This window comes from Rhodamnia argentea, chromosome 2 (assembly GCF_020921035.1).
Source record: "Rhodamnia argentea isolate NSW1041297 chromosome 2, ASM2092103v1, whole genome shotgun sequence".
Classification (NCBI taxonomy): Eukaryota; Viridiplantae; Streptophyta; class Magnoliopsida; order Myrtales; family Myrtaceae; genus Rhodamnia; species Rhodamnia argentea.
Genome location: NC_063151.1, coordinates 35,514,087 through 35,618,389, shown reverse-complemented (window position 1 = coordinate 35,618,389; position 104,303 = coordinate 35,514,087). Strand labels below are relative to the sequence as shown.

The 104,303-nt window shown below is 41.6% G+C and overlaps 11 protein-coding genes across 17 annotated transcripts; 7 read left to right on the top strand and 4 right to left on the bottom strand.

Annotated features, from left to right (window-relative positions):
- The first annotated feature begins 7,695 nt into the window (after window positions 1–7,695).
- Window positions 7,696–9,718, top strand: LOC115737888 (probable LRR receptor-like serine/threonine-protein kinase At3g47570). The gene is made up of 3 exons (XM_048273549.1): window positions 7,696–9,298; window positions 9,395–9,595; window positions 9,675–9,718. The coding sequence occupies exons 1-3, from the start codon at window positions 7,696–7,698 to the stop codon at window positions 9,716–9,718; spliced, it is 1,848 nt and encodes a 615-aa protein (XP_048129506.1).
- A 24,222-nt stretch (window positions 9,719–33,940) lies between these two features.
- On the top strand, window positions 33,941–37,165 carry LOC115737881 (probable LRR receptor-like serine/threonine-protein kinase At3g47570). The gene is made up of 3 exons (XM_030670282.2): window positions 33,941–34,381; window positions 34,454–36,647; window positions 36,747–37,165. The coding sequence occupies exons 1-3, from the start codon at window positions 33,959–33,961 to the stop codon at window positions 37,163–37,165; spliced, it is 3,036 nt and encodes a 1,011-aa protein (XP_030526142.1). The 5' UTR covers window positions 33,941–33,958.
- Window positions 37,166–42,741: 5,576 nt separating this feature from the next.
- On the top strand, window positions 42,742–47,850 carry LOC115753896 (sm-like protein LSM1B). Of its 3 annotated transcripts, XR_007197660.1 has the most exons (6): window positions 42,742–43,423; window positions 45,176–45,244; window positions 45,347–45,462; window positions 45,543–45,605; window positions 46,190–46,356; window positions 47,801–47,850. XR_007197660.1 is itself a non-coding variant. In XM_030692853.2 (5 exons), exons 1-5 carry the CDS (start codon window positions 43,363–43,365, stop codon window positions 46,265–46,267), a joined length of 387 nt encoding a protein of 128 aa, XP_030548713.1. In that variant the 5' UTR covers window positions 42,742–43,362; the 3' UTR covers window positions 46,268–46,511. The 3 variants fall into 3 exon arrangements, 2 of the variants coding, with proteins under 2 accessions (XP_030548713.1, XP_048131263.1); XM_030692853.2 differs by lacking the exon at window positions 47,801–47,850 and having other exon boundaries at window positions 46,190–46,511; XM_048275306.1 differs by lacking the exons at window positions 45,176–45,244; window positions 47,801–47,850 and having other exon boundaries at window positions 46,190–46,511.
- On the top strand, window positions 47,390–51,278 carry LOC115752818 (transmembrane protein 87A). Of its 2 annotated transcripts, none has more exons than XM_030691236.2 (5): window positions 47,390–47,793; window positions 48,479–49,397; window positions 49,925–50,020; window positions 50,596–50,732; window positions 50,834–51,278. In XM_030691236.2, exons 1-5 carry the CDS (start codon window positions 47,579–47,581, stop codon window positions 51,000–51,002), a joined length of 1,536 nt encoding a protein of 511 aa, XP_030547096.1. In that variant the 5' UTR covers window positions 47,390–47,578; the 3' UTR covers window positions 51,003–51,278. The 2 variants fall into 2 exon arrangements, with proteins under 2 accessions (XP_030547096.1, XP_048131262.1); XM_048275305.1 differs by lacking the exon at window positions 47,390–47,793 and adding an exon at window positions 48,066–48,215.
- A 2,182-nt stretch (window positions 51,279–53,460) lies between these two features.
- On the bottom strand, window positions 53,461–56,292 carry LOC115752461 (exocyst complex component EXO70A1). The gene has a single exon (XM_030690696.2). It carries the CDS (start codon window positions 56,062–56,064, stop codon window positions 54,175–54,177), a length of 1,890 nt encoding a protein of 629 aa, XP_030546556.1. The 5' UTR covers window positions 56,065–56,292; the 3' UTR covers window positions 53,461–54,174.
- A 4,524-nt stretch (window positions 56,293–60,816) lies between these two features.
- On the top strand, window positions 60,817–63,002 carry LOC115753567 (protein TIFY 10A-like). 2 transcript variants are annotated; one of them, XM_030692265.2, is made up of 5 exons: window positions 60,817–61,160; window positions 61,441–61,588; window positions 61,796–62,058; window positions 62,159–62,216; window positions 62,717–63,002. In XM_030692265.2, exons 1-5 carry the CDS (start codon window positions 61,061–61,063, stop codon window positions 62,808–62,810), a joined length of 663 nt encoding a protein of 220 aa, XP_030548125.1. In that variant the 5' UTR covers window positions 60,817–61,060; the 3' UTR covers window positions 62,811–63,002. The 2 variants fall into 2 exon arrangements, with proteins under 2 accessions (XP_030548125.1, XP_048130624.1); XM_048274667.1 differs by having other exon boundaries at window positions 60,818–61,160; window positions 61,447–61,588.
- A 1,729-nt stretch (window positions 63,003–64,731) lies between these two features.
- LOC115753291 (protein FLUORESCENT IN BLUE LIGHT, chloroplastic) lies at window positions 64,732–67,757 on the bottom strand. 2 transcript variants are annotated; one of them, XM_030691883.2, is made up of 5 exons: window positions 67,571–67,757; window positions 66,544–66,698; window positions 66,013–66,175; window positions 65,531–65,851; window positions 64,732–65,229 (listed from the first exon to the last, which is right to left on the bottom strand). In XM_030691883.2, exons 1-5 carry the CDS (start codon window positions 67,665–67,667, stop codon window positions 65,027–65,029), a joined length of 939 nt encoding a protein of 312 aa, XP_030547743.1. In that variant the 5' UTR covers window positions 67,668–67,757; the 3' UTR covers window positions 64,732–65,026. The 2 variants fall into 2 exon arrangements, with proteins under 2 accessions (XP_030547743.1, XP_030547816.1); XM_030691956.2 differs by lacking the exon at window positions 67,571–67,757 and having other exon boundaries at window positions 66,536–66,674.
- Window positions 67,758–70,953: 3,196 nt separating this feature from the next.
- Window positions 70,954–74,468, top strand: LOC115752254 (disease resistance protein RPP13-like). 2 transcript variants are annotated; one of them, XM_030690393.2, is made up of 2 exons: window positions 70,954–73,736; window positions 74,098–74,468. In XM_030690393.2, the coding sequence occupies exons 1-2, from the start codon at window positions 71,016–71,018 to the stop codon at window positions 74,281–74,283; spliced, it is 2,907 nt and encodes a 968-aa protein (XP_030546253.1). In that variant the 5' UTR covers window positions 70,954–71,015; the 3' UTR covers window positions 74,284–74,468. The 2 variants fall into 2 exon arrangements, with proteins under 2 accessions (XP_030546253.1, XP_030546333.1); XM_030690473.2 differs by having other exon boundaries at window positions 70,954–73,739; window positions 74,101–74,468.
- A 2,222-nt stretch (window positions 74,469–76,690) lies between these two features.
- LOC115754031 (protein PHLOEM PROTEIN 2-LIKE A2-like) lies at window positions 76,691–77,371 on the bottom strand. The gene has a single exon (XM_030692970.2). The coding sequence runs from the start codon at window positions 77,345–77,347 to the stop codon at window positions 76,949–76,951; it is 399 nt and encodes a 132-aa protein (XP_030548830.1). The 5' UTR covers window positions 77,348–77,371; the 3' UTR covers window positions 76,691–76,948.
- A 1,966-nt stretch (window positions 77,372–79,337) lies between these two features.
- Window positions 79,338–81,976, top strand: LOC115752389. The gene is made up of 3 exons (XM_048275244.1): window positions 79,338–79,443; window positions 79,482–79,559; window positions 79,736–81,976. Exons 1-3 carry the CDS (start codon window positions 79,348–79,350, stop codon window positions 81,905–81,907), a joined length of 2,346 nt encoding a protein of 781 aa, XP_048131201.1. The 5' UTR covers window positions 79,338–79,347; the 3' UTR covers window positions 81,908–81,976.
- A 7,162-nt stretch (window positions 81,977–89,138) lies between these two features.
- Window positions 89,139–91,205, bottom strand: LOC115737869. The gene has a single exon (XM_030670256.1). It carries the CDS (start codon window positions 91,203–91,205, stop codon window positions 89,139–89,141), a length of 2,067 nt encoding a protein of 688 aa, XP_030526116.1.
- Between the last annotated feature and the right edge of the window lie 13,098 nt (window positions 91,206–104,303).

Below are 104,303 nucleotides of genomic sequence, written 5' to 3'. Positions count from 1 at the left end.
AGTACCTACTTTGGAAAATTTGTGCAAACTTAGTGGTTCCAAATCTATGAAAATCAGCTTGGAAGTGGAAAACCCGAAAACTTTAGCTTCCTCTGCTCGTTAACTAATAGCACGAAATTACAGTATGTGGGCATTTCCAAGAACAAGTTTTGTGGGGTATTACTGGATGGATCGCAACCTGCTTTCAGGTGTTATCCCCTCGAATTTGGGAAATCTACACAATCAAGCTAAACTGGTAGTGATAACAACCTAGGAGGGACTAGTCCATCTTTTTTGGGAAATCTAACCAAGTTGATTAGATTATCACTTTATGGGAATGACTTTCATGGGCAAATTCCTTCACATCTATCAAACCACCGTTCTCTTGATTCGCTTAATTTGTCTAGTAACAATCTCAATGGTGTCATACATCCACAGCTTATAGGTCTCTCATCATTAGCGATCATTTTGAACTTGTCTCGCAACTATCTGATTGGGGTTCTACCCACAAAAGTTGGCAACTTGAGAGTTTTGACTGCGTTGGACATCTTGGACAATTTGGTGGTAAGTGAAATCCCAAGAAGTTTAGGTGGTTTCATTGGATTGGCATCACTGAGGATGGGAGGCAACTTCTTCCATGTGTCCATTCCTCAATCAATACAATTGTTAGGAGGCATTGAAGAACTAGATATATCTTGCAACAATTTCTTAGGTCAAATCCCCAAATTCTTATCGGCACTTCGTTCCTTGAAACTTTTGAATTTGTCATACAATAAGTTTGAAGGCATGCTACCATGTGAAGGAGACTTTAAGAATGTTACCGGCACTTCTATTATTGGGAACGATGAGCTTTGCGGTGGACAACAAGCATTTCACCGCCCCGTTTGCATCTCCAAAAGCTCCAAGAGCATAAAGATCAATATGGTGATATTGTCCACTTCTATTGTTTTCGAAGTTCTTGGAATAGCAATTCTTCTAGGTTTTATATATCACTGTTGGTTGAAGAAGAAAGTAAATAAACTAGTTTCAAGTTCGATAAATAGTTCATGTCCAAACATATCTTATGGAGAACTCCAAAAAGCAACAGACGGTTTTTCTTCAACGAATTTGATTCGTGTTGGAAGCTTTTGTTCTGTTTACAAGGAGATGCTCAAGGACAATGGGATTGTTGTTGCCATGAAGCTGCTTCATTTAGCCCGTCACAGTGCTCTAAAGAGCTTCATAATCAAGTGCAATGTCACAACTCCTCTAGTCCCACATTGCCTAGGAGGAGGTCTTGGGAAGCCTTTATAAGGCTTGGGTGCTCTTAGACTTGCAAGACGCGTTTTCCGGGCGTTGTATGGGCGACGCTCGGAGGAACAAAACCGTGAGGACTGTGTGTCCAAAGCGGACAATATCTTGCAGAGTGGTGCAGCGGGAGCGCGTGGGGCCCAAGGCCGTTACGGTTGGTATCAGAGCCGACCTTCGACCGCGTGTGGGGCCACAGCGGGCGCTCGCTGGTGCTAGAGGGCACAGCGGGGACGCTGTGCCTTTGAGGGGGGAGTTTGTCACAACTCCTCTAGTCCCACATTGCCTAGGAGGAGGTCTTGGGAAGCCTTTATAAGGCTTGGGTGCCCTTAGACTTGCAAGACGCGTTTTCCGAGCGTTGTATGGGCGACGCTCGGAGGAACAAAACCGTGAGGACTGTGTGTCCAAAGCGGACAATATCTTGCATAGTGGCGCAGCAGAAGCGCGTGGGGCCCAAGGCCGTTACATGCAAGGTGTTAAAAAACATTAAATATCGAAATCTTTTGAAGATATTGACGGTTTACTCGGGGTATTGATTATCAAGGAAATGGCTTTAAGGCCTAGTCTATGAGTTCATGGACAATGTAAGCTTGGAACGATGGCCACACCCAAAGGCAACATCATCAAGCGAGTGAGCTTCCAAAAAAGTTGAACTTCATTCGAAGGATAAGTATAGCTATTGGTGTTGCTTCTGCATTAGATTATCTTCATCGCCGGTGCCACTTCCCAATGCTTCATTGCGATCCGACACCAAGCAATATCCTCTTGGATGATGAGATGGTAGCACATCTTGGCCACTTTGGATTGGCGAAATTCCTTCTAGGATCATCCCTTGATACCGTAGCTGATTAGATGAGGTTAGTGGGTCTTAGAGGGACAATCGGTTATGCTCAACTAGGTAGTCTCTCTACCTTCTATTCTAATGATTTGAGCTCCATGTTCTTTTTTATGATCAACACTCCTATTTTTTTTATCATCCCTTGATACTATAGCTGATTAGATGAGCTTAGTGGGTCTTAGAGGGACAACTAGTTGTGCTCAACTAGGTAATGTCTCTACCTTCTATTCCAATGATTTGAGCACCACGTTCTTTTTTATGATCAACAATCCTATTTTCATGTTCACTATGATCAAAATGCGTGGCAAAGTATGCAATGGCATGCGAGGTCTCAAGAGAATGTGATGTCTACGATTACGGCGTCCTCTTGCAAGAGATGTTCACGGGATTGAGTCCCACCGACAACGGATTCGGAGACAATTTGACTCTCCATAATTTGGGATAAGTACATAGTGAGTGCCATAACTTTTGTATCGCATTTTCTTGAGTGCCATAGCTTTTTTTTCGTTCACTTGAGTGCCATATTGGAGCAAAATCATTCACTTGAGTGTTATTTCTAGCAAATCATCTTACATGAACTTTTTATTATTATTTTGTTTATTTTTCAGCAACATGTGGATTTTATTACATTTTTTATATTTTATGAATTTTAAATTTTTATTTATTTTGATATTTTTATTTTAATCACTTAATTTTTTCTTAAAAAAAAGTAAAATTTCCCATGGCCGGCGAGGGTCACCGTGAGGGCCCTCACCAGCCACAACCGGCTAACCCAAGGCCAAGGGTTGCTTCACCCTCGGCCGTGGGGGTCGCGACGGCTCGGGGTGACAGCTGCTCACGCTCGGGGGCTGTGGGTAGGGGCCGTGGGCGAGGGCCCTCGCCAACGCGCCCTAGCCAGATCTAGGTGAGGGCCATCGTCCCCCAACCGACCATGGGCGAAGCGGCCCTCACCCAGACCTGGTGAGGGCCATCGTGGCCTCGGCCGTGGTCAACGAAGCCCCCTCCACCGCAGCCGAGCGCGCGATGACCTTGGCCAAGTTTGGGCAAGGGCCGCCTCACCCATGGCCGAGGTGGCTGCGAGGGTCTTAGAGGGACAACTAGTTGTGCTCAACTAGGTAATGTCTCTACCTTCTATTCTAATGATTTGAGCACCACGTTCTTTTTTATGATCAACAATCCTATTTTCATGTTCGCTATGATCAAAATGCGTGGCAAAGTATGCAATGGCATGCGAGGTCTCAAGAGAAGGTGATGTCTACAGTTACGGTGTCCTCTTGCAAGAGATGTTCACGAGATTGAGTCCCACCGACAACAGATTCGGAGACAATTTAACCCAAGGCCAAGGGCCGCTTCACCCTCGGCTATGGGGGTCGCGACGGCTCGGGGTGACAGCTGCTACTACCCGGGGGCCGTGGGCGGGGACCGTGGGAGAGGGCCCTCGCCAACGCGCCCTAGCCGGATCTAGGTGAGGGCCATCGTCCCCCAACCGACCATGGGCGAGGCGGCCCTCGCCCGCACTCGGTGAGGGCCATCGTGGCCTCGGCCGTGGTCAACGAAGCCCCCTCCACTGCGGCCGAGCGCGCGACGCCTTGGCCAAGTTTGGGTGAGGGCCGCCTCACCCATGGCCGGCGCGGCTGCGAGGGCCCTCACCCATATTTGTGAGGGCTTTCATGTTGTTGCCCACGGCCGTGACGGCAGTCGCCGCCCCCTCGACCGAGGGCGAGGTGGTCCTCGCCCTAGGGCTAGTAGGTCAAGAGGGGGAAACAAAAAAAAAAAATCAAAATAAATAAAAGAATAAAATAAAAATCCACATTTAAATTAAAAAATTAAAAAATAACTCCGGCGATGTCACGTCAGATTTTTCGGCGTCCATGTAGGTTTTTCGGCGGGGCAAATCAGCGATGGCACTTAAGCGATCGTTTTTTTCAAATTTCCAGCGCCCAAGTGAGCGAAAAAAAAAAAAGATATGGCATTCAAATGAACGCCCTATACAAGTTATGGAACTCACGGTGTCCTTATCCCCCATAATTTTGCTGCAGCGGCTTTGCTTGAATGAGCGTTAGAAGTTACGGATCGGACCCTGCTTCTAGAAAGAGAGAGTCATTTTGACCCCGATTGTCCTCAGCATTGGCTTTGTGCAAGCAATGTCATATTTCAAAAGTGGTTGACTATGGTATGTAATATTGGAGTCGCATGTTCCGATGAAGTGCCTGGAAAACGTATGAGCATCAGCGGTGTTGCAAATCAGCTGCAAAAGATTAGGGAAAAGCTCTTTGCATTGGTTTTACATGAACAAGATGAGCTACCGCAGGTATATGATAGTTTCTTAAATTAACTTCTATCAGCGTAATTATTTAGATTTCGTTAATGTGAAGCAGAATACAGAATCGATCGTGCATTTTCAACATAAAGCTAGCACATGCACCGCGGGGAAGAGACCTTACCGAAATATCTGTTATAATTGTTCTCGAGTTTGAGAATACGGCGAAACCCGACTCGAGTCGAAGTGCGGGAAAGTCTGGCCATATAAAGATGGTCGCAATTGGACGTTTGAAAATGAATAGCTGGAGAGAAGCAGTCGTTTCATTTGGAAGATAACAGTCTATTATCATTCCTCATCAGCACAGATGTTACTCTATCCTGTCGGCCATGATGGACAGTATTGAGCATTGTTATGAAATTTGAAGATCAGTCCAAAATGTTCAGTTCTGTTATTGGTACGAAGCTCATTTAGACAAATAAAACTGATCAACTATCGGCTAGTTTCTTCCTAGGATTTCACTTTACCGCAGTAACATTGCGTGAGGTTTCATTTACATAAATCCTAATCTGTCTCCATCTTTCGTGGAAATTTGTCATTTCCCCTTGCAAATCCTAGCTTTTACATAAATCCTCTTTACTCAGAGGAGTGCCTGGTTTCTTTCTGCAGCTTCACTAGGATTGGCGATGCGTAGCTGTAATTCTTGCGAGAGGTTGGAGATGAGTGATGTTGGAGTCAAGCCAAGCATCTCTTTCAGATTCAGCTTAAATAAGCAAATGCTCAGTTTGGGAGAAGAAGATGGTAGCCAGGAAAATAAAAGAACCCATAGCTTTCTGATTCAGCTTCCTTGTATTCATTAAATCGAGAAACAGATCTGGACGATTGATATGTGAAGCAGGAAGTTGGCAAGAATGGTTTTACCATAACTAGTCTATCCCAATTCTGAGGATGAAGTTTTTGTTATTTGTGTTTTTCTGATGCGGAATAGATCTGCAGGCAGCTGCTATTTCTGAAGTACGCCACTTTCTTTACTCTTGATTTGCCAAAACTTTTCCTTCCCTCTTTCTTTCATTTCTTTTCTTATCACGATAGAATAGAACTTGTTCGATTAATACAAAATGTGTTGCCGGAAATTGCTTACATGGCATGGCTGGTGCTGACGTGGGTAATTTTAAAAAATATTTTAATAATTTTTTGGATTTTTATGTTTATATTTATTTCTTTTTCCTTTTCTTTCTTTATCTTTTTTTTCTTCCTAGTTCCTCCAGCTGGTCACCGAGCCCGACAACCAGCCCGAGGCGAGGGCCGACGAGGTCAACCTTGTCGGCCTTTGCTGAAGCTCGCCCTAGCTAGCCACCGGCGAAGTGTGAGCTCGCTGGTCCTTGCGGTTTGACGGCTAGCTGGAGAGAGAAGGGAGCAAAAAAAAAAAAATGAGAAAGAAAAAATAAGAAGAAAAAATAAAAACAAAAAATTGAAAAAAATTATTAAAATATTCTTAAAAATCAGTCGCAGTTTCGGCCGTGCAACGTCAGCGGTTTCCTATCAAAATTGGCCAGAAGGCCTGAATTGACGCAAATGTAAAAAGTTAAGTATTAAATTGGCAAAAAAAAATTTATGACAGAATTGACACATTTGCAATAGTGTTAGGACTTTTTTTTTGAAATGATTCTAATTGATTAAGCTGTTAACAGATCTTTAGTATCGACAATGACCAGCTAATCAATCAATAACGCTTGCTTATCGGCCTTGAGTTTATTTTCCAAAGTGGCATATTATTGCACTTTCCTTTAACCCATTGATATTAATGGTTGAGGATTAAAGTGACGAGGAAAAACTTCTCCATCAGAGAGGGAAAATTACACGAGTGCATTGCCCAAAGTGAGTACCATTTTCCTTGCAAAAATTACGTGAAAAAAGCTATGCTATAATAACAAAATCCACTGGCCATGACAACAATTTTTCATTTCAAGGTGAGTAGCTAACTATGTATGAACAAAGAAGAATTATTTAAGGGACAAAAAAGGTGGCATTTTGATGGGAAGAATTGATACACACTGTTGAGGGTGCTTCCGGGTGGCTCGTGGTTCTCTTTGTTGTATGTGCGCGGGACCTGGTTTCGGACCGGGTCCAAGAAAACCGTCCTGAAAGATCGACGACACCTTGTTATAAATCTCTTGACAATTTCCATTGGCACCTATCCTGCCCTCTTGTTTCTTCTTGCCTTCTTCCTTCGGGCTTTTGAGTCATGAAACTCCTAGGCATTTGTTTTGCGGAGTTTCAATCATGCCCCTTGCTTCTCGGTATCGCTCTTGCACTGTGCTTATACCAAGTCTCCTCTGCCACCAACGAAACAGACAGACTCGCCCTACTCGCATTTAAGGCCGGCATAACCGCAGATCCTTTTGGCGTGCTCGACTCATGGAACCATAGTATCGGGTTTTGCCGGTGGTATGGTGTTACGTGCGGCCGGAGGCACCGGAGGGTCACGGTCCTAGACTTGTCATCACGGGGACTCTCCGGGCCAGTCTCTCCTCATATCGGAAACCTCAGCTTCCTAAGGGAATTGTGGCTCCAAAACAACAGTCTTGATCATGAAATCCCTCCACAAATCGGCCAGCTGCGCCGTCTGTGTATCCTACGGTTGAACAACAATTCATTGGTTGGTGAAATTCCCAGAAACATATCGGGTTGCTCGGACTTGGTCCACCTCAGGCTTGGAATCAACCAACTAACTGGAGAAATTCCTGGAGAGCTCGGTTCATTTCCGAAGCTACTGCACTTCGTTTTGTATGGTAATAATCTGTTCGGGAGTGTGCCTTCAACCATTGGGAACTTATCTTCACTGAAGATACTTTTTTTGACCTTGAACAACTTGGGTGGGAGCATTCCCCAAGCTCTTGGCCACCTGGCAAACTTGCAAGCCATGGCTTTTGGAGGAAACAGATTGTCGGGTACGATTCCATCTTCGTTACTCAATCTCTCTTCGCTAATTGTGTTTGATGTTGGAGACAACCAGATACAGGGGACTCTTCCTGCAGGCATAGGCCTCAAACTCCCAAGTCTTGAATTTTTTAGCGTTGGCATGAACCAAATTGAGGGGCCGATTCCTCCATCGATATCGAATTGCACGAAGCTAGACGTACTTCAACTTGGAGAAAGCAGATTTATCGGGAAAGTACCTTCTTTGGAAAATTTGTATAAGCTTCGTGAGTTCGGAATATATAAAAATCAGCTTGGAAGTGGAAAACCCGAAGACTTGAGCTTCCTTTGCTCATTAACTAACAGCTCCAAGTTAGAGCTAGTGCTTATTCACGTGAACGTGTTTGGTGGGATGCTACCTAAATGCATAGGTAATTTATCCACCACTCTGACAGCATTTTCGTCAGGCGGGAATCGCGTATTTGGTGAGATTCCAGAAGAAATTGGGAATTTTGTCAACCTGGAAGTATTGTTTATGAATCTCAACCAGCTTTCGGGTGTCATCCCCTCAAATTTGGGTAATCTACGTAATCTAGCGAGACTGGACTTAAGTGATAACAACATGGGAGGGACCATTCCATCTTCTTTGGGAAATCTAACCAAGTTGATTGGACTATCTCTTAGTGGGAACAATTTTCGTGGGCAAATTCCTTCACAACTATCAAACTGCCGGTCTCTTGATTCGCTTGATCTGTCTAGTAACAACCTCGGTGGTGCCATACCTCCACAGCTTATAGGTCTCTCATCTTTCGCGATTATTCTGGACTTGTCTCGTAACCATTTGACTGGAGTTCTGCCCAAAGAAGTTGGCAACTTGAGAGCTTTGACCGCGCTGGACATCTCGGACAACTTGTTGGTAGGTGAAGTCCCAAGTAGTTTAGGTGCTTGCATTGGATTGACATCACTAAGGATGGGGGGCAACTTCTTCCATGGGTCCATTCCTCAGTCTATCAGGTTGCTAGGAGGCATTGAAGAACTAGATATTTCACGCAACAATTTGTCAGGTCAGATTCCAGAATTCTTAGCGGTACTTCATTCCTTGAAAATTTTGAATTTGTCGTACAATAAGTTTGAAGGCATGCTACCACGTGAAGGAGTCTTTAAGAATGTTACCAGTACTTTTATTATTGGGAACAATGAGCTCTGCGGCGGACTGCCTGAATTTCACCTCCCCGACTGCATCTCCAAAAGCTCTAAGAGCAAAAAAATCAATATAGTGATATTGTCCACTTGTATTATTTTCGGAGTTCTTGGAGTAGCTGTTATTCTTGCTTTTATATATCTTTGTTGGTTGAAGAAGAAAGTAAATAAACCAGTTCCCAGTTTGATAAATAGTTCGTGTCCGAACATATCTTATGGAGAACTCCTAAAAGCAACAGACAGTTTTTCTTCAACGAATTTGATTGGCGTTGGAAGTTGTGGTTCCGTTTACAAGGGAATACTCAAGGACAGTGGAATTGCTGTTGCCGTGAAGGTATTTCATCTAGTCCATCATGGTGCTCTGAAGAGCTTCACAGTCGAGTGCGAGGCATTAAAAACCATTAAACATCGAAATCTTTTGAAGATATTGACGGTTTGCTCCAGTATTGATTATCAAGGAAATGATTTTAAGGCCATAGTATATGAATTCATGGACAATGGAAGCCTCGAACGGTGGCTACACCCAAGCGCAACATCATCTCACGGGAATGAGCTTCCGAAAAAGTTGAACTTCATTCGGAGGATAAGTATAGCCATTGGTGTTGCTTCTGCACTGGATTATCTTCACCACCAGTGCCACTTCCCAATCCTTCATTGCGATCTGAAGCCAAGCAATATCCTCTTAGATGCTAAGATGGTAGTGCATCTTGGCGACTTTGGATTGGCGAAATTCCTTCTTGGATCGTCCCACGATACTGTAGCTAATCAGATGAGCTCAATGGGTCTTAGAGGGTCAGTTGGTTATGCTCCACCAGGTAATCCCTCTACTTTCTATTCTAATGGTCTAAGCTCCACGTTCTTTTTCTATGATAAACACTACCCATCTCCACTATGATCAAAATGTGTGGCAGAATATGCAATGGGATGTGAAGTCTCACGAGAAGGCGATGTCTACAGTTACGGCATTCTCTTGCTAGAGATGTTCACAGGATTGAGTCCCACCGACAACAGATTCGGAGACAATTTGACCCTCCATAGTTTTGTTGCGGCGGCTTTGCCCGAACGAGTGCTAGAAGTTACAGATCGGATCCCGCTTCTGGCAAGAGCGAGTGGTATTAACCCCGATAGTCCTCAGCATTGGCTTTGTGAAAGCAATGCCATATATCAAGAGTGTTTGGTTATGATATTTAGTATGGGAGTCGCTTGTTCCCATGAAGTGCCTGAAAAACGGATGAGCATCAGCTGTGTTGCAGATCAGCTGCAAAAGACTAGGAAAAAACTCTTTGCATTGGGTTTACATGAACAAGATGAGCTACCGCAGGTATATGATAAGTTTCTTAACCTCTGTTCTCTTAATTATCTAGATTTGCTTATGCTAGTGCAAACATACAGGTAAAACGTGGAGCAGAATAGACAATCGATCATACATTTTCAATTGATTGTCATTCCTCATCCGTAAATGTATTGAGCTACCATGTGCACCGCAGTGCAGAGACCTTTTAGTAGTATCTGTTAAAATTGGTCACGAGTTTGAGGATATGACGAAACCCGACCCGAGTCGAAGTGCGGGAAAGTTTGGCTGGATAAAGATAGTCCGAGTTGGACTTTGGGAATGTATAGCCGGAGAGAAGCGGTCGTTTCTGTCTGAAGATAACATCTATTATCATTCCTCATCAGCACAGATGTTGCTCTAGCCTATGGTGTCCCATGATGCAGTCTTGAGCATTGTTATGATATTTAAAGATCAGTCTTAAATATTCACTTCTTTAGACAAATAAAAACTAATCAACTATTGGCTATTTACAATTGATATCCATGATCAAGCTTTTTCAATGTATGAATAGTTGTTCTTAGGAGTTCATTTTAACTGTCCACTTGCAAATCCTAGCCTTTGTCCAGGCTTTCTAACTCAGAGGACCGCCTGGTTTCTTTCTACAGCTTCACTAAGATTTGCGATGCGTGGCCGTAAGTCGTGCGAGACAGTTGGAGATGAGTGATGTTGCAGTCAAGCCAAGTATCTCTTTCAGATTCAGCTTAAATAAGCGAATGCTCTGTTTGTATATAGCTTTTTCTGATTCAGCTTCCTCGTGTTCAGAAACTTGAGAAACAGATCTAGAGGATCGATATGTTAAGCAGGAACTTTGCGATAATGGTTCAGCATAACTGGTCTATCCCAATTCTGATCTTCAATTTATGCTAGTTGTGTTTTTCTGACGGGATCTGCGGAGCTGCTATTTCCCAAGTATGCCACTTTCATTACTCTTGTTTTGCCCCAATTTTTCCTTCTTTCGTTCATTCATTTCTTGTTCGATGATACAAAAATATATTGCCAGTGTCTGATGTAAATTCTAGCCAACCAAAAACTAGGCACGTATAATCATGTCCTCATCCGGGAGCATTAATCGGCTCAAGACCAGAACGAACTATAGGGGTTTCATTACAAGGATGGAGATAATCCGATGCATGCAATGCTTGCAGTCTCTGTAGAGAAGATTCATTCTTCGTCTCATCCCTCGTTCCTTACCCAGTCCTTTCCCAAGCTTCCAATGACCAAACCTCCATAAACAACGGCCTCCAAATCGTGGCCGAGATGGTTGGCACCTACTGGAACAGAGCTCAGCCGGCCAATGCTGCCCTGACCAAAATTTACCTCGAAATTTCATCTGTAGCTTTTTAAACGGCCCCGGAAGAGAATTCTGTTGGAAATATGGGACAAATTGAAGGGTGGATGAATGAGAAATTGATGCTCAAAGAACACCCTTGAGTTGGAAGTGGGAAGTGGAAAAACACTAGTCCCACATTGAAAAGAAAGAAGGCTTTAGATTGCTTTATAGATAGTTACCCTCCTTTTGAGTGGTAACTGTCACAACACAAGTACTATGCCTCGCGCACAGGCGCAGGGGGTGCAAATCCCAGGCCCCGACGGAGGCCCAATTTTGCCTTCCGATTTATTTTTCCAACTCAAATTGTTACAATTTTTTTTGTAACGGTTGCCGAAATCGATATTATAACGGCAGATTAATTGCATTGCCGTTACGAAATCGATATTATATCGGCGGATTTAATCAGCCGTTATAATTCATTAGCAAGTTAATGTTGAAACGGCTGCTGAATTGATTCTGTCGTTACATAATAACGGCAGATTTAATTGGCCGTTATAGTTCAATTTCCGAAACGTCCCCCGCTGACCCTAGAAGTAGGTGGCTTCCCATCCAAATTTTTTGGCTCGTCCGAAAATCCTCTCTCTTTCCACTCTCAGCATTTGCATTATTTTTCGATAGTGTTCGGTTCCGCTTTGTTCAGGTTCGCCGATAGCCTTGAGGTGCGTGCTTGCTTCTTCGCTGCCAACCGTTGTATCCCGGGAGGGAGACAGACGTTCACGAAACCTCGAGCACGTAATAGAGGGGACGAATCTGTTTTAAGGAAACTGTGTCAAACACAGGCCTCGGTATCATTTGTATCGACGCCGTTTCTTTTCAATATTATTATTGCAATTCCATTTGTTTCCGGTTCTGTGATAGTACTGTTCTAATTTCAATTTTACTTCGTTATCAATTTGTATACTGTTCACGACATTTATATTATCGCCATATTGAATTTTGTTACAAATTCTTGGAAGGAGTTGAAGCAGAAGACTCTCATTCTGAAACTGTGCCAAGGATCATGATGTTGATGACCACTAACACTGGTACTCCTAACAGAACTGCAAAAATTAGGCACCCACTACTTTCAAGGTCATGCCTCCCTTTCCTATTCTTAAATAGCTTGCAAGGACACGCCTTTCTGGAATTAATCTTCTTTTAACTATTTTCACCTTTGGGATTTAAGTTTTGTTTCATGATTAGCCGTTACTTACTATGCATGAGTGTACTATTTTTGAAAAACTAATCTTCAAACTAAAACTTAAACCAAAGATGAACTAGCTTTTGTTTTCTTTTTTTGGTCGAAAACTATCTTTTGTTTGGTAAGTGTAATTTGAGTGAATCTCGCTTGTAGTCACTAAGTTTCGATGCATATCTTATGACGAAGTCATTGAACTTTGATTTTAATCACGCAAAATAGAGAATATTCATCGTTTGGAATTAATGCGCTTCGACCTGAGTTCGAACAATTTTGGTATAACATACCGACATGGCCATCATGCGTCATGGGATACCCTGTTTTTTTTCTTTTTCTTTTGTCCCGCTTTGAGCTGACTTGAATCGTGAGCCAATGCCATATAATTGTCGCACCAGCGTTTTATCAAGAAATTAATCACATTTCGATAAGAGTACAAGAATTGCAAAGAAATACCAATTAGTGTAACATTAACGAAAGCTAAAGTCCACTAACATGCATGATAAGTTGCAAGATGAATTGAATTCTATTGTTCAAAAGTGAAAATTGCCCGTCATAAGTTGACCCTCTCAACAAGTCTTGTATGTGAGTCTTACCAATCAATGGTTATGATTGCATGAGCCGGCCAACGGCAACCGTAGAAATTTATACTTTTTTAAAAAAATGTTTGTTTCGAAGAAGAAATTTTATGTTGCTATAAAACACGTTTCTTTGCTTAGAAACTCGTCCAGAGAGTGCCAATAGCTCCCGAGAACAGAATGGTTATCATTCGCGCCCCTCCTTTCTAAGGTGAAAAGTTTCTATATATGAGGCTTATTATAATCCCTTTTTGCGAAAGTGGCACTTTGAAATGATTTTAATTGATCAAGCTGTTGAAATGATTTCAATTGACTAAGTTTCCATATCAAAAACGCTTGCTCATCAGTCTTCGGTTTATTTTCCAAAGTGGTTTGGGGGGCATTAGGACTTCGGGGACGTGGGCTGATCTGGAGAGCCATCTAGATGATGGATCCACCATCCATCCCTTAACACGCGCTTTTTTTGAGCCTTTTGATGCACCCAATCGGCATCCAAGTGGGGACTTCCATTCTTGATCTTGATTCCAAGCCGGAGACAAACTTTATTCTTGATCGTGCCTTCGACGTGGATACAATTTTCATTTTTTTTTTCGCATATTTTATTCGGATCGAATTTTATTACCGGACTCAAACTCGAGATATATTCTAGCACTCTCTGAATGTGTTTCCTGTATGTTGTTCCTTTCTGCATGTCTACGATACACCGACTTCGTCTATGTCCTCCCTAACGGCTACGCAACATAACTAATTTTTCATGATCCAAACCCCTAATTTCATCTGCACCTATGGTCTAAATATGTCGCAGATTATGCAATTAGGCGTGAGGTCCCAAGAGAAGGCAATGTCTATAGTTACCGCATTCTCTTGCCGGAGATGTTCACGTGATTGTATGCCACTGATGACATATCGAGAGATAATTTGACTCTTGAAAGTTTGTTGCAGCAGTTTTGCCTGTATGAATGCCGGAAATAACGGACCGTATTCTATGTTGATCGACAGAGAGAGACAGAGTCGTTTAGACCCCTATAGTCCTCAGCATTGGCTCTCCGAAAGTTACGGTAAGGCTCGTGATGCACGGGTCTTGAGCATTGTTACGATGGTTCCAAGCAAATCTTAGTCATAAAGTTACTTTTGTTGGTATTGATACCGAAATGGAAGGAAAAAATCAATCAACCGTGGCCGATGGGCAATCTTAAAGCAATATCCACGATAATGCTTCTTCACTGTATACTGTTGACACCTAAATTTTAACTTTCATTTATCACTTCATAAAAATGAGAATTAGTAATGGTTCTCACAAAAATAATTTTATCATGCATAGCACATTTATTTTCTGTCAGTCAAAAGCATGTTATGGCATTTAGGGTCGGATGTCGGGTCAATTGAGCTTAATTTGATAGGCGGCTGGACCGGACTAGTTTGAAAATTTCGAATGAGGCCCAGAGGGGATGCCGAATTTTTTTATCATAATTTCGGACTTAAAACAGCCCGTTTGAGCTCTTAAAATTGCAAAAAAGCCTAAATTAATTATCCATTTGATTAGTTAAGATCCAATTGGGTCCGGAATGACAAAATGAGCCCACAAAAGCCTAGGATTTTGGTCCAACTTGTGGGAGTCCTCATTTGGACGAAAATTCTAGCTATTTTTAATAAATAGGACTCCTCAAAAGTCAAAATTTTCAATCCGACGATCGATATCTAATAAGAGTTTTTGAATTGAACGGTCGTCGGTAAACCCTACGCTTGCGTGCAACCCTTTGTTCTATAAATACACAGTTATGCCTAGGGTTTAGGGGTGTTCCACAGATTGAAATACTTTCAGAATTTTTTAGAGAGCGAAAGGGAGAACAAAGAAGTTCGAAAGTTTCCCCTACCGGTCGAGATTTTCCTCCTTTGGTCGAATTCGTCACACCATCCTGTCCGCCTCCTTGCTCCTCTCGTCGCTCAATCTTACCATCTCCCCTGTTGCTGCGTTTCAAGAATTTTTTACTGCGGCTTTCCCATCTATAGCTGCGGTTGTGAGTCCTGTTGCTGCGGTTATTACCCTATCACTGCGGTTTTGGTTCTATTACTGCAATTTTTACTCTATTGTTGCGGTTCTAGTACCTATAGCTGCGTTTTCTGCCCTACTATTGCTCTGTTGTTCAGTTTGGAGTTCGTTGCCACTTGGTGTTGGAGATTCCCGCAGCTTAAGGACGAATTTGCTGCTGTTATAGAGGTTGTTACCCTGCTTTTTGCGTCAAAAGACAGCACTGCTTGAAAGTGATTTTCAGACAAATTCACAGCTTTTAAAGGTGCGGATTTTTTGGGCTCAATTTAAGGCAATCCCTCTATACTTTCATGGGTTTGTTTTGATGATATTCTACGTTGAAAAACATGCTGTTTTGCCACTGTTCACTTGCTGTTTTATGCTGTTTATGTGCTGTTTTGTCTGCATCGATCTCGTTTTGCAAGTTCTATGATCACTAACCATGCAGATATTTGTGGGAGCATGAAGGTAAGTATTTTACTTCTTTTGATTGCTGTTTTGTATGAATTCCATGCTGTTTTGCTTGCTGATTTTGGGGTTTAACACTGAATTTTCGGAAAAGAGTTCAAGGTGCAATTTTCACACATCAAAAACCCTAATTCTCATCAAAATTTTGGAAATTGGAATTATTGAATATATTTTCAGAATAAAAAACCTTAAATCTAAATTAGGAAATTTATTTCCTAATAGGCAACATCTATGTTAAGTTGGATAAACTTGTCCGTCGCCGTTCGGATACGACCCTCCAACTTAGTAAAGATGGGAATTTAGTTAATCTGATCTATCGCCGTTTAGATCCGATTTGCTATCTTCAAAATGCCGAATTTAGATTTATGAATATCCTTTTTTGAAAAAATGCAAGAGGATGGGGTTTGATTCGTTTTGACTTATCTGGATTGCTATCTTGAATTATCTGATTGGATTGATATTCTGCAATTGATTGGGATCTTGTTTAATTTAAATTTCCTGATAAACTTTAAAAAAATCCTAAAAATTAGTGAGATATGGTTTCTTATAAACCATGTCTGATTAAATCTTTAGGAAGATAAGGTTTCCTAAAAACTTTATCTCATTAAGTTTATCTTGAAAATTTAGGTAAAGAGAATCAAATCAGAATATTCTTAATCTAGTCGAAAATTCAAAGAAAAGGAACGAAAATCAGTTCATTGTCATCTTGTGTGATTTCATGGATATCTCATTTTATTTACGAAAAAAATTACAAAAAAATCCCATGCATATCTTCATGTTATTTTTTTCACATATCTCACGTTCCATGCATATCTATTCTGCATTATTTCATTTATCTAGCCAAATTCACTTCATATATTTTCGAGTATCATATATTGCATTCCATATTTTCGAAATATCACTTGCATATCTTTAAGTTGTGTTTCCAAAAATAAAAATCTGCTCGTTTGAGATATTGCTTTATCTTTTGATCGCATCATATTTTCGTATACCATTTAGTCCTTCATCCATATTTTCGGAAATTAGAATATATCATCCATGCATTCGTACTTTTGTATATCCCATTGGTTGTCTTCCATGTTCTAAAAATAACATTTTGCACATCTACATATCATATAACTTCGCATATCATGTGTTGCATGTTCATGTTTTTTTTTACCACGTCATTCGCATGTCATGTAGTATCGCATTTAGGACCATGCATTCTAGGTCAGTTAAAATTAATTCATATGTTTAAATCATTTAACCTAAAGTTGCATGTCACTTAGGCTAAATATAGTTTTCGTGTCAAATGTAGTCGGCGTCATAGGATAGCTAGTTTCATGATTTTTGCACGCCATTAGGATAGATTATCTTACGTCATTTTGCATGCACTAATTAGTCATTTAAACTTTGCATATCATTGTTTGTCTTGCATTTTTGCATGAGCGTATCATATTGTCATTTAGGTAGAATTCATTGTCATTGCAAGCATACATTCATTGCATTCATTTAAATAAGCGAACACACCAAAAAAATTCATTCCATCATTTTAAACTTTAAAGTGAACTCAATCAAGTTGCCAAACCTAAGATTTTCATGGAATTTAAGGTACCGAAAGGGCATTAGCTTTAATTAGTTAATGTAATCAAGTCCCCGAATCCACAATCTCTGGTTCGTAGAAATAAGAATAGTCCACCCGCTATTTTTATTTAGGTTTCTAATCAACCTACTAAAAATGGTTAGTGGCGACTCCGAATTCAAAATCATCTAAATTAACCAAAGTTGCGAGTTGGTAGGACTTGGGAGGGTCCATATCGGGTTAGTCATTAAATTAGCCCGATAATCCATTAACCTGAAAAATTAATTTTTTTTTAGGTCGCGACATATACAAAGTTGTTCTCAGATTTTCCTTTATCTCCCTACTGTAATCGTGTAAATATCTAACAAAAAGAAACGAATGTAAGAATTAAAAACCGGATAAACCGACAATCCCGATTCCTTAATCACGAAAACGAAACTCGTGCAATATCGGGAACGAAATGCGGAAACGTGGATAGTGAACGAACATACCTCCAGCCATTGATGAAGACGATGATCATGAATACGTGCGTTAAACGTCCGGAGAAAACAGGTTCTTTCTAGCCAATTGCCCCTTACGATACCGATGGTGTGTGTATCCTCTGTTAACGTACGCTCTGAAGTACGTTCTAAAGAGAGAAAAATGACGACGCAAAAGACGTCGTAACCGCCCTTTTAAAAACTGACGTAGGGGGTTTGGCTTAGATGACCCATTTAAACTAACGTCCGCCTCTTATAGATAACTGTCTCCCATCAAGAAGGTTATTGGGCATGACAGTTATCACTTAAAATTAATGTGCGTAATATAACGTTCATGTAATTTAAATGTCGGTATTTCATTAATGTGGGATCACAATCAATTAAATATAACATTCTCCCACTTGATCCCAACATTCATCAACGAAATATTGAACCAAATACACATTAATTTCATGCTGAAAACAAAACACATGAATCATGGCGACAAGTCCTCTTAGAGCGAGTATTATCTTCCATGTATCACAATGTATTTTATCTCATCAAAATCAGCCCATATGTGATAACATAACTTAATGAATAAACCTTATGTTTATTCCAGGTCAAAATGACCGATTTTCTCATAATAACTGAATGCGCACCTTAATTGAGAAAAACATCACAAATACATAAGAGTTCTACAACTTCGTCTAGACGAAGAAAATTTACATGATGGGACCAATGCCCATTCTATCCATATGATCCTTGTAACTTCTTGGTGGCATGCCTTTAGTTAAAGGATCAGCTAACATCAATTCGGTGCTAACGTGTTCTATGACCACTTTCATTTCCTTAACACGTTCTCTAATGGCTAAATACTTAATGTCGATGTGCTTGCTTTGACTACCACTTTTCTGATTTTTAGCCATGAAAACAGCAGCTAAATTGTCACAAAACATCCTTAATGGCCTAGCTATGGTATCTATAATTCTAAGCCCCGAGATGAAACTCTTCAACCACACACCATGCGAGGTAGCCTCAAAACAGGAAACGAACTCAGCCTCCATAGTGGAAGTAGCAACCAAAGTCTGTTTCGCACTCCTCTAGGATACGACTCCGCCAGCAAGCATAAAAATGTATCCGGATGTTGATTTTCGAGAATCAACGTAACCAGCGAAGTTCGAATCCGAATATCCAATTACTTCCAAGTTGTTAGTTCGCCTAGACATAAGCATGTAACCTTTTGTACCTTGTAGGTACCTCATCACTTTCTTTGCAGCTTTCCAGTGGTCTATACCTGGATTACTACGATATCTTCCCAACATTCCCACAGCAAAAGCTATGTCGGGTCAAGTGCAAACTTGAACATACATTAAGCTTCCGATAGCGGAAGCATATGGGATGTTGTTCATTTCTTCCCTTTCTAAAGCATTCTTCGGGCATTGGTTCAAATTAAACCTGTCACCCTTCACGATAGGTGCTATACTTGGCGAATAATCTTTCATTCGAAATCTCTCTAAGACTTTATTGATATAGGTTTCTTGAGACAATCCCAAAATGCATCGAGCTCTATCCATATGGATTTTAATGCCAATGACATAAGATGCCTCACCCGTATCCTTCATGTCAAAACTTTCGGAGAGAAATTGTTTTACCTCATGTAACAACCCTTTATCATTGGTTGTAAGTAAAATGTCGTCCACATATAGGACAAGAAAACATATTTTGCTCCCACTGACCTTCCGGTATATATATTGATCCATGATATTCTCTACAAATCCAAATGAAGAGATAACTTCATGAAACCTTAAATACCACTAGCGGGATGTTTGTTTCAAGCCATATATTGATTTATTAAGCTTGCACACCAAATGCTCACCATCACTAGAGAGGAATCCTTCTGGTTGTTTCATATAAACCTCCTTCTCTAGCTTTCCATTGAGGAATGCCGTTTTAACATCCATTTGATGCAATTCCATGTCAAAGTGGGCAACCAACGCCAAAATAATACGAAAAGAATCTTTCTTAGACACAAGAGAAAAAGTCTCCGTGTAATCGATTCCTTCCCTTAATCATATTAATATAATGAAAATTCTCGTGGGATAAAATTCATTATATTAATATAATTAATTACAAGTTAATGTCAGTTACTATATGTGATGTAGAGGCTCTTAATATATAATTTAATCAATCGGAGTTGCTGTGGCTAAGCTCTAATTAATCAAATAATATATAGATCACTAGACATTTAATTTCATGCAAAATATACTTAATATTGCATATAAGGGCAAATCTGTAAATTTACGTGGGCAAGGACTGAAATATAAATTAACCGAAGGGGTAAAATCGTAAATAAACTAAATTGGGGGGACAACCGTAAATTTCTGGCTCAAGTAGGGGCAAAACAGTAAAACTATTCGGCGAATGGCAGAACCGTAATAAACAACTCCTTCCTTTTTTAAAAAAATAATAAAAGAAGAGTCCACACGTGGGCATGCGCAAGCCCCACTTTCCCCACGCTGCAGGCCATTTTCCCAAAAGAAAACCCTTTTTTTTTTTAACATAAAGAGGTCTTCCATGTGTGGGCGCGTGCAAGATGCTGCTTCAATGGGCACGTGTCATGCATGCGCCCCACTTCTTCCCCAAAGATTGTGAACAGAAGGTTTCCCTCGAAGAGCAGAACCTTCGCCGCCCTAAATCGCCGCTCTACCACCGTCGGATTCTCCTCCAACAGACCATATCCGATCAAAATAATTGGTGGGTTTTCTTCTACATGCCGGTGCGACCACACAGTCCAAGAATCAACAAAAACTGTGAAGGAGTTTTCCCGAAATCGAACGAAAACCGCTCGGATGCGAAACCCTAACCACCGCGAACGTTTTTCGCTTAATTCATCTCCGACGAACAACCAAATGCCCAGACTCCTTAGGGCTTTTGTTCGCCATGATGAGGCGACTCTTCTATACTGAAACGGAGCCTTGATTCGGCAAAATTTGCCCGAAATCGGCGATTTTCTTTTTGGCCAGAAAAACCCCAATGTACGATTTAACCAAAACCTACGAAAATTGCACCCATAATTCAATAATTCAACGCAAATCAAACGCTAAACATCAAGGTAGAGATTAACATGCTCTGATACCAAATGTAGGAATTAAAAACCAAATAAATTGACGATCCCGATTCCTTAATCACGAAAACGAAACTCGTGCAATATCGGGAACGAAATGCGGAAACGTGGATAGTGAACGAACATACTTCCAGCCATTGATGAAAACGATGATCACGAAAACGTGCATTAAACGTCCAGAGAAAACAAGTTCTTTCTAGCCAATTGCCCCTTACGATACCGATGGTGTGTGTATCCTCTGTTAACGTACGCTCCGAAGTACGTTCTAAAGAGAGAAAAATGACGACGTAAAAGACGTCGTAACTGCCCTTTTAAAAACTAACGTAGGGGGTTTGGCTTAGATGACCCATTTAAACCGACGTCCGCCTCTTATAGATAACTGTCTCCCATCAAGACGGTTATTGGGCATAACGGTTATCACTTAAAATTAATGTGCGTAATATAACGTTAATGTAATTTAAATGTCGGTATATCATTAATGTGGGATCACAATCAATTAAATATAACAACGAAGTGACATTCTGTGGGGTTTCATTCTTGTTAAATCCTAAGTGGTCTCCTTTCTTAGTTGAAATTTATATTTTACGCTTTCTTTCTTGTTCAGACGTTTCCTAATTCAGAGGAGAGTTTGGTTTCTGCAGGTTGACTAGGAATTGCCGCTCTCCAATGTCAATCCCCAATTTGATGCACGAGATCACTGGATAATGTAATGTCGCAGTAAAGCAAATTAGAGTCAGTTACAAGTTTCCTAAATGAGCAATGTTCCTCTATTTCGGGACACCGACATTGTAGTCTGGAATAAGAAACTCCTGGTTCTGGATTCAGCTTTCTCGAAGGTTAATTTCCATGCCGGGGCCAATACAGCGATGGTTTAGTAGGATTAGTCTTACTCGATTCTGACGATGTAATCGTGTGCGTATGATTGCACAATCAAGGACCGTTCCACTTCCTGCAAACATTTTGCATACTCTTGCTGCTAATTAAGGATGAAAAACTAAAAGAATAAAATACAAATCCATGTTTATATTAAGAAAATTACTCCTGTAATGCCACGTCAGATTTTTCGGTATCCACGTAGGTTTTCTGACGGGGCAAATTGGCGATGTCACGTAAGTGATCGTTTTTTCAAATTTGTGGCATTCAAGTGAGCAAAAAAAAAAAAGCTATGACACTTAAGTGAATATCGTACACAAGTTATGGCATTTACGGTGTATTTATCCCCCATAATTTTGCCGCAATGGCTTTGCTTGAATGAAAATTAGAAGTTTCGGATCGGATCCTTCTTCTAGAAAGAGAGACGCGTTTTGACCCGATAGTCCTCGGCATTGGCTTTGTGAAAGCAATGTCGTGTTTCAAGAGTGGTTGATTATGGTATGTAATATTGGAGTCGCTTGTTACGATGAAGTGCTTGGAAAACGGAGGAGCATCGGCGGTGTTGCAAATCAGCTGCAAAAGATTAGGGAAAAGCTCTTTCCATTGGTTTTACATGAACAAGATGAGCTATCGCAGGTATATGATAAGTTTCTTAACTTCTCGTCTTAATTAACCTCTATCGGCGTAATTATTTAGATTTGCTTAATGTGAAGCAGCATACGGAATCGATCATGCATTTTCAACATAAAGCTGGCATATGCATTGCAGGGAAGAGACCTTTCAGAAATATCTGTTATCATTGTTCTCGAGTTTGAGGAGACGACGAAACCCGACTCGGGTCGAAGTGCGGGAAAGTCTGGCCATATAAAGATAGTCGCGATTGAGGGGATGCTCATCTTTTTCGCCCCTAGGGTTTCTCTCCCTCCTGCCGCCGCCTCCCTTCTCTTTTCTCCCGGAGCCTTCCCAAGGGAGGGAGAGAGGGAGAGAGTTCCCTCCCTCCCCATCTCCCTCTTCTCTATATCACTTTAGTTTTTCCGGTACTTGTTCCTTTCAATAAATCTCTTCATTAATTTTGTGGGGTTGCGATCGACATCTAAACCCTCTGAAGATCGAAACGTGAGTGCCTCAAAAGAATCTGTTCACTTCGGCTCTGGGTGTTTGCTCCAGATTGTCAAGTGCTCTGCAAATTATCGAAGCTTTTCTCTGTCAATCAGCCTTTCCGAAAGTGACTTTGTGATCAACAGGTATCATTTTGTAGTTACTCTCTCTCTCTCTCTCTCTCTCTCTCTCTCTCTCTCTCTCTCTTGATTTAGAGTTAGATTTAGATTTGAGTGTTATTCTATTCCGATCTAGAAATAGATCCGGGATTTGTAAGGCGTTTTTTTATGCTATTTCAACTAGAGATGGTCGGTTCGGCCGAACCGCCGGTTCCGGTTCAAGAACCGGCGGTTTCGGGCCGGTTCCGATTTCGATTCGGAACCGCCGGTTCCCGAGCCCAACGGCTCTTTCCCCCTGGGCCTCCCCTTTTTTTAAAAAAAAAAAGAGGTCGGAACCTGCCCTTGAGGGCCTGTTCCGAGAGCCGGTTCCATTTTGGCCATGTCTAATTTCAACCCATTGAGATTGTTGTTATCTCTGCGCGGTGATGGTATTGGGGATGCCGAACTTGGACGTGCACCTCCTTTTGACAAAGCCGTTGCTATTAGAGATTGACATCTCGGTGTGTGCTCATCAACGATGATGATGCAAGATTCGGTGATCAGCCGCCGATTATGCTTGGATACAATATCAAATCCATCCTTGAAGAATAATCGAGTTTCTATAAGCTGGACCGAGTTGATTCACTTTTCATATTTACTCGCTTTTTGGGATTTTCATTTTTATTTTGAAGTGATGTATGTCTCCTTGATATGAAATGAAGGTTCTTTCTTTGGACAAAAAAAAAAAAAAAGATAGTCGCGATTGGACGTTGAAAATGTATAGCTGGAGAGAAGCAGTCGTTTCATTTGGAAGATAATAGTCTATTATCATTCCTCATCAGCACAGATGTTACTCTATTCTGTGGCCCATGATGCACAGTCTTGAGCATTGTTATGAAACTTGAAGATCAGTCCAAAATGTTCACTTCCGTCATTGGTACGAAGCTCATTTAGACAAATAAAAACTGATCAACTATCGGCTAGTTTCTTCCTGGGATTTCAGTTTACCGCATTAACAATGCGTGAGGTTTCATTTACATAAATCCTAATCTGTCTCCATCTTTAGTGGAAATTTATCATTTCCCCTTGCAAATCCTAGCTTTTACATGAATCCTCTTTACTCAGAGGAGTGCCTGGTTTCTTTCTGCAGCTTCACTAGGATTCGCGATGCGTAGCTGTAATTCTTGAGAGAGGTTGGAGATGAGTGATGTTGCAGTCAAGCCAAGCATCTCTTTCAGATTCAGCTTAAATAAGCAAATGCTCTGTGGGAGAAGAAGATGGTAGCCAGGAAAATAAAAGAACCCATAGCTTTCTGATTCAGCTTCCTTGTATTCATTAAATCGAGAAACAGAGCTGGACGTTTGATATGTGAAGCAGGAAGTTGGCAAGAATGGTTTTAAGTCTATCCCAATTCTGAGGATGAAGTTTTTGTTATTTGTGTTTTTCTGATGCGGAATAGATCTGCAGCTGCTATTTCTGAAGTACGCCACTTTCTTTACTCTTGATTTGCCAAAACTTTTCCTTCTTTCTTTCTTTCTTTCATTTCATTTATCACGATAGAACTTGTTCGATTAATACAAAATGTGTTGTCGGAAATTGCTTACGTGGCACGACTAGTGCTAATGTAGGTAATTTTAAAAAATATTTTAATACTTTTTTGAATTTTTATGTTTATATTTATTTCTTTTTCCTTTTCTTTCTATTCTTTCTTTATCTTTTTTTTCTTCCTAGTTCCTCCCGTCTATGACTGAGCCCGGCAACCAGCTAGAGACGAGGGCCGACGAGGTCAACCTTGTTGGCCTTTGCTGAAGCTCATCCTAGCCAGCCACTGGCGAGGTGTGACCTCATTGGTCCTTGCAGTCCAGTGGCCAGCTGGAGATAGAAGGGAGCAAAACAAAAAGAACGAGAAAGAAAAAAAAAAATAAGAAGAATAAATAAAAACAAAAAAATTGAAAAAAATTTGTTAAAATACTCTTAAAAATTGGTCACAGCTTTGGTCACGCCACATCCGCAGTTTCCTACCAAAATTGGCCGAAAGGCTTGAATTAGCACAAATGCAAAAAGTTAAGTATTAAATTGGCAAAAAAAAGTTTAGATCGAATTGACACATTTGGAGTAGTGTTAGGACTTTTTTTTGTAATTCTTCCACATTTAAATAGTTTGGAAGGAAAGTTACTTTTCGTTGGGACAAAGTCAGTAATCCTATATATGCATGCACCTACTTTCCATGGTGATAAGTTTCTATATTACAAAACTTATTATAGTCACTTTTTGCCGAAGTGGCACTTTGAAATGATTCTAATTGGTTGAGCTGTTAACAGATCTTTAGTACCGACAATGACCAGCTAATCAATCATTAACGCTTGCTTATTGGCCTTGAGTTCATTTTCCAAAGTGGGAGGACCGCAGGATTTTGGGGGATTTGGTTGACTCGAAGTCAACATATGGAAAGCATGGAGAAAAGAACTCCATGAGCAGTGTCAACTTTTATTTGGCCGTTGGATAGGTCTTGGGTTTTTTGTGGTATTAACGCTATGATATATCAATGGCACCCTTCTTTCGACAAAAAAAAAAAAAAACAAACAAACAAACAATTGAAACCATCAACAATTCATCGACATTCTTCTTCCTTTACCTTACCAAAAAAAAAAAAAAACAATTCATCGACATTCTATAAATTAATAACAAGGGAGTTGGGTAAATTAGAGGTTTATGGCTGAGGCATAGCATTAGAGTGGGGATAATAGTCCAAAAAGTCATAAATCTAATGTAGAAAAGCCAATACTGTCATATTCTTTTCATTTGTGCCAATTTAGTCCCAAATCTCTTGACGATGCCAATTTAATTCTAAGCCTTTTAATTATATCAATTCTAGTCCTAAACCTTCTAAAGATTTGCTAATTTAGTCAATCTTTTGACTATTTTCTAATTTAATCATTTTGGTCAATTTTAGCTAGAAATCACCGACGTGAACATCGGCTAGCCGCCAGCCATCCTACCTAGCGGGACTAGTGCTGACTTGGATAACTTTTGCACTTCTATTATATGTCTATAATAAGTTGGTAGGTCAACTATGTTATTTTTATTTGTTATCCAGATCAACAATTTTACGGTGATATTTGATGGAAGCTGACGGAGGGTAAATGTACCACGCATATACCGTTTTGGAATTTTTGGTGACAAAAAGATTAGTTTGGCATATATTTATCACTTATGTACCAATTTGAGATCTTTGATCTTATTAACCTTAGAGTAATATAACTTGTGTGTACTGGAATTTCCTAGGGGTTCAAGTGCGAATTCTTTGGGGCTGCTATTTGTAAAGTTACTACTTTCATTTTTGCATTTTGGTAAAGCTCCTAAATCGCCTCTTTTCTTTTTGTGGAATGCCCCTAACCACGAATGCATTGAACTTAATATAGACATATCGATAGCAACTTTTTTCACTGGGAGGGTTCGATGATCACATGGATAAGCAACTTTCAAAGGTAGAAATGAGTAAAACTCGTCAAGAAATTACTGGCCACCAATAAAAAGTGACCATTACCGTGGGGAAGTTACTTAATTTAAATAGTTGGGAAGGAAAGTTACTTTTCATACAGACAAAACTACTAATCATGCATATCCACACACCCACTTTCCATGGGTAATTTTTTTTACATTACAAGACTTGTAAAGAGCTTTTTTTTTTTCGTTTTTTTGTTGCCAAAGTGGCACTTTAAAATAATTTTAATTGATAAAGCTTTTGTCAGTCAAGAGATCTTTAGTAGCGACAATGACCAGCTAATCAATCAATAACGCTTGCTCATCAGTCTTCGGTTTATATTCCAAAGTGGGAGGACTTCAGGCTTTTGTGGGGATTGGTTGACTTGAAGTCAACGTTTGGAAAGCATGGAAAAAAGAATTGCATGACCACTGTCAACTTCTATTTGCCCGTTGGACATTTCAAGACAATCTTGCACCCAAACCAGTGAAGGATATAAATATTTTTACTCGGGCCGGGTTTTATTGACGGGTTCAAACTCGAGACTTATTTTACTCATCTCTCTGTATCTCCTTATCGTGTTGCTTTCTCTATATCTAATACACTGACTTTATCACTATCTTCCCTAACCGCTACCCAATATTATTACTTTTTTGATGATCCCCACACCCAATTTCATCGGTAGTATGATCTAAATGTGTGGTAGAATATGCAATTAGGTGAGAAGTCTCAAGAGAAGGCAATGCCGTTAGTTACAACATTCTCTTGCTGAAGATGTTCATGAGATTGTATGCCACCGATGACACATTGAGAGATAATTTGACTCTTTATAGTTTTGTTGTGACATTTTTGTTGGAAAAATGTTAGATAATGTGAAAAATAGCAACCGTAGGAAATATGTTCGAAAAGACAAGAAAATAAGATGAAATTATCTTAGGCATGCAAGCACTATCCTTAATGATAATTCCGTCCCTCGAAGTACGAAACTTAGTGTGTAAGGTTTCTAGCGCTTATCCTCCAAGATACAACAGATCTTTTTCTATATTCCGCACTGGATATTAGAAGGAATATGAACAATGTTATGTGCATAACTCAACAAAGAAAAGAAAAGAAAAGAAAAGAAAGATGGTGAAATTCTCATTTGTAATTCTTGAGATTCACTTTTTGAATTGTGATATTTTATATTCAAACAAGCCATTAATAAAGAGCCGTTTAGAAAACCTTTACGACAGTTGAAAATTGACCCTTAGAAAACTGTTATACGACGTTGCAAAACCGTTACAAGGTGGTGGATTCGATCGTTGGAAAATCGTTAGAAAGACGTCGTACGACCGTTCCTAAACCGTTACAAAGTGATAGCTTTCATGACTATCATAATTATATCAAAAACCGTTATAGTTAAATATTTCAAAATTGCCGAAATATCCAACAAGTCTTGAGCATTGGCATGTGTTTCCGAGTCAATCTTAGTCATAAAGTTACTTTTGTGGTGTTGATACCGATTTAGAAGGAAAGAATCAATCAACCGTGGCCCATGGGAAATCTTAAAGCAGTATCCACGATAAAGCTTCTTCACTGTAGGAGTAGCTGTTCTCAGATTTTCCTTCATCTCACGTAACAAAAAGAAAAGAAGCTGAACTACGATATACTTTTTTAATATATGTTCAGTTTGTGGAAGAGAAAAATTTTGACGAGAAATGTTGGAAACCATATTTTCACTTTAGGTTAAGAAAGAATGAAATGGAAAATATTTACATTCTGTGAGATTTGAATGAAAGCTCGCTTTTCTTATTTTCATTCCAATGTTTCCAATCAGCTCCTTTTTCCCATGGTGGTTTTCTACTTCTTACACGGCAATGAAGGCAGAAATTTTGACCATCCTCACAAATTATATCCATAGTTGATGTTAAATGTTTTGTGCAAGTAAGATTTACTGTGGGCTAATTCACAGCAAAGTTATCTGGGATCAATCAAGCGCGACCGTTGATCCAATAACTGGTAACATAATCAACGTCTAACAACCATTTCAGTCATTCAATCTCTCGTAATGAACTCAATAATTTTGCCGTGGTTTTTTGCCCGCGATATTGTAGAAAGGCCTGAAGGGCTTCAGGGGCTAACTTTTTTCGCAGGAACTCGATGCAAATTTCACAATTTGGAGCATTATGCAGACTTGGCAATGCCCTTTCACCCCACCTCTTAGGGTTTCTTCCTTGCCCTTGAAGCCGTTGCTGGAGCCGTCCCAGAGGGAGAGAGAGGTCCCTCTCTCCCACCCTCTCTATTTCCCTCTTCCCCCTTTTGAAGCTTTTCTTTTTTGTGTGTGAATAAATTCTTAGAGCTGATTTTAGGTGAACGTAGAGATGACAGCCACAAAGAATGATGTTCGTGACATGGTTCCGCGCTTTCCGAGATTTGGCCACTCTTCTCTCTCGATTTAGATTTTAGGTCAAGATTTGGGGATTTTACTCTCTCGAATTGGATTTGGATATAGATCCGGGAGTTCCTTACGAGCATTTGACACGTGTTCTTTCAATATGTTGATGTTGGTGTCTCTGCATGATGATGGTAATGAGTACGTTAAACCTAGAGGCGCAGCGCAAATCATTACAAATGGAGTGGGAGATCTTGACGTGTGCTCATCATTAAATCTAGTGATCAGCCGCTGAAATTTTATGATGGCAAATTTGTTCTTGAGGGATGAGAGTCCGCTTCTAGATACAGATTGTGCTTTGTTATTTGCTTTTTGAATTTTGCTTCGTTCTGTAGTTATTTGAAATTTTCTAGACTTGAAAGATGTAACTCTCGAGCATTATTGTGATATATGGTTAATTCTACGAAAAAAACTGGTACATCCGTGATAAATTCATCACAAACTAATTTTCTGACCACCAAAAGTCCCAAACTGGCACACATATAACAAATTTACCTTACGTTAGTTTCGCTAAATTAGTTTTTGATAAATTTGCTGAGTTGGATGACACGTGGCAGTTGATGGATGTACGATTTGGGGTTTTAGTCTCCGTTTTTCACAAGTTTGTGGTTTTTGGTAAAAAAATTAGTTTTTGATAAATTTGTCATAAGTGTAGCAATTTGAGATTTTCCATGATATTAACCCTTTGATACACGAATGGCATCTTTCTTTCGATAAAAAAAAAAAGCAATATAATCTATGATGAAGCACAACTTTCATATCTCTCCTTGTATATTAAGAACAATACGTTAACTGGTTTGAGAGAGATATAGAAATTATACCTTTTAAACTAATGTCAATTTCCCAAAGGTAAATAAAGAAAAATTTCAAATAAGGGCCTAAAGTGGCCTTATTTTCTCAAACAAGGACATGAAGTGGACTTTGTTTCAAATAAGAATCTGAAAAACTCTCATTGTTTTAAATAAGGGCCCAATTAAGGGTATTTTCTTCATTTATATTCGCTGATTTTTTTCTTTTTTAATTTTTTTTCCCTTCAAGAAAGGGAACGGCTACGGGTGAGGCGAGCCCTCACCTAGGAAAAAGACAAAAAAGGAAAAAAATAAAAAAAAATGTAAATGATGAAAACACCATTGGTAAGGCTCTTCTTTAAAAGAACGAAGGTACTTCAAGTCATTATTTAAAATTTTCCCACAAATAAATTATCGGGACCACACCACGTACACTGTTGCTCCTCATAAATTAAAAGGCACTCGAATCCTTTGTGAATCCAACATCCAAATGTCTCCATATTGACAAGTGACGATCATCCCAAAACTAGAAGTCCCTTTCATTTGAAATTAACATCCAACTTTTTCTAATTTCTCCTTTTCACATTGACTTTAAAGACTTGGAAAGCTATAAAGTAGAACTTGGTGTGTGGCACGCTATCGGTTTTTGATTCTAAGCCGGAGACAAACTTTATTCTTGATCGTGCCTTCGACGTGGACACAATTTTCGTTTTTTTCCCGCATTTTTTATTCGGATCGAATTTTATTACCGGACTCAAACTCAAGATATATTCTAGCACTCTGTGAGTGTGATTCCTGTATGTTGTTGCTTTCTCCGTGTCTATGATACACCGACTTCATCTATGTCCTCCCTAACGGCTACGCAACATAACTAATTTTTGATGATCCAAACCCCTAATTTCATCTGCACCTGTGGTCTAAATATGTCATAGATTATCCAATTAGGCGCGAGGTCCCAAGAGAAGGCAGTGTCTATAGTTACCGCATTCTCTTGCCGGAGATGTTCACGTGATTGTATGCCACAGATGACACATCGAGAGATAATTTGACTCTTGAAAGTTTGTTGCAGCAGTTTTGCCTGAATGAATGCCGGAAATAACGGACCGTATTTTGTGTCGATCGAGAGAGAGAGAGAGAGAGAGAGTCGTTTAGACCCCTATAGTCCTTAGCATTGGCTCTCCGAAAGTTACGGTAAGTACTTTCGGTAAGGCTCGTGATGCACGGGTCTTGAGCATTGTCTCGATGGTTCCAAGTAAATCTTAGTCATAAAGTTGCTTTTGTTGGTATTGATACCAATTTAAAGGAAAAAAAAAAAACAATCAACCGTGGCCTATGGGAAATCTTAAAGTAATATCCACGATAATGCTTCTTCACTGTGCACAAAGTTGTTCTCAGATTTTCCTTTGTCTCCCTACTGTAATCGTGTAAATATCTAACAAAAAGAAAAGAAGTGACATTCTGTGGGGTTTCATTCTTGTTAAATCCTAAGTGGTCTCCTTTCTTAGTCGAAATTTATATTTTACGCTTTCTTTCTTGTTCAGACGTTTCCTAATTCAGAGGAGAGTTTGGTTTCTGCAGGTTGACTAGGAATTGCCGCTCTCCAATGTCAATCCCCAGTTTGATGCACGAGATCACTGGATAATGTAATGTCGCTGTAAAGCAAATTTGAGTCAGTTACAAGTTTCCTAAATGAGCAATGTTCCTCCATTTCGGGCCACCGACATTGTAGTCTGGAATAAGAAACTACTGGTTCTGGATTCAGCTTTCTCGAAGGTTAATTTCCATGCCGGGGGCGATACAATGATGGTTTAGTAGGATTAGTCTTACTCGATTCTGACGATGTAATCGTGTGCGTATGATTGCACAATCAAGGACCGTTCTACTTCCTGCAAACATTTTGCATACTCATTGCTGCTAAGGATGAAAAACTAAAAGAATAAAATACAAATCCATGTTTATATTAAAAAAATTACTCCGGTAATGCCACGTCAGATTTTTCGGTATCCACGTAGGTTTTCTGGCGGGCAAATTGGCGATGTCACTTAAGTGATATATTTTTTCCAAATTTGTGGCATTCAAGTGAGCAAAAAAAAAAGTTATGGCACTCAAGTGAATGTCGTACACAAGTTATGACATTCACGGTGTATTTATCCCCCATAATTTGGCCGCAATGGCTTTGCTTGAATGAACGTTAGAAGTTACGGATCGGATCCTTCTTCTAAAAAGAGAGACGCGTTTTGACCCGATAGTCCTGAGCATTGGCTTTGTGAAAGCAATGTCGTATTTCAAGAGTGGTTGATTATGGTATGTAATATTGGAGTCGCTTGTTACGACGAAGTGCTTGGAAAACGGAGGAGCATCAGCGGTGTTGCAAATCAGCTGCAAAAGATTAGGGAAAAGCTCTTTCCATTGGTTTTACATGAACAAGATGAGCTACCGCAGGTATATGATAAGTTTCTTAACTTCTCGTCTTATTTAACCTCTATCGGCTTAATTATTTAGATTTGCTTAATGTGAAGCAGCATACGGAATCGATCATGCATTTTCAACATAAAGCTGGCATATGCATTGCAGGGAAGAGACCTTTCAGAAATATCTGTTGTAATTGTTCTCGAGTTTGAGAAGACGACGAAACCCGACTCGAGTCGAAGTGCGGGAAAGTCTGGCCATATAAAGATGGTCGCAATTGGACGTTGAAAATGTATAGCTGGAGAGAAGCAGTCGTTTCATTTGGAAGATAACAGTATTGTCATTCCTCATCAGCACAGATGTTACTCTATCCTGTCGGCCATGATGCACAGTCTTGAGCATTGTTATGAAATTTGAAGATCAGTCCAAAATGTTCACTTCCGTTATTTGTACGAAGCTCATTTAGACAAATAAGAACTAATCAACTATCGGCTAGTTTCTTCTTAGGATTTCACTTTACCGCAGTGGCATTGTGTGCGGTTTCGTTTACATAAATCCTATCTGTATCCATCTTTAGTGGAAATTTATCAGTTCCCCATGCAAATCCTAGCTTTTACATAAATCCTCTTTATTCAGAGGAGTGCCTGGTTTCTTTCTGCAGCTTCACTAGGATTGGCGATGCGTAGCTGTAAGTCGTGCGAGAGGTTGGAGATGAGTGATTTTGCAGTCAAGCCAAGCATCTCTTTCAGATTCAGCTTAAATAAGCAAATGCTCTGTGGGAGAAGAAGATGGTAGCCAGGAAAATAAAAGAACCCATAGCTTTCTGATCCAGCTTCCTTGTATTCATTAAATCGAGAAACAGATCTGGACGATTGATATGTGAAGCAGGAAGTTGGCAAGAATGGTTTTACCATAACTAGTCTATCCCAATTCTGAGGATGAAGTTTTTGTTATTTGTGTTTTTCTGATGCGGAATAGATCTGCAGCTGCTATTTCTGAAGTATGTCACTTTCTTTGTTCTTGATTTGCCAAAACATATGGAAAGCATGGAGAAAAGAATTCCATGAACAGTGTCAACTTTTATTTGGCCGTTGGATAAGTCTTGGGTTTTTTGAGGTATTAACGCTGTGATATATCAATGGCATCTTTCTTTCGACCAAAAAAAAATAAATAAATAATATGATCTATGATGAAGCATAACTTTCATATCTATCATTGCATTTAAGAACAATGTTTTATCTGGTTCGAGAGAGATAGAGAAATTATACCTCGTAAACTAATATTAAATCCTCAAAGAAAATGAATTATTCGGACAACATGCATTGTTGCCCCCTCATAAGTTAAAAGGCACGCGAATCCTTTGTGAATCCTACGTCCAACTTTTTCTAATTTCTCCTTTTCACATTGACTTTAAAGACCTGGGAAGCTGTAAAGTAGAACTTGGCGTGTGGCATACTATCTTTTTTCCTTTTAAACAATATACTTCCCAATGTAGAACACAAGCTATTAAATTCGCAATTTAAAATCAAATAATTGTTTCGTATCAAGAAAAATTAAAGAAAAAACGGAGCAAAATAGGTGACAAGTATCGCTGTACTTTTCCAAACTCATACCGAAAATGACGGACTTTCTATAATTGGATGTTTAACAAGTATCATTTTAAGTATATCCTTATCAAAAAGAGATATGGTGTGAGCAAAAGAGACTTGGCACGACAACTTTAATTTCATTTTGCAATGAAATTACCTAAATCAATTTCTTGATATTCATTGCACTTTCCTTTAACCCAATGATATTAACGGTTGAGGATTAAAGTGACGAGGAACAACTTCTCCATCGGAGAGGGAAAATTACACGAGTGCATCGCCCAAAGTGAGTGCCATTTTCCTTGCAAAAATTACGTGAAAAAAGTTATGCTATAATAACAAAATCCGGTGACCATGACAACAATTTTTCATTTCAAGGTGAGTAGCTAACTATGTATGGACAAAGAAGAATTGTTTAAGGGGAAAAAAAGGTGGCATTTTGATGGGAAGAATTGATACACACTGTTGAGGGTGCTTCCGGGTGGCTCGTGGTTCTCTTTGTTGTATGTGCGCGGGACCCAGTTTCGGACCGGGTCCAAGAAAACCGTCCTGAAAGATCCACGACACCTTGTTATAAATCTCTTGACAATTTCCATTGGCACCAATCCTGCCCTCTTGTTTCTTCTTGCCTTCTTCCTTTGGGCTTTTGAGTCATGAAACTCCTAGGCATTTGTTTTGCGGAGTTTCAATCATGCCCCTTGCTTCTTGGTATCACTCTTGCACTGTGCTTGTACCAAGTCTCCTCTGCCACCAACGAAACAGACAGACTTTCCCTGCTCGCATTTAAGGCCGGCATAACCGCAGATCCTTTTGGCGTGCTCGACTCATGGAACCATAGCATTGGGTTTTGCCAATGGTATGGCGTTACGTGCGGCCGGAGGCACAGGAGGGTCGCCGTCCTGGACTTATCATCACGGGGACTCTCGGGACCAATCTCTCCTCATATCGGAAACCTCAGCTTCCTGAGGGAATTGCGGCTCCAAAACAACAGTCTCGATCATGAAATCCCTCCGCAAGTCAGCCAGTTGCGCCGCCTGCGTATCCTACGGTTGAACAACAATTCATTGGTTGGTGAAATTCCCAGAAACATATCGGGTTGCTCAGACTTGGTCCACCTCAGGCTTGGGATCAACCAACTAATTGGAGAAATTCCTGGAGAGCTCGGTTCATTTCCGAAGCTACTGCAGTTCGATTTGTATGGTAATAATCTGTTCGGGAGTGTGCCTTCAACCATTGGGAACTTATCTTCACTGGAGATCCTTCTTTTAACCTTGAACAACTTGGGTGGGAGCATTCCCGAAGCCCTTGGCCACCTGGCAAACTTGCAAGTCGTGGCTTTTGGAGGAAACAGATTGTCGGGTATGATTCCATCTTCGTTACTCAATCTCTCTTCGCTAATTCAGTTTGATGTTGGAAACAACCAGATACAGGGGACTCTTCCTGCAAGCATAGGCCTTAAACTCCCAAATCTTGAATTTTTTAGCGTTGCCGTGAACCAAATTGAGGGGCCGATTCCTCCATCGATATCGAATTGCACGAAGCTAGACTTACTTCAACTAGGACTCAACAGATTTTCCGGGAAAGTACCTTCTTTGGAAAATTTTCATGAGCTTAGATGGTTCCGAATCTTTTATAATCAGCTTGGAAGTGGAAAACCCGAAGACTTGAGCTTCCTTTGCTCATTAACTAACAGCACCAAGTTAGAGCACGCGGGTATTCAGGGGAACAAGTTTGGTGGGGTGTTACCTAAATGCATAGGTAATTTATCCACCGCTCTCACAGTATTTACTTTAGGCGAGAATCAAATATCTGGTGAGATTCCAGAAGAAATTGGGAATCTTGTCAACCTGGAAGTATTGTTTATGGATCTCAACCAGCTTTCAGGCTTTATCCCCTCAAATTTGGGTAATCTACGTAATCTAGCGAGACTGGAATTAAGTGATAACAACCTAGGAGGGACTATTCCATCTTCTTTGGGAAATCTAACCAAGTTGCTTGAATTATACTTTGGTGGGAACAACTTCCGTGGGCAAATTCCTTCACAACTATCAAACTGCCGGTCTCTTAATTTGCTTGATCTGTCTAGTAACAATCTCGATGGTGTCGTACCTCCACAGCTTATAGGTCTCTCATCTTTCGCGATTATTCTGAACTTGTCTCGCAACCGTTTGATTGGAGTTCTGCCCACAGAAGTTCGCAACTTGAGAGCTTTGACCGCGCTGGACATCTCAGATAATTTGTTGGTAGGTGAAATCCCAAGTAGTTTAGGTGCTTGCACTGGATTGACATCACTGAGGATGGGGGGCAACTTCTTCCATGGGTCCATTCCTCAGTCTATCAGGTTGTTAGGAGGCATTGAAGAACTAGATATTTCACGCAACAATTTGTCGGGTCAAATTCCAGAATTCTTAGCAATACTTCGTTCCTTGAAAATTTTGAATTTGTCGTACAATAAGTTTGAAGGCATGCTACCACGTGAAGGAGTCTTTAAGAATGTTACCGGTACTTTTATTATTGGGAACAATGAGCTCTGCGGCGGACTGCCAGAATTTCACCTCCCCGATTGCATCTCCAAAAGCTCTAAGAGCAAAAAAATCAATATAGTGATATTGTCCACTTGTATTATTTTCGGAGTTCTTGGAGTAGCTGTTATTCTTGCTTTTATAAATCTTTGCTGGTTGAAGAAGAAAGTAAATAAACCAGTTCCCAGTTTGATAAATAGTTCGTGTCCGAACATATCTTATGGAGAACTCCTAAAAGCAACAGATGGTTTTTCTTCAACGAATTTGATTGGTGTTGGAAGCTTTGGTTCCGTTTACAAGGGAATACTCAAGGACAATGGAATTGCTATTGCCGTGAAGGTGTTTCATTTAGTCCGTCATGGTGCTCTAAAGAGCTTCATAGTCGAGTGCGAGGCATTAAAAAACATTAAACATCGAAATCTTTTGAAGACATTGACGGTTTGCTCCAGTATTGATTATCAAGGAAATGATTTTAAGGCCGTAGTATATGAATTCATGGACAATGGAAGCCTCGAACAGTGGCTACACCCAAGCGCAACATCATCTCATGGGAATGTGCTTCCGAAAAAGTTGAACTTCATTCGGAGGCTAAGCATAGCCATTGGTGTTGCTTCTGCACTGGATTATCTTCACCACCAATGCCACTTCCCAATCCTTCATTGCGATCTGAAGCCAAACAATATCCTCTTAGATGCTGAGATGGTGGCGCATCTTGGCGACTTTGGACTGGCGAAATTCTTTCTTGGATCATCCCTTGATACGGTAGCTAATCAGATGAGCTCGGTGGGTCTTAGAGGGACAATTGGTTATACTCCCCCAGGTAACCCCTCTACTTCCTAATCTAATGATCAAGCTCCACGTTCTTTTTTATGATTAACACTCCTAAGTTCATGTCCACTATGAATAAAATGTGTGGCAGAATATGCAACGGGATGTGAGGTCTCAAGAGAAGGCGATGTCTATAGTTACGGGATCCTCTTGCTAGAGATGTTCACGGGATTGAGTCCCACCGACAACAAATTCGGAGACAATTTGACTCTCCATGGTTTTGTCGCAGCGGCTTTGCCTGAACGAGTATTAGAAGTTACGGATCGGATTCTGCTTCTAGAAAGAGAGAGTCGTTTTGACCCTGATAGTTCTCGACGTGGGCTCTCCGAAAGGAATGTCATCTTTCAAGAGTGTTTGGTTATGATATATAACATCGGAATCACTTGTTCCAATGAAGTGCCAGGAAAACGGATGACCATCAGCGGTGTTGCGAATCAGCTGGAAAAGATCAGGGAAAAACTCTTTCGATTGGGCTTACATGAACAAGATGAGCTACCGCAGGTTATGTGATAAGTTTCTTAACCTCTGTTCTCTTAATTATCTAGATTTGCTTCTGCTAGTGGAAACATGCAGGTAAGACGTGGAGCAGAATATAGAATCAATCATGCATTTTCAATTGATTGTCATTCCTCATCTGTATGTGAATTGAGCTAGCATGTGCACCGCAGTGCAGAGACCTTTTAGTACTATCAGTTAAAATTGGTCTCGAGTTTGTGGATATGACGAAACTGACCTGAGTCGTAGTGCCGGAAAGTTTGGCCGAATAAAGATGGTCTAAGTTGGACTTCAGAAATGTATAGCCGGAGAGAAGCAGTCGTTTCTGTCGGAAGATAACAGTCTATTATCATTCCTGATCAGCACTGATGTTGCTCTAGCCTACGGCCTATGATGCAGAGTCTTGAGCATCGTTATGAAATTTAAAGATCAGTCTAAAATGTTCACTTCTTTTATTGATATCAAGGTCATTTAGACAAATAAAAGCTCATCAACTATCGGCTATCTCCAATTGATATCCATGATCAAGCTTTTCCAATGTATGAATAGTTGTTCTTAGGGGTTCACCTTAACGCAGTGACATGTGTGGGGTTTCATTCATAAAAATCCTACTCTGTCTCCATCTTTATTGGAAAGATTTATCTTTTCCACTTGCAAATCCTAGCTTTTGTCCAGGCTTTCTAACTCATAGGAGTGCCTGGATTCTTTCTACAGCCTCACTAGGATTCACGAAGCGCAGCTGCAAGTCCTGCGAGACTGTCGGACATGAGAGATGTTGCAGTCCAGCCAAGTATCTCTTTCAGATTCAGCTTAAATTAGCAAATGCTCTGTTTGTATATAGTTTTTTTCTGATTCAGCTTGCTCGTCTTCATTAACTCGAGAAACAGATCTGGACGATTGATATGTTAAGCAGGAACTTTGCGATAATGGTTTAGCATAACCAGTCTATCCCAATTATGATCTGCAATATTGGGTTTTTCTGATGGGATCTGCGGAGCTGCCATTTCTAAAGCATGCCACTTTCATTACACTTGTTTTGCCACAAATTTTTACTTCTCTCGTTCATTCATTTCTTGTTGCGAAAAAACTTGTTTGGCGATACAAAATGTGTTGCCAGTGTCTGATACAAATTATAACCAACCAAAAATCGCCCGCATGTGCAATCATGTCCTCATCAGGGAGTATTAATCGGCTGAAGAACAGAACGAGCTATAGGCGTTTCATTACGACGCTGGAGATAATCTGACGCATGCAGTGCTTTCAGTCTCGGAAGAGAAGACTCATATTCGTCGTCTCATTACATCCCTCGTTCCTTACCCAATCTGTTCCAAGCTTCCAATGACCAAATCATGGCCGAGATGGTTGGCTCATATCCGAATAAAGCTCGGCCAGCCACCACGACCCTGACCAAAATTTACCTCGAAAAGTCATCTGCAGCTTTTTAAATGGCCCTGGAAGAGAATTCTTGGAAGGAGTTGAAGGAGAAGACTCTCATTCTGAAACTGTGCCCGGATAATGACGACCACTTAACAGTGAACGCTGCTACTCCTAACAGCACTGCAAATATTAGGCAACCACCAGTTTCCAGGTCATGCCTCCCTTTCCTCTTCTTAAATAGTTTTCAAGGACACACCATTCTAGAATTGATTTGCTTGTAACTATTTTTATAGCTTTTGAAAAACTGATCTTCAAACTAAAACTTAAACCCGGGAGGCGGGAGCTTATAGCAACCAACTTGAACTAGCTTTTGCTTGGTAAGTGTAATTTGAGTCAATTTCACTTGCAGTCACTAAGTTTCGATGGATCGTCTTACGACGAAGTCGTTGAACTTGGACTTTAATCGCCAAAGATATTGAATATTCATCTTTTGAAATTAATGCGTTTCTCCCAGAGTTCGACCAATTTTGGTATAAGTTACTGACATGGCCTCCATTCCTTGAAAAGTCTAAGTGGATATCACTTCTTCTTCTTTTTTGTCGCACTTTGAGCTTACTCAATTAGGTTAATATCACGAAAAATCGCAAACTAATACATTTGTAATATATTTATCCCAAACTATTTTTTGACCATGTAAAATCCTAAATTGGTACACATGTGATAAATTCACCCAAAACTATTTTTTGACCACCAAAAACCCTAACTAGTACACTTGTGACAACTTTCGCCTCCATTAGTTTCCGTTAAATTGAGTTAATGCCACGAAAAACTCCAAATGAGTACACCCGTCAACTATCTCGTGCCATTTAACTTAGCAATTTGATAGTAAACTTTAACAAAAACTAACGGAAGGTAAATTTGTCACAAGTGTACCAATTTGAAGTAAATTTGCTACAGGTATACCAATTTGAGATTTTTGGTGATCTAAAAAATAGTTTGGGATAAATTTGTCATAATTGTACTAATTTGGAGTTTTTCGTGGGATGAATACTACTTGATTTGTAAGCCACTGTCATATGATTGTCGCACCTTTATCAATAAATCAGTCAAATTTCGATTAGAGTACGTGAGTCGCAAAGAAGTACCAATTTAGTATCACATCAACGAAAGCTAGGGTCCACCAATATGCATGATAAGTTGTAAATTGTTTTCAAGTTAATTGATCAAAAGTGAAAATTAGTCATCATAAGTTGACACTCTCAAATATGGCACATTATTGTAAGTGAATCCAACGTGCATCATAATCGCCGGCCTCACATAAAGGCGGCAAACTAGATTTAGAACCCATATTTAATGACGTGGATCATAAATGAATTGCCTTTAATTTTAAAAAGATGTTCAAGTGGGTCATAAAGGAATTAGTTAACAATCTAATGGGTATTTTGTAGCGTCCCAGACGCGCCACTGTACTAACTACACGCTACTCATTTAATATGATATTATACATACAATAGGGTGCAAGCAGAAGGCGAACAAACAAGCGAGGCCAGCATACAAGTACATATAGTAGGGTAGGCACACCTAAAGGGTACGGCCTCATATGATTTACTAACCTGTAGTTTACAGTAAAATAATCCAACAAATTGTGAAAATGTCTACATTTATATGTAAACGGTTTATTACAATATCATTCCAAAAGAAAACAACAACAACCGCAGGGAGACAATCAAAAAGATATGCCCGCTTCCCATCATAAACTGCCACTAGCATCCACGTACTCCATGGACGCCATCAAACTACCACACGGCCTCAGTCAAAACGTAGTTGCCGTGTCACCTGTACATCCTGCTCCTCCACACGCCCGTTTCTCCTACCCTTCGCCGTCATCACTGCTGCTGCTCCCATCGGTTCCAGAAGAAGAGTAAGGAAAGGGACCTACTAGTTGGCTTGACAACCCCACATAAACTGATAGGGACCAGAGTTGTACCAGCTCAGTAGGCGATCCTACATCTATCAACATCACGACAATGTGCTTGAAGAAGCGCATTGTAAGGTAGTCAGGTATGTTATGCTCCGCACAAATAATCAAATAGCTCAAGGGAGTGTCGTGGCGGACAGGAGCCACGGATAATATTAGCATAGCTGACACTTGAAATGATGAAATCCACAAGGGGCGAGGATATAACTCAACCAGAAAGCAATACTAATTCAAGCAACTAAATCACTTATCAGATCACTGTATCTAAGAGAGCTTACATAATGATTACTGGAGCACAACGAGGTAAAGTCAGGTCACATAAGGCTATTGTATAATCTACTACTCGAAAGGAAAGCGAGCGACAATACTCCAAGATCAGCTCTGGATAAACATGATCGAAAACCCACTCGGTGTGACCTTGACACCGCACCCAGACATCACATGCTCGTAGACATTGAGCATCAATTCTAGTCCTGAGTTGTCCAAGCAAACGCACAATCAATTTCACATCGCCTCGGACCGAGCCACCCTCCATATGGTGCTTATCAATTCACATTGCTACAACGGCACCCAAGACAATCTGACTTTGAGTTCCAATAACTCACATCCACAAGTACAAAATTCAGCAAAGCAATCATCATGCAAGGCAGGGAATTTTACGAACAGCCCCCTATAAGACTCTCGGCCGTACGCCCCTATACACCCATCACCCTCAAGTCACTTCATTCCGTCCGTCTACAACTTCGACGATGAACCATCGTTTATCGACTATCCATAACCATGAGAGACTAATTTAACGAGCAAAATCAACATGCAAAGCCTTTTCTCGAGACAAGCAAGACCTTTCCTTTTCCCAAACAAACCCATGACCAAAACCGTGCAACCTCACTAAATATGCAACCAATAATCAATCTAGTGGCAAGTATTAACATTCCACTTGGCTTAGAATCAAGTTCAGAGAAATCGGAAGTCAAATTGTCGTCGAAATGAGCTAGGGCTCTTCTTCCTCCTCCTCGGTGCTGTGCAGGTTCGGGGAGCAACGGCGGGCAATTTGGGGTCAATGGTGAGGCTATGGCAGAGCCGAGGTCGAGGTACGTAGCCCGAGGGTCACTGTCGTTGAGTTGTGGCGTCGCCGGCGCAATGAGGGAACGGAGAGAGCTTCGGGTGAGGGAGAGTAGAGGGAGTTACCCGAAAGAAAGAGAGGGAAAAATGAGAGGAGAGAGAAAAAAATTGGCTTAAATAGGTGGGTGAGGGTCTGGGTCGGTTCCAAAGACTTCGGGGTCCAATCAGCAAACCAACATTCGCGCGAACAATTTCTCGGGTCTCAAATATATGTCGGTAATTTCTTAACCCGACTTTTAAAATTTTCGATGCGCTCGTCAACCAATTAAGCTTAATAATCCCCCCGCACCAAGAATTAAGTCCCCAATTCCCTTTCGCTACTAACTCAAACCCGATAATTATTTTTTCGCTCATAAACTTAACTGATGGAAATCGGGTTGTCACATATTTGACCCAAAAAAATAAGAAGTTAATGGATTTTGAATGGGTTATAAATGGGATAGTTATCTAATAAGTTCGAGTGAATCATAAATAAACAAGTCATTTTTTTTAAATTCTTTTAGTTTTCTGATTTTTCATCATCTTTTCCTTTTTTTTTTCCTATAAGAAATCTGGGAAGGGCAGTCGGCCGTCGGTCATCGGTCACCGTCATTGGTGGTTGTCAGCCGGTCATTGGTCGTCACCCGTCTGCTGGCGACCCTCGTCGAACGTAGAAGAAAAAGGAAAAGAAAAAAGAAAAAAAATCAAAATTTTAGAAAATTATGGAAATTGTCCAAGGTGCTTTAGCAACAAATTTTTGTTTTTTTTTTAATTTATAAGAAATAATCTGTTTTAATACTTAGTTTAATATTAAAGTATTTTAGCACTAGGAGTCAAGTCCAATATGGATTGAGTCTAGTGTGGATCTTTAAATTTAATAGTTCAAAACAAGTTAAACGTATTAATAGAGCATTGATTATTTTATATTCGATACAAACTTGATCCGACCCATCCGTTTGGCCGCTCTATTTCCTGTTATGTGTGAGTCTTATTCAATCAACGGTTAAGATTGCATTGGGCCATGGACCCCGGCCCTGGAGATTTCTCCTCGAACACTAGGAGACGACCACACCTGATTCTCAACATCCGGTGGTCCTCAAAACTACAAACATTGACCTTCTTGCCATTCTCAACCATCCCTCGTACGGAGTTCTCCTCGCAGAAGAGGAACTCCCAAGTCCTTTACCCCCCTTTCACCACCGTCGGCGTCTTCTTTCTCGTTTCTCCTGGTTCTGTCGGTCACTCTCGCGCTTTTCATTCCCAAGTTCTAGCTCGTAAATACTGCGGTGCCGTTGGATCTGAGTGTGCCCTGTCGCTTGCCCAATTCAAAGTTCCCACACACTGGGAAGTGATAGCTGGGCTGAATTCTCCGTTTTGTTTCCTTTGACGTTTCGATTTGGTAGCGAAGGCATTGGAGTTTCGAATTGGGTCGGAAATCAGGGTTTGTTTTTCTTTCCTAGTCTGGCGGATAAGAAGGAGCAAGTGTCCCCTTGAAAGCTCGTGACTTGGTTATTTATTTATTTGTTCTTCGTGTGGATAGAATTTTGTGATTAGGGTTTTGAAGGGGCCAAATCTGCGGCCTTCAGATACTTGGAATTGGTACTTTGGTGGTCTCTTTAGGTTGAAGAGAGTGGGTGTGGTCTTGGCGGGATTAAACAGGAGGAATCGGGGCTGCTGATGCCATTTGTGGATTGGCAATTGGGTGGAATTTTTTCGGTGAAATTTTTTGATATACCGAAAAGGTTTGAGCAGTGTCATGTCTTGGGCAGGCCCTGAAGATGTCTATCTATCTACTTCCCTTGCCAGCTATCTTGACAGTAAGCTTTTGCTCCAATTAAGCCATGTATAATTGTGTTTTTCGCTTGATATCATTGCATCTTCGCCAATTGCGTATTGCTTGCATGTCTTAAGGCTGAATTTTAGTGACTAAAGAGCATGTATTAGGTTCAGTAGGTCTGATGAGTGAGTCCATCAGAATGCCTTTTGATCTTGGTGTTTTCTGGGATCGTCCTTTCTTTGTATCTTTGCCAAGATGCTATTATTTATCGCGACTGTGTCGGTTGTCTAAAACTTCTTGTAATGATGCTTCAAGTGATTTATTATCTGACGATTCAGTGCTACTAAAGTTAAAAAGTTTATAAGGTTGAGGTCTTAAAGCAAGACCAGAGTGTGAGGAGGATGTCTAAGTCGAGGGTTGACTTTTACTTGATATCGAGTTATTAAATGTGGTGTGGAAGAAATGCATTTGCCTGAAAAAATGATACAATGAACTATTTTTCCCAAAGAGAAAAGACAAGTTGACTCAGTTGAGTGAGCAACTGCACTTCGAAAATCGGTTCATGTAACTTTTTCCTTTTCAATGCAAGCTCGCGCTTTTCTAAATCTGGCAAACACATAAGTGTACTTCATATAAATCTGTTGCCACGTTAACATGCCTGAGAAATTCTTTATTTTTGCCCCTCAACAGTCATCCTAGTCGTCATCATCGTCTTCATCTTAACCATCTAAAAATCCTTAGCCTTGAGTTTTTTAAACTCTATCCCAACCTTCTATTCTCCCAACAAAGAGATATTACGATATCTAAAAATGTGTAAACTTGTTTATGCCATTGATAAATAGATTTGGATAGCTATTGATTGTGAGTATCCAGGAAGTACTTGCCTTTCATTCTTTCCTTCTAGTTGATGTGGCAATTTCTGTTTTTGTTGATGTGTTCATGTAACAATTTAAAGTTCCATATAGTTGAAGGATTTTGCACATAATAATGCCACAGCATAGCAATAACTAGTTAAATGTTGCACTGCCATTGATTGATGGCACAAACTGCTTGATGTTGGTGGGGTATATATGAGACTGATCTTGCACTTTTACTGTAGTATTGAGAGTTTTTAAAATTTGAGATAGAATAGAGAAAAACCTTTAAGTGTAGGTATTTTCTGATGATTAGTCAATATTGTGCTTGTTGTGATTCAAGGTTATTATAGTCGAGATCCCTCTTAGGACGGATGGGGTTGTACAAGGGAATTGAGATCTAGCATCGTAAGATCTTAAAAATCTAGACAAAAATATGAATTTGGAATTTTCATTTGAAATTTGCTGATTATGATAACCTTTGAGATCAAAACTCTAAAGGGTATGACTTTGAGGCTTATGTCATCTCTAAACTAGAATTAAACAAATCTAAATATTTCTGTCACATGAAATATCAAGATGATTGTAAGATATAAAAATTGGATCAGTAGGACGGTACGAATTTACACTTTGGATTGGGATCATCTAAATATCCTAATAAATTAAGATCCTACCGATGACTTGGATCACCTCTTTCGTTTTGACTAGATCAGGATCCTAACAGCCATGTTATGAATATTAAATTACTTCAAGAACTATGAAAAGTCTATAAAAGTTCTGCTAACGCTTCTGAATGTCTCGCTTGGAGATGTATCTAGTCATTGTTTTTTAGTGTCATTTGGTAGTCAAGCTTACTTTTGCTTAAGATGAGTATGAGATAGTTTATATAAGGGGAAGCCTTTTTCCTTGGTGCTCACTTGGTGGTATTTATTCCACAGAAAAACTTCTTGTGTTGCTGAGGGATGGACGGAAGCTCATGGGGATACTTCGTTCGTTTGACCAATTTGGTAGATTGTTAAGCTTGTTTCTCGTGTTTATGGTGCCATTATCAACTTGGGTTGAGATGTCTCATGATATATGCTTTTGACAAAATGGATTCTTTCATGCAGCAAATGCTGTTCTTGAAGGTGCATGTGAGAGAGTCATTGTTGGTGACCTATATTGTGACATTCCTTTAGGTCTCTATATAATTCGTGGGGAGAATGTTGTTTTAATTGGCGAGCTGGTAGGAGAAATATGTGATTCTTTCTATCCAGTAGGAGTATTCTATTTCATGCTTTTAAGGTTTTGCGATTGTTTTCGTAGGACTTAGAGAAAGAGGAACTCCCCCCGCATATGACTCGTGTCCCAGTACCAGAGATTAGAAGGGTAAGCATCTGGAATTTTTTCTGACTTTTTATGATTGAGAAATGGTTGCTTCTCATTTGGGATCTGCTGTCATTTATTTTAGTATTCAATGTGGGAATAGATCTATTGTCACACTGTTCTTTTTCTCCTTCGGGTTTATAAAATTGTGTGGCAACCTCATTACACAAGGATTGCTTCAGGCCTAGTTCTGTCACTGACTTTAGGTGAACATCTGCTGGTTTTTCTTTCCTTCACCAAAAGCCAGTATTCCCAGAGTTTTTATAAGACAGTTCATAATTGTCAAAATGGCAGGTAGATTTGAACTGTTTCATCCAATAGCCTGAGGACTAGTCTAATTTAAATTAAAGTAGAAGAAGCGAAATTTTTTTGGTTGGTGGAACTGCTGTCGAGATGGAAAGAGTTGGTCTTCCGTGTGCTTACGTGTTAATAGCAAAGGTTACCCGGGTTGGCATGTTACTGTTCATACTGGGGACATGCACTTAGCTATGTGAGATACGTCATTTTTTGTGAAATTTCCTTGCGATCTCGTCTAAAAATTTTATCATATTCTTGAGGATAATCATGTCTGGTTTTTACAACTGTAGGCACAGAAGGCTGAACAGGAAGCTTCGGACCTCAAAGGCACCATGAGGAAAAGAATGGAATTCTTGGATCTGGATTGACGTATGCTGAGGATCGATTGGTTTTTTTCTCATCGGCTACAGCCATGTCCGCAAAGTTTTTTGATCGCGGAAATTGGGTTTACAAGGCTGTTCTCTCTCTCTCTCTCTGTGGGGGACAGATGACTCTGCATTCAAAAGTTTGGTATGTGTTGTGATTGCGATTTGATTGTAGAATGATCATTTCCCATAAAAAGGGCTTACGCTTGAGAACTTGAAGTCTGAAACTTTGGTGGTATTCAAGTGATGACCGACATCATCACGGGAGTATTCTGTTTGGCAGGGTTTGTAGATCATATATCGCTATTCGGATCCCTCATGGGGTTGAGCATGTCATGGCCAGCCTTTCTCATTGATCCTACTATGCTTTTATGGGTGCGCGCACGAATGTATGAAACGGAAGCCTGGCTTGTGATGGCAGTCTCTGTTTTTTCTTCCTCAAATCCGTTATATGCAGAGCAAGAGACCCTCGAGCGCAACTAGTAGATATGTATCAGGACTCGCCTCTAAACTTTCCCTCACAAAGTTTTGAGTTGAGATAGAGAGAGTCATTTCACCAGCAAAAGCGAGAGGCCTACTCGATCTGTTGCCCATCACTTTCAAGCCTGGAAGGAACAGGGTGAATGTTGGTGTTGTCCTGAAACGTCCGACCCTTTTAAGAAGAAAACGGCAGCTATGGACAACAATCTTCAGACGAGAAGAAAAGAATAAACACGACTGCCATGAGCTCTGGGCCGGTTCGTGGGCCTGGCCCACTAAAGCTCGAAATATTGGGTTTTTGCTTCTTCTTCTTTTCCCGGGTTTGGGGAATGACTCGGGCGAGTCGTGACTGTGAAGTTTACTGCAGGTGAACCGACAGGTCCGACACCATTGACTTCAGCTTCTAACTTAGTACGAAGGCGTTCATGCCCAAGGAACCATCCTCCGTACTCGCTTCTACAGCCAAGCGCAATCATCGCCGTCCATTTAGAAACAAGGGTCCCACGAGAACAACGTACATAACGCGACGTCCTTTCCATGAGCGGCTGGGATCGCCGAGAGTCCACAATTTAGAAAAACAGACCGGACACAGCTAATAACCACCCGAAGCATCTCTCTCCCCCGGCGACTGCGACTTCGACTCGACGCACACACTCAAACTCTCTACTCCTACCAGACCAGATCCGCCCGCACTCCTACTCGCTCTCTCTCTCTCTCTCCCCGTGGACTTTTTGCGTGTTGAAATTGAATCACCGTGACCAGCTGAGCTGTGAGGACCCTGGTCCTGAAGCTTCCCACCGAGATCGCCGCTGAAGCTCCCTCCTCCAGCTCCCGATGTCTCGGCCCAACGGCTTCCTCTCGGCTCTTTCGCTTCTCTGCGCCTCCATTTGCCTCTCGTACGGCTCGGTCCACGAGTACAACGGCGACAGGTTCGTGAGCAAGGGCAACGCCTTCTTCTTCCACGGCGGCAGCGAGGGAATCTACTCTTCTTCTCCGACTTCTAGTCCCAACGACACCGCCGTTCCTTCTAACGGAGAGTCCTTTATCAAGTAACGCCCGATCTCTCTCTCTCTCTCTCTCTCTCTACTTGTTTCGAGCTTACTTGTTTTTGCGCATTCGTAATGTGTGTTGGCTCCGTTGTGCTGTTCGACGCTGATTTTGCAGAGATCGGTGCCAATTGTGAAATTGCAGCTTCGAGCATTATTGTGTTAGATGTGAATCTTAGGATTTCTTGGGAAGATTTTTGGTGCTGCCAGTTTGTTTGGTTAATCGCTGATTCATTTCTTACTTGAATGCTTCGAGTGGAGGAACTAGTACTGGCTTTACAATCGATGTTGATTATTAATGACAGATCTGCCAGTCATCTGTGGTCAGCAATTTCTAAATATTGCTCTTGAACTTCTTTGTGTAACGCTAAGCGCCAATTCTTTTTCTTCGAGTGGGAAGCTAGGAAAAGGAAGATGCTGTTTCAGTAAGTTTCTGAAATAGTGCCTTCTCGTTAATGTCGCCTTATATAGTTCAACTGAATCTGAAATCTGACGAACTTTGACATCTTTATTGCATGATGGGTGGTGTGGTGGGGGTAAACTAACCAACTTTCTGCTTGACTTTTTTTAGCTTGTTGTTGAGTTACAGGGGAAGTAGATCTCAGCAGAACTCTTTGTAACCCATGGGTTTCTTGCCTTTAAATCAATTCCCAGTTTAGTTGCACTGACACAATGTTTACTTGAACAGATTTGAAAAGATTAAGTTCCGGAGACCCAAGGAATATGCAAACTCTAGTTCCGAGTTGATACAAGCCATTGTTTTTGAGGTAGAAGACAGAGAGACTATTGGGGGTTCAGCCTATGGTGGTCAAAAAGCAGTCTGCTGCACAGCTGATCTTGCTAAGCTGGGTGTCTGCAAGCGGGGTCGGATCATTCACCGACCTTCTTTGAAGAACATTGACTGGCCGCAAGTGTTTGGCGTGTCATTTGGAATAGATGATCAGGTTGTGGCTATGCCTGCAAAATTAATACCAATAACAGGAACTGGGATGTATAATTTGTATTTTATCCACTGCGATCCAAATCTCAAGGAGTTGACTATTGAGGGGAAAACAATTTGGAAAAACCCTACTGGGTATCTGCCTGGTCGAATGGCGCCTCTCATGATCTTCTACGGTTTCATGTCCTTTGCTTTTGTGATACTTGGAGTATTTTGGTTCTCTCAATATGCTAGATTCTGGAGAGAAGTTCTTCCACTGCAGAACTGCATAACCCTTGTAATAACCTTGGGCATGTTTGAGATGGCGTTGTGGTACTTCGACTATGCTGAATTCAATGAGACTGGAATCAGGCCCATTGGGATCACCGTGTGGGCAGTTACTTTTGGGACTATCAAACGTACAGTTGCACGTCTGATTATTCTGATGGTTGCAATGGGCTACGGCGTTGTTCGGCCTACTCTAGGTGGGATTACCTCCAAGGTCATTATGCTAGGACTGACCTTCTTTCTGGCATCTGAAGTCCTTGAGTTGGTGGAAAATGCTGGTGCAGTCAGTGATCTTTCAGGGAAAGCAAGACTATTTTTGGTTCTTCCAGTGGGTCTCCTGGATGCTTTTTTCATCTTGTGGATATTTTCTTCCCTCTCTGCAACTTTGAGTAAGCTTCAGGTACTTGGTTCAGACTTCCAAGTTTGTTTCTTCTTTGATTGCAAATTATATTCATTTTATTCAAGCTTTGATGTGTGAGGTGGTGCATCCTTCTTTTATCACGATAAAGATACTCCATCAGAGAAAGTAGAACATGAAGTTCTTCGCATATCCAAGTTCTGTCGTGATGGTTTTGTTCTTATGTGGTCCTACGTAAAGAAATGAAACTAAACATGTTGATACATATTCTTCTCAAAAATCATCATCACCACTATGTTGAACTTGGAACTTACTGACTTAGAAAATGTCAACTGTCATCTGTTTCCGTGTGTAGTCAATTGCGCTTGCTGCATCCAATCAAAATAGGCTTATCTGTTTGATTCTCACTGATTGACCCTCAATTCCTTCTCCTTGGCAATTGTGGTGGTAGGCCTGGTTTTAGAAATGCTGCATTGTCTAATGCCATGCTGATCACTCATATTGATGCATAGGTTACTATCTCATACCTCATTTAGTAACTTAACTTTTGCTTGCTGATACAATGACAGGCTAGAAGGATGATGGTTAAACTGGACATATACAGGAAGTTTACGAATGCTCTGGCAGTTGCTGTGATCGTATCTGTTGGTTGGTTATGCTACGAGGTAAAAAATTAGATCATCATGCGTATGGATAGATCTACTTTTCCAAGGACTTAATTGGATAGGTTAATGATTCTTCATTGGCAAGGAATTAATGACAACATAATCCATCATTGTAACATGTTCTATTGAAATGCCTCCATTTAACAAGTTTATGCCTCTGGATAGATAGGCAAACAGAAGTGGGCTCATAATTCTTGCATGATGTGACAGTTGGAGGTCCTTTGGTCAAAGCTCTGGACACTTGTACACCTCTCAATAATAATCAATTAACAGTTTGAAGTCTAGCCAAATCCTTGCTTGTACTTGAGAAACAAAGTTAGATTCTTTATACATCATATCACGCTTTGGGCTACAAGCGTGAGCTTTTAGGTGGACTGGAAGTGGCCACATAATATCAACAAGTGTTAGTCTTCTTATTGTTTGACGTCAAACAACGCCACGGTTTTCAATTCAGGCACTAACATACGAATACTACCCTTGTTGAATGTGAGGAAAAAGTGGAAGAATATATATTTCACCCTCTGCATGAAGTTTACAGAGTGTAACCATTAAAACACTTGACTCATTGCTTGCAGCTCTATTTCAAGTCAAAGGATGCCTACAACGAGTTGTGGCAGAATGCATGGGTCATTCCTGCCTTCTGGCAAGTCCTGTCATTCTCTCTTCTCTGTGTGATATGTGCTCTTTGGGCACCATCTCAGAGTTCAATGCGGTAAGGAAGAACTTTCCTTACCTCATATGTTATGTCTTGAAAACACCCACTTGAGCTATAAGACATACTACTTGCTTTTGACTTTCACCTATTTCTTGCAGATATGCTTACTCAGGAGAGGCAGGAGATGAATTCGACAAAGAAGAAACCAACTTGATACTTATTAAGCCATCGCCCATGCCATCGAAGGATGTCCATAGTGTGCAGGATGCTAGGGCCATGCACGGCGGCAATGGAGCAGCAGATGGGATGGAAGAGAAGACAGAGTGAAGTAGCAGTTGAATTATGTTGCTGTGAGGAGGTTCACTTGTTAATCTTTTGACTGTCGGCGACAAGACATAACAGTTCGTTAGCCTCTCAATCATACCAAGCGCAAAAGTTTCGTACAACAGGTTCTTGCCATGGAGATCTTCACTGAAAATCAATGTGCCTCATTTCTTCGTTGATCTTTTACTCTCATTTATTTGTTCATCCGGTGATCGCTTACCTTACTGACAGTTGTTACAGACGAGAAACAGAAAATGAGTGCCAGTTGCGTTGAGCTCATCTTCTTACGGACATATGGTCCTGTTGCCAGCATAATTTGTCAACTTATAAAGGGTTAGCGATCCTTTTTGGCTGTGAGGCTCAGCAAACCCTGATAGTTCATCTCTGGGAAATTTGCCAAATCCTGCATGGAAGGATATAAAATGAGTTAGAGGACAATAATGTGAAAGAAAAGGGGCTTTGAGGATTTAATTGTATAACCGAAAAGGCAACGGGAAGGGCAAGCACACTTGCAGTCTGAAAACAGTGATGCATTTGGATTTTTCAGGTCATGAATAATACTGAAGTGGGTCAATTCGCCGTGTTAACAAAGATGTGGGATGCTGACGAGCTGCAAAGGCATCTGATGCGTTAAGCCCATTATTTCCTCGGACATTAGCGTCACATCGATCATCAGGCTAAATTCTGGCAATTTTATCTTATCGTTGCCCACTGCCAGTTCCGACAGAATTGAGAACATGCTAAGCTGCCTTTTTCTTTCTGCTGTTATATTGTTTACTCGCGAGATAATGTTAAATTAAATTGTTTTTCACAGCTCAGCCTAGTTCGAGCTTTGGTTGCATTCAGCAATCTGAACTTTGGGGAAGCAGTGCACATATGCTTTAGCAGATAGCACCACAAAATTTGTTGACGTCTCTTCTCTTCCATACATCGACATTGCAAGTTCATATTATCCAGGGACCAAAGACGAAAAGAAAGAAAGGTAACTCCCAAGTGACATCTGAAAGCGGGGGGACCAGGATGGGGTCGGCGTGTTGGAGAAAGGGAAAATGCAAATTCAAAAGTTTCTCTCTTGTTTTACATCAATTTCAAGTCTCCATATAATTTGATCGTCACTCGCGCTAATTTCGCACTGGGACAATCATATCAGTATTGACACAAAAACTTCAAATTTTGTCCGTATCATTGGCAAAAACAACGGAGATAGTTTCGTTATCCTTTTTCAGCTCGCCAATGTTGGGTCACCACAGTATATAGTATATTTGTGTCTCTTTCTGGTTCTGGAGTTTCGCACATACCACAAAAGACATTGTACCTATGTATGACCTTAAACTGCTTCGTTTGTTGCCTCATTCGGACATCGGGCTCCCTCGGACGTAAAGCAAATAGAGGATATTCCCTATATCCTGAAAAGGAAAAGATAATATTGGCAACTAAGGAAGGTGATAGTGGAGAAGGTAGACTCTACTTCATTTTCGGATGACTACCGCCGGACAGGATCATATCGTAGCGACTAGCGCCTGAAATATATCATCGGAACTTCAACTCTTGCGTCGTTGACCTATGCTTCACACAGTGTGTGTAACCGACTTGTCCGCAACATATCCCTGTAACATAGTATATTCGTGTCCCTTTCTGGTTATGGGGTTTCACATTCGACAAAAGAGATGATGTGAAGTTTTGGTGCAAATTCGACCAAAGACAATAAGTCTCAGTGCAATTACATTCAAGAAGCTCTGTATCGACTTCTCTCACCGCGGGGCACACTTGAGAATGACACCAAATGAACTTGGTCCCTGCTGTGTCTGTCTTTCCGACAGCAAGGAAAATAGGATTCGTTGCACCATTTTCATCTTCAATTTTGATAATTTGCGTCAAGAACAGAAATTAAGATATGCAGTTTTTGGCTGGCAACTACAGCAGTCACGACCTTCGCACGCTCCAGCGACTGCACGGGTACGAGAGGCGGGATAGCCCTTAAAAGACAGACATTTCTGTTTTGCATCCGAGAGACGGCCACAGCACATGGATTTAGCCAAAAGCCGGAGAGCGAAATTTATAAACGAACACAAGTGGCAACTCCCACGAAAGGGAGTAGATGCAGGGCACTCGCAATTTGATCATGATAAACAGTACGGCTAAGCACTGTGAGTTCTCGATGGCTAGCGGGACACAAATTCAGGAGTCAAAACTGAAATTTGTACCCCGACTTCGCGACATTGATGCTCAGCCCACATGTGATATGCTTTTGCAACCAACCTCTGAGAAAATATGTCAGTTTGCCACATTTGACTTCGAGAAGGCGTTTACATAGTATCTTCTTAACTAAGTTCAAATATCGACTCCCTTAAATGTCAACCCCACTACATACTGATCTGAGCTTGACGACCAGTAGCATCAGAATTAGTTTTTCCATGGTAACTCAACCTTATTTGATCTTTAAACAAATTGCATCTGATCCAAGCAAACAAAACGTCATTCAACATATATGAATCCAGCGACTAGTACAGCAGAAAATTCTAAGCACTGGAATCCGTGTAGCGTGAGGAAATGCTTCAGCTCACCATGGCACATCTCTGCACTCTGCACTAGATACCAAATGTTGCTCTGACAAATGACACGACTGGCTTTTATTCTATCAGACTATTTCACCATCCAAGGGTCTACAAACAAGTATAGCATATTGCTTTATAACCCTCTATGCTCAGCAACATTTACCAACTTGGTGAATACATAAGTAGAAAATGTAAAAAATTATTCCGTTTTCCTCTATGCATCTACTCGGGTTTGAGACCATAGCTTGATCTCAAAGAAATCTGAAGCTGAAAAAGGAAAATTGTATCTGATATAAGAAGAAAAGAGCAAAGCACACATACAACAGTTACCATATGAACAAATGAAGCATAATCAGAACGTGGTAATAAAACAAACAACAGGCTTGCATCAAAGAAGCACTCGGGTGAGCGTAGGCTATTCTGGGGACCGGTACCGGATCTTGCAAGTAGCGACCACTTAGGATCTCTTCCAATGAAACTGAATTTGACTGTTCTCCTCAGTAAATCCAAAGGGCAAACGAATACCAGGGCGGCCATCCCGTCATCTTCACCCAAATGCTCCCCAAAGAATTCAAAGAATGTGTCCTAGATTCTAACTAGCAAAACTCCACTCCACATCATCAATGGGATCTCCTCCTCAGGTGCTGAGATACAGGGTATCCCTCGAAGAAATCCAAGACAGCAGTCTCCAAATCCTCAACTGAGTACTTTATATAGTTCTCCGGGTGCCTCCCGCTTTCAATATGGCTTCTGAAACGCCCTAAGAATGACCTGTAAGCCGGAATCAACTTCTCCGATATAGAAATGCGAAGCTCCTCCCTAAGCTGAGGGTCAGGCACAAGCCATGTGGCCTGAGTCCGATGAACCTCATCAAACATGGCATTGAAAGCCTTGAACCTCTCCCTAAGAGCATTTCTTGACACCCCAGATGAGAAGCCACCGCTGGCATGTAGGCCCTCATCTCTTAGGCAATACAATACACTAACCCACGTTGCTCGCTGGTAACTAGTCGCTAACTGCCTAAACTTGCCGGTCATCTTCCTCAGATAATCGTCACCAATCATTTCCCTCAACTCCGGTGACCCTTTCACCTTTTGAACAATGTAATGTACATTGTTCATCATAAACAGGTGTGCTAGTGAGTTATCTCTATAGTGCTTGGACTTGCCCTCCAAATTAAATTGCAAGATCACAATAATCCAAATCAAATGAAGCGCCAGAGGGCTCTTCCCTTCGAATTCCGCAAACTCCATATCCGGGATCGTAGGATCGCCTGAGTACCTCGAACCCGTCGACGGCTTCGACACTATGAGCCCGGACAAGGTCAGCTTATAATCCGATATCAAACTGATGTAGTTCATCACATACCTCGTCAAGGGATGAATCGTCCCGCCCGGCACTGGGACCTGCGATGGCTCCCGCAGCACAGCGTTCTCAAACTCGGACAGAATTCCCCGTGCGGCCTCCCCGAGCCGGGACAGAATCTCGGCCGCCTGAACCCGTATTGACTCGGCCGATTTACACTGAAAAACTACATCAATATCCGGAATCAAATCCATCAGAGCATCATGGAGGTCCAAAATCTTGAACAGCTTCTCGGGTGACCTTCTGCTGATGCTAATGGCCTCCGCGAAATTAAACAACTGTAAAGCAGGTCCCTTCACAGTCTCCATAAAGCAAGCATCCTCAATTTTAGTACCAATGCCGTAGAAAATCTCTTCGCACAGCTTCTTCTCACTTGCGAACAAAACCCTAATGCAAGCCTTCGCGGCGCGAATCCACCGCCTGATTTTCACCTCCAGAGCGTCCCACTCAAGCCTCTGTATATCCCCAATGCTCAGCTTCTCAAACCCTAATCTTCTAAAGCTCGCGTCAACGGCTGATTTCCTCACGCTTCCGTACACTTGAACGCACTCACGCAGGTAACCGCACGAGATCATCCTCTCCGCGATGCATCGGAGGTCGTAGACCGCCTCAGATGGCACGAGATCAATCTCGCGGATGCTGCTCGTGGACCGATAGCTGATGCTGCTCCTCCTGCTCGATTCGGCCTTCACTTCGTCGGAGCTCAGATCCAGCCCCTTGTGCGTCGAATCGTCGTCGACGTAGAGGTGGACTTCGGCGCCGTCGGCGGAGGAGATCGAGGAGTGGACCGAGGAGGACGACTCGGTCGTGAGCGAGTCAGCTTCGAGTGGACTGGTGTGACTCAGGAGGATGTTGCGGAACTCGTCCTCCAGCCTCGCCATGGCGATCTGGACCGTGGAGCTGACCTTATCGCCCTGCTCGTCGCCGCCGCCGCCGCCGCCGCCACCCTCCGACAGGCTGACGGACGACATGGAGCGGTGGAGCTCGTCGACGGCGCGGAGGTAGCGGTCGATCTCGTCGCGGTGGGACTCGAAGATCATCTTCTCCCGGGCGTCCTCCGAGGCCGTGGAGTCCCAGCGGAGGATTAGCTCCTCGGCATCATCGATGGGCATGGGGCTGTGAAGGGATTTTTCCGGCGAGTCCATGATCGGAAGCCGGAATCAAGGAAATTAGGAAAAAAGATTGGATTTTCAAGAGAGTTAACGTTGGGTATTGGACAATTATTGGGAAGATGAGAGAGAGAGATAGAGAGAGAGAGAGAGAGAGAGAGAGGGGAACTTTTTCTTCCTCGACTGCTGTTGGCTTATCTGCAGAGAAGAAAGAGTTGATACCGGCGCTTGCGTTTTCTTTTCTTTTCCACTGATTGAGAGAGAGGGAGAGAGAGAGTTCCTTCTTCTTTAATTTTAGGCAAAAGGAACAAGATATTCTTTTCTGGGTGTGGCGATGCAGCTTAAGATTTTTCTATGTCTGAAATCTGAGTCGTGGAAATGTACGAGCAGACAGAGGGAGACTGGTTTTTTTGACTTGACACCTGTTTTCTCTTCCTGTATGGCGAGAATTTGACAGTTGACCTTTCGTCCGCCGGGGATGGAATTTCCGGCGGAATCGCGCCGGGGACACGTTCTGAATCCGCTTCCTGTATTATGAGACAGAAAGTACGCCCGACCTGCATCTCCGTCCATTGGGCACTTGAGCTTTGAAATCTCCTCCTCCTCCTCTTCTCTTTCCTCTTCTCGATTTGCTTATCCCTATTGGGAAGAAACGGGCAATACTTCTCCACAAATTAAGACCAATTCAGGATCAAAATCTTCCTCGAAAATAAATCGGCTTAATCGAGCAATAACCAACAATTTGCAAACTTCATAACAAATGAATATGATAGCGAAATGATAAAAAGACAACACATATGTTGTTATAGTGTGATAATCGGGTCCGATCGTGGATCGATACGCTCCCGCACGCATCAATTCTCCATGGTGCTTGCCGCATTAAGAACCTAATTTTACTGGCAACTGATTAACTAATTGAATTAGCTACCTCGGTTTTGGCCGTGTACGATATATTATTACCCTAAATTAGTGGAGGAACTTGAGGATCAAAAGTCAAACTAATCTGCAGATCCGTAGATCAGGACAGCATTCGCGTGCATGCTTGCTCCAGAAGAGGAAAAAAGAATTTAATGAGGCGCACGAGTGGTGCGGGGTGAGTAAGAAAAGCACGAGGAAGAAGAGGATTCGAGTCACTCCTCCATATGATCTCCCGCTTCCCATGTCCAGCCCACTGAATTTGATTTTTTTTTTTTTCTCTCTTCATCTAGAAGAGAATCGTGCAATTCTTTTCCTTTAGTCTCAAGTAAGATTAACGTTAAGGATACTAATCATCCACGTGTAATTAGGAAAAATTCAATCCTCGTAACATTGGCTTTATAATCGGTTTAATCTTCCTTCCAAAATTTCTTCTATTTTATATCACGTTCGGTGTCCATACTCTCTAAAACACCCGATTAGTCACTTACTCCCGCTTGATAGCTTCCAACTCGAGTTTTTCTATTTTCCGTGATCGGAGATTCCTCTTCAATTAAAGGGTTTTGACAATTTTTTATTTTATTTTATTATCTTTGAGGCGAATTCGAAAGTGATTAAAGAATGATAACTCATATTACAAGAGGAAGCTGTAAGCTTTGTTCGGGGAGAGTTACTGTCTATCGGCCTTTATGTTAGAATCGGTCGGTGGGCATCATCGGATCACTGAGGCCGACTTCGTCACGGGTGATAAAATCACCGGAGCAGGAGGTCCTCAAATGCGAACCCGAGCAAAAAGGGGCTCTTGTTGCGACTCAAATCTCGTCATGAGGTGCAATTTAATGTCAAGGCTTGCCTACTCTCTCTTTTTTCATAAAACTAGGGGCAAAATGGGTATAATTATTGTCAATCATTTTCTCCGAAAGCGTGACAAAAACGCTTTTCTAGAAACATCCAACCAAGCCAAGTTGGCGAATTCGAAGAAGACAGGGCTTCTTCGATCACTGAAGTACGAGAAAATATTCACTGTCCTTGGTAACAGTGTGTAAGCATGGGACTTTGTGTAAGAATCTAATTTATTATTATTAATTTTTTTTAATATTTTGGGGGTATTCGTATTACTAAATTTCTGTAAATAAAATATTATAAAATGGTTGGGGTGGGTGTACTGTTGAGTGCCAGGTGAGGTCGTACAGCATGTGAATTCGAGCCTGTAATTCTTTTTTTTTTTTCTCGAGAATTGTTTGCTTATGTTTTAAAATGAATTTAGGAGATACAGCTGTCTTTTTTGCTTGCATGGTAAGGTTGACTTGTTGGTTACAATTAGGGTGTCAGCTCAGTCTCACTTTTCAAATTTTTCTATTTACCTTATGATGCACTTTTAACTTTTATTTGATTTTCTCTTTTCTTTTTTCGTTGCCGCGATTGCAATTTTTCTTTCGCTCGGGGTCACGATGCGGAACCATCATGTTCGTCGATCGAATTAAGCTCTGAGATATAAGCTGTCTAGTTTTCGATAGTTTTGAAGAGTCGGCGAGAGTTATTTAAGAAATTGACCGAAGTTTAAGATAATATGTATTTTAATGACTGTGCAATAACAATGACAATCGATTGACTCAAATGAGTTCCAATTTCTATTTCGAAAATTCAAAATGGGTCATTTGATGTTTTTGTTTTGCCTAATTCAAAAGTTGCTGATGGACTTGGATCACCCTTTCTTCTCGGGATCGGAGGACGTGTTTTTACTATGCTGTGCTAACGAAATTCTCGATACTCGAGAGCCGTTACGTTAAAGTAGGCGGGGAATGGCTGTGTAGATTAGGTTCTTCTTTTTTTTTTTTTTTTTTTTTTGGTGGTTGGAGGCTGTATAGTTTATGTTCGGAAAGCAAGAAAAGAGGTTATACATATTAGAATATTTGGATATTAAATCACGTATTCTTCCAACAACTCAAAATTTTAGAACGATCGGTAGTGGCTCTCCAAAACCTTACATTGTATAGAGTAGGAGATCCCGAGTCCAAACTGTTCATGGCCCCTTTTTACCTCCCCTATTATATATTCCCACGCTTAATTATGAATTCTAATCCTCTTCCAGTCCATAGGTAAAAAAAAAAGAAACATACGTGCAAAAATTGTTGGGCAGGTCCGAGCTTTATAACTAAATGGCCTTCCCAGGCCCGCCAAAGGTTGTGGTCGGGGTGGGGCGAGCTGGTAGATGGCCGAGTCCCATGATGAGGTCTACCAATTTTCTGAAGTGGGAAAATAGTTGGGCCCGGCCCAATAAAACGTGCTAGCCCGCCCATTTGTTAAATTCTATCCAAAACGCATCACGTAAATTTTCATGGAAGGGCATTACTTGCCCAAGCCCGTACAATTCGAGCCCAAGAGCATAGGCTTGTTTTATCCAAGACCATTTTAGATTATGGACGAGCCTCTTTCCGTTTTATGAGCTTTGAGGCCTATAATCAGTTATATTTCTTTATTCATGTTTCCCCCGTCTTATATCTCGTTCTAATATTATCGGATTAATTAATTTTGACAATTAATAAGAGGGACTAATCATAATATCCTTCCTGTAATGACACATGTATTTCATTAAAGTATGTAAATCTGTTAACAAAGGCCCAACTGTTTGCCCTCTCTTGTTATCATATGAGAATTTGAAAGGAAAACCCAATCCATAAACTGAGAATACTCGTGGCACTCCTCCGGATTATCATCTGCAGTTTGTTTAGGGTTAAAAGATATCAAAAGAAAGAGAAAAGATCATCTAATTTGCATATTAAGTCCAAGCAAACCTTAAGCATAAAACACAAAGGAGTGGCATGAGGGTTTTCACAGTAGTACGATGATAAAACTTTCACCAAAGTGCTTCCACCAATTAAAGAACAAGATGAGGACATAAGCTGCAGAAGAAATTGATTGCATTAGTCTCAGGGATATAGCCATGTATTACGATATTAGGCTGAAGGTAATGTGTTAGTCCTACAACACGTCCTTGTACAAGGCGCTAGGCTGAGTAGCTGGAGCAATTTTCAATTTATTATGAACCCAGACGATTTATTTGAATATAGTGAGTGCTTGGCAGAGAAAGCCTATTGTGTCTATGTAAAAGGGTCCATCTACCCTCCAAAAAGGACCATTTGACTCCTCATGATCCGGTCTAGTCGACCCAATCATTATATTGAAGGATGAGACCTTTTTCTTGAAAGATAGAAAGAAAAAGGAAGAAACGAACATAGAACATAGAATGAATACCATTTCAGAAGCACATATTAGAATTTGAAGTTTGGTGTAGCTACAATCGTTGATTCTTGTAAATTCTGTTAAAGGCATGCGAATATAATCCTTTTATCCTTTTTTGTTTCCTCTTCCAGCGTATACATGTTCATCACGACACTGTCAAATGAAGTTTGTTCTATACCAACCGAGTCACAATTCAGAAAAATAACTGCGAACATAAAAGCATTGCGATCTAACTATGGTCAGAGTTTCTCAGTTGAGCATTTCACTTGACTGCGTCCATTGCTCAAACAGTAAGTGGGCCATGAAATGAGAGAGGACCCACATCACCATCATTGCGGGCGTGACTTGTACTAGTGTCACTTCTATCTTGTTAATCAACTCCGTGTAATAAGCAAGTATTTACATAGAAAGTTCTTTACGTGTTCCCTTGGTCCACCTCCACCACACGCACTCTCTCTCTCTCTCTCTCCCTGTAAGTACAGGCAGGTGAAGTGCATGCTCACGTCTCCATCATTGCTTCTTTTTTCTATTGTTTTCCCCGCCAAAAAAAATGCATATACAACACGTGCTTGAATTCAGAGAAAGATTCAGTGGATTTTATGAATTCAATGATAAGGAAAGGAAAGGAAAACAAGGGAAGCCCATCTCTCAAAAACTAATCTGGTTCAAAGAGAATTCTTTGAACATGGCCTCTCCTATATCCTTCCTGTCCCATTCCTCACCAAATCCTTGACTGGCTTAAGGAAAAAAAAGGAAAGAAGAAAGAAAACAGGAAAAGAAGAGAGAGAGTTCAGGAACTAGCTTGCCATTCATAACCGAGAGAGAGAGAGAGAGAGAGAGAGAGAGAGAGAGAGAGATTGGTTTTGTTGGTGACATGGAGAAATCAAGCTTCCAACAGATGTTCAACCAGTTGAGCCATCGTTTGAAGGAGAAGGGAGCCCTTCTTGGAATAGCTGAGAAAATGGAGGACCAAGGTTAGAGGGCTTCATCTTTTTCCAGTATATATCTTCACAAAGACGGAGGACAAAACCCTTTTTATTTGAGATTCATACTTTTATTGATGGTAAAAAAAAATGAAGAACTTTTTGTCGTGCTAAAATCTTTAATTACTCATGTTCGTTTTTCCAATATTGGCCTTTGCATTCTCTTTTAGCTATTCTTCAAGCAGTTAAACAAATAAAAAGCAAGGACTGAAGTAGTGATTCGTCTCAGTTCTAATAAGACAAATTGTCGCTAACGCTAATTAAAATGCAGCAGTAGAATCAGTTGATTCGGCTCAGCCACGACCGACAACGATGGACTTGTTGAAGAACATGGAGTGTTCAGCCCTGGCATCATCCCATGTCGGTGATCAGTCCTCCAAGGCAAACTTCATAGCGAATGCAGCACTGAACGACCTCAGGTGCAGTTTTCATACCAAAGTTGTAGATCTACAGCTTATGAATGGTACATACACTACAGTGTTGATATCGCCAATGCTAGCTGAGCTGTGATTGGGTTGGATATGTTTGGTATCCGATATTTGGGTGTCAAATCTTTTTCTAGACATTAACCATGGTGGAATTTCCTAACATACATTGTCGATATATGTCTCTCTCGCTTGTGTCAGGAAAGATGTTAATAGCAAAACGGTGAAAACTGATCAAATAACGATATTTTACGCCGGAAGCGTGCACGTCTTCAATGATTTTCCGGTCGACAAGATGAAGGCATTGATAAGTTATGCTGCAAACTTTAGCCTCGATCACATATCTGGTCATTTTGTTATGAATGGTGGTGGAAGTGACAAGACTAGTCATGTAAAACTCATGGCCAGTGCACAAAATAGCAGTGTTGGAGCTGGACTTTCCAATGCTGAAGCTGCTGCTTCTGGTAATTGAAGATAAACAGATGATCAAGCATCAGTTAGCTCTGTTAAATAGTTAAATTGCTCTCTGACGTAATATTTCTTTTTTGCCCTTTTTCGCTTTAGATCTCCCTATAGCAAGGAGGGCTTCACTTCACAGATTCCTATCAAAGAGAAAGGACAGGTGATCATTCTCCTTCATCGGCTTGAAAGGATTTGACTGTTCCAAGCTTGTTCATGGGTCCAGGTCCCCCAAGACGGGTCATCTTGTCGTGATCCACTTGGATTAGGGGCGTTTTACCCGACCCAGACAAGCAAACACCGTAAAAAATTAAATTTGACAGCTAGAAGGAGTAGTGTTACTATGGGTGAAACGACATTATCAGTGTCACACGAGAAGTTTTTTGCATGAACTCGTAATAGCAGACAGAGCAGTGGACATTCGAAGAAATAACGAGACACTCATCCAATCTTATGAAATTTTTAGCAGTATAATGGAATTGTAATGCCAATGATAGTATGAGTCTACACGCCCTCTCATTTACTAGTTAGTCTGAGCTAAAAGAGAGACCATGAGCACAAATTTGGGATGTCTAGAGGAAGTTGTTCCGCAAGGCGCAAGGCTTTTTCGAATTATCGAATACAACGCGATTCATGCTTTCTTTGCTAACACTTGTTTTTCAGGGCTTCGGCGAGAGCTCCTTACGTAAGGAACTCTCCTACTGCAGCATCCGAACACGAGGAGGCCAGTTCGACTCATCATCGACCTCGAAGCTGATTCTTCAGAGAGCCTTGAACTCAGGCTGTAGCGATGATTATAATTTGTCAGCTTTGAACTCATCTGAAAGAGTACTTGCTTTGGGTTATTTGAAGTATAAATTTGGTCCCTCTACTTAAATATCACGTTGTTTCCCGTCTTGTCTGGACGATGTAACCTGGTGTGTAGGAAAGGATCAAACCTATTATTGGGCCAATTAAGAGACTTTACCAAGAGTCCAAAGAAAATCTTATATGCGTCATTACTCATTAAGTCCTTGAAAGATTGCAACTAAAAAGGAAAAAAAAAATTCCTTTAAAGAAGCAACTTTCACTTGCGAAAAATGGTTATTTTTGTTGGAAAAGAAAGTGTGTCGGCGGGACAGAAGTGACTTCTTCTAAACTTGGAGGATAACGTTGTGAAAGAAAGTTGAGGACCACGCTGCAAGACCAGATATCAATCGAGGTACCAAATATATATATATATATATATAAAAGCCCAATTTCCTATTTCTTACATGGCTTAACAACGTTAAATCCAATTTATAAGAAATCTTTCATTTTGAGTGTACCTTGAATGTTGTAACCTGTCCAAGAATAATTTGCACAAGAAGTTTGACCGCTCGAGTTGGAACAATATGACATGACCGACCGTGGGTCACTAATCAAACTCTAGCTAGCTTCACAACTTTGTTAGGGTCATGGGATACTTCGAGCCCATTTGGTTCAGTATTTAAAGTGAGCTTTGGGACTTTAAAGTCCTTTGGCCAAAGGCCAATGGCGTTTGGTTCATTTTGCTGAAATGCAAATAGGATTTTTTCTTTCATCTAACTTTGACCTCGCTCAACTTTTCATAATTTCAGCAATGTCCTTGAATATCCTCATTTGCTGGCAAAGACCTCAGCTGTTGGTGAGCGGCCGGCGAGCCACCGATGAGCCAACCCCACACTCACCTGGACCGCGACCGAGGCTAGCCGGCAACAGCTAAGTTCCGCCAATAAATGATTTGAGATTGTTATTTTTTTTCATAAAAAAAATATTAACAAAAGTCATTTACAAAGTGTAAGTTTTACCAAAATCCATTTAGGTCAAATGTGTTTCTAAAATACATTTTACAAAATACTATTTGATTGCGTTTGGTCGTCGGGATTTCTGATCGGGATAGGATTGGATATGATAGGATAAGAAATCTAGGGATTTGGCCATATCCTATCCACTGTTTGGTGAATCTCAGATTTAAAGTCCGATATTCTCATATCCTATCCTATCATGCATTTGGTAGAAATTGTATATCAATATAAATGACATATATGCCCCTACGTGATGCTCATGAAATATTCCGATCTTATTACTATAAAAATAACATTCTCATACACAAAAAAACTTGAAAATATACATATTTTATTAGATTTTCAAACCTCTTTGCAAAAAAAAAAAAAAATGAAAATAGAAACAAATGAGACAAGAAAGTTGTCATCTTCTAAAAGTTAGCTTTTATATGACGGATAAAAGAAATTCTATCCGACCTTATCCTACCCCCCCCCTCGGATTTTTTTATCTCGAGTTATATCCCCTCTATATCCGATATTATATTATCTCGGACACCTATCAAATATGGGATAGGATAAAACATATCCTATCCCGTGTTTTATACGGACGACCAAATGCAGTTGTGTTTTGCAAAACCCCATTTTAACTAAAAGCGGTTTGCGTTTTCCAAAAGACATTCCCTAAGCCGAAGCAAACAGACCCTCCAAATATCTTCGAAATGACTTTTAAGTGCCCAAGCATGGGTATTGCCGGCTGTGGATTGCCGGATCATGTGAACGTGTCAAACATCCCACCTTCCCTTTTTTTTTTTTTTTTTTTTTTTTGAGAAATTTCCCACCTTCAATCTCTCAAAAAAAGATTAAAAAGGACAAATAGATAAAAAAAAAATTAAGTGGAGAAAGGAAGAGCAAATTTGCATTTGAATTATTCACCTCTCAGAAGTCCTTGCAAAGTAAAGATGCAGTCAGCCAACATTTCGACGTCACAAAACATAGAATCGATTGAAAAAATGAAATCAAGATCTACACAGCATGAAAGAAAACTAAACCTACTTCACTACATGTGTACAGATGCAGAACTTGATTGATCCGCAAGACAAGCCGGTTCGGTGCCTCTTAGCCGCGAGCCATCGATAACCTCTACTAAACTCTGATTTTACTACTTTACCAATCAACCAAGCTGCTGGTATTAGTCTGATTCCAACCTTGCAATGTACTGGTCATAAAATTTCGCTGCTCGCTCAAGGTCGCCCAGCTCAGTGTAGCAATCAGCAATTGCTCCGTAAGCTTCTGTATTTCCTGAATCCTCCCCCATTCTCTCAGAAATCTGCAGAACCATAGAGTGGCATTCAATGGCTTCACGAAACTTGCCCTGCCTCTGAAGTGAGGCTCCTGAAATCAAATTCAGAGATGAAGACAATCAATCCTGGTTCTACTTTCCACTTTCGTTGGCTAACTCAAATGCTACTAAAATGAAGAAAATGCTTGCAGCGGCAGTGATCAACAAGGATATATTTCCTTCAAATGTTATAAGCGACTTCTACCAAGAAGTTGGAATAATAAGAACAAAATGGAAATCCTGTTGCCCACTCACATGTATTAGTAAAATTGAACCTCATGGAATGATGGAAGGAAAAATCCATCTCATACTACTAAGATATCTAATATAGAACTCAATACGTAGAAGACACACCCATGCCTCTAGCAGCCTTTTTCTCCTCGGTGGGGTCCTCCAGAATCTGCGCTAGCTCCAAACCTTCCTTGAATTCCCTAAATGCTTTCTCTGGATCTTGATTCCTCAAAAAGTTCTTCCCAGTTTTTAGTCGAGAAATTAACTCCTCCTTCCTTGGATCAACGATAACTTCAGTTTCCGCAATTCGAGTACCCACAGGAGCATAACTCAAGCTTGGGGCATAAGATTCAATCTTAGCTTGTCTTCTTAAAGCTGCATTGATCTGGCGCAGCTGCTCATTAAGCCGCGCAAGTTCACCTCTCCTTTGTCGTGCAAGTAACCCTTTCATTAAGTTATCAAGCTATCAGGACGACGCTATAACAGACTCATGCTTCTAATTTTCTGCTAAAACTAATATCCTCTATACACACGATATAACGGAATCTCAACTTGCAAATGCAATGCAACTAGTGAAACAGATGCATATCATGTTCTATAAATACCTCCAACAGTGGCTCCGACAAGGGCTACAAAAAGCAGCGAAGGCATGTTCAGTAAGGAATCCTCAGCCTCACAGGTTTCAGCCAAAGCTTGAAAAGGTGCTGTCAATATGAGGCCATTAGTGATGAGGAGAGCCACAGCAGGGAACTTGAAATGTAATCTTGCCTGAAAACCAGAATTAACTATAATCAGACGTCACAATTTAATGTCACCAACATCACCAAGAATAGGGAATTTGAAAAGATGAAAATTTTGATCTCAAGTGCTTTTCACATTTCAAAGCAAGCATAAAAATAAGTGAATCTACGCCTCAGCCACGATAGTTTCAACAGATTATCCACACTTTCTAACCAGGAAAAGGGAGTGAACCATATAGTAAGTGTGAGCTGTGGGTTTATCTTGGTGCTGACTTGAAATGAAGTAGAACCATGAATTCGAGTACCCACATTTGCAAATTTCGCAAGAAACAAGAGAAGCAATAACAGGCCTGACAAGAGGACACAAAATTAACATGTGAAGACTCACCGGCATACCTGATGAGCTGGTAAATGTTGCATGATGGTGGTGTGTATAGGTAAAATCGGTTTCCTGCTTTGTCCCGGATAATGTATCTCAACTGGTTCACAGGAAGCATGTCCGAAGGTTGACAGTAACTTCTCGAATTTAGCAGGAAGAGATGATGGTTTCCCTGCTTCAGAGAACTAAATATTATGAGAAACAAACACCATGGTGATTTGTGAAATCTTGGTAAGCAATCTAGCCTTCTTCAGTAGAAACATAGAGTTCTGATGGGTGATACCAAATTCAACGAGGAACTAATGTTTATGGAATTGACTCTATGAAACCTTCCTATTCGTTATGGAAGGTGATGAACATGAGGTTCAAATTCATCTCAATAACACAAGACAATCAAATTTACGGTCATACTCGAGGACATACTCATGCAAATGTTGTTCCCCACTAGAGCTAATAATCCGTTAATGCCTAAAGTACATCCATCCTTGTGATCTTCGTGGGAATTCACTATTGCTACGAGCATTCAACTACATGAACTAAGTTCTCAAAGTCATGGGAATTATCACAACTAACCCACCATAACACAAGATTCGACAAAACTGTTTTCAAATCCTATTATTGTTTAGAGTGCTTCCTCAACACTCTTGATTTATACATGCCCCAGTCTTGTGCTCTCAGGAAAGATAGATTGTAAACTTAAACAACTCCGAATCGCACACAAAACATTTACAACAGGACACAGACTTACCTATGACTAAAAGCTCAAAGCTGCATCAGCTGATTTCGAGCAAAATGCAACCCAACGCAACGCCAAACGCATTTAATTCCAACAGACGGCTCATTAAATTAGCACAGGCGCAAAAATTCAAAAAAAAGCTCCGGAAAAACCCCAAGAATCATAGCTCGAGCCCTAATTTCTCCCCACATTCCACCGTTACTCGACCGATATTCAAGAGCAGAGCTACAGATCAGCTCGAAACTCTAGTCAGATACAGCTGAAAGCAAGTGAGGAGAATTTCCTCCGAGGAAGAGAGAGAAACTGACCGGACAGACGGCTTTTGACGGAGGTCTGATCGGACTGCGGAGATTGCGGCGAGATTGGCCGAGTGAAGAAGCAAGAGCAGCGGATTACAATCGCCATCTTCTTCTTCTTCTTCGTCTTCGTCGTCTGCTTCAAGAGATAAAGAGCTGATAGTTTCAGCGGGCTTTTGTGGGCGGGGCTATAAGCTTTTCGACCCCTGTTGTTCAGTAAATTACGGGGATGTGCCACTCGACGACGAGGCGTTATCTGATGGATGAGGGCCTACCTCATCATCCCTGGGAAGTCCAATCAGTGGAGAGGGAAATCGTGAGTCACTTCGACCAAATAAAAAAAAAAATGGCGGCTCAACTTTTAAAAAAAAAAAAAAATAGTAACTCAATTACTCCTCTTTTATACTTCACCAATTATATAATTTAGCTATTTGCGACTCAATTACTCTAATTTAAATAAGAATAAATGCTGCTGATGTATAATATCATCCATATGATAAACATACGCATCGTCGTGAGAGAAATGGTGAGAATCCCAAAACACTATTTTGGGGTTAAATTAGCATAAGTCATAAAAATCGTTAAATGAAAAGAACGATCAGTTTAAAGGATAATCTGAAAAGAAGGACAAAAAGAGGTGGTCGACAAAAAGGATAATTTGAAAAAAAATATGCCATTTTTTTCTCCGGATATGTCAAAATACGAGGTCTCTAGTACTTTGTTATTGTGACATGAAGTTTAAATCACATTGTAAATACTGTAATGTAAATAAAAAAATATATGATACGATCAAATTAAGGTTTACAAATTTGGGAAAAATAATTAACTTGAAGTATAAAAAAGGGAAAAATATATTAACAATCAACTGTCGGTAAAGATCTTTTATACAATAAAATGAAAATGTGAATAATTTATTGTGGAAATTAATTAGAGGACTTCTAATTAATTTCCACAATATGAGTATGGCGAATTTGCACAAAAATATCAATTTATTTTTTTATGCATAGAAAATATCAATTGAATAGTGCGCTTTTCGGGAAGATATCCAACAATTGGTTTTCTCTTACATGAAAACCACATTATTAGAATGATGAGATATCTCTCAATTGTTGAGGAAACAAAACGGTAGAAAATTAGATGGTTACTAAAAAGGAAAAGGAAAACTTTGTGAAAAAGGGAAGCTGAAATATATGGAATTACAAGATGATCTTGAAGAAAATTCAAACTCTCTAATAGAGAGCAGCAAATGGAATGGAGAGAAGAAATCATTTTGCTCTCGAGAAGATCCTATATAAGTACCTTTTGCTCGCTTTTTATTAGGGGTGAGTATGGTCCGGGTTGGTTTGGTTCCTCTAGAATCGAGGACCAGATTGATTGGCTTGACTCTTTGTGTTCGAAATCAAATACCGGATCGTACCAAAGCCAAAAAGTTTTTGGTGCAGCACATGAAAAAGAGTTAACGAAAAGTACTAAATCAAGAAAGTGCAGTCAAGGAACAAATCCATACGGATGAACCTTTTAAGCATTATGGCATGGCCTTCTTTGATAAACTTGCACAACACGAACCAGTATGAATAATCAAGTTGTGTATTTAAAAAAAAATAAATGAAAAAACAATTTATCGGTCTGGATGGGTGGTTTATCGATCCGATTTCCTCTAGAACCGGGACAGTCCGATCCGAGCGGTTCCCGATCCGGTCGATCCATCTTTCTCGCCCCAACTTTTTTTATTTTCTAAGCTGATTGCACGAAGGTGAAGATTCCGACAATTGAAAAAAAATCATCAAGAGAGGTAAATTAACAATCTTACCTTATGCTTTCACTTTCGCGTTTCTTATCAATTCAGGTTATTTTATGCCCTTGAAACATAGTACGTACATATATCACGATTTAATAAGTATGACAATTACATAAATGACTTTCACTTTCAATCGGAGGATAAATCTACATTTTTGCGAGGTATTGGGTACACTTCGAATGAAATTTGCCGTGAGCTCTAGCCTAGATCAATCGATGTGGATATTTATTTTATTGTAATTTTTTTTTTCGCATATTAGCTCTTCTGTGAAAATTTAGGTCGACAAGAACATTTAAATTATACGTAAAATATAATTTTGAATTTGTGTATCGCACGAGCAATTTTGTTTGTTTGTCATATTTGACGTTTGATTGGTGACGCGACAGCACAAGTTGCTAAGGCCTCTTTTTCCTTTTCCGCTTCGGACAGGCCTTCAGAGTAAGAATAGACTCTAGAAAGAGGATTGATGGAAGAGAGATTGAGCCAAAAGTTCCAGAACTATGACGATAAGTCGAAGAACTGAATAGTTCAATTGCAATGGCATTCACAGAACCAATAGGAAAAGGGCCAACACATGCCATTTATCATTTGTTGGTACTTGTGAATAGATAACGCACGAATTAACCGATGAAACGGTTCACAAATGTAGGGTTTAAAGACCACGAGGGAGATCGAAGCCACCCCAATATACCATCCTCAAACAAGACAACATCCACTATTCGATCACCGGTCGTCCCTCACCGGATCCTAGCTCTTGGACTCCTCCTCCATCCTCTTCTAGTGGCTCTCCGCCAATGTTCACTTCCACTCGTTCCCTCTCATTGCCAAGAATGTCATCGAGCTCGGCGTCGGATCTGTAGGCCTCCCAAGGCTCACGGAGTAGGGAAACAATTGGAGGTGAGGGAGCTGGTATGGGGATCGGAGGAGTTAGCAAGGGGAATCGGGGAGGGCTTCGACGCCATGTTGATGAACACGTGTCCCTAGATGCGGAGGAGGTGAGGGAGTTGGGAAAATACTGCGAGCTTGTGCATTTCCAAATTGCGTAAATGTAGCTATCATGAAGTCGCGAATGGTAAAGAGCAAACAATAACGCCAATAAGTTCATTTGACATTTTGCATCATAATTTGCTCTTCCTTTTGTGTTTTTGTTGGAGATTCACAAGAAGCATTCAACTTAGCATTGCACTTAAATTATTATTATTTTTTAGACAAAAATGGGAAAGAATGAAAAGGTGTGATAGAAGAAAATGGAAATGAGGGATTGAAAGAAAAGGAAAGTGAGACCAATGGAGGGGAAAAAAAAACAGAGGGACAAAGCATAATGCTGAAAGACAAGTCATATAAGGGATAATATGATCAAGACATTATGATAAGGAGTGTCAAAAGTCTAATGAAATGTGTATCCTTTAAAAATAATACTTTGTAAACTGTAATCATCCATGTCCTCGGAAACAAACGAAAAGTGAGGAGCCCAATCATTCGTGATCGAGGGAAGTCTTCCCATCCCATCCATCTTTCTTGCATACCTCGTCACCGGAGCTCCTTTTACTCTGGCGAAACAAAAAGGGAAGAACGACAAAAAAGCTCCCTCTCGCAGTTTTGACACCCATTCCCATTTCTTGATTCTGCTTCTCATCTGCTTGAGAGGGAGAATCTCTCATGGCTACTGAAGTAGCTGCTTTCTTGCTCAAAGAGAAGCTGCAGAATCTCAAAGCTGACCAAACCATAATCCACCCTAGACTGAAGGGCAGAATCAGCACTGCCATCGACAATCTGCAACAGCTCCTGAGCTTCTTAAAAGACACAGCAGAGCCAGACAACGCGGAGGACCGAGAAAGCGAGAGGACCAACCTCTTGTATACCATCTACAGTGCGGAGGACACCATTGACACTTACCTCCTGAGAAGAGCCCAGCAGAGGCTCAAGCGACTGGCTTCTTTGTGGAGCCAGAAGGAAGTGAGCAAAGGGTTGAAGAAGTTCAACGTTGAGTTCATGGACTTGCCCTTTTTCTCTTCACTCAAGAAAGATCAGCCTCAGCCTCAACCTCAACCCCTTCAAAGCAAAGTTCCGAGAAATGTTGGCAGTGCCACCACTCGTGAAGGAGGAAGCACCCACCGTTGGGAAAAGATCTCTCATCTTCTCGACATGGAATCAGAGGCTGTGGTTTGGAAGCAGCACATGGAAGAGCTTGTGAAGGGCTTGATTCCTCTGCCTCTGGAAGAACAAGAATTCAGGGTTCTTCCTGTGGTTGGCTCGGGAGGCTCAGGCAAGACTACGATGGTGAGATCGCTTTATGACAGGGTCGACATCAAGCGGCATTTCGAGTGCCGAGCCTGGGTCTGCGTGTCCAGGGACTTCAAGTTCAGAGATGTGCTGGTTGACCTGATAGAGCAGGTCTCCATAACCCGGTTGAGCGGGATAGACCATATGGGGGATGACATCTTGGCTGAGATGCTTCTCAAGGCTTTGATGGAGAAGAGGTATTTGATTGTGTTGGACGATGTTTGGAAAGTTGAGGATTGGCACCAGCTGACGATCTCCTTACCTGATTCGCAGAACGGAAGCAGAGTGATTCTCACCACTCGTTCTGATGAAGTAGCTGACTTGGCTGATCTGTGGGGCAATCCGTTACGGCTGCACCAGATATGCGATGCGGAGAGATGGGAATTGTTGAAGAGGCAAGTCGGTAAACATGAGGCGGAATTGGGCAAATTCGAGGACGTGATCATGGAAAAGTGCCATTATTATTCACCTCTGGACATAGTCTTAGCGGGTGGGATTTTATCAACCACAGAGTCCCGTGAATGGCCTAGAATAATTGCCAAACTTCCGTCTCCCGGTGAAGGCCGGTCGACATCGTTGGACATCGTGTCTTTGAGCTTCCATGAGTTGCCGCCACGGTTGAAGGTATGCTTTTTGTATCTCGGTCTCTTTCCGAAACCGTTAGATGTCCCAGTTCGGAGATTGTCGTGGTTGTGGCTTTCGGAGGGTTTCTTGAGTCCAACGCCTGCTGAGCGAAAGATGAAGCTTGAACCTGAAGATCTAGCCGACATGTGCTTCGAAATCCTAGTCCGGAGGAAGCTGATTGACGTAACAAAATGGAAATTGGATGGCACCCCAAAAACGTGTCGCATGTCAGGCGTCATACGTGATTTCTTCTCTCCAAAATCAGTCCGTTCAGGTCTTTTCTACATTCACGATAATGAAACCAAACTTCCTACAATTTGCAAGATTCGACGGCTCGTGGAGTATATGGAAAGTGAGAAGGTTTTGGACGATTCCATCGATGAAAATCTACGGTCTTTTGTGTCTTTCAACAACAAACTCAGAGGCAAGGCCAACAGGGAAATAGGCACATTTTTCAAATCCTTGGTCAATAAAAAGGGGTTTTCCTTGCTAAAGGTCCTTGATCTAGAGGGTGTCTACAAACCTTTGCTTTCTGATATAGTGGGGAATTTGCTTCTTTTAAGGTTTCTGGGCTTGAGATCAACAGTACTAGATTCAATCCCCTCGGCAGTCGGAAAGCTGCCGTGCCTAGAAACTCTGGATCTGAAGCACACCAACGTGACCACCTTACCTAACTCAATTTGGAAGGCTAAGAAACTTAGACATCTGTACATGAACGAGGTTCACATCGATGCGTTCTTCCAGAAGCTGAGTAAAGGTTCTTTAAGCAATCTTCAGACACTGAGGGGCCTGTATGTAGGTAACGAAAATGTCGTGACCAACAGTTTGGATAGACTGGTTAACATCCGGAAATTGGGACTGACTTGTCATAAGAAGTCTGTGAAGGCTGTGGTAGATTGGGTTCTGCTACTGCCTAATCTTCACTCTCTGAAGTTGAGCTCAATTGATGAGTTCGGTAAGCCGTCAAAGATTGAATTAATGTCCCTGGAGAAACAGACCAAGCTCTGCAACTTATACTTGCTTGGGGCACTAGAAAAGCCAGTAAACCTGAGCAGGGTACTCCCATTGTCCCTCAAGAAACTTACATTATCGATGTTGGAACTGAAGGAAGATCCCATGCCAGTGCTGAGCAAGTTGCCTGAGCTAAGCATCCTCAGACTTTTTGCTGATTCGTATCTAGGAAGTCGAATGACTTGCGATGGTGAAGGATTTCCGAAACTTAGGGTATTGAAGCTGTGGATGCTCAGCCAACTGAGGAGCTGGACAGTGGAGGAGGGAACAATGCCTATCTTACAAGAACTAGAAATCAGAGGGTGTGATGCACTGAGGAAGATTGATGGAATCAAGCACTTGCAAAGCTTGAAGGAACTTACTCTGACTAATATGCCGGAGAGTTTCACAGAAAGAATAAAAAGAGGCATATGGAGGGAAATGTACATCAAAGTAAACGAGTGGATGCTTTCTCGTCATCAGGTAGGTCTTTATTGCCCTCGTGTTCAATTCTGTCTGTATGTTATGCTTTCATACTCAGATTCTTGTCAGTGTTTTGTCTGGTCAAACGGTTGAACCACAACGAAACTGTGATATTGATGCTAAAAACGATTTGGCTGTTGCTGCTTCTCTTAGTTTGTCAGAGCTAGCTTTCATCATGCGTCTCTACATTCTCGTACCTAAGTTGGTAATCTCTGTCAAGACTGAACTTGATGATCTCGTCCAGAGTTTTCTCTGATCTTTGCTATAAATTTAAGTTGTGCACGTGCCATTGGAAGAGTTTTTGTGTGTTAAGTTATTTTGCATTGATCCGGACTTACTTTTTGGCGGTTAACCCTTGCTGGCAAATCAGGTGCGGACTGCGGATGAAATTGATGAGTACGATAGTGAGGATGACAGCAACAGCCATGTTGAAGAAGAAGGAGAAGAAGAAGAAGAAGAAGAAGAAAGATACTATGATGAGGAAGGAGATGAAAGTGGCGAAATTGATGAAGATGGACAAGAAGATGGCGACGAATCATGTCGATGAAAAGTGAAACAAACAAGGTTGAGTCTGTTGCTTAAATCTGTCCTGTTATTGTTCAGAAGCAGATATATTGCTTGCAGGAACTCTGTTCATGTATGTCCATGTCTTGTTCAGTTGCAGAACCAAGTGCTTGTTAACTTAAGAAAGGGCTACTTTGTAACATTCTGTCATTTAAGTGTTTGTGATCGTTCGAGTACAGATTGCTCGCAGGAACTCTTAGTGTATGTCCAGTGTTTTTCAGTTATTTTGGCTGCAACACCATCTGGTGTATGGTTTTATCATCAACTTCTTACAGCCATAGTAATTCTTAGGCTCAAAAGAGGTCTTGGGTCTTTTTATGGTAGTTCTTCACATAGCTGCACATGCGAAACTGCAGGGGGATTCCATTTAAGCGACTCCCATCACCGTCTCACCTTACTAAAAACAACGTTGATGTTTCTTAACATCTCTTAAAGAAACACAGTGTGAATGTCAAGAAGCTAATCGATAATAGATACCAGTTGACAAGGGGTAGCTTCCCTTCCACTCCCATCACAGTGCGAATGTCATGAAGAGAGGTGTGCTTCCACTATGTTTACCGTCTGGGCTGTTAAAAGTGGCTTTACAACCCGTAAGATCGAACTATCAGGTTTGCTCAGCCAAACATAGGTCCAATCTGAGGACAGTGGCAACGATATCGCATTAAGCTCTAGGAGAATGACAAGAACAAGCAAGATGAAAGTCAGGGCGAGGTCGACGCTTCGGGTAGCGAGGCCTTCTACCGAAAGAGAAGTTTGCCAATAAGAAGCAGGTTATCGACAACGTGATGAAGCGGCGATACGAGGCCCATTGGGTATATATCACCATGGCCTTTGTATGACGCAGATCGTACATGAATTCGAGCTCAATCTCCACTCTCTCAAAAGCACTTCCGCATGATCTGTCCCCGAACACCGATAAAGATGCGTCTTTATGGTCATAGTTGAGAATGAGATCCACAAATAGGCGCTTGAATATCTTAAGCCCACTCTTCGTTACCTCTGGGTCGGTTTTTGTTGGCTGAGAGATCCTCAGGCACCTGAAACTCAACTATTTCGTCGGCTGTCGCAAGGAAATCTTCAGCCTGCTTCAGAGTATATTCCTCCATGAAACGCGGGTAATTGGGGCTAGGATCAGGGGGATCCATACCCTCTCACCGAACTTGATTAGACCAGCCACGATCATCAGGAAGGCTAAACCGGACAGATACGAAAGTGCCCATGCCATGAAGTAGATGTATATTGGCATTGCAATTTGGACTATTAGCCCCAGTAGGTGCCTCAGCCACAGCTCATTGTCTTCCAAGGAATAAGCCGTGATCATGTCTGGCCCGCGCAGGAGCAAGAGAATAGCTGGAGCCCAGAAAGCAATGGGGCTTGCTGTTCGCATCCAGGGAACCGGATTCTTTATTGGCATCACCAAGCTTGCTTGAGAATATGCCAAGCGCGATGGCCGCTATCAAGTCTGCTGATATATAGGTGCACCAGACAGCTATCCTGATGGCAAGTTTACGAGTGAACTTGTGGCGGCCTCCTAGGACAATGAGCAAGACTTGCAGGGCAAGGCTCAACAGAACCATCAGCCTAAAGTCCCAGTCATTCCAGAAGTTCCTGAGTTCGGAAACCATATGATCCACCTCCATGATCCTTGTATATGATCAGCGAAACAATGCGGGCAATGAGCTTGTGTGCTTGGAGAGTTAGGTTGGAGGCAAACTAGCATAAGTTGAACCAAGACTATGGTTAGAGAAGCTCTAGGGACTTTATCTTGGTCGTTCAATTAAGGATTTATGCATTGACTTGGGGGGTAATCTCAATTCGTGCACGGCAACTTGTAATATTCTGACGATGGAGTTATAGAATAATATAAACAAAATTTCCCACTTCTCAACGAGGTTGATCCATGCGTGCTCCTGAATGTAGCCGATGTAACATTTTAGGTCATTAGTGACGTCTCTCTTCACCAAAGCACATGCTTCCTTGACTTCTTCTGTTCATCAATTCAATGAGCGAAAATTGACCTATACCAGTCAATTTCTCACTCTTCTTCTAAGCAAACACAGAGCCGGTCATCAATAACATAGACCCAGCAAAATTTAGCAGCCTCCATCGTGGAGTCACATGGTTCTTCAATTTGTATAAAGTCGTTTCTGGATTTGTTCGTATTAACTTCTTCTGTCAACTTGATGGATGGAAATATTGACATGGCCGTCAAGTGCTACTACGTCTGCTCTATAATGCGACCACCTCCTAGCAATCACGCGGCTCAAATCAAAAGGGAAGATTCCGTGTGGATTGACAAGTTTTTTCGATTGCTTCATGGGGTTTCCATCTCGTTGCTTGGTAGACGTTGATATGAAAAGAAAAGAAAAGAAGGCGGGTGTCCCTTTTAAACTGACAAACTAACTTCATCTCCTTACGAGCGCGGACAATTTTAGGAATCTTTAAACTTCCTAGCACTTGTAAAAAGTTGCGCAATACTAGAATTTACTAAGTTTGATCACCCCAGAGCCAGCGGAAGATGAGTTTGTAAACAATGAGAGAATTCTGAGAACATATGTAGCATTCACTGAACCAAAGATGCACAGGGGGGGAGCACCGCACAGCAATCAAATGAAAGAAGCCGGTCGTAGCGAAGACCCTGCGCAATTCTAGGAATCGCCTGAATACCCCGATGCTTGGGAAGTATCTCTAACCGGTCGAAAGCTAACGCCTTCGATGATGAGTCCCGATTTCCATTTCCCACCACGCTCATTAAGAGCAAAGGTGACTTCACCGACATTTTCAGGCAACATCACGAATTCGCAGATCGGGATGTGTTCCCAACGTTGTTGAGGCATTCTTCTCAAGCTTTTCACACGTTCTTCCTTCTTTCCATTAGGAAGAGTGACTGTGAATGTCACAGGAACATCCCCATGGTAATACGAGTCTATCATTGTCACCACAGATGCAATTTCGTACTTAGCCATCTGTGCGAGCGCAATCGTTCCAAATTTCCCGTTCACTTCCAACCGAAACACATTTCGCAGTACAGGTACTTCTACCTCCATGTCGCTGGGAAAAATATAGAGAAGATAAAGAGAAAACAACGGTCAGAATTGACACTTTTTCATCGTAAGATCATTCGATAATTAGCTTCTTAAACAACAGTCAAGATGTTTTGATAGTATAAGCAAACAATAGTTATAATAATAAGTAATGCCACATGTACTAAGAATTTACTGAGAAATTCTTACTAGTGATGTGGCAGCAGTCCATCAATGTGGCATATGCCATTTCATCAAGTATGTGTAGCATAAGCAATAATTCAAAGTAAAAAGGAAAGAAAATATAAATTGGGCAAGATTAGAGATTTTTTTTTCTTATTCTATTTTCCATTTCTGTCAAGCTTAAGGAAACTGAAAAATTTTGCCAAGCTTCACTTTAGTAGAAGTAGAAATAAAGGTGGACGAAGTATGATTAACTAGCATCAAATGAAGGTATCTCTTGTACACATCTAGTCCAACTAGGAATAATTGTCTAAATCATTGGGAGAGAGGGCTCCTATAGAACGAGGATAATTATTAAAATTCTGCCATGCGTTCTTAGCATTAACTTTACCTTCTTCATAGGGAAAAATTACCAAAACAATCCTACACATATTGCAATTGTGCCAATTCAGTCCATTTGACCGGCCGTCGCTGAAGTGGCAAATATTAGCCTTTTCTTGAATTTTTTTTATTTGTTTGGTTAGTTCTCGTTTTTTTTTTAATTCAATTTAAATAAGATTTGGGAAAAAATGATTAAAAAAATGCCACATAGGAGAAAGAAATCAATTTAAAAATGCCATGTCAGCATTTTTTGTTAGACAAATTGACCGTGTCAACGGAAGGACTTGATTGGACCAATTTGACGAGTTTTAAGACTTGATTGCACTTTTTGAAAGTTTTTATAACTCAATTGCACTTTCATAATAAGTTTTATGACTTCTAGTAAATATATCCATGATATATATATTGCTGATTCTCGAAAATATTGAAAATAATCATGAAAATAGAAGAATCATATTGAATAAATGAAAAAAAAGATAGGAATGAAATTGCATGTGTTGCGCTAAAAGTTAGGACAACATAGACCAAAACTAGCCAATCTATGTAGGCAGTCTTCGAAAAGAGCATTCTAGTAATAACCATGTAGAATCGTCTCTATAGACTCTTTACATATGAATAGCTTTCCTAGCTCTCTTCAGACCAATCTAGAACTTGGTGTATTACATTGAGATATCATTTTCAATCGAATCATCTTTCTAATACTCTAGCCAGTCTTCAAGTGCAGGTTACACGGATGGTTCATTATGAAACATAGTCCGCAGAAGTAAATGTCAATCTCTTGGTAAAAAGCATGCTTCTATGAGGCTGAGAAGCCAATAAGTTTCCAGAGCGGTCCACTTCCAAGATGTTGTCCTATGTTATGAAGAACTGAGGAGATGCAACTGAGATTTCAGAGTTTTTGATCTGAGTTTGTTAGTGATTTGTGCAGAGTGAACTCAATTAAGAGTGTGTACTTCAGACTATTACTGTAATAAAATTCGAGCTACAAATTTATAATAAAAAAAAGGGGGGGAAAGAAATCATCCATCAAGTTACTGAATCCTGGCATGATGGCAACTTCTTGAAACGTTATCAGCACTGCTTAACAGTCAAGCTGCGACCAAAACTCAACTGTGAAACAAAAGGAAAATGCAAGGTAGACCCTATGGGAAAGGAAATTATTAATTTTTCATGTTAGCGCTGCCCGAGCTTCTCTTTTTCCTCAAGCTCGAAATTGCTATGCTAATGCTTACTGCTAAGTAGTAAGACAGAGATAGTACTGAACACAAGTGCATTACCACATGCAGATCAGGGAAATACAAAATCCAAAACCAGCAGGTATGCTTTGTGCTGTGAAATTATAATGGTGCGTCAGCCTCTAATTGGTTCCCCACCTTATTTCTTGACATTGTTGTGTTGCTTTTTTTGCCCTATCACCGTGTTAAAGATTTTTCCTTTGTCTCTTCCCAGCATTTAGTAAAATGGCCAACCAGCCGAACCACCCCGTGGTCTGTTCCCCTCTTGCATCATTATTGCTTCTTCCTTCAGACTTGGCTTCTGCCTCCTCCCGATTTTCCTTCCTACATGACATGGGTAGGTTAAGATGACATCTGTTTCTTGGTTCACGGTTGCCAGTTCAGGCTGCAAAAACTCAACTCCTGTCTTGTTTTTGGATGAAAAAAACTCTCCGAAGGTAAGGTCACTCATTTTTTCTTTTCTTTCTTCCTTTGTCCAAGGTTAAGTAAGATGAAGAATGACACAGATGTGTCTTGGCATGGCAAGAACCAAAACATGGAGGAGCTGAAACACAGTTGAACATCCAAAACTTCTGGCCTTTTACCCATTTGCATGTGATTTTCCATCTGGTAGGAGCTTGCACTAATGGATAAAACAGGGGAGGGAAAATTTGAGGATCTGTTTGATGGGAATTTGAGGAAAATCTGGAAGGAGTGGGAGCTGAGATCCATGGTGCTGTTCACACTTGGTGTCCAAGTAGTCCTCCTCCTCCTGGGCAATAGAAGGAAGTCCAGCCACAAGGTTTGGCTCAGAGTCCTTGTATGGTGTGCCTATTTGACTTCAGACTCTGTAGCAACCGTCGCTCTCGGCATCCTCTCGAGCAAGCTGGGAGAGGCGAATGAGAAATCTGGCCAGCTTGATGATAACAGCAAGCTAGTAGCTTTGTGGGCACCATTGCTTTTGCTTCTCCTAGGTGGCCCTGACACCATCACTGCTTATTCCTTGGAGGACAATGCACTTTGGCTCAGGCATCTTCTTGGCCTGGGTGTTCAAGCTGCAGCAACAGCTTATGTTCTGTTCATGGCCTGGACAAGCTCTTCTCTGTCTGTTTTGTCGCTTGTAATGATCCTGGTTGGCCTAATCAAGTATGGTGAGAGGACATGGGTCTTGTGGTTTGCTAGCAAGGATAAGCTCAGAGAATCTATGCTCACGCCACCTGATCCCAGCCCTAACTACCCAAGATTCATGGAGGAGTATAGCCTAAAGCAGGCTGAGGGGTACCACGTCACCGCGGATGAAGTAATTGAAGTTCAAGTCCCGGCCGGTCTTTGTGCTAACAGTGATCTGTCTAAAATTGTCGATGCCCTGGATAGCCAATGTGAAACTACTGTCCAACTTACAGTTAAGGCCTATGCATTGCTTCAAATATTCAAGTGTCTCTTCGTCGATCTGATACTTAGCTACGACGACCGGGATTTGAGTCAGTCCATATTCAAGGATATCTCGTGGAACGACGCTTTTCAACTGATTGCGATCGAACTTGGGTTCATGTATGATTTGCTTTACACGAAGGCGATGCTGTTGTATAGTGTTTGGGGATTTCGACGCCGGTTTATAACTTTCTCCCTCACCCTCCTCGTGCTCGCACTCTTTTCTGCCGCTGAGAAGTATCCCAAAAGCTCGAAGGTCGACCTTTACATAACTTATGCGTTGCTGGCCGTGATCATTCTTTTCGAAATTTACTCCATCTTGATACTTCTGTCCTCCGACTGGACAGACGTGTGGTTGAGTGTGCATAACAAGAGCTCTGCCCTTCACCGTGCTGTCAAATGTGTCCAGTTGCCCAAACAGCCTCGGTGGTCGGATTCCGTCGCTCAGTTCAGCTTGCTACGCTTCTGCATCAAAGAAAATCCCCAGGTCTGCCACGGTATTCTCAAGCTGTTAAACATCAATGAGAAGCTGGATAAGTATCACTATACGGACTTCGAAAAGGTAACGCCCAATCTGAAAGAAAAGATCTTTAGACATGTGAAGGCGAAGTCCGATAAGCTTGAAAAGTCGACGGATACCAGCCATATTGGCAGGGTACTCCGTGGTTATGGACATACTGATGAAATGTGGAGCACCGAGGTGGAGTTCGACCAAATTATCCTCATTTGGCACATTGCTACCGAACTTTGCTGCTACTCAGACAGAATAGACGAGTCGATTCCGGACTACAGACTAAGCATGCTCCTGTCACGGTACATGTTTTATCTCCTAGTCATGTATCCTTTCACGTTGCCCAGCGGAATCGGGCAGATCAGGATCCGGGACACATTTGCCGAGGCCATAAAGTTCTTCGAGGACCGGCCCATGAGAGAGCAAGCCAAATCCAAGCCTGAAGCTGAGGAGAGCCGCACCTTCTTCAGGAATCCATCTGGAAAGATAACGGATAAGGCGGTCCGTAGGAGCGAGGAAGCTCTTCGGTTAGCTTGCAAGATGTTGCTAGAAGTGAACACCGAGGTTCCGCCGACTAAAGTCAAGGGTGGCAGGAGCAAATCGGTGTTGTTCGACGGATGCCGGCTCGCGACCGTGCTAAATAAACCAGCGGACATAAGACTGAAGTGGGAGATGATCTCGAATCTTTGGGTGGAGGTCTTGCTGTACGCGGCGAGCCAAAGTAGAGGGGATTGCCACGCTCATCAGCTGAGGCGAGGAGGCGAGCTTCTCACTCATGTCTGGCTCCTGCTCGCCCATTTCGGGCTGACCGATCACTTCCAAATGACTCAAGGCCGTGCAATTGCAAAGCTCATATTAAGATAGAAATTTTACGGCGATCAGCATGCGTCTTTTAATGCTTTCTTAATCTTTGAGTAGAGTACCACATCACTTTAGTGACTAAATCATCTCCCCCAATGTACAGATAGTATATTGCTCAAGGGTTCCTCTTGCTTATAAGTTGCGCTTCACATTTGAAATGAACTCACATAGTAGTACTACCAGCTATACTTTAAAGTTGAAGCTATAAGATGAAAACGTGATTTTTCATATTATATACTTTTGCTTTCCTTACCAAAGTATCCATATCGCTTATCTGCAAGATTTATATGTCCATTATCAAAACTAAGTTTTTCAATTTGAATACTCTAACCCTTCTTCTCACGTCTAAGTTGAATTTTGATACGAGAATAAAGCGTGAAACTATATAATAAGAGAGATAAACAGGATCGGGAAAAGAAAGTTTGATCTTTAATAGTTGAATACTTTTGATATATACTGTCACATCACATAGATAACAAAAGGCCTATGTCCAATCACAAGGAGGCAACTAAAATAAACGAGAAGCGTCACATTGGACACTCTTAACCTTTACAGAAACTATCTTAATCGTGGTTGCAACATAACTATGGTTGCATTTGGTTCGGCATTTGGAGAAAGTCTTTAGAAAAATGCAAAGACTTTAGGTTAAAGGGTGTTTGGTAAAGTGAAAGTGAAAAGTGCCCTGGAGATTTAGCTACATATTTTGAATAAACAAAATCTAATTGCGACGATCTAGTATCGGCAAGCCGGATCCGGCATCGCCGGCGATCGCTTGGGGTCGGACGACCTCGGGCGAGGGCCATTGGTGCAAGATCTAGCTCGCAACGTTGTATTTCTCTCATTGGCGACCAAATCGGCTCGCCGAGATATGGCAAAGCATTGTGTTGGAGGAGAGGGGGAGGAGAGAGATTGGTGTGTGGCGCGAGCGTAGAAATAAATTTAGATAATTTGTGAGGGTAAGATGGGAAGAAAAAATTCATTAGACCTTGTAACGCGAAAAGCTCAAGACAACGAATTTTGGCGAACTTTAGAAATGTAAGCATTTCTGAAATAGGCACCTATAAGTAGTATGTATAGTTGCCAACAGTTTCAGCATTTTTAAAGTCGAAGCAAACACACTGGCCATGAATCGCGCTTTTAATTAAAGCGAACCTCGGACTTCGGTCGACCAAACAATGGATCTCGTATGGGGTTCGGGTCGTAGGCACATGGGTTGGTCACGAGCACGCAAGTGGTTGCTTTTGCTTGTCAGATCAAGGTCAACGTCCAACTTTCCACGGACGGTCTTGTGAAGGAATGGCACTGAATATGCCTTTGTATTATTCTTTAGAATGTCAAAATTAAGAGCGATAGCGATGGAAATTTTACTTGACTTTTGAAATCAGGCATGGCTGGTATACCCAAAAAAAAAAAAATATATTAGTGGAAATTTTACTTAATTTTTCTAAGTTCCTTTTTTTTTTCTAATTAAGATAAAAAAAAATAGTGAGAATAAAGCTATGCTTTGATGTGGTTATAAAATTTCATCCAATCACTTTGTTATGTGAATATCGGATCTTATCGTTCCAAGGTAACATTGAAGTTATAGCATGTCTAGTATGAAAATATCTTTCTCTACTAGCCAAAAAAAAAAAAAAAATGTCGTCTTAAGAAAATACCTACATATAGGTATCAAGTATGGTAATTTGGATATGTGGTGGTAGGTATAAGATATTCTCCTAAGTTGGTTATTTCATTTAACATTATAGTGCGCGTCTCAATACTAATATGATTTTCATCAAAGTTTCATGCTATTTGCTATGTGCCCTTTCTCCAAATTACATGTAATAATGAATTCAAGTAAAGCAAGAAATGACATGGATAACGACCGGGGTCAATGGTGGCTAAAGTGACCAAGAAGAAGAAGATTCAAGACAGTCGTGCAAAGTACTTGAGATGATGATTTTGGTATCCTTCATTATGGAAAGTAGTGGTGAGGCGGTAGAGAATAGTCGTGGGCAACTCAATTTCTATGGTATAGTTATCGGAACAAATACCATAAAACCACTTCAGCATGGAAAGCCGCCACTACCTCATAACTAAGGTGTAACGGTCCGAAATAAATCGACTATTCATGTCTAATGTACGAATTGTATCAAATTTCAATCTGCACGAGCCAAGACTATGCCGGACATAATTTTTTCATGTCCTTAATTAAAAGCCGATTTAAGATACCACCTCATCCTAGAGCGAGATCTAGCACCGGTGGCAATCGCTTAAGGTCACGCGACCTCGAGCGAGGGCCATTGGTGCCGGATCGTGTTAGAATTATCATAGTATGGTCTACATTAATTGAAATTAAAGTATAGGTTAATCCATTAAAATATGATACATATTTTTAATTAGTTATAATATGGGCTGGCTTAGTGTAGGTCGAAGAGGCACGACTCGTGATGAGAGGGTCCGCAACGAAACTCTATATAAAGGCTCAAATCGCCTCTCTAGCCCTAACTATCAGAATTTCTGAACGTGCCTTTTCATTTAGAAAGGTGCTTGTCTCATTGGCCAGCGTTAAAGAGAGGGAATTTAGGGGAAGCGCTTGAGTCTCAATTCGTCGACGTTCCACATCGGTTTTCCGACGGATTCTCATAAAGGTGCTTGTGTTTTTCTTTTATACGTACAATGTTTCTGATTCCGGTTAGATGATTATTGGGCGTGCCATATTCGTGGCCTTACAGATAAAGCTCGCCGTCGTTATATTTGTCTCATTGGCGATCAAGTCCGGCTCACCAGAGATGGTAGAGGAGAGAGGGAGGAGAGAGACTGGTGTGTAGCGCAAAAGTAAAATTCAAATTTAGATAATTTATGAGGGCGAGACGGGAAGAAAAGAATCATTAAATCTTATAACAACGAAAGCCCAAGACAACAGATTTTGAAGTACTTTAGAAATGCTAGCATTTCTCAAATAGGCTCTTCTCAGTAGTTGCCAAATCTTTCATAATTTTCAAAGTCAGAATCCAACGCGGTGGTCGTGAATCATGCTCCTAAAAAAAGCGAACCTCGGAGTTCGGTCGTCCAAACAATGAAGCTCGCACGGCGTTCAAATCGTAGGGTTATGGGTTGACCATGTCAGTCGTTGCTTTGCTTGTCAGGTCAATTGTAAAGAGAGGGAGAGAATGGGTGTCTTAGGCTCACATTTTGGAATCCAGCGCTGCTTTTTTTTTTTTTTTTTTGTTGAGAGAAAGATTTTAATTCATTAATTAGGATAATATTCAGAGATACATAGAATACTTTCAAGCTTTCAGAAAAAAATTAATAACAGACAATAAATAACAAAACATATCCGTAACTAGGAGCACATTCTCATCCTCCAAAAATAAATCTGCCATCATAAAATTACGACAGCCAATCACCGGATTCAGTGATGAGCACATAACTTGTAGTGCGCGTCTAGGTTCGACATCCCCATCACCGCCAATAGGTAACACTAATATCGGTTATGTTGAAAGAGCACTGATCAAATGTCACGCCCCGACCCTCGGGTACGTAATATCCCTACAAAATCGCCTCGGGTCATAATGATAACGTCCCGTGCACGCTATCGACCCACGATAACATATGGCACATGCGGAAACGAACAAACTCCCAACCATACAAAACAACGGGGATAGTCAAACATAGCACCCGTAACGGTAAGATATCAAAATACATATCTATCATATACTAGCTAGCCCTATAGAGCTACAGACAAGGCAATGTCAAATCCTCATCTACTCCAAAAAGAATCAACGGCTCTCGCCTTACGAACTTCATCACTTCGGACCCGAAAATGTTCCCACAAAGGGGTGAGATAAAAATCCCAACGAGTCAACACCTAAGGCTCGACTAGGGCGATGATTCGTCCGTATACCATATCAGGCAATCACATATTCATATCACTCACATGCAACTTACTTGACATTAAGTCACGCAGATGGGTACCATGAATATAACGTGAGACCATGCCAACTCGAGACGATCATCGAGGCAATCAAGAACTATGGTACACTCAAACATAAGCAACATTGGACATCACACGCAGTCCATTTATTAATGATGATTTTCGTGAATAAAATTCTTTGGATCCATACAACGCAATGCTGGGGTCCATTAATGCGACCCGCACAACACAATGCCGGAATCGACTTCTGATAAACGGGCATCGTCCCGACTCCTTTCGGCGACGACAACCACAAGTGATAACTCAATATCTCAAGTAGGCATTCCCCTGAAGGGTTTCGGTCCGTCACAAGCTGCGACCGGCAACCAACAATCCATGACTCGACATGGAAGGTCGGGCAACCGACAAGTCGTGTGATCCGTACAAAAAGATACGATACGAACTTGACAGGCCACGAATCATCATCCATTATGTGATCACTCAATTCATCCATTAGTCATGCCACTTACTTTATTTAAATTATAACCGGATGTCTAAAACTTGACCACAGGCCATTTTCATGCTACGTGCATCACAATAGACAATTGAATGCATATCGCTATCTACTAGCTTTTGCAAGTAAATACGGGATGGACAGTTATCAAATGATCATGCAATCATGACAATCAATGGTCTTCTATTTATAGGCAATCCATGCTAATAAGTCAAGTTAAATATAAACCCAATTCGACTATGTTAACTAAAATCCATAATAATAAAATTATCGCTAATCAATTATTAACTAATCGATCGCTCTTGGTTAATCAATCCTTCGCTCACTATCAAGCAAGGCCAAGCACAAATTAAGCAATCTCAAATCAGACAGCCATAAATATAACTAACCCAACCGATTAGGGCCATTTAACCTAAATCCACTTTCTCGCCTAACCGGCCCTAAATCGAACTACCTAAACGCCTAATGATATAGGAAGACTAATCCAAACGTAATTAAAGACCTAATCAAGAATTAGAGGTCAACTCACAGTCAAATACTCGAGTTGAGATTGGCGGCGGTCCTCGAAAAATTCTTCGATGCGAGCCTCGAACTCGAACGATCCGCAAATCTTGGTTTCCGTCCAACGAGTCCAATTCTTTAATTTCTTTGGCCCACGGGCCCAATTCAAGGCCCAACAAGATAAGACACGGCCCAAGTCAAAAATGGGCTTCGGCCCCACTCAATAGGCCCAATTAATCTCGGCCCAAGCCCAAAACAGGGCACCCAAGCCCAGAAAACAGGGGAGGCCGAGACTGTTTGGGGCTGGAACGGCCACTACGGGCGGCGGCCGGAGCTGGGGTCGGTAGCCAAAGGTTGGGGAAGGTCAGAGGGTGTCTTCGGTGGTCGGTGGTGGCCGGAGCAGCGACGGCAAGGGCAGAACAGTCCGGTTTCTCCAAAAACAGGGCAGATTGAGCAGTCCGGACGGCGATGTGTACAGTTTCAATTTCGAGGACTGATCTGGGGGTTTTCTTTAGATGGCAACGTCATAGAGAGGTAGAGGAAGGTGTGTACAAATTTTGGGGTGGTTTCGGGTCCGTTTGCTATGTGAACGGGCTCTGTTTCTCCAAGTCAGACTCTAAAACTGCACTGTACAGCAGCAGGGGAGGGACGGTTTTGGGCTGTTTCGGGGCTCCGGCGGCGACGGGAGGTCGTGGGGCTGGTGGGGATGGTTCGAGGAAGTTTTGAGGAGTATGTGGTGGTCGGATTTGGGCGGAGAGAGGCGCCGTGGCGGCAACTGGTGGCTGAGCACAGAACCGGTGCAACTGGGGGCCAAAACAGGGCAAACCGGGGTTTGGGGCTGTTCCCGCCTTTCCGGCGGCTTCGCGGCGGTTGCAGGCGGAGCAGGATGGTTGATAGTGGTCTGGGGAAAGCTGGAGTTTCCGTGGAAAGCGGCGATGGTAGCCGGAACTCAAGCAGCAAGTGCCGAGCAACTGCAACAGCAGATTCGGCCCAAAACAGGGCAGTCCGCCCGACGTGATTCCAGCCGGTTCTCCGGCGACTCCGGCGGTGCGGCGACGGTCCGGTTGTGTCGATGGGATTCTGTGAGTGTCGTAGTTTGTCCTGGTAGCTTGTGCAGTGGGTGTCGTGGTTGAAAAATGAAGAACGAAGAGGAAGAAAGAGGAGTAGTGCAAGTCGGTTTGGGGGGGGCTAACGTGTGCAAGAGAGAGAGAGAGAGAGAGAGAGAGAGAGAATTCTGGAAATTTTGACTAAGGCTGAGCTGATAAGGTGGGGTCCACTGAGTTAATAGCCTTGTCTCTTAGCTCATAAAACTCTAGGGGTATTTTCGTAATTTTACATTTTGGCCGGGGGTATTTTGGTAATTTCGCACCCTAGGTAACTCAGCCGTCCGGAAACCCGACGGTGGGTTATTTAATCCAAACTCGAGTCAAAATAGCCCAAACAAATATTGATATGAAATTTTCTAATTCTGAGACGCAATTACTCATTTAATCGGAATTTATTCCAATTCGAGTAACAATCCCGGAAATTCCCAATTTCCGATTTCCAATCTCTTAACATCCAAACTTGGGCATCAAATTAAAATGTTCTAGTCATTCCATAGACTAGACTTCACTATTTTCATCGCCCAAAAATTTAGGGTGTTACATCAAATGTTTATAGGGAGCTCTCGGATCTATATCTAAATCTAATTCGAAAGAGTAAAATCCATGAATCTAAACCTAAATCTAAATCGGGAGACGAGAGCGGCATAATCTCGAAGGATTTATAGAGTCATGTCATGAACATCCTCATAGGCGATCACTACTTGGACAAATGGCCGAACCGGTCTTCACATTCATCCAAAATAAGCTACGAAAAATTATTCACACTTGCAAGCTCCCAAAACATAGTAAGAGATAAAAGGAAAGATAATCCAAGCAAAGAAGAAAAACTTGAACCCAAGATCAGCAAAGATGAGAACCGTAAAGGAGGAGGAGAGGGAGGGAGAGAGAGTTTTTCTCTTCCTCAGAACGTGTGGCGGTTGCAACCCTAGAGTGGGAAAGAGGGAGAGAGAAAAAAGTCATAGTTCTTGGAAAATTATTATATTATCGTCATTCTGGCTAATGTCTTGTCATAAAGCATTAGCTCTCTTGTACTTTAAATACTCGTAAGAAATAAAGTAAAGATTATTTTGTCCAGTCCTTACATAAATATCATGTTGCACCGGCTAATCACCTATGTACGAACATAAGCTCGAATTTTATTTGCAAGACTCTATTCAATGGCGATCGAGACGGACCAAACCCGAATATGGATTTGTCATAAACCGGAACCAAGGCCTATTTCAATATGAGCTTAGCAATGGCCTGGCCTTGGGTCATCTGGAAATGATCAGTCAGGCCGAAATGAGCCATCAGGAGCCAAACATGGGTCAGAAGCTCTCCCCCTCGCCTCAGCTGCCCAGCATGACGATCCCCTCTGCATTGGCTCGCGGCGTACATCAATATCTTCACCCAGAGCTTCGCGATCGTTTCCCACTTTATGCGTATTTCCCTCTGTCTGATCTCCGCCACGATCCTGCATCCATCGAACAGCACTGACTTGCTCTTTCCGCCCTTCACTTTACTTGGAGGGACTTCGGTGTTCACCTCTAGCAGCATTCTAGAAGCTCGCTGAAGATACGAGCTCATTTCATTTCTCTTCCCTCTATTGATCACTTGATTTTTTATCCACCAATTGGGCTTTCCATTCGGTTCTGAACTGGGTACTTGGTGATCCTCAAAGAACTTTAAAGCCTCGGCGAAAGTGTCGCGTAGCCTTATTTCTCCGATTCCACTGGGTAGCATAGAAGGGTACATGACCAGAAGATAAAACATGTACCTGGAGAGAAGCTTGCCCGCCCGAAAATGAGGGAGTTCGGATTCGCTCTGCCCTTCCTCTTGATCTGAGTAGTATGATAGTTCGGTGGCAATGTGCCAAGTTAGGACAACCTTGTCGAAATCCCCCTCGGTGGCCCACTCAGCTTGAGCGAGGCCATAACCTTTGAGTAGCGTAGCGAGAGACTCGTGAATATCCGTGCGGACGGGCGCGTCATTCTTCTCAACGTAGAGCAGATCTTCCTTGACATGACGGAAGATCCAATCCCTCATCTCGTTGGACATGTCTTCATGAAGAGTGTAGTGATATTTCTCTAGCTTCTCCCTGATCGTCAAGAACTCGAGCACATTTCCGCAAACCAAGGGCCTTTCTTTACTACAAAAGCTGAGCAAGCTGAATTGGCCAATTGAATGTGACCACCTGGGTTGTCTAGGCAATCTCATGAAGGTCACGGCACGTCCGAAAACACGGGTCTTGTTGTGCTTGCGCAACCAAACGTCGCACCAATCCGATGAAATCAGCATCAATATTGAATAGGTCTCGAAGAAAACAATGGCGGCCAGCAACAAGTAAGTGATGGAAAGATCGACCCTCGAAAGGTGTGACTTCTTGGCCCAAGAGAAGAGCACCAAAACCAACAGAGTGGTCGAGAAAGTGAACAAGCGGAGCCGGAGTCCCCACTTGGTGTCAAGCACCATTGCCTTTGTGTGGAGCAAATCGTAGATGAACCCGAGCTCGATCTCAACGATCCTAAATGCTTTCTGATGGTCATTGCCGATCGCCTTGAATATGGACTTGCTAGCATTCCTCTCATCATGGCTGAGTATCAACTCAACAAAGAGGCGCTTGAACATCTGAAGTAGGCGAAAGGCTGTCCCAATGTCCTCAGAATCAATCACTCTGGCCGGATCATCACCACTACTATAAATACCTTCCGGCACTTGGTCCTCTATCACCTCATCGGCCATGACGTAATACCCCTCGGCCTGCTTCAAAGTGTACTCATCCATGAAACGGGGGTAATTCGGGCTGGGATCAGGCAGGGCCAGCATCGACTGCTTGAGCTTGTCGTTGCTTGCCATCCAAAGAGCCCACACTCTCTCCCCGTACTTGACTATCCCAACCAATGCCATCACTGACGAGAGGTAGGAGAGATAAGATCTTGTCCAGGCCATGAAGATGATATATGAGGTGGCTGATGTTTGAACCACAAGGCCAAGGCAGTGCCTGAGCCAGAGAGCATTGTCCTCCAGAGAATAGGAAGTGATTGTGTCAGGCCCCCCCAAGAGAAGTAGAAGCAGTGGGGACCAGAATGCGAGCAACTTGTCGTTGTCGCCGATACGACCACCATTTCTCTCTTTCACGTCACCAAGCTTGCTGGAGAGGACGCCGAGGGCGACGGTGGCCACGGAGTCTGCAGTCAGGTACGCACACCAGACGGCGATCCTGAGCTTGAGATTGTGGCTGGACTTTCTCTTTTGGCCGAAGAGAATGAGTAAGATTTGGACAGTTAGTGTGAACACCGCCATCGCTCTTAGCTCCCACGAGTTCCAAATTTTTCTCCAGAATTCCGCACGAAGAACCTCCATAATGATAGGCTTTGTGTTTCTCTGAGAAAGAGACAGGGATGAATTGCTTCTAGCATTAGGTTGGGTTAATTGACAATGATGACAAATTTGCGCAAGGTATATCCGAGAAACATTTACCATAATGTCACTGGAGAGAGCCAGAAGTAAAGTCTGGAACACGACGGACAAAATGTTGCGTACTATTAAAGTGAAAAGACCAAAGTTACAAGGACAAAAGAGAAAGGCAAAGACAAGTAACAAATGAAAGTACTCCAGATTGAAGAAGCGCTTACAAATTATTTTATAAAAAATGAAATTGGCATTTCAATAGATGAGGCATATTCAATCACTCCTTGGGAACTTATCACATCGTTTTATGAATCTATCTTACCAGGTAAATGCCTCTAAATCTTTGTTATTCAAGTTGAAATAGTGCCAGACTTAGTCTCGGTCATTGGATTAGACGGATAACATGACAATTGATTTGGAACTGACTTTGATAGGAAGAGGAAGGCATTTTTTTTTTCCTTTCTATTTTTTTTTTCTAGGGCAAGATGGTGATTTGGTAGAGGGACCAAGGGATATCACGTCCGTTGGTCAATTTTAATCTTGTCATTGTCCGATGGTCCATAATGACACGATAACCGTGAAGTTAAGATGTTTATTACTTCAAATAGAAAGGCTAGATTGTGAATAATCTTTGTCGGGATAATTTGATCGCTAGCCATGAGTTATCACGTTGGGTTTGCGACACAAATTCTTCTATTTTTTTTTTTTTTCTCTTCTTAATCGGGTTCCTTTCAATTTTAGGCCGGGTAAGTTAACAAGGATGCCAAGTTTTGCAAGGCATCCGGGAAACATGTAACATTATGTCACTGGACAGCACCAAAAGTAAAGTTTGGAAACAGGAAGGAACGAATATTGCAGTACTTCAGAAAGAAGAATAAGGTAAAGAAGAATAAAGGATGAGAATACTTCAGAAAGAAGAATAAAGGATGAGAATACCTACAGAATTCAGACTATGTTTGCAAATAATCTTGTTGAAATAGTGATGCCTTAGTTAGAGTTGGACGTTTTCATGTTTCGTCCAGGTCTTAGGTGGAATCTGCTCATCGAAACTAGTTTTCAATTTTTGGAACTTGAAACCTACTATCCATACCCTAAAACCTAAAACTTACCGTGTCACAAGTTCCACGGTTGGTTTCATGGTCTATCAAGAAACCCAGGAACCAGCTAATTTTCTTTTTTTAATTTCACTAGGTTACTTTGTATGTCAGCTAATTATGTCCTTGTACAAGTTGCGGACATCATTTCTTTTCATAATTTCTTACATATTTCGTAATGAAACATCTTTTACATCTACAAAGCAATTTTAAAGAAACATAATAACTAACTGGTTCGTGTTTATTCTTAATCTTGAAGTAGTACTTTATCTAGTTCTATTAGAGTGCCTGCATTAGTATCTAACTTAATTTAGCTTGCACCCGTTCCCTAAAATTATGTTATTTTTACAACAATTAAGGCTATAAGAGAGATTTCTTTCGAGACAAAATGAGGTGAAAATACGCTTTTACCCCTTAAAAGTCATGCTGCTAATTACACATGCTAGCGAATAAAAGTAATCGAGGGTTAACGCGGGAAATGAAATGAATGTTAGGGAGATATTTTGTCGAATCTATGTTGACACCTGAATTTTTAGTCATTTTTCCTTTAGTTTTATTTTACAAAATTCATTAAAAATTCACAAAAAATTAAAAAAAATTAAAAAAAATTATTAAAAAATCAACATTGGAAGCCTTGGCCAAGCTTAAGGAACCAATTTGGAACAAAAAATAATTTTTCATATTTTTCGCATTTTTTAATATTTTAGGAAAATAGGAAAATACTTGAAAATTCATAAAAAATACTTTTCGAGGTCACAAAAATACAGAAAAATGTCCAATATTTTTATTTTAATTCCCTTTTCATATTGACTTCAAGAGAAATTGAAAATTGAGTTCAATTTTAGGTGTTTCTTCATAATGCCTAAGGTTGAATTTGCACAAAAAATACCAATTGAGTCTTTTTATTTGCAATTTTTGCACATTTGGAGTTTAGACATTCAATTGCAGTCCCTTTGAACTTCAATTTGATCAATTGCACCCACAATTGCGCGAATTGCACGAATTAGGCCAAATCCCCAAAATGTTTGCAATTTAGTCCCTCAATTGGCCAATTTTTGAAATTACTTTTAATTGAGGGACTATTATAGTAAAATTGAACTGTTACCCTATGTTTTCATACATTTCAAATTGATTGGCATAGGTCTCATGGTCCAATTTTATCAAATTGACATCCAATTGAACATTTCCCTAATTTGGGCAAATTGAAAAATTTGGGGTTTTTATAGAAATTGAAGTGAACTTTTGGGCAAAATTGCATTTTTAGATAATATCCAGGGCCCTAAGTCCAATTTTGAAGATTAATTGCAGAAATTCCAAGTCAATTTTGTTTAATTTTGAAAATTACGCGAAGTTCATTGTCTCGAACCTGGTTCGCACCGGTCCGATCACCCGGTCGGACCGGTCGAACCGGTCCGGAACAAGGCTTCGTCTTCCTCGAAACGCCCGTGCATATGAACAGTGAATGGCATGATTTGGACGATCAAATTGACAGGCCAATTGGTGATAATCGAAGCAATTAATTTAGGCGTTTTGTTCCCCAGGTTGATACGCATTGATTGAGCCAAGTATCAAGATCAATGGCCGCCGGAGGAGCTCCGGCGAGCCGACCAAAGCCACGGCGACGTGAAAAAGTCAACAGCACGCAAATCAAGTGCAATTCGCGCGTAATTAACATCGCCGGAGCACCAAACGGAGTCCAACGGAATTGCATTCCGTTCTTGACGCCGTTTAGACCATTTGGCACACTTGAACACGTGTGGAGGAAGCTCGGCCAGCTCATACTCGACGCGCGCAAATTCGAAAGTTGGTATAAATAGCTGGGAAGCTTCGCGAATCAGAAGGAGGCTCATTCGTGCTCGTCCCGTAACCGAATAGAGAGAGAAAGCGAGAGGGATAGAGAGAGAAGTTCTCGTGCAAAGCTTGAACTCAAGTTGCAGACCGAGGATCCGCAACTTCGCCGCCGCCGATTCAGCCCAAATCAGGCCGTCGGACCACCACAGGAAGCTCGCCGGAGCCACCAGGAAGCGATCGCGCCGACCGGATCAGCTCAAGACCTCCAAAATCGGTGAGTAGACTTCTCAATCATTCTACTGTACACTAATGGCATCTCATATTCACGAACTTAATCCTTGCAATTAGAGTGTGCATTTTGCCTTTGGAACCTCACTAATCACGATCGCGTCTTGTTTGTGCATTGATTCCCCTCAAAAACCTCGAGTCGAACCTCCTACTCATCGCGGTCCGGTCGGACTTCGGCCGGGCAAATCCGGCGATTGCGGGTTCAATCTGAACCCGAGGTAAGTGTTCTCAACTTAATTTGAGTGTGCTTGAAGCTTTAATTCAATAGTTATGCTCTACGTTGCTTGATTGAGTTACGAGAAACCGAGTCCGCAAATAGCTCATAGCTCGAGATTCTATGGATGAAATGGCTTGATTTTTGGATATGTTAGTCTAGAGGTTCAAAGTAGTCGAACGCCGTAGGTTTCATGTCATTCCGGCGAGATCTCACCGTTGGATCTCGCCGGAGAAATGTTAGCCGTCCGTTTGTCGTCGTCGAGAGGTAGGAGACGAGTCTATGTGGCGATCAACGTGGTCGGCGGGCTGATGTGTCGAAAGCTGGTTGGTCCAGCTCGTCGCCGACTCGGCTCGGCCGTTGGCGCGAATGAGCCGAGTCAGATCTCATCCAACGGCCCAGTTTATTAGTTGAGTTTGATTCCGGGCCGTTGGATCTTCGTTTAGTATTTTCGAAATTTTGATATATTAGATAGAAATTGAGAAATGGTGAAACGGTGCCGTTTTAGTTAGTGTTAGGCGACGTCGTTTAGGGCATATAGGGATTGAACGGCTCAGATTGAACTTAAGTTAGATCGTAGCCGCCCAAGTTGTTAAGTGATGCGGTGACGTTTTGTGTAAAAGACCGAAAGCGGCGTCGTTTTGTGGTTTAGGAGTTTTAACGGCCCCGATCGCTTCTAGCTTGAATCGCAGCCGTCCTTTAGATGTTTAATGCGTCGCCGTTTCATGTAGTGATAGAGCAACGGCTGAGATCGAATCCGATGGTTTAATCGTGACCGTCCGCTCGTTTGATAGATGCGACGCCGTTTAAAGTAGAGACCGGGCGCGACGTCGTTTTGAATTGAAGGAGAATTGATGGTCTAGATCACGCCTGAGGACCAAATCGTGACCGTCCGTGAGATATACTAAATGCGACACCGTTTTTGTGAGACGAGTCAGACACGGCGTCGTCTTATCCTGGTCGAGTCGACGGTTGAGATTAACCTTAGGATTGATCTCATCCGTCCATTCCTTTTATGCATATTTCGAATATTATAAATAGTATTAGAAAATAAAAAAATAAATAGATAAATACGTATACTGCGTCGTATAGGGTTAGAGTGAGTCTGAGTCGGGTCAGACCGGGTTGACCCGGTCCGGTTTATTAATAAAAAAAAATAAAAAATAAAAAGAAATTTCCAGAAATTAAAAAAAATTGCAAAAATACTTAGAAAATTCATAAAAATTTCCAGATTTTCACAAAAAAATTTCTAAAAATTTGTAGATCGATTCGGGACTCATAAAGTCTGAATCGAGAAATTTTGAGACTTCGAGGGTCGATTAATTTCGATCCGAAAAATTTCCAATATTTTTTGAAAAATAAATAAAAATTCCAAAAAAATAGAAAAATTAGAAAAATTCAAGAAAATCACAAAAAATGGGAAATTGTCACATTCAACTGGCCAAATCGAAATTTTGTGATTTTCGGGTCCCGACCCCCCAAAAATGACCATTCTACCCTTCCGGGCCATTCGCCCCAAATTTTCACCAAATCACCCTAAAACCCAATTTTGATTTTTTTGTAGACCGATAGGGCCATTTTAGACATGTCAAACCTTGATTGATTGATTTGATCATTTGTAATGATTTTGATTGCGCATTAAATTTCTTAATTGTGATTGATTAGGATAGAAAATTCCCATCTGCGTGAAAATTTAGAACTGTTAGGACCTACCTCACCCGATATCGCATCCGCATGAATTCTTAGGTTAGAAAAACACTCGACATCGGTAATCGAAAGGGCGTCAATTTAAAATTTGGCGTAACCAAGTCCCCGGACCCAAAATCTCTGGTTTTCGCGGAACCGAACGGTTTCTCCCGACCGCTCGGTAAGGTTTTCCGATCGTACCTTCCAATAAATCGATCGGTGGCGACTCCAAAATTGCATGTACACATCGCACATGCCACCCGAACACACAAGGTCAATTTCGATATTTGATAAATTCTATCCGACATCGCGATTCGAGTAATGGGTCTTGGGAGAGACCCGCGATCCCCTATATACATATAAAAGGGGGGAATCGGCTCGTTAACCCTTCTCACCCCGCCGGGACCGACCGACGACGGAGGGTCGCGACAGACCGGCGACTCAGCTGGGGATGCTTGATAAGAGGACTTAAGCCGATAAAAATGTTGATTGTTTTCTAATCCCGTTTTTCTGCAGATGCTCTTGAAGATGAGGTACGTCCACTAACAAAAGTGTTAAATGTTGATGCAGATGGGAGTTATAAGGGGTGGCGTCTATGCTAACCATTTTTTATGCAGATATGGAGTTTTGTGTTGTTTGTTTATTTATGCAAATATTGAAGCGGTGTTTTGAACATAAGTTGTTGTGCATGTCTTGCATATTTTGAGGATCACGACACTGCATACACAAGCGCCTAAACCCGAGCCGCGAATCACCCTTATAGGTCGCCATAGATAGGGATCGGTATGCGAAGCTCTTGTGTTTGATTGCACTTGGGTTGACCATATTTGATCCCGCTCGCTATGCAAGATTGATGGTCCTATCCACTTGTTGTTGGATTGCGCTTGTGGGCGGCCCATCGATTTGTATAGCGGGAGCCTTTTTTAGGTCCATACCCGAGCCTTTTTGAGTTCTTTAGAGTTGAACCTCACTTGTCTCATGCGCATGTGAAATGGACGGTTGGTATACCTAAAACCAAAAACCCAAAACCCAAAAAAAGAGTAACATCGGTTGGTAAGGCTTTCTACCCTCTTTATTTTGATCTTGTAAATTTAAATTTTGCATATCATGCATTTTCATTACATATCATCACAATTTGTAAGATCGTTTAAGTGATCGGGGTTGAAGGTCAATTTCCTTTTTTAGGATAGATGGCGCCCCGAGGTCGTGTTGATGTACCCGATGTATTCACATGGGAGAGGAGGACCATTCGACGCGAGGACCGAGTACCCGCTACATTCCGAGTCTTTGGATTTGTCCATGGACGAGAGCTCAATGGACGGAACCGCATCCGCAGCGAGAGTTGCGATTATACCCGATGTGGACGATATTTGGAACTTGAGCGCGAGAAAGAAAGAATTTGGGAGTTGTACATGAAGTTGGCAAGGAAGCCACGTGCGACCAAGACGGCCCCAAAACACTCCCCGATTAAGAAGAAGGAAGTTATCACCATATCCTCCGATGATGAAGAAGACGTCAAGCTTCCCGAGATAGTGGAGATTTCATCCGATGAGGATACCATCCCGATTGTCTAGAGTAGTACGACTTTGGGGCATTTTCTAGATTTTATTGTATTTTGAGTCTATTATGTACTTTCATCGATATTTATTGTCCGAACATCTCTAGATACTATCATGTTCTATCTATTTTGACTGTATTGTATTAGACTTGTAAATTCCATGAGCGACTTTCTACCCCGATTACGCTTAAACGATCCTAATCAAATTACATGCCATCTTTGGGTGAGATTAGGTCCGTAACTACCCTATTTGACTTATTTGGGTCAAGTGGGAGTAGTTGACCCTCATGTTACCAAAAGATGATATGGAATTTGGTTAGCACATTTGCATCACATTTCACGCATATGCATATTAAACCGTGGTAATTGACTTTAGGATCATCATTTTTGCATTTTTAGATCATGGGGAATGGAGACATCAAAGTCATCCCAATACCGGGCAAGGAACTCGCTATATGGTGGGATCGCCTCGACATTGTCAACAAGGCTTACATGGAAGGACGTTTGGGACGACTTGTAGATTTGATCAAAGTGGAATACCAACCGGCTCTCATCCAAGCACTAGCCAAGGCATGGGACGCGCGTACAATGACGTTTAACTTCCGAGGATTAGAGTTGACTCCTACGCTCGAGGAGTATACCGCTATTATTGGGGCCAAATTTGAAGAACGAATAGCTCAACCCCCTTTGGACATGGACTCCACTCGTTCATTATCGAATTTTCTCCGTCTTAAAATTTCTGAGATTGAAAAAGTCTACAAGTCCAATTCCAACAAATTCACCTTCTCGTTCCTTTTCGACAATTATTCCTCTCTACCCACCGAAACCGGTCATAAATCGAGAAAGGTGTTCATCTTGGTTTTCTTTGCATTCGTTCTATTCCCGACTTCTAGAACTACCTTTGACCCCTCCATAACCCATATAGCCGGACAAGCATGTTGTCGTTGGGATTATTCGTACATGATCTTAGCTGAGACTTTCCTCTCCCTAAATCGTTCCAAATCTTCAAAAAAGGCTGTTTTCCAAGCGTCTAGCGAATTACTCCACTTGTGGTTCACTTCTCACATAAAGACTTTCCAACTCCGAGTGGGGTGCTATGAGATCAATGAGCACATTCACCCTCTTAGATCCTTCCTTAAATGTCAATCCCTTGTGCCCAAATATTCGTTTAAAAAGTAGGTTGAGCTATTGGACAATTTGAAACCCGAACATATTAAGTGGCGTCTGACTTGGCCCAAGATCGTAGAGGCTCGCATTTCGGGAGTTGAAGATAACCCTGTTCCCTTATTGGGATGTACTGGCGCTGTGGCGTATTACCTCATTCGAGTGGTGAGGCAATTTGGAGTTCTACAAGAAATACCACCGGATGTTTGTCCCGGAATTTTCTCATTCGACATGACACGTGGGAAGCTTACAAAGGAGGCGAAGAAGTTATATTAATCTCGAATTAAGCTTATTCTTCACGCTTTGAAAAACTCCCCGCTACAACAAGTTGAGTGGCCGGATTATTTGGACGACGAGATGAACATTCATAGAGCCTCCAAGGAGTATATCCAGAAGTTTAAGGAGTATCGTCAATCAACGGTCGAGCCATATGTACCCGAGTGCGTATCTCCTCGGATTGAAGAGGTGGAGTCATATGAGCCGGAGTACATAGTACCATACGTACCGGGAGTAGAGCCGTACATTCCCGAAGATCCAGAGCGGTGGATGTTAGAGGAAGGAGAAGACCCATACCAGTGGGATTCCGACGGATCAGAAGAACAAGAAGAGTGGAAGCGTCCCCGACTTGGATAAATCCATTCCCCCATTTAGATTTTGCATATTTGTTATCTTTTGGATACTTTTGAACAATTTGATTTGTAATAGATATATATTATTTTTTTTATGAGCATTTCATGCATACATATAGAAAAGTCAATTACCACGGATCAATGTCTCCAATCCTTTAATATTTCCCATACCGATTTCATGTTCTGAAAACAGGTGAGTGACAAATACGAGGACTCGTAGCAAAACGCGCAAATTAAGGATGGAACGAGAAGAACTCGCACCTCGTGTGGGTAATTTAGAGAACCAGATGAATGTGATCGCCACAATGGTGGCGGAGATGAAGGCAATGATGATCGCTAGCCGGGGCCCCGCGGGCTCATCCGATGGAGTGAACGCTAATTCGGCGCCCGCCGCTAATCCCACTCTGAACCCGGAGCGACCGCATAAGGATCCTCCCGTTGTGATTGACCTGGAGAAAAAGGAGAAGCAAGTCTTCAAAATGGAAGAGGAAATCAAAAGGCTTGCTAAGATCGAAGAATGTTTGGCGAGTCGGGGTTATGAACTCTCGAGGTTCGACAAGGTTGCATCATTCGAAAAGATAGAGGTTCCCGCCGACTACAAGGAACCGGACTTTGTAAGGAGATATAATGGGACCGGGTGTCCCAAGGCGCACTTGAAGTATTATTTGCGCCGAATGTCGCAATTCTCAAACAATATCCCATTACCGGTCAACACTTTCCAGGAGAGCCTATCTGGGGCAGCCCTGGCGTGGTTCATTGAATTAGAACCGGAGAGGCTCGCCGATTGGGATAAACCGGCAGACGAGTTCCTTCGGCAATACAAGTTTAACACTTTGACCGCCCTCACTAGAGAGGACCTTCTCAGAATCGTAAAGGGAAAGAGCGAGGCCGTTCGCGCCTACGCCCGCAGATGGAGAGCACCGGCCGTGCGGGTAAAACCGCCGATCCCGGAAGAAGAATTAATAGACCTGTTCCTCAAGGCCCTTCCTTTTGAGTTTTTCGACAAGTCGAACACCTCCGGGTGTCAGACGTTTGCGCACCCGATAAAGGTGGCGTAACGCTATGAGTGGGCACCGAGAGAGAAGAAGATACCCGAGGCGCCTTTCAAACGCCAATACCCTTTGAGAAGGGATATTAGGGAGCAACCGGAGAAGTAGCTTTTGTCCCTAACCCGCCAAAGCCCGTAAATTTCTCGCCTTCAATCCCTACCCAAGGAACGTCCTCCCGGACTGCTTCCAAACCACCGGATTTCGAAAAAAGAACCCAGCTTGTTTTCACCCCATTACCCCGACCCTTATCCAAATTATTACCCATGCTGTTGGAGAACCGTTTAGTTGCAAAAGAGCCACCTAGAGCTCACCCGCCAAGATTTCCCGGGTATGATGAGACCTGGACATGCGTATACCATATAGGAGAAAGGGGACATAACATCGACAACTGTCTCGCTCTCAAGTTCAAGGTGCAAGCACCGATCGATGGAAAAGTTCTAGAGTTTGATAAGACCGAACCCGATGTGCAGCAGAACCCGTTACACGAGCATCGCGAGGTGAACGCGATTTTTGGAGGTGAAGAGGAAGAAGTTCTCGAGTTTATAGTGGATATGGGTAAGATGCGGGACGTCTTGACATTGGCCTCGCAATACCCCGAAGGAGAGAGTATTTCCCGGGAGCAAAAGGAAGCTTGCTTAGAAAAGTTGATCAATCCGGGCGTTATGGGAAGAATGGAAAACGCTGCCTTTAAAGGGACCTACGTGGCAAAGGACATGTTGTCTGAGGAGTTTGCGATGAAACCTACGAGGGGAGCTGTTTTGAAAATATCCTCGGGATATTTGATGAGCATTAAAGATGGCCAAGAAATCGAAGAGATAGATGAATATGAAGTCCGCCTGGATAAAGCACGCAGAGGTGATAGAAGATTCATGCAGAAAGCTCTTGAGAGAGGTGAAGTAGTGGACAATTTAGGAGAAGATAATGGTGGCTATAACTTTAAAGTGCTGTACTCGGCGCCCCAGAGTTTCTTTGTCAATTCTGGAAATGTAGTCCCCGATGGGTGGGGCGGCATGGATGACCCCGCAAGTGAGGAATTTGTAGGAACAATCGATGAAGTTAAGGACTAGGCGGTCCCTCGGAATGAACAGGAGAATCGAGAGGTCGATATGCGACTTTCTAATCTGGAGACGCACATGCGTCATTTGACAAACATGGTAGCGGATTGGTCGCAGTTGATGACCAAAAGGAATACCATGGCGGTAGAAGAGAGCGTGCGGATTCCGGAAATGCGGCGGGCTATAGACACACAAAATCGAAAGATCGCCCTACTGCAAGAGCAAGGGGATGATGTGTCAAGGAAAATAGATGATTTGAAAGAGCTAATTACACCACTCACCCAAGTAAGAAATGTTCCGCCCCAAGGCATGAACCCAAGAGTGGTCTTCCGTATGAAGTATAATGGCGATGGGTGTCCTCCGGCGCATATCTCATACTATCTCCGCCAAATGGTTGGCCACCATGAAGATGATGAAACATTGATCCGGAATTTCGGACATAGTTTAACGGGCCCCGCACTAGCATGGTTTCAGTTAATTGACCTAGACTGGGTCCCGAGCCGGGAAGATTTATCGGAGCACTTTATACGCCACTTTGAAGTTGGAATTAGAGGTTATTTCACTAAGGCCAATTTGCTGAATATCAGAAAAGGTGAAGACGAAAGTTTTGAACTCTTCGCCGGGAGGTGGAAGAAGCACGCCGTGATGGTGCAACCGCCGCTGTCGGAGAGAGAAATGCTTGAGTTCGTGCTGAAGTCACTTCCGGCGGAATACTTTGATCGCATGTATGCGTACACTTACTCGTCATTCCAACATCCGGTGGAGATCGGTATGAGAATTGAGGGGATTATCCTAAGAGTCAGAAGGGAAAGGCGGAGGGATCCGAATGAAGAAAATGCCACGCTGATAAGGCCCGGTCCAGAACATAACCCCGAGGATGTTCATGAGGATGAAATGATTGGGATGGTAGATGCCCCAATTCGTTTCGTGATTGATTTGAACAAAGTTGATAGCTGGGAGTTGGAAGCTTCTAGTTCAGAAAAACCATCAACATCCGAATCACTACCAGAAAAGATCATACCGGTGAGGATTAAATTACCGCCCGTGGAAGAGTATAATTCAAGGGCGCTTCACTGGGACTATGGAACAGGCGAGATTGACGTCATAATAAGATCCGGAAGGTGTTATCCACCAAGAGAAGCGGATTCCGAAAAGAGAGTCCCAACCGAGGAAGAGGTTGAGAAGTTGCAATCGGTCGTGAGGACCGGTGAATATGAGGTCGTTGATCAACTAAGGAAAATGCCGGCACAAATTCCTTACTGGATCTCTTCAAGAATTACGAAAAGCATAAGAATGCCCTCTTGAAAGTGCTGGATGAGGTGCATGTTCCGGAGACAATTAATGAAATTCAACTTGGGGACTTCGTGGGTGCTATCTTTCCGAAGGACCGGATATCTTTCTCGGATGAAGACTTCCCGAAAGAAGGGCGGGTCCACAACAAAGCCCTTTATATAGCTGTGAGGTGTCACGGAAAGGAGGTTCCTCATGTTCTGATTGATAATGGCTCTGCTTTTAACCTATGTCCTTTGGGCACCTTGAGAAGCTTGGGGATCAATGAAGATTTCGTGAAGACATCTAAGGCCACTATCCGGTCATTTGACGGAGTCTCCAAAAATGTTGTAGGAGAGATTGAGCTGGACATTGACATTGGACCGGTAACTTTCTCTATATCGTTCCAAGTACTGGACATTCCAAGCGCCTTCACCTTGCTCCCGGGAAGACCGTGGATTCATGTGTCCGGAGCGGTACCTTCCCGTTGACGCCTAAATTTTGATTAATCTATTTTTTGCATAAAAATTATAAAAAATCATCTCACATATTTATTTTTAGCGTACATTGCATTGGCATATAATCGGGCAAGCAGAACACTTAATTTAGCATGCGTCTAGACTAGGCACGGGATGGAAAAATACACCGAGAAGATTTGAAACTTCAAGGACCGTATTGCAAATACTTAAAATTTCGGGATCGTATTGCAAATACTTGGAACTTGGGGACTGTATTGCAAATACCAAAAGAAGATGAAGAAGGGAAGATGATGAAGGGAAGATAATGAAAAGAAGATGAAGAAGGGAAGATGATGAAGGGAAGATAATGAAGGGAAGATGAAAATGGAAGGTGAAGAAATGAAGATGAAGAAGGGAAGATGAAAATGGAAGGTGAAGAAATGAAGATGAAGAAGAGAAGATGAAGATGGAAGGTGAAGAAATGAAGGTGAAGAATGAAGGATGAAGAACTTTGCCTATAAAAGAGAGAGCTCTTGAGAAGAGTTTTAGAAGGGGGGAAGTGGAAGAGAATTTTTGTGATAGAGAAGGTAGAGAGCTCTTGAGAAGAGTTTTAGGAGGAGGGGAGAGTGGAAGAGAATTGAGAGAGTTTTGAGAGAGTTTTTGAGAGGAATTTTTAGAGAGGAAAAAGAGAGTTCTTGAGAAAAATCAGAAGAGAAAATTCGAGAGTGAAGAAAA

Excerpts from the sequence above, each read along its gene's own strand:
- LOC115737888 (XM_048273549.1), top strand. The coding sequence starts at position 7,696 with ATGCTACCTAAATGCATAGGTAATTTATCCACCACTCTGACAGCATTT. Across the intron at positions 9,299-9,394 it reads AGTTGGTTATGCTCCACCAG|AATATGCAATGGGATGTGAA; the intron begins GTAATCCCTCTA and ends AATGTGTGGCAG. Across the intron at positions 9,596-9,674 it reads GCTTCTGGCAAGAGCGAGTG|TATGGGAGTCGCTTGTTCCC; the intron begins GTATTAACCCCG and ends TATGATATTTAG.
- LOC115737881 (XM_030670282.2), top strand. The coding sequence starts at position 33,959 with ATGAAACTCCTAGGCATTTGTTTTGCGGAGTTTCAATCATGCCCCTTG. Across the intron at positions 34,382-34,453 it reads ACAATTCATTGGTTGGTGAA|ATTCCTGGAGAGCTCGGTTC; the intron begins ATTCCCAGAAAC and ends CTAATTGGAGAA. Across the intron at positions 36,648-36,746 it reads AATTGGTTATACTCCCCCAG|AATATGCAACGGGATGTGAG; the intron begins GTAACCCCTCTA and ends AATGTGTGGCAG.
- LOC115753896 (XM_030692853.2), top strand. The coding sequence starts at position 43,363 with ATGTCTTGGGCAGGCCCTGAAGATGTCTATCTATCTACTTCCCTTGCC. Across the intron at positions 45,245-45,346 it reads TCGTTCGTTTGACCAATTTG|CAAATGCTGTTCTTGAAGGT; the intron begins GTAGATTGTTAA and ends TCTTTCATGCAG. Across the intron at positions 45,463-45,542 it reads TTGTTTTAATTGGCGAGCTG|GACTTAGAGAAAGAGGAACT; the intron begins GTAGGAGAAATA and ends TTGTTTTCGTAG.
- LOC115752818 (XM_030691236.2), top strand. The coding sequence starts at position 47,579 with ATGTCTCGGCCCAACGGCTTCCTCTCGGCTCTTTCGCTTCTCTGCGCC. Across the intron at positions 47,794-48,478 it reads AACGGAGAGTCCTTTATCAA|ATTTGAAAAGATTAAGTTCC; the intron begins GTAACGCCCGAT and ends TTACTTGAACAG. Across the intron at positions 50,021-50,595 it reads TTGGTTGGTTATGCTACGAG|CTCTATTTCAAGTCAAAGGA; the intron begins GTAAAAAATTAG and ends CATTGCTTGCAG.
- LOC115752461 (XM_030690696.2), bottom strand. The coding sequence starts at position 56,064 with ATGGACTCGCCGGAAAAATCCCTTCACAGCCCCATGCCCATCGATGAT.
- LOC115753567 (XM_030692265.2), top strand. The coding sequence starts at position 61,061 with ATGGAGAAATCAAGCTTCCAACAGATGTTCAACCAGTTGAGCCATCGT. Across the intron at positions 62,059-62,158 it reads TGCTGAAGCTGCTGCTTCTG|ATCTCCCTATAGCAAGGAGG; the intron begins GTAATTGAAGAT and ends TTTTCGCTTTAG. Across the intron at positions 62,217-62,716 it reads CTATCAAAGAGAAAGGACAG|GGCTTCGGCGAGAGCTCCTT; the intron begins GTGATCATTCTC and ends CTTGTTTTTCAG.
- LOC115753291 (XM_030691883.2), bottom strand. The coding sequence starts at position 67,667 with ATGGCGATTGTAATCCGCTGCTCTTGCTTCTTCACTCGGCCAATCTCG. Across the intron at positions 66,176-66,543 it reads AACATTTACCAGCTCATCAG|GCAAGATTACATTTCAAGTT; the intron begins GTATGCCGGTGA and ends TCTGGTTTTCAG. Across the intron at positions 65,230-65,530 it reads AAAGGCTGCTAGAGGCATGG|GAGCCTCACTTCAGAGGCAG; the intron begins GTGTGTCTTCTA and ends ATTTGATTTCAG.
- LOC115752254 (XM_030690393.2), top strand. The coding sequence starts at position 71,016 with ATGGCTACTGAAGTAGCTGCTTTCTTGCTCAAAGAGAAGCTGCAGAAT. Across the intron at positions 73,737-74,097 it reads GGATGCTTTCTCGTCATCAG|GCAAATCAGGTGCGGACTGC; the intron begins GTAGGTCTTTAT and ends TAACCCTTGCTG.
- LOC115754031 (XM_030692970.2), bottom strand. The coding sequence starts at position 77,347 with ATGGAGGTAGAAGTACCTGTACTGCGAAATGTGTTTCGGTTGGAAGTG.
- LOC115752389 (XM_048275244.1), top strand. The coding sequence starts at position 79,348 with ATGGCCAACCAGCCGAACCACCCCGTGGTCTGTTCCCCTCTTGCATCA. Across the intron at positions 79,444-79,481 it reads CTGCCTCCTCCCGATTTTCC|TCTTGGTTCACGGTTGCCAG; the intron begins TTCCTACATGAC and ends ATGACATCTGTT. Across the intron at positions 79,560-79,735 it reads ATGAAAAAAACTCTCCGAAG|GAGCTTGCACTAATGGATAA; the intron begins GTAAGGTCACTC and ends TCCATCTGGTAG.
- LOC115737869 (XM_030670256.1), bottom strand. The coding sequence starts at position 91,205 with ATGGCGGTGTTCACACTAACTGTCCAAATCTTACTCATTCTCTTCGGC.